At 36.1% G+C, this 115729-nt stretch overlaps 9 protein-coding genes and 1 long non-coding RNA gene across 19 annotated transcripts; 5 read left to right on the forward strand and 5 right to left on the reverse strand.

The window, feature by feature from the left end:
- Positions 1 to 10165: 10165 nt before the first annotated feature.
- On the reverse strand, positions 10166 to 13371 carry LOC121797668. Of its 2 annotated transcripts, XR_006049937.1 has the most exons (6): positions 13233 to 13371; positions 12342 to 13071; positions 12146 to 12269; positions 11801 to 11865; positions 11417 to 11562; positions 10166 to 10447 (listed from the first exon to the last, which is right to left on the reverse strand). It is a non-coding gene; the product is annotated as an uncharacterized LOC121797668 (long non-coding RNA). The 2 variants fall into 2 exon arrangements; XR_006049938.1 differs by having other exon boundaries at positions 12146 to 13071.
- On the forward strand, positions 13162 to 17174 carry LOC121797667. 2 transcript variants are annotated; one of them, XM_042196312.1, is made up of 13 exons: positions 13162 to 13376; positions 13456 to 13493; positions 13575 to 13659; positions 13929 to 14034; positions 14126 to 14196; positions 14540 to 14606; positions 14856 to 14915; positions 15251 to 15322; positions 15426 to 15527; positions 16168 to 16242; positions 16466 to 16564; positions 16653 to 16769; positions 16855 to 17174. In XM_042196312.1, exons 1-13 carry the CDS (start codon positions 13225 to 13227, stop codon positions 16966 to 16968), a joined length of 1158 nt encoding a protein of 385 aa, XP_042052246.1. In that variant the 5' UTR covers positions 13162 to 13224; the 3' UTR covers positions 16969 to 17174. The 2 variants fall into 2 exon arrangements, with proteins under 2 accessions (XP_042052246.1, XP_042052244.1); XM_042196310.1 differs by having other exon boundaries at positions 13166 to 13376; positions 14853 to 14915.
- Positions 17175 to 18089: 915 nt separating this feature from the next.
- LOC121800457 (auxin-responsive protein SAUR72-like) lies at positions 18090 to 18729 on the reverse strand. Its single transcript, XM_042200034.1, has one exon. The coding sequence runs from the start codon at positions 18727 to 18729 to the stop codon at positions 18196 to 18198; it is 534 nt and encodes a 177-aa protein (XP_042055968.1). The 3' UTR covers positions 18090 to 18195.
- A 3679-nt stretch (positions 18730 to 22408) lies between these two features.
- Positions 22409 to 36023, reverse strand: LOC121797669. 2 transcript variants are annotated; one of them, XM_042196314.1, is made up of 22 exons: positions 35815 to 36023; positions 35191 to 35575; positions 33190 to 33306; positions 32964 to 33046; positions 32589 to 32735; positions 32354 to 32502; positions 32143 to 32273; positions 31903 to 32025; positions 31731 to 31804; positions 30987 to 31577; positions 30756 to 30867; positions 30523 to 30660; positions 29667 to 29996; positions 28978 to 29230; positions 27416 to 28887; positions 26689 to 27088; positions 25687 to 26594; positions 25500 to 25565; positions 25294 to 25419; positions 24562 to 24806; positions 23294 to 24488; positions 22409 to 22693 (listed from the first exon to the last, which is right to left on the reverse strand). In XM_042196314.1, exons 1-21 carry the CDS (start codon positions 35940 to 35942, stop codon positions 23294 to 23296), a joined length of 7173 nt encoding a protein of 2390 aa, XP_042052248.1. In that variant the 5' UTR covers positions 35943 to 36023; the 3' UTR covers positions 22409 to 22693. The 2 variants fall into 2 exon arrangements, with proteins under 2 accessions (XP_042052248.1, XP_042052247.1); XM_042196313.1 differs by lacking the exon at positions 22409 to 22693 and adding an exon at positions 22913 to 23056.
- Positions 36024 to 48309: 12286 nt separating this feature from the next.
- LOC121797670 lies at positions 48310 to 53216 on the reverse strand. Of its 2 annotated transcripts, none has more exons than XM_042196315.1 (14): positions 53065 to 53216; positions 52389 to 52649; positions 52265 to 52299; positions 52095 to 52173; positions 51903 to 51981; positions 51153 to 51224; positions 50927 to 51075; positions 50661 to 50717; positions 50091 to 50280; positions 49596 to 49815; positions 49351 to 49458; positions 49137 to 49262; positions 48959 to 49010; positions 48310 to 48828 (listed from the first exon to the last, which is right to left on the reverse strand). In XM_042196315.1, the coding sequence occupies exons 2-14, from the start codon at positions 52644 to 52646 to the stop codon at positions 48676 to 48678; spliced, it is 1578 nt and encodes a 525-aa protein (XP_042052249.1). In that variant the 5' UTR covers positions 52647 to 52649; positions 53065 to 53216; the 3' UTR covers positions 48310 to 48675. The 2 variants fall into 2 exon arrangements, with proteins under 2 accessions (XP_042052249.1, XP_042052250.1); XM_042196316.1 differs by lacking the exon at positions 53065 to 53216 and adding an exon at positions 52866 to 53006.
- Positions 53217 to 60776: 7560 nt separating this feature from the next.
- Positions 60777 to 63434, forward strand: LOC121799256. Its single transcript, XM_042198576.1, has 4 exons — positions 60777 to 61294; positions 61760 to 62290; positions 62379 to 62604; positions 62708 to 63434. Exons 1-4 carry the CDS (start codon positions 61268 to 61270, stop codon positions 63169 to 63171), a joined length of 1248 nt encoding a protein of 415 aa, XP_042054510.1. The 5' UTR covers positions 60777 to 61267; the 3' UTR covers positions 63172 to 63434.
- A 9928-nt stretch (positions 63435 to 73362) lies between these two features.
- LOC121801475 (eukaryotic translation initiation factor 3 subunit I-like) lies at positions 73363 to 76407 on the forward strand. Its single transcript, XM_042200974.1, has 8 exons — positions 73363 to 73740; positions 74245 to 74460; positions 74965 to 75092; positions 75178 to 75297; positions 75392 to 75481; positions 75797 to 75883; positions 75973 to 76052; positions 76157 to 76407. Exons 1-8 carry the CDS (start codon positions 73557 to 73559, stop codon positions 76230 to 76232), a joined length of 981 nt encoding a protein of 326 aa, XP_042056908.1. The 5' UTR covers positions 73363 to 73556; the 3' UTR covers positions 76233 to 76407.
- Positions 76408 to 76539: 132 nt separating this feature from the next.
- On the reverse strand, positions 76540 to 88234 carry LOC121797675 (ubinuclein-1-like). 3 transcript variants are annotated; one of them, XM_042196323.1, is made up of 12 exons: positions 87728 to 88234; positions 86933 to 87025; positions 86720 to 86796; positions 85709 to 86123; positions 81934 to 82030; positions 81733 to 81842; positions 81329 to 81415; positions 78401 to 78499; positions 78030 to 78164; positions 77681 to 77728; positions 77358 to 77456; positions 76540 to 77132 (listed from the first exon to the last, which is right to left on the reverse strand). In XM_042196323.1, the coding sequence occupies exons 1-12, from the start codon at positions 88082 to 88084 to the stop codon at positions 76737 to 76739; spliced, it is 2013 nt and encodes a 670-aa protein (XP_042052257.1). In that variant the 5' UTR covers positions 88085 to 88234; the 3' UTR covers positions 76540 to 76736. The 3 variants fall into 3 exon arrangements, with proteins under 3 accessions (XP_042052257.1, XP_042052255.1, XP_042052254.1); XM_042196321.1 differs by having other exon boundaries at positions 78374 to 78499; positions 81934 to 82012; positions 87728 to 88233; XM_042196320.1 differs by having other exon boundaries at positions 78374 to 78499; positions 87728 to 88233.
- A 9322-nt stretch (positions 88235 to 97556) lies between these two features.
- On the forward strand, positions 97557 to 101067 carry LOC121801357 (protein KRTCAP2 homolog). 4 transcript variants are annotated; one of them, XM_042200830.1, is made up of 6 exons: positions 97572 to 97713; positions 98187 to 98291; positions 98520 to 98691; positions 99003 to 99054; positions 100507 to 100573; positions 100686 to 101067. In XM_042200830.1, the coding sequence occupies exons 3-6, from the start codon at positions 98536 to 98538 to the stop codon at positions 100762 to 100764; spliced, it is 354 nt and encodes a 117-aa protein (XP_042056764.1). In that variant the 5' UTR covers positions 97572 to 97713; positions 98187 to 98291; positions 98520 to 98535; the 3' UTR covers positions 100765 to 101067. The 4 variants fall into 4 exon arrangements, with proteins under 4 accessions (XP_042056763.1, XP_042056764.1, XP_042056765.1 ...); XM_042200831.1 differs by having other exon boundaries at positions 98187 to 98271; XM_042200832.1 differs by having other exon boundaries at positions 97573 to 97713; positions 98187 to 98313.
- A 7830-nt stretch (positions 101068 to 108897) lies between these two features.
- On the forward strand, positions 108898 to 112855 carry LOC121801381 (J domain-containing protein required for chloroplast accumulation response 1-like). Its single transcript, XM_042200863.1, has 8 exons — positions 108898 to 109515; positions 109858 to 110200; positions 110281 to 110416; positions 110954 to 111054; positions 111497 to 111562; positions 111976 to 112065; positions 112299 to 112475; positions 112595 to 112855. The coding sequence occupies exons 1-8, from the start codon at positions 109007 to 109009 to the stop codon at positions 112631 to 112633; spliced, it is 1461 nt and encodes a 486-aa protein (XP_042056797.1). The 5' UTR covers positions 108898 to 109006; the 3' UTR covers positions 112634 to 112855.
- The last annotated feature ends 2874 nt before the right edge of the window (positions 112856 to 115729 follow it).

Genomic DNA, 115729 nt, shown 5'->3' on the forward strand with positions numbered 1-115729 from the left:
TCGTACTAATAGTTTCATGCTTATTATGACCTAACATATTTATATGTTATTATGACATATATTAGCGCATCTTTTGACATGAAAGTGTTCATTTTAATATTATTATTATTTACTCATATGACATATTAAAATCGTACCATGACCAAGATTGAAGCATGTGTATTTTAAGGGTATTAATAGTTTCATGCTGATTATGACCTAACATCTATCCACGTTATTATGACATATGTTAGCGCATATTTTGACATTAAAATGTTCATTTTAATATTATTATTATTATTTACGCATATGACATATTAAAAGCGTACCATGGCCAAGATTGACACCATGTTATTATGACTTCGTTTGGAGCATAACATGACACAAAACTGATCATTTAGCTATTTACAGTATACGCGTAAGACGAATAATATGCCTTTTTATATGCGAGCTAAATTTTAATCTTATGACATATTAAAATATTACCATGACCAAACTCGACTATATATTATTATGACCTAAATTACCGCATATTCTTACCTACGGTGTTCATTTACCTATTATTTGTAATACTCATATGACGTATTATACGCTTACAATGACCAAATTTTAACTATATTTTATTATACATTTGACTAGCGTGTAGTGGATATGTATTTAGTGGTTAAATTGTGTATATGAAAAATGTATTACTAAGTAAATGCTTTTGTGGCTAAACTTCGCTATATGTTATTATGACTTCGGTTGTTTCACTATTATGACCCAGCAGTGATCAAATAAATATTTATATTACAAGCCTTAGCCGAATTAACTTCTTATTATGGCCACATCCACATGTTATTATGAAAGCATTGAAATCTGTCACCTCTCCAAAAAGACTATTTTTCACAACCTACCCTGCCGTGAGTTAACCTATTCGATGCTTTGTTAACCTAAGCATAAAAACTAACACTGCTTATACAAATATGTGCAGCTATACACGGTTGTTATGAGTAATGGATGGGATGATGATGCAGACAAACTAGATGAATTTGCCTCAAACATTGACAAAGAGATCAGCGAAATACCACACTTCGCATGGGGTGACATAGACATGGTATGTTGCTGCATAGTCATAATCATTCTACTACGTTACTATGAAAAAAAATATCACTCATTCTACCCTTCAGGACTAACCCATTACACAAAATAGGTATTCTTTGCATTCTGCGTTTCAAAAAGGTACTACACTATGTGCTTTTGTTTCAAACGAAAATCAGTGGTGATTATATATGCTTGTAAAGATGGAGAAGACAATGACTTGCGATTCACCTACGGAAGTATTCCAGAGGCATTGATACGAATTCAAACTACAACTCACAGTACTACAAAATAGTTACTGAAACTAACACTTTGCATGCATTACAGAGGACATTCTTTTGCAAGTATTTATCAAGAATAGGATGTCACAATAAAGGCAAATCGGTTATAAATGTTCCTATTCAGAGGATGAAGATGAGTTGGAGAACAAGAGACAATGTGGAAGACAGTGGCGTTTATTTGCTTAGACACCTTGAAGTCTACATGGGTGAAAGAGAGGGACAATGGAATTGTGGGCTAACGACAAAGAACAAAGGTGTGCTACAGTTTTTAAGAGCTAAATACAACCGTGTGTTGATGTTGGCAGGAATTAATCACAGCGCGTTACTGAATAAAGATGCGGCATATAAACATTATGCGAAGGAAAATAAGAAAACCAAGATCAACGTAGAACACATGATAGCAAACTACGGATCGGTGCAAATGTATATTGCGTAGGTTAAATAAGTTTTTCATTTTGTTCGTTTCTTTGATGACACTGTTACCCTTTTTTTGGAATTGTGTTTTATACAGCTCACGGATATCAAACACAACGTTACTCTGTTTCTCCTCAAAGTTATGAATTTTTTTAGAGTAATTCCATCTTACTGTTTTCTTATTAAAAGTGCTTTTTCGAAACGTGGTGTTGTAAACAGTTAACCGTATATTGAGGCATAATAGAGTGCATAAGTAGGTCATAACTTTTGTAGTATACAATGTTTCATAATAATAATAACACCATAAATCAATATCTAACACTATTGGGACCCAAACGAAGTACCTAAACAACAGTACGATCCACACAAAAATAATTTGGTGTGTAACAAATGCAGTACAACAACCTTGGCTTTTTTTAAGTGGAATAGATTTCAAGCAATCCACAAAAATTATGTAGAATTATAGACAACCATTTGGGTAATACTAATTAATGTTATGTGTCATAACAAGAGTATGTTAAAATAGGGTGAAACTATAACTACATTCAATTCATAACACATGATTATGTTTTATAACTCAAAAGATCAATGGTATTCTAATGTGTCATAACAAACCAAAAATAGGTCATGGTCATATAATGTGTTTTTATAGTAATTCTATCTTACGGTTTTCTTATTAAAAGTATTTTTTCGAAATGTGGTGCTGTAAACAGTACACCGTATATTGAGGCATAATAGAGTGCATAAGTAGGTCATAACTTTTGTAGTATATTGCAAAACTGAGGAACACACCGTATATATTCGACAGCGATACAAGAACCACAAATTGAATAAATGTATGGAAGATAACAATTTAAAAGGAAATGGCAAGCATCTAGTTTTTGGACTGGAAACACAAATGTTGACAACGAATCAGACGACCCCAAAATGATTACATCGACGGAGAATTTTTGCTTATCTTCAACTGTTAAGAATATGCATAACTACATTCAGTGTAATATGTTATGCAAATTTAACGGAGTATTGAATAATAATAATTATGGGCTATTAAAATCAACTAGAGAGCAGTTAGAGGAGAGAATACGATGCAAGATTATAGGAATTAGTATAACTACCTATATAAAGTAATTTACTTAATTAGCCTTTATCGATTATAAATAATTAAAATATTAATATCTCAATATTAAATCAGGCCGTTAATTAATCTAATCTTAAGATTAGATTGTCTAATCCAATGGCCATAATTTGGTCTGCAATTCTTGGTTTAAGGACATTTTTGTTTTGATCAAATACCTATATATATATATATATATATATATAGGGGAGCGTTATTCTCCTATTCATCCCTTAGATCCTTTATTCTTCTTAATATGGGCCGTTAGATCTCATTCATCAACGGTCCAGATGATCTGCATTATTACACTATAATGGTGCATTATTAGTCGGTGTGCATTATTCAATTGAAAATCTGCATTCTTACACTATAATGGTGCATTATTAGTCGGTGTGCATTATTCAACTGAAAATCTGCATTATGAAATGACACATGGCACCAATCTAACCGTCGGATGACAAAATCGTGGGGCTGAGATTAAAAAGAACAAAGAACAAAAGATACAAAAAGGAAATGAATACATCCCTATATATATATATAGGGCAGCGTTATTCTCCTTTTCACATCTTAGATCCTTTTTCCTTCTTAATATTACGCGTTAGATCTAAGGCATCAACGGATCAGATTGATTCTATAAAACTGGTTTCGTGTTGCATTATAGAAGGTGGTTGTATGCATTACAGGGTTATTATTGACATTTGACGGAAAAGTAACCGCCACATTTTGGTATCTGCGAATAATGCACCACATGGTCACGAGTAATGCATATAATTGACTATATAATGCACAATATGTGAACTGCAATGCATACGAATAAGATGTACCATGTTATGATGTTTGGACACACGTTTCTTGTTCCCCTAAGGGTTTAATAAGCTTAGGGGCTAGGGTATAGTACGTAGACACGTATGTAATCTTCACATGGTAACGAGTAATGGATATAATTGACTATATAATGCACAATTTGTGAACTGCAATGCATACGAACAAGATGTGCTGTGTTATGATGTTTGACACACGTTTCTTGTTTCCCCTAAGGGTTTAATAAGCTTAGGGGCTAGGGTATAATACGTACGCATTAATAACAAATTATAAAACGATACGAATAATTCACCAAATTGTCACGAGTAATGGATGTTATTAACTATATAATGCACAATATGTGAACTGCAATGCATACGAATAAGATGTACCATGTTATGATGTTTGACACACGTTTCTTGTTTCCCCTAAGGGTTTAATAAGCTTAGGGGCTAGGGTATAGTACGTAGACATTACTAACAAATTGTTGTTATTGGAATATACGTATGTGCATTATTTGGTTTAGGTAGTGCATTATGTAGCTGTTAATTGTCATTATCTCAGTATATTATGCATTATTAGAGGTATTGTGTATATGGGTTAATCAACGGATTGAAGATTACATACGTGCATTTAGTAATGTCTACGTACTATACCCTAGCCCCTAAGCTTATTAAACCCTTAGGGGAAACAAGAAACGTGTGTCAAACATCATAACATGGTACATCTTATTTGTATGCATTGCAGTTCACATATTGTGCATTATATAGTTAATAACATCCATTACTCGTGACAATTTGGTGAATTATTCGTATCGTTTTATAATTTGTTATTAATGCGTACGTACTATACCCTAGCCCCTAAGCTTATTAAAGCCTTAGGGGAAACAAGAAACGTGTGTCAAACATCATAACACCGCGCATCTTGTTCGTATGCATTGCAGTTCACAAATTGTGCATTATATAGTCAATTATATCCATTACTCGTTACCATGTGAAGATTACATACATGTCTACGTACTATACCCTAGCCCCTAAGCTTATTAAACCCTTAGGGGAAACAAGAAACGTGTGTCAAACATCATAACACAGCACATCTTGTTCGTATGCATTGCAGTTCACATATTGTGCATTATATAGGAAATTATATGCATTACTCGTGACCATGTGGTGCATTATTCGTAGCAGTTTCCAGCCATTATTAGATTACTATTGTACCCTCATAATGCACAAAATAGGACAAATAATGCAACACGGGATTAATTACCCAATGTTGATCTTGACCGTCCATTTCTCTAATCTAATGGCTGATATTAAGAAGGAAAAAGGAGGAAATATAGGAAAAGGAAATTAATACATCCCTATATATATATATATAGTATATATAGGGAGATGATCAAAACAAGTATGTGTTTAAATCCAGAAATGCAGCCCAAATCTTGGCCCTAGGATTAGATGATCTAATGGTCAATAATTAACCAAAAACACGGAAGGTCATAATTAAGCAGTTTTAGGTCATATTATAATATTTGAGTTTAATGTCATGTTAAGATCATTTTAGGTCATGCTTTGTTAGTATGACCTAAACATAAACTAACAATGACCTAAACATGCCCTACGCATGATATTGTTTTGTGTTTCTGTATTTAAATCTAGTTTTGCATAGATTAAAACCCTATATATATATATATATATATATATATATGTTTGTGTTAAAATGACAACACCTCTTAAAGTGACACCACGTATCCAGCAATATTATAAACGTTACACAGCAATAATATAAACGCTAGAGAACAATCTATAGATTGCTGTCTAGCGTATTGGATATTGCTGGCCGAGAAAAGTTGTTGTATAGTGTATTGGATATTGTTGGCCGAGAAAATTTACCCTTGAGCATTTTTTATGATTGCCACATGGCAGCTGATTATTCGTCCACATGTACAAATGATTGGCTGGGAATGGTGGTATGGTATTACTTTAGGAGGTGTTGTTATTTTAACGCACCCATATATAGGGAGATGATCAAAATAAGTACGTGTTTAAATCCAGAAATGCAGACCAAATCTTGGCCCTAGGATTAGATGATCTAATGGTCAATAATTAACCAAAAACACGGAAGGTCATAATTAAGCAATTTTAGGTCATATTATAATATTTGGGTTTAATGTCATGCTAAGATCGTTTTAGGTCATGCTTTGTTAGCATGACCTAAAAATTACCTAATTATGACCTAAAAGTGACCTAATTATGATATTGTTCTGCGTTTCTGTATTTAAATTTAGTTTTGCATAGATCAAAACCCTATATATATATATATATATATATATATATATATATATATATATATATATTTGTGTTAAAATGACAACACCTCTTAAAGTGACACCACGTATCCAGCAATATTATAAACGTTACACAGCAATAGTATAAACGCTAGAGAACAATCTATAGATTGCTGTCTAGCGTATTGGATATTGCTGGCCGAGAAAAGTTGTTGTATAGTGTATTGGATATTGTTGGCCGAGAAAATTTACCCTTGAGCATTTTTTATGATTGCCACATGGCAGCTGATTATTCGTCCACATGTACAAATGATTGGCTGGGAATGGTGGTATGGTATTACTTTAGGAGGTGTTGTTATTTTAACGCACCCATATATATATATATATATATATATATATATATATATAGGGGAGCGTTATTCTCCTTTTCACATCTTAAATCTTTTTTTCTTCTTAATATTACGCGTTAGATCTAAAGCATCAACAGATCAGATTGATTCTATAAAACTGGTTCCGTGTTGCATTATAGAAGGTGGTTGTATGCATTACAGGGTTATTATTGACATTTGACGGAAAAGTAACTGCCACATTTTGGTATCTGCGAATAATGCACCACATGGTCACGAGTAATGCATATAATTGACTATATAATGCACAATATGTGAACTGCAATGCATACGAATAAGATGTACCATGTTATGATGTTTGGACACACGTTTCTTGTTTCCCCTAAGGGTTTAATAAGCTTAGGGGCTAGGGTATAGTACGTAGACACGTATGTAATCTTCACATGGTAACGAGTAATGGATATAATTGACTATATAATGCACAATTTGTGAACTGCAATGCATACGAACAAGATGTGCTGTGTTATGATGTTTGACACACGTTTCTTGTTTCCCCTATGGGTTTAATAAGCTTAGGGGCTAGGGTATAGTACGTACGCATTAATAACAACTTATAAAACGATACGAATAATTCACCAAATTGTCACGAGTAATGGATGTTATTAACTATATAATGCACAATATGTGAACTGCAATGCATACGAATAAGATGTACCATGTTATGATGTTTGACACACGTTTCTTGTTTCCCTAAGGGTTTAATAAGCTTAGGGGCTAGGGTATAGTACGTAGACATTACTAACAAATTGTTGTTATTGGAATATACGTATGTGCATTATTTGGTTTAGGTAGTGCATTATGTAGCTGTTAATTGTCATTATCTCAGTATATTATGCATTATTAGAGGTGTTGTGTATATGGGTTAATCAACGGATTGAAGATTACATACGTGCATTTAGTAATGTCTACGTACTATACCCTAGCCCCTAAGCTTATTAAACCCTTAGGGGAAACAAGAAACGTGTGTCAAACATCATAACATGGTACATCTTATTCGTATGCATTGCAGTTCACATATTGTGCATTATATAGTTAATAACATCCATTACTCGTGACAATTTGGTGAATTATTCGTATCGTTTTATAATTTGTTATTAATGCGTACGTACTATACCCTAGCCCCTAAGCTTATTAAACCCTTAGGGGAAACAAGAAACGTGTGTCAAACATAATAACACAGCACATCTTGTTCGTATGCATTGCAGTTCACAAATTGTGCATTATATAGTCAATTATATGCATTACTCGTTACCATGTGAAGATTACATACATGTCTACGTACTATACCCTAGCCCCTAAGCTTATTAAACCCTTAGGGGAAACAAGAAACGTGTGTCAAACATCATAACACAGCACATCTTGTTCGTATGCATTGCAGTTCACATATTGTGCATTATATAGGCAATTATATGCATTACTCGTGACCATGTGGTGCATTATTCGTAGCGATTTTCAGCCATTATTAGATTACTATTGTACCCTCATAATGCACAAAATAGGACAAATAATGCAACACGGGATTAATTACCCAATGTTGATCTGGACCGTCCATTTCTCTAATCTAATGGCTGATATTAAGAAGGAAAAATGAGGAAATATAGGAAAAGGAAATGAATACATCCCTATATATATATATATATATATATGGTCCTCTTATAATGCATTTAGTATCATAATACATAACTAAAACCAATCATATATCATTAGATCTTAAAATGAGTGAATAAGATTGAAGTTCACAAATTTCAATAAATAGTACTTCCTTCGTTCCAACTAACTTATTTTGTAAGTATTCAACCGAGATCTCAATTGCATATGTTCGGATGACGTTTGGATGATGAAATTTGATAATTTTTATTTTTATTTTCCATATATGTTGATAAGCAATTTTATATCAACAAATGCTCAAAAAAAATTTATATAATGCATTAGCAATATCAATAAGACCGTGTTGATATTTTTGTGTAAACGTGTATAAACTTGTATCATTGTGTTAATATTTTTAATACACTATATTTATAAAAAGAAAATCAAGAATATTACTCCCTTCGTCCCCCATTATGTTTTCCAATTTTTTATTTTGGTTTGTCCTTATTAATGGTTCCACTTCGTTTTTACCACTTTGGTAGTGGACCTTACATTCCATTAACTCATTGCACTCATATTTTACTATAAAATTAATACTCCATTTGTCTCACTCAAGTTGTCCACCTTTCCTTTTTAGTTTATCGCATTCAAGATGTTCACTTTCTATATTTGGTTATTAATCCATCTCTCCTCTCTCCTCATTAAAACATTCAACTATATTTTTCTCTCTACTTTTTCCACTTAACAACGCTTCCTAAAATCCAATGTCATTTTGCCCCTTTATTGTTATTTTTAAGATATATGTTTAAAGTGAAACATAATTAAAATACTAATTTAAATTTGTATAAATAAAATAAAAATTACTACCTCCGTCCCCAAAAATTTGTCTCACTTTGACCCGGCACGAGTTTTAAGAAATGTAATGGAAAGTGAGTTGAAAATGTTAGTGGATTGTGGGACCTACTTTTATATATTAGTTTTATAATAAAATGTGAGTATGAATGAGTTAGTGGAATATGGGGTCCACTACCAAAAATGATAAAAGTGAAATAGGACAAATTTTGGGGGACGGACGAAAATAGAAAACTGGGACAAATTTTCAGGGATGGAGGTAGTAATATATTTTTAAAAACTTTAAAGCATATTTTAGAAATAAAATATTTTATATGATTAATATGAATTTTTTAATATATTTATCTATTATTATATTAATAAAAATTTTACGATATATGTATATTAAATATAAAATTGAATGTTTTTCTGGGCAATTATTTACGTTACAAAAATAATTAATAAAATGTCAAATTATGTGTCAAATATGAAGAAATATTAAACAATAGTTGTACATGGATCTAACCCACCGAGCTAGTCCATCTAGTTTCGGGTCTGGCCCTATCTGGTTGTGGACTAATCGGGCTGTAATTTTATCCAGTTGAAATTTTCAACCCGAACCATGTAAATTATCGGGGTAATTCTTTTGTTGTTCTAGGGTATAATTAACATTCCATAAGTGTACTGGACTTTTATTTTGTTTCGGCTTTTGCGTCTCCTTTTAATGAAACGCATGACGAATATGTGTTTTACACAAAGACGCATGACGCTCATGTGTCATCCAATTTTTCAATTTTTTTTTAAAGACGTGTGACGCTAATGCGTCTTAGGGAGAGACGCATCTCCATCATGCGTCACTTGTTTTTTAAAAAATGGGAATAGCAGATAAAAATATAATAAATGTGCCATGCGTAGAAAAAGAGACAAAAGAAGAAATTATAAAGTTAGAAAATATTCCATAAAATAGGATTGCTTTTTCTTTTATAAATTCATTGTCAATTATTCATTCTTATATTTTTAAAAAATGGGAATAGCAGATAAAATTAGTGCAATGTCCAGGGATCTAACCAATATGATCATAACAAGCATAACCAATTATTTGTGGCGTACAAAACTATTTACCAAAGATCCCTCTTTGTTTTCACATTCGGTAATAATTTACTAAAGTTCAATAATTTAGATCCCTAAATTTTCCCTTCTTTGTATTTACTTGTATGATACCGTTGCTAAAATAAGTTATTTTTCTTCCACTTCTCAAGGCACCTTTTACACATTTCACCTCCAACTTCAGCCAAGAATTGGATTAGTAATCTGTTGCAAGTGTCATGAAAAATATTAAACGCAATAATAAAGGCCAGAAAATCATGTTGGTAAAAAACAAAAAATATTTCAAAAGCAAAAGTCACACTTAGATTGATGAGCTCTGTTACATTTACACAAGTAAACGTTGAAGAGAACTTAATAACACTTCCTAACAATGCTAAAATCCATTGACAAACCAAGATTCGCATAATAGAACTGGAAACTACCTCTTTCTAAACACATATGTTAGTTCATGAGTAGAGAAGGTCTGTAGATGGCGTGGCGCTGGCCGATCTCAATGCGTTCTCGAGGGTCGTTCATGGTTTCATCTCGCAAGGCTTGAAGAATCCCCTCACACACCAGCTCCCTACCAACACACCAACAATCAGATTACATGGCGCATTTATTATATTTTTATCTGTTATTCCCATTTTTTAAAAAACAAGTGACGCATGATGGAGATGCGTCTCTCCCTAAGACGCATTAGCGTCATGCGTCTTTAAAAAAATTGAAAAATTGGATGACGCATGAGCGTCATGCGTCTTTGTGTAAAACACATCTTCGTCATGAGTTTCATTAAAAGGAGACGAGTGATCTTCATGCTTCTCTCCCAAAGCCGGAACAAAAAAAATCTAGTACACTTATGAAATGTTAATTATACTCTAGAACAACAAAAGAATTACCCCTAAATTATCAGGCTATTCGGACTAGCTCGCGGGTTGCGGGCTGCACTGACATCCCTAGGTACAAGGCACTACCCAATACGTCCAAGAAGAGCAATTTGTAAGATTATCCAATTGACTTGTGTAAATGCATAAGAGATCGACAAAGAGAACACAAATTGAAACGGAAATTGAAAGTTTATTGATACTTCACCCGTGAATCTGAGCTTAAAGTTGTAATGCACGAACACTTAAAATTGGGAGAGAAAAGATTAATGAACCAATGTGGAGCATCGTGGAGCTTGCCACCACCAACGTCCAACACATCAAGAACGCTTTCAAGGGGAGTGTATCATACGACAACAAGAATGCCACCACCACCTCCTCAATTGTCAGACCAGAGAAGCGTTGATAAACAAGGAACTTGCATGCTTTGAATGACTAGATTTGTCTCGTTTTGATTGCAACGCATGTGAATTATGTTCTTATATCGAGTATCAGTGAATAATATAACAAAACCCATTATTTACTTATCCAAAGAGCAAAATGCATGAACCGGAAATGGACGGTCTCATAATCAAAATAACAATGTCCAAACTCCAAATCATACCAGCCACAGGAAAAATAAGAATCCAAGAGCTGAAAATACAGGGAGAGTGATGCAGAGTTCTTACACGGAGCTCCAGACCATCAATGATGTCAAAAATACATATGGCCCCAAGCCACCGAGTCTCATGGAATGATGCAGCTCTGCCAATCATCTTATCTCCATTCTGCAATTCCCCCTCATAGAAATGCAAAGGAGGAAACTGACAAATCTCTGGATGATTTTATAAATACTGTCACTGTTAGTATACAACTAGCAGTAAAAGGACAAAACTGAAAGAAAACAAAAGGAATATAATACCATTAAGCATAAAGGTATTGTAAGATGGGAAAATGAAGAAATATATTCAACATCATTGCAAGATGGTCCTTAGACTATTAAGCATAGAGGTAACGTAACAGTAATCACTATTTTCCAAGCTGAGTCACAAAGTTACAATATGAACACTTACTCGTCAGCAAAAGAGACTAAAATCAATGCTAAAAACTCTGAGCTTGGACAGCGTGGAATCCATTCCTAAATAAATGAACTCGTCAGTTTGATAAAAACAAAGAATATCACAGCAACTCCTGATTATAGTACAAGTAGGTGGTGTTTTGGTTTCCTAGTACCAAGATATAATCTAAGACTGAGTTGTGAGATTATTTTAGTTGGGGAGGTTAGCTATGACTAATTATCCATGATTATCCATCTAGGATTGACCAAACAATATTTAATCCTGAGATACAATCTTGCATACCGAACAACCCTGAAAAATACTAGTACTCCATATTCATAGGCTTTTATGTTGGACTACCTGTTGGTCAGTATGATTACAGGATGACCTGCCCATGCAGTCTCTCAATCATGCTGCACTGGAACATATATTTGCTATCAACATTAGATAAAACTGTGGCAGAAAGCTGCTTTCGATCACCAACCTAACCAAAAGAAGGGAAAAAGATTTCAATGATCTAAAAGACAAATTATTTAATGGTCGATCACGTGCTTACCATGATGCATTTGGTTTTCTCGATTTAAAGAGCTGAAGTGGAATCAATGTGGCATGGTTCCAGGGTCTTATACAAAGCATAAGAAAAAAAGAAATACTACTTGAAACTCAGTCGTCCGGTAATAAATGAAGAGAGAGCAAAGCTACATTCATCCGTCTAACATCAGCGACAAAACTGATCAATGATGTAAACCGGAATCGTTTCAAACCCCAATTGTTCTATCATAATATCAAAATTGGATTGATAACAAGGAAACAAAATGGTTTCTATCGATAGCACAAGCGGATCATCGTATTCTTTTTCTAAGAAAGGAAATAAACTAGGACGAGGGGTCGGAAGAGGTGGCGCGACAAACGGTGTTCCAGAGCTCAAGGGCGCGATTCCAAAGGGAGGCGGAGGCAACGCCCAGAGCCAGGGCCTGCGGGTAACTGGGCTTGGAATCGAGCTTCGTTTCGAGCTGGACCAGGCGAGCGTGGACGGCGTCCAGCTTGGCGGAAATCACTTGCGGAGAAGAATTGGAATCGTCGCGTTTGTTATTGGCGGAAATCATTCTGAAGAGAGCTCCCTGCAAATCCCCAATCACTTTAAGCGAAGCCTCCTGAGTCGCCATCCCCTGCTTCTCGTAGTGCGTCACCAGCTCCTGAGGGCTCGGCATTTTCTTCTTTCTCGCCTTCTCACTGCCTCGTATTTGCTGCTTATGCTTCTCCATCAATTCGTCTTCTTCTAAACCCTATCCCCAAAACGAAATGAAGAAGAGATCAGGTTCAAAATTAAGTAGTAGTACTCCCGAACGTACTAGTACTTTTTTAATGAATAAAATAAAATTTAAAAATAAATCAAATAAGAGCCTGCCACTTGGATCAAACTCAATCTATAAACAATAATGGCTACCGCTGCAGCTGCGACTGCGGCTGCCATGCTCCGTCGCCATTCTGAATTCAGTTCATCTCTCACCAGGTCGAGGTTTGGTGTTTCAGTCCAATGCTCCGATTCTAGTCGGGGATTTGGCCCCAAATCAAAAAATCCCGACTCCAAGTAATTAACCATTGCACATCACCTTCCTGTTATGCCTTTTAAACTATTTATGGTTGCAATCTACTTTAATTTGCTGCAGAAAAATCAAGTCGAAGCAATCATCCACCTCACCCAACCGTATTTACTCCCCAACCCTGCATTACATTTACATAGCTTTACTTTTGCCTCTTGATTTAAGTTTTTCTATTATCTTGGCAGAGGCACCTGGTTTGAGCTCTCCCAAAACCATCTACACTTCTTCTGATGATCTTGATTTCGAGCAGCGTCTCCAGGCTATTAAAAAGTAAGTTTGCATGATAAAAAGATGTTTTCTTAGGATTGCTTTTTTATTTATTCTTTTTTAACTTTTTCATGCACTAGATTGTCTTCTTTCAGTGCAGGTTGCCTAAGCTTTATTTCTTACTAGTCTGACCTGCATTACCGCTCAATTCTTCTTCAATTTGCTGATAAATACTATACCTCCAATCCAATACGTTCCCCTTGCACCCATTATCTATTTTTCCTAACTTTATTTATAGTTATGTTGACTCAAAACTTCCTCCAACTATGAAGGTCCGCCCTTGAGCAGAAAAAAGAAGAAGAGAAAAAAGTAATTGGGGCAATTGATTATGATGCACCAGTTGAAAACAACAGTTCCACAATTGGATTGGGAACTAAGGTAATATCCCTCTGATTATATTTACTTCTTTCTTGGAAATTCCTGGTTTTCCTGTGATTGCTGATCCCATATTCTAGAATGCATATCGTAGATCGGAGTTGGAGTTGCAGTTGTTACATTTGGCTTGGTGTTTGCCCTTGGAGACTTTCTTCCTTCTGGAAGGTATTGTCCTTCGAATATCTGATTTCTGCTTGTTTTTTTCAATTTAAATGATAATGCCAGTTTCTGGTATAAGCTATGTTGATCCTAAATCAGATGTTTAATTAATCTGTATGAAACAAAATGGACCAAACCCCAATTACTAGAAGAAAATGGTCTAAAACGTATGGTCAAACTTAAACTATTAAATTGTGTGATATTCTGATGTAAAACTCTACCTTCACCAACATACACAGTCTTTTTTTTGGTTGGTGGGCTAAAGGGAGATGGGGGTGGGGTAGTCTTCTGGGTTCTTGGGGGGGCAAGGTCTAATATGAATAATACTTATATGCTCTTTGGATGACAGTGTTAGCCCTACAGAGGAGGCTGCCACTGTCAATAAAATTTCTGAAGAAGAGAGATCATTCCTTGAGGTGAGAATGATAACCTTCACTCTTCGCATTATGTGATTTATGTCATATCCGTTCCTGGATCATACTGTGTTTAGTGCTTAATACTACTTATTTGTTTTAATTCCTGACATAATGGTAGTCATCCTCACACAATGGTATAAAAACTGATGTTCAGGACTGTGGCTTTGTTCTTGTATAGTTTATAGACCCTTCAATTGCTTCTGCCTTTAATCTTATCCTTTGCATAATTTTTTCACACTTTTACAGAAGAGGCTGAAGGAGTTCGAAAAAACACTTGCCACTTCACCTGAAGATTCGACTGCTCTTGAAGTGAGTTCTGATGCATTAATATGAAGATATAACATACAGATATTCTCATGATGCTCTATGACTGTGTATGACATTTACTAAACTGGGTTGAGTCCATCATGTGATGGCAATAAACTCTAGCAACTTAGCTCAAGCTATGCACACACAGCACTCAGCTTTAGAAAACTGTGTATCAAAAACAAATCTGTCTCACAGCAGCTGCAGAAAGCTAATGATTTTCGTATTCTATGACTGCTATTTGAACACTATGAAACTCAGTATGCACACAAAAGAATGATACAACTCTATGAGGTGATTCAACAAAAAGCCTACTCTTTCATATTTTTTTTCATTAGGGAGCTGCAGTAACCCTGGCAGAAATGCGAGAATATAAAAGATCTGCAACGTTGCTTGAAAAATTGACAGAGGTTAGAAATTTATTCCTAAAAATCCATTATAATGGTGAACCACATACCATATCGAGCCAGTATTTTTGACTTTTGCTCTAAATTGGCCTACTTCTATCTGCAGAAGAAACCAAAAGACCCTGATGCTTTTCGTTTGCTTGGTGAAGTCAAATATGAGCTGAAAGATTATGAAGGAAGTGTTCTTGCTTATAGGAATGCTGAAAGGGTTAGTCTATGATAGACTTTGGAGACTTTAGGTTTACTGAATGATTTTGTAATATGATCACTTCACTTGGGAACCATATTCCATATAGAGTGTGGATTTACAAGTCTGCCTATCGTAAAGAGAATGTTATCCTTTATTTTGCCAGTTTTTGTGGTCCATGCTATCCATGAGATTAAATGACATGTGCAGACCATATGTATCACTAGGTTAACCATCCAAATGTGACATTTCATTTGACAATTTTGATGCAACTTAGGATGCACCAGAAAATGTGTTATGAGGGATTTTAGAGGTTAATGGAGGCCCTAGAATGCTTGAGAATCGGATATTGGGATTGTATAAGTTTCTTCAGGAAAATAAAGAGTTGTTAACTGGTTTTTAATATCAAAAGAACTTCCATTTGCCTTTGATTATATTAATTGCAATATAGTGTTGGTGAAATCTTATAAGCTCCATCATCTTATTTAGTTTTAAAACTCAAGAGACCATTTCAAGATTAGGATATAAACATTATATACTCTTCCATGACCGCCGGCTAAATATCCTGTGTAAGCTTAGGCTCTGTATGCTGTCCCATGGTTCAAGAGTGTCTAAAGTTGAGCAACATTTTTTTGGAAAGCTGAATACTAATTTTGTGCAGGCATCTAGGAGTGTTGACTTTGAAATCCTTCGAGGTCTTACAAATTCATTGATATCTGCCAAGAAACCTGATGAGGTAACTACAAAATGATACTGTATGTTTTTAATCGAAGTATGTCTTCTGGCACGCCTTGAATGATAGTGTGTCATGCATTGTAAATTTGACTGGTGCAACTCATGCAGAGTTACGTAACCTCAACATAGTGATATTGATTTATTTGTATCCATTACCTGGTCTCGCATAGATTGTAGGAGTATTTCATATACAAACAGTAAACATATATTTTCTGCTTGTATAGGCTGTTAAGATGCTCCTGGAAGCTCGTGACCGCTTGAATAAAGAAGCTAGTGGTGATAGTGTGACTGCAGAAATGAGATCGGATGTGGATCCCATTCAAGTGAGTAGTTATCTTAGAGAATTGGATTGTTAAGTACAAGCATCCTCATAAAAATGATAAAATATTAAGATCCTGTTTGTGAGTTAAGGTGGAGTTGCTTCTAGGAAAAGCCTATGCAGATTGGGGCCACATAAGTGATGCAGTAGCTGTTTATGATCAACTTATATCTAGCCACCCTGATGATTTCAGGGGTTACTTAGCAAAGGTCAATATGCATAAAATTGTTTAATAAGATGAGTAAAATGGTTAAGAATGAACTAGTGACTTGAAGCATATTTCAACAACTGCAGGGCATTATCTTGAAAGAGAATGGGAGTACAGGTGATGCAGAGAGAATGTTTATACAGGCACGTTTCTTTGCACCAGATAAAGCAAAGGCGCTCATAGACAAATATTCACGCTAGCAATGATCATGACTCCATATACACATCCCCATTGCGATTTGCTACTTTGCTGGGTTAGATGGATGTCCTCGTGAAGATGTTGAATTGGCTTCAGTTTGTTGAATTGGCTTCAGTTTGTAACAAACTAGGAATGAATCAACAGAATTTATATGTTACGTGTGTCTTCTTGTGCACTCTTAATGACAAAATGCAGAGGGTTTATTAAATCATGTTTCATGATGATGTGTGTTTACTTACAATCTAATCTTTCTTAGTTTTTTTTCCAAAAAATAAAAAGAATTGAGTCAAAACACGCAAGCACACACAAAAACTTTTGTATGTATACAGGCAAAGGGTGTTCTGTTTGCAAGATTGTATTCACGGATTAAATTTGTATTAGTGTGTTTGGTTCATGAGATTCAATCCCACAACTCAAGCTAACCCCTTATGACTAAAATAGTTTCACAACTCAATCCTAGATTATAATTATAAGTATCTTGGTATTATTTTATCTTGAAAACCGAACACCATAATAGTATACTCCATATAATAATATACCCCTCCGTATAATAATATACCGAATTTGGAGGCGTGGGTGGGGCTTTTGTCAGTTACTAATGTGAGAGCACCACGAATTCCGGTTACTTGTAAAAATACTATGTAGTGGAGCATTATTCTAAACTCAACTTTGACCCAAAAATTTTCCCACTCTGATGGGATCAAAGGGTAATAAATGTAGTACTAGTACCATCAAATCAAGCAATAACATTGTAGCGTGTGTAATAATTATACAAGCTATATAATTGAGGTGATGAATTCAAGAAAACACTTTTTCCATCATCAGTAGAGTGTCCAAAATCAATATACAATCAATGATCTTCATTTAAGCAACTTGCTTGGTGTATAAGACGAATTAGTGTACGAGCTAGCTAGCCACATTAAAGATCTTCTTCTCTAATCTAGTAATCTTGATCATAAAGGTTGCATGAAATATATCTCCATATATATAAATCTAAAGCGATTAAGTAAGAAGAAAATGTTTTGAGTTTTGCAATTAAAAAAAAAACATAACATGGCATGCGTATACAAGGCACATGCATGCTTTGTACTGTAACAGTAGTACGTGGTCGCCGTTATTATTGATCAAACCTTGAATCATACTCTATTTTTAGATACTAAATCGAAACGATGCCCCCACAATCATTCCATTATCATACAAAACTGTAAACATACTTTTGAAATGAATTGTCATCTGCACATCTGCGGGTGGTGATGAAGGTCAGTAGCGTCCGGAGAGTAGTTACTGGAGCAGTTGATGATGAGATCATAGTTATCTCCATCATCATGCATAAGCACCAAAGATGGCGATGACAGTGACCTCTTGTCTTCCATCATCTTCAATATCTTCTCGAACACCTCCACCTCGCATGGAAACTTAAGCACACCTTCTTGCTGGAATCCAAACTCTTCTTCAGCTTCTCTCAGTAGAATCCCAAACATTTGGTGGCTCAGGTACTCTGTTGGAATCACGAATCTCTTTAGCTCGAGTCCTACGCACACCGCCACGAACCCTTTGGGGACGGCATTTGTCACGGCTGTGGAGGATGAAGAGCTCTCTGAGAAAGACAGTGTCTTTTTCAAAAACTTTATGCTCTTGTTGGTGGTTGTGGCTGTGGTTGAAGTTGTAGCATTGCTTTTGGCGGCCTTCTTCCACTTCTTTAGGATTTGTTGTAGTCGAACTATGTCTCTAATCTTGTTAGATTTTCTTGATGAAGAATCCATCTCTCACTCCCTCTAGATGATGAGTCTCTGTGTGTGGAAGAAGAAGAGAGATGGGAGCTAGGAAATGGCTGACCTAGACAATATATAGACACGGCGAGATTCCTTATTTTTGTTGGTCAAACCATAAACTATGTTCAACTTGGATTATTATCTTAATTAGCAATACTTAAACACCAAGTTAATCATTTCTCTTTTCTGTTAAGTACAACGTACAATATCGAGGGATCATTAATGATGGTCAATAATACATGATGATAATGGTGGGTCGTGCCTCAAAATTCGAAACTAACAGTACTATAGTATTCATATATATATATACGTACATTTTTTGGTTTGAATATGTAGATCTCGGTAGCTACGAATTAATGTAATTAAGTCATTTCCAGATTTTAGTTGTTCGAAAAAGCCTGGCAGCGCCGATCCAATTATTTGCTGTTGTAGAGCATTCAAAATATTTAATACTCTAATGATTAAATATTAATGTCACGTAGAGATCTACGATATTGTTACTAAATAAAGAGGAAAAAGACGTACAATACCCTCATTGGGAAACGCCCTTAAGAGAACGTGACGTCCATTATTATAATTATCTCCATCCCAGCTTGTTTTTGGGTATTTGCACTTGATTTAATGCCATTAATTGATTCACACCATTATTAAACTATTTTTGCCAATGTACTGTTGCTCCATTGTTTATTTGATTCAAGTGCTTATTAGAGATCGTGGAAGATGGCACACAATTGAATTGCCATGTGAGAGAGAGACAGAGAGAGAGTAGGCATTGTGCTGCTCATGCCAATCATTCATACCCAAATGGAAATGGGCATGTGTATGTTAATTTAGTCTCTTTTTATTTTCCTCATACAGAGAGTGTATTCGTATTTTCGTAAACCCCACACACGCTATAAAAACATAGTAGTATCAAGTTTTGCTATACGAAATATCAAGAAAATCTAACATAATGTACTCAGCCAAAAGAATTAGTGAATACAAGCTCACCAGCTTTATATAATGTACCAACATTTGGTCTATTGCAAATCATTTGTTTTTTGCGTTATACATAAACTACCTAACCAATTAATTAGAAAAGAAAAAAGTAGTACCAACTAAAATAAAATTATGGGAGTCCAACTGTTTCAACCGACGGTGGAAGTCAACGAAACAGCCACCCTATTGAATGCAGACGTTCCCACTAAACTGGGGGGCTTTTGAGAATCATTTACCCAAACTGTGTACGTACTAGTGGAATGAGTCAAAAGACGGGATAATTCTTTTGTTGTTCTAGAGTATGATTAACATTACATAAGTGTACTGGACTTTTTTTTGTTCCGGCTTTGGGAGAGACGCATGAGGATCATGCGTCTCCTTTTAATGAAACTCATGACGAAGATGCGTTTTACACAAAGAAGCATGACGCTCATGCGTCGTCCAATTTTTCAATTTTTTTTAAAGACGCATGACGCTAATGCGTCTTAGGGAGAGACGCATCTCCATCATGCGTCACTTGTTTTTTAAAAAATGGGAATAGCAGATAAAAATATAATAAATGTGCCATGTAATCTGATTGTTGGTGTGTTGGTAGGGAGCTGGTGTGTGAGGGGATTCTTCAAGCCTTGCGAGATGAAACCATGAACGACCCTCGATAACGCATTGAGATCGCCCAGCGCCACGCCATCTATAGACCTTCTCTACTCATGAACTAACATTTGTGTTTAGAAAGAGGTAGTTGCCAGTTCTATTATGCGAATCTTGGTTTGTCAATGGATTTTAGCATTGTTAGGAAGTGTTATTCAGTTCTCTTCAATGTTTACTTGTGTAAGTGTAACAGAGCTCACCAATCTAAGTGTGACTTTTGCTTTTGAAATATTTTTTATTTTTTACCAATATGATTTTCTGGCCTTTATTATTGCGTTTAATATTTTCATGACACTTGCAACAGATTACTAATCCAATTCTTGGCTGAAGTTGGAGGTGAAATGTGTAAAAGGTGCCTTGAGAAGTGGAAGAAAAATAACTTATTTTAGCAACGGTATCATACAAGTAAATACAAAGAAGGGAAAATTTAGGGATCTAAATTATTGAACTTTAGTAAATTATTACCGAATGTGAAAACAAAGAGGAAAATTTAGTGATCTAAACTATTAATCTTCGGTAAATAGTTTTGTAGGCCACAAATAATTGGTTATGCTTGTTATGACCATATTGGCTAGATGCATGGACATTGCACTAATTTTATCTGCTATTCCCATTTTTTTAAAATATAAGAATGAATAATTGACCATGAATTTATAAAAGAAAAAGCAATATTATTTTATGGAATATTTTTTAACTTTATAATTTCTTCTTTTGTCTCTTTTTCTACGCATGGCACATTTATTATATTTTTATCTGCTATTCCCATTTTTTTTAAAAAACAAGTGACGCATGATGGAGATGTGTCTCTCCCTAAGACGCATTAACGTCATGCGTCTTTAAAAAAATTTTGAAAAATTGGACGACGCATGAGCGTCATGCGTCTTTGTGTAAAACGCATATTCGTCATGCATTCCTCATGCGTCTCTCCCAAAGCAGGAACAAAAAAAAAGTCTAATACACTTATGGAATGTTAATTATACTCTAGAACAACAAAAGAATTACCCCGTCAAAAGACAGTAAATCATTAAAATCTACTCCCTGAATTTATGTTATTAGTCCTCCTTATCTTCCAAGGCAAAATAGTTGGAGTTGAAGATTGATAATAAATACTCCATCCGTTCCTTGTTCCTTATTAATTAATTAAGATACTTTTTTTCGACACGATGATTAAAAATAATATATTACGTGGATGATTACTTTTTGTTAAAAATACAAATAATCAAATTATAATAAAACTTCTCATAATATAAAAATAACTTTATTAAGATAGAACGGAATATAAATAAGACTAGCTTTGATTGGTGATTGAGAACCTCGAAATAATGCTAGAACAGCGAAGAAAACAAGCATACACAAATCTTAAGAAGAAACTTTATTTAGTTATTTATCCAGCAGCAAAATGCATGAACCGGAAATGGACGGTGTCATTGTGTCAGCACCTCCCTCGTAGCAATCAAACACATTTACTCATTGAGAGAGAGAGGGGCATTTACTCATTGAGAGAGAGGGGAAATGGACGACCATAGAAAAGAGCAATTTGTAAACTGAATTTGACCCCCTCAAATTAATACTCTCTCCGTCCACGAAGAATATACACTTTGGGATCGACACAAATTTTAATATAAAATTGGTAAAATAAGAGAGAGGTAGTGAGAAAAGTAAATAAAATATTATTAATGGAGAATGGATCTCACCTTATTAGAGATAAAAGACTTTCCAAAATTAAAAAGTGCATATTCTTGTGGGACGGACTAAAAAGGAAAGAGTGCATATTCTTGAGGGACGGAGGGAGTAGTATATCTCACCTTATTAGAGATAAAAGACTTTCCAAAATTAGAAAGTGCATATTCTTGTGGGACGGACTAAAAAGGAAAGAGTGCATATTCTTGAGGGACGGAGGGAGTAGTATTTGGGACGGAGGGAGTATAATACTACTCCCTCCATCCCAAAGAAAGATGATCCCTTCCTAAGACAGCACGAGATTTTATGCAGCGTTATTTTAAATGTTAAGTAAAGAGAGTAAAATAAGAAAAAGAGAATAAAATAGAGATAAAAGTGTTTTTATTTTCAGTAAATAGTCATTTTAGTTATGACAAACCAAAAAGTAAAATGAGTAATTTTCAGGACCTAAGTGATCACAATACAATACACGAAATTAAGAGATTAGCATTTAGCAGCAAATAATGTCACAATTAGTACTCCATTTGTTTGTGTTTTAGTGATAAGTTGAGAAACCAGTTCTGTGCATATCATTCTCGCCAAATGCACATCTTCTGTGGGGCCTCAACTGCCACAGCCTCTCAATAATACATTATCGTTTCCTCGCCTCCTACTTTCATCATTGCAACATATAATCATTGACAGTTAAACAATGCATAATATAACTATCATCATTATATCTGCCCATTATGCATCAATCTCATTGTCAGCACCAAATAATATTTTTATGTGGCACAGAAAATAACAGCACCTACCTTTGATCTACAATGTCACAAAATTGGTGGCTCTTACTGTTTCACCTGTGATCTACAATGTCACAAAATTGCTATACACTAACTCAAGAATTTTGTATTAACCTTCCTGACGATATACTTACATGGTACAATACCATTTAACACATAAATCTTCTTCTTCAGAGCTACAAATCCTTTGTAAACTACATACAAACTAAACAAAACTCCTATCCATGAATCTGTTCATAGCAAGAAAAAAAAATCAATTATTGATAGTAATAACTCTAAGGAAGCACTCTTTAGTTGAAATACCTGTACAACTTTTCGACTCATTCTAATAAACTATACTACTCCTCAGAATAATCATGTATCTTAAGTAGGGTACTTTGTAAGAAAGTGCATCAAATCAAAACACAAGTAGAACCTATGTTATTATAGATGTTAACTTCTTAAGGAAAACTTAGAAACAGCAATACCTAGCCATGTCTTCGTTTATGAGTTTTGATGGTACTTGTCGAAGGAGCCCTCTTCATGGATGGTTTCATCACTGAATCTGACTTCTTTGAAGATATAAGAGCTGAAGACAGGAGGGCATCAACAGCTTCGCGCTGTTGTTTCCTTTTCTTTAATGTATCACTGAGTGTTTCAGCATGATTAGAAGCTTGCACTTCACCCTTCCCCTTGACTGTTCTCTCAGAAGATGATGTACCAACTTTCACGTCCGGTGGCTTATTGTGCTTGATAGTTTTTGAATGCACTTCATCAGCAACTGCTCTCATATGTTTTTTACTTCTAGTAGCCTCCTTTCCAGTATTTGTTGAATGCGTCCTAACACTGTTATTATTGCTCTCCTTTCTAGCATCAGCTCTTACCCCCTTAATTTGCTTATTATTATCTCTGAATCTGGGGCTTATATCAGTCTTCTCTTTATTTTCTTGCAATTCCAACGTTGCACCTTTAAATACTTTGTAGTCATTGTTTGGAATTTTATCAGAGGCCATCTCCTTAGGATCCAAAAGCTTTGTTCCCCTTCTATCTCTGCTCCTTCTTTTGACATCTATTGCAGCATCCTTCCCCAAACAGGGAAGTTCTTGACCATCCCTTTCCGGTGCAGTATCAACGCATTTTCTCTTCCTTTCAGAAGTATATTTTACAGTTTTCTGCAACTTAACATGCCCCCTTGCAGATTTGAGCCACTCATCTTCCTCGAACTGACTAGTGAAGGACTTCACTGCACTTGTTCTAATTTCTGAACTGAACTTGGGTATCAAATTGTATGGCTTTCTAGCAGATACAATCAAATTTCTTTGTTTTGCATCTTCTAAAAGAGCTGCCCAGGTCTTGTTTGTCCGTAATGTTCTTGCATTACCAAAAACCCAAAGAGAGAATTTAGCCCTAGTCAAAGCTACATTCATCCGTCTAACATCAGCGACAAATCCAATATTACTACAGCTGCCTCTAGGTGTTTCATCGCAGGATCCAGATGCTCTAACAGTAGAAAGTAGCAGGATATCAACTTCTCGCCCCTGAAAACCATCAACTGTATTAAATTCCATATCAGAGGTAATAGAAGATCCAAAGGCACTGGTGACCCGTGAACGTAAAAGTGACAACTGGCGCTTGTAAGGTGTTATGATGCCAATTCTTCCACCCCAGAATTCAGATGGATAACTGTCAAAATAACAATATCTTGATCATACCAGTCACTGAAAAATGAGAATCCAAGAGCTGAAAGATTGAATACCTTTTTCTAAGAAATCGCAACACTTCAACAGCAGCATCAGCCTCAGACTCATTGTACAGGGAGAGAGATGCAGAGTTCTTACTACGGAGCTCCAGACCATCAATGATGTCAAAAAATACATATGGCCCAAGGCACCGAGTCTCATGGAATGATGCAGCTCTGCCAGACATCTTATCTCCATTCTGCAATTTCCCCTCATAGAAATGCAAAGAAGGAAACTGACAAATCTCTGGATGCATCCTATACTGGTAATTTTATAAATACTGTCACTGTTAGTATACAGCTAGCAGAAAAAGGACAAAACAGAAAGAAAACGAAAGGAACATTATACTATTAAGCATAGAGGTACTGTAAGATGGAAAATGGATAAATATTTTCAACATCATTGCAAGATGGTCCTTGGACTATTAAGCATACAGGTAACGTAACAGCAATCAATATTTGTCAAGCTGAGTCGCAAAGCTACAATATGAACACTAATTCGTCAGCAGAAGACACTAAAATAAAATAATTGACTGCTTTAAAATCTGAGTTTCAGCAGCGTGAAATCCATTCTTAAATAGTGGACCTCGCCAGTTTGATAAAAACAAAGAATATTACAGAAACTCCTGATTATAGTACAAGAAAGGTATATTCATAGGCTTTTATGCAGCTTATTGGTCTCCTGGAGTTAAAAATGGAAAATCAGGGAGACAATTAACATTGACAGTATAATCCAGATATTTGGGCTACCTGTTGGGTGAGCATGATTACAGGATGACCTGCCCGCTGCAGTCTTTCAAACATGCTGCACTGGAACATGTATTTGCTAGCAACATTAGATAAAACTGTGGCAGGAAGCTGCTTTGGATCACCAACCTATCCAAAAGAAGCGAAATAGAATTCAATGATGCTTAGTGTTATTAAAAAGACAAATTAATTAATGCTCAATCATGTACCATGATACATTTGGTTCCCCTCGATTTTAAGAGCTGAAGTGGAATCAATGTGGTAGGTTCCAAGGCCTTAAGGAAAGCATAAGAAAAAAAGGCAGTTGAAATTCAGAATAGGAAAAATGTACAAGGATAAATGAAGATTGAGCAAATTACAGAGATAAGACAAGTCAAGAAAGGGAAAAGTAAGTACTTGAGCAGCTTCATCAATCACAACAGCATCAAATAGAGTGGTTTCAGATGCATTGATGAATTTATGGCTTGATGTAGATTCAGAGCACACCCCGTATAGATCTCCACCGCAGCCACTTATTGTGGTCACCACAACTTCAGCCTCCTTCAATATAGCATTCCGAAATTTATGTCTTAGGACTCTCATTTCTTCGTTGGCCTTCCTCTCTCTCGCCTGGGCACTGGCAAGTTCTGTATACATGGCTTTCTTTTTTTCGTATAACTGCCTTAGCTTTCCTTTCAATTCGGCATCAGAAAATATCTTGCCATCTTCAAGATCTCCTTCCATGAAATTTTTAACTTCAGAGTTTTCTTCCTGCCAGCTAGCCTGCTTGGCTTCATAGTGTCTTATCTGTTCCACTAACTTTTCTAAATTAGTACGCAGTATAGTTAAAGAATCTGCAAAAGTCCCACTATTTTCATCATGTACATTTCTCTTTTCTTCGCCTAAACGATTTTCAACCAGTGTATCGATGAAGAAGGGAAGAGAATTTGGATGCACTGTCTTTGCATTACCAACCCTCACAATATATGGTTTGTACCTCTGTCCATCACAACCATAAAGACCTTCATTGTATATCCTTGCAACTAGCTCATCAACTGCAGCATTAGATTGAGCACAAATGAGAATTCGGCCTCTAATGCCATTTCCTGTAGTTCTGTTATTCTTTTCAACATCCTCATTTAATTGTTTAGCCAATGCTGCATCCTGCCAGGCTCTCGCAATTGCAGCGGACTGACTGATCCTCTGACTCGTGCTAGAGCTACTACATGCTGATCCACCATCTCTTAATCTTTTGGAATCATTTATTTGAGAGACAGCAAGCAGACTGCTAACAATGGCAAGAATTGTTCGGGTCTTTCCAGTTCCTGGTGCAGAAGTAGAAGAAAGAATATAAACAAAGGGGTAACCCAATTATCTATAAAAAAGAGCACATATATACAATAATGAATAACCACACACCTGGAGGTCCCTGTATGAGAGTCAACTCAAAGTCCTTTTTCAAGTCAAACAGTCCAGTTGCAAGACTGATAGCCTGCAGCTGACTGTCATTATATGATGACTTAAGAATCTGCTGCAGAGGTTGAGGGAGTTTACTCATACTTTGAGTTTCTGCTTCATATTGACTAGAACGCCAATTGACCGGGTTCAAGATTATTGGAAGTAAAGGAATTTCCCTTATTGATGACAATGCCTGGAATTCTCGAAGTTGAGGGGTAATGGACATGATACGACTAACATACCACTTGCTTCTCTCCGTAAGAAGCTTTCTAGCTCGCTCGAGTCGAGGACATGCTTGAAGATACAGTCTAATAGCTAAGATACTTGACCTTCTTTTGTTGTCTTTCTCGCGTCTTTCAACCTAAGACCAAGCATAGCAAAAGCAAGATACAGATAATACTCAGACCATCAATTTCAAGCAAATTTGTCAAGCTCACAGTTAACCTACCCATAGACAAGCATAGAAGAGAATTAGTACCAACACAACTATATAACAGCAGGCTCTTAAGAATAAAATGACATGACTGTTTGGATAATAATTAATGTAACTAAATACACATCACTGTTTTATAACAAGAAAGCACTTGATAACATTCTGTTATATCTCGCGTATATTAGGCAACAACTAAGGTTGTAGAAATCATCTAAATAGCAAAGGTTATCCACATTTATTTCAAGTATGGAATACCTTTCCAACAGTGTGTATATCACCGGTAGAGTTCTGTAGAGGTTGTCTAGTAAGTAAAATGAGATCATTTTCCGACAGGCTTCTAGATCCGGGGGAATTATCTTCATCTTGTACAAAGCGAACGACATGGAAATCATCTATTCTCTCAACAGACAGCACAGATAAACTACCACAGCACAGTTCCTCAGAAGAAGTCATCTCCTGGTAGGAACTCTGTAGTTGCGCCTTGAATTCTTCCAGAACCAAGGGCCGGAAAATTTCAAAATACCCATCAGATGATTCGAAACAAACAGGAACTTGCTTTAGTTTGCCTAATCTTTGAGAGTTTTTCTCAGTTCCAGAAGCTAAACCAACAGCAACAAAGAAATCCAACTCTAAGATGGGTTTGTACCAGTCATCAAGTCGGGGGGGCTGAAATCTTTTCACTCCACCTCCCAGCCTCATAGAGCCCGGCCTGCTCTTTTGAGGCACAGAAAGCTGGATAACTTGTCGTTTAGGACCAGAAATGATTGGCTTCATATTTAAGGGCTGTTGACGTTTTGGTGGTTTGAAAAATGAGAACTTCCATGCATCATCGTCTGCATCACCTACTACTTCTTTTATGATTCCACCACTAGCTTTTGGAGCTTTATTACTCTCCTGATTTTTCCTTGCAGAGGCAATACTTAAATCATTAAAGGTCTTGTTACTTGAAGATACTGGAGATGTTGATGAGTCCCTTCCTCTGGATTTCACAGCTCCATCTGGTACTTTCTTCAAACTTGAACTATTCCTTGGTGGGAAATGATTGTGTACACCTTCTCTTGTTTCAATTTTATCCTGCTTACTCTCTGATTGCTCTGCTGGAACAGGGGATTGAGATGTTTGTACGCTTCCAGTAATATCCAAATTCATTTCCTGAATAAGATCAGTAGAATAAGAACCTATCTGAAAATCAGCCTCTGAGGAGACCACCAGACCACCAGGGCAGTCAACATCTTTCTCTTTCAAGTCAGCTTTCGACTCTTCTCCAGCTGTGTTTGTACCAGCATGATCATCATAATATGTAGTTTTAGTCAGCCAACTACAAGAAACCCCCACGTGGGCAGAAGCATCAGATTCCTTCTCAACATCAGAAAGAATTATAACATTGCCTCTCTCCAAGTCAGCTATCGACTCTTCACCAGCTGTGCTTGTACCAACATGATCATCATAATATTTAGTATTAGTCAGCCAACTATTAGAAACCCCCAGGTGGGAAGAAACATCAGATTCCTTCTCGTCATCAGAAAGAATTATAACATCGCCTCTCTCCAAGTTGACCAATGGCTCAGAATCTAGGATATCATTGTCAGCTTCATCGACTAAGACTGACTCTTTCGATGGTGCAAATTGTGACCGACTAACAGTTTTATTCAATGCAGAGCACTGTTCTTTTAATGAAATAGAAAGACGTGCTACATGCTTGCTCACTTCATCATTTGAAACTTTTTCTGCACTCAAAACAAAGATGTCATTGAATGCATAGTGATTTCAAACTGAAATCAACAAAAAGCATAATAATATCAAACTGAAAAACTCACCACATGAAATAAGTTTCTCAATATCACTAATTGCTGAAGCAGATTTATCACTGCAAACCATTCTGATTTGACAAAGCATATAAGATAATGTTTGTTTCCAATATCTAACCACAACAGCAAGTGATGATTTCCCCCAATCAGCCAGATCATGAAGCCACTTCATGCTATCAAAACTGTCCAACATTATGCCAGAATTCTTGGGATGTCTTTCAAAAAGCACAGGGATGACTTCAAGAATGCGGATGCAAGTCATCTGAAACAAGATACGGAGAATAACTTTAGTATTATTTTACTTATAGCAGACATTTACAGCCTTTAAGAGCAGAAATACGAGTCAGAGGAACAAGAAACTCAGGTGTATTTAGGTACTAAAAACGCAGCAGAAATTCACAGAGAAACCTGGTCACAAGTTTAGTTGATTAAGGTTCCAGAAACAAGTCAATGGAAAATCTCAAATAAAAGGAAATATTCATGATAATAGACTACATAAGGTTCTTCTTGACTCAAGCTATGTATACCGTTTCATAGCTGATACATGCATCTCATGGAAATATTCAATTTCTTCAAAGGCATGACAAAAGCTCAAAATATCAATGAATATTCTTGCTAAAATAAACAGTTACAAGGGAAATGCTTAAACTAAAGAAATGAATCAGGTATATTCCAATAATAGCTAGTACTATGAGAACCTGAGATAATGTGTAATCGGTGAATGTCTTGCCTCCATCTAAGCATTTCAGTATTGAAGGCCAGGCTGCCTGTGACAGTAAGCAGCTAAACTTGTTCCACCATGCGGAGTTAACAATTGATGAATATCCACCACCATCAGAGTGTGAAGATTCAAATACAGGTTGCTTTCGAAATCCACCTTGAGAAGAAAACTGCGAAGTGTCGGCAACATCTGACGAATTTTGAGATTGGGTTTGAGCAGATGGATTTCCTTCTTTAAGCAATTTGCATAAGATGAAGAATAGGTGATGTAAAGTCGAAAAGTTAGACAAAACAGAATCCAACTGAACCTGAAAAGTATTTGGTAAACCTACATCAGCACACCATACAATGTGAATTTGTATTGGTTCCTAAACTTCAGAAGTTGTATCTAGAGCAGCAATTGGATGAAATTCATTCAAATCTCTCTCTAATGAAAGAAAAGACAAGCATTCATAAACAGGTGAGCCAATTATTAACACTAGAATAAGAAATAATGAGTTTGGGTTCATGCCATCAAGGACCTTTCTTGTGTTGTGTTTATGACTATGTCTTATATTTACATCGTTATCATATAGACACGAAATAAAACGTGATTAAATGAATTTCCACCTATAATCAGAAATAATGTGGAAACCTACGGTTTTGTGTGAATAAGAATTTGTTCTCTTCATAAAGACGTCTTTTAGCAACTATTCAACTGCAACATTAATGGAAAAAATTATCCCAGTCAAGCAACCTCTATTGGACAAGTCATTACTCCAGTGCACTTTATCATTTGCAAGCAAAGTCGATACCAATATGGAAAGAAAGACACATGTGGGAATATATCATTACCAATTTCAGAGCATGTCTCAGTCCCAGAAGGATGGATAACAAGGGGGGTGGTGTGGAGCAAAGAAACTGCAGACCGCAAGTAAGGCCCCGCACATTTGAAACTTGTTCCAGAATCAGCCTACCCACTTGCCTGGCATTCTACAACAATGAGATAAATTTGCTCACAACTTTAGGTAAAAATCATCAATTTAATATCAAAAGCAAATAATATCATTATTCATCAATCATATTACATCATTAGGATCCAGAAGTAAGAGAATCAAACTGCTGCTCATCATGGGCTCCCAGATCCACTGTTTTCTAAGTTCTGCTTGTTCCATTCTAATGGTATAATGTCTAGTTAACCTGCATTGTTTCTCCACTGGGCAATCTTTAGAACTTCATCACATAAAGCAAGAAAAACCCTATATGCACAAGTTGTATAACATGATCTCTAATAAGAACATCTGATATAAGCCACTAACCTCTTGAAAGTCCTAACTAAAGGGCGGCACATTGTTGAAGTCCTAATAGAGTTTCTAGACTCTGTTCCATCCCCACCATCATCAGAACCTGATGGGACCTTCCACCCCAAAAGATAAGATATTTCTGGCGCACGTGTGACCAACCAATTCCGTATAGAAAGAGACATTTCTGTGCTATCTTCAGTCTCTATCAGTGAAAACCGAGATAATGTCCAAATAACAGCCTTAGAAAAGGATAATGGGAGGACCAATGGATCGATTTCAACTAACACATCAAACCATAGCATGGGTACACACATCCAGCTCCCATCTACCTGTGACACAACTTTATGCTGCAAAGTGAACTCTTTCCAACAACTAGTATCCTTCTCTTCCACGTGGAGACCAAACAGAATCTCTTCTTCATCATCTGCATCACCAGAATTAGTAGTCCTGATGGGTTTATCACTGGGATGCAACTGCCCATTTAATATTACAGAGATCAATGCAGACGCATCCGACACTACAATAGTTTGAATTAGATCAATTGCAGGTTGCCGAAGAGGAGTGTGAAGAGATGTATCCTTCAGAGAGGACACAAGAGAAGGGCCCCTGTGAATTAACATAAAGGAGAAGAAGGAAAACTTAATACCAAGAAAAGTCATTGTCTAAATGTATGTTAAAAGTGTCCAAATCATGACAAAGTTAAATTATTTCTCTATGCATCTATAATAAAGCACCCAGACATGTTCCATAGAGATGTACCACATGTGCGCGCATTCAGAAGGAGGACAAGGAGGATCCATCCTGTAACCTCGGAGAATAATGAAAAAAGCAATCTGCATAAACAAGAGAAGGGGCAAAACTTGAGAGAGATATTACAGGAACCAAAAAATAGCATGCTGTATGACAGATGTCATGGAAGATGGAAAGCAACCTGACTAGCCTTTTTCCGCATCAGTATGCTAAAATTACTGCTCACAGGAACTTGATGTAGGAGAAAGTAAAGAAAATGCCTTCTCTGTTTTTCATGTTCTCCATCTTGCAGAGCTTCAAGAGACTGGAGGAATGATATAAATATTATAGGGAATAAATCATCACTCCAACAGTGTGTTCAAAACAATGAAAGAAGAAGAGAGAGAGAGTCTCAAGCAAACATGTAGAACCACAAACATGCCTGCAAGAAAGGTTCGAAAAGATCAAAAATTTCTTTGTGGCTTTTCTCATTTCTGGTATGGAAACATTGACCAAGAAGTGTATTTCTCATAACACTAGGAGACAGTGTAGCTCTCAACCATAGTTTACAACCTGTGTAACAGAAATACTAGGTCAGTAGGTGCCAATAGTTATAGCAAATAAATTTACAAAACAGTGAAAGGATCATATACCTAGCTTCTCAAACATTAGTCTCAGGCAGTTAACCGCATGAGAAAACTCGATTGAATCATCGCTGATATGGTTCAACACAATACTAAGAAAAATGGGATACCGATCTAAAATCCCTTCTTCAAATGCTTGAGGCTCTAGAAACCCCACCCTTCAAGATACAGAATGAACCAAATCATTACTGCAAAAGAGATAGATTCCTAAAGATATTCACAAAGTAAACCAGCTTCTTCTTACAATGCTTTCATTCCAAGCCACACAGTTAATTGGTCCAGTTGAACCCTTGGCCTTGCAGTCTCAGGAGCGGTCTGCACACCTTCTGTTTCCAATATGTACATGCATTTCTTGAGTAAATACTGCAATGAATCCAAGTCTGTCGATCTTCTGCGTGAGATAAAGAGGAAACACACAATTTCCATAAGGTTTTTAGGAACTCCATAAACAAGTCAGCATACTGCAACCTACAAGGAACACCTCATTCTCTCACTCATCTAGACACAATCTAAAAGCTGGTGAATCATAGAGGAACAAAGTAAACATAATCATATGAATCAAATGGTCAAAATACTAAAAATATGATACAGCAAAATTTCAATACAATGAAAAAGGCACCTCAATTTACCCATGTGCCCAGCCAAGAGAAGACCTATAGATCGAACTCGTCTGCTTTTGAAAAAAAGCAATGCATAAACTCCCTGACAACACAATAAGAAAAGGAAGAGAGGATGGTTCAGTTTGATTGCTGCAGGACAGCAAAAAGGGATATACTATAGAACAAAAGGAATATATGAAAAAAAATGATGGAAGGACAAATCAGAACACTTGTAATTAATCATACCGGATACTGTTGGTGCCCATCTAATGCCAGATCATGAGAATTATCAACAGCTTCAATAAAAATTTGAAACTCCATGGCCAAGTATTGGTCATCGAGCATTACAGGGAACATCAAAACCTTATGTTAAAAGAACAGGGTTAATGACAAGGGTGAGTTTCAAGATTCATTACTGCTGGTGAAGGAAGCATTGATCAGACAAATAGTGTATCATGTATAAGAAATTACAGTTTATTTAATTTTTATGGGTACACATATCATATCATGTTCGCAATCGGACAAAATGATTTTGCCTGTATAGACCGTGAAGATCATCTCCAATACCAATTTTCGTTAACATAGATATCATTAAAAGAAAGAGGTGATACACTGAGAAAAGAGAAATTCCACATATCATATCATGTTCGCAATCAGACAAAATGATTTTTCCTGTATAGACCGTGAAGATCATCTCCAATACCAATTTTTGTTAACATAGATATCATTAAAAGAAAGAGGTGATACACTGAGAAAAGAGAAATTCCATGTAATATTTGTCAAGTGCTGCCAACATAATCCAATGGTCCAACCAAGTTGCAAATGCATCGAGCAAATTCAGCAAAGAAGCTTAAGAGCATAAAATAGATGTAGGAAAATAAATTTGACACATGGATAGTTGTTAGTGCTGGTACACTGTACACGAAGTAATTAATTCAGCTGAATGAAAAAATACGGAAAAGTACATCTTTGAAGTCCTCAAATCAATGTGGACTAAGTTGTAGAATATATGATACTAGCATAAAGGAAACATCAGCAGCTTAGAGCTTACTGGCATAAGTTTTAATATGGCATCAATTATAAGCAGGTGGTGGAACTCTTTACTGAAAATACTCAGATCAATTACTTGCAATATGTTGCATGCTATATCATTTACCCATAGTGGTTAAACAATACTCCATCCGTCCCAACTCAAGTGATTGACTTATTTTCGGCACGTGTTTTGTGAAAATGATAATAAATAGTTAAAGTGGATAGAAAGTAAAGTAAGAGAGAGAATAATGTAGCTCTCTTACTTTACTTTCTCTCCACTTTAACTATTTAGTTCTCCCTTCATCCCACTCAAGATATCCACATTCTTGAGTGGCACGGGATTTCAGGTGGAGTAAGTAGAGAGAAAAAAGTAGCTGAATAGTTTAATGAGAAGAGAGGGGAGAGAGAGAGAGAGAGAGAGATTTATTTCCAAATATAGAAGGTGGATATCTTGAGTGGGAAAAACTAAGAAGGAAAGGTGGACATCTTGAGTGGGACGGAGAGAGTATCATTTTTCCAACTTTACTTCTACATTTTTTACTCACTTACTTTACTTTCTCTACACTTCTAATGTTCTACATTCAGTATTATTTATTAGGGATATCTGGCAGAGTATCTGGCATGGTTCAATTTAATACTCCCTCCGTCCAAATCTAAGTGGAGCAATTCTAATTCGGCACGAGATTTTATTTAGTGTTGTTTTGTGAGTAAAGTGGAGAGAATAAAGTAAGAGAAAGGGAAAAGGTATAGCAAGAGATGTTTCTATGTTTAGAAATGTGTCATTTAGAGTGGGACATCCTAAAAAGGAAAATGTGTAACTTAGAGTGGGACGGAGGGAGTACAAGTTTAACATCTTAGAAGTGTTGTTTGACCTTTCTGCCAGCACAATCGTAGTGCAAATCTGATCATAATTTTATTGGCTAATCTCACAACAATCTTGCAACTTTAAAATGCCAGCATTGATTTCTGTCTTTTAGAGTTGGTGATTTTTTTTTTAAACATCACTTTTCTTATTTCTGTATAGTGTCCTTCTCCTATATATATTTGGGAACTAACCATCCCTTCCCTTTCAAGTCTAATCTTGTTGTGTGAACATTTGAATCAATCATCTAAATAAATTTAACAAGAGAAACAGTAAGTCCCAGTTACTCTACGCCATATTTAGACTAAAAATGACAAGTAAAGGAAAAACCAAGACTGGGTGTAAACAAGTACCTCGAACATAACACTAACAACTTCTCCATAGTCACATGACGCGTCATACACCCCTCTTGCTATTCTATCATTGAGATCCTTGAGGTGGGTGGTTATCCGCTCTTCATCAAGCACATGCAGTACATCTAGTAGAGGACCGATACAGCTTGGCTCATATTCATTTTGATACATCTCTTGTGCCTGATGATGCTGGTGAATGCATAAAGTGCACCCTCTCATTTCTCCTGAAATTCTTTTCCACAGGAGCTTGAGAGGAGAACCTTGGGATCCGTCCTTGAGAAAATTGTAAAATGTCTCGAGAAGAGGCCCCATCAGATCCCAATAACCACACCAAACGTGATCGTCTATTGCCAGATGTATCAAGAAGTTGAAAGCGTCAGAAAACCTGGATATGGAGCATTGTTAACAAGAAGTTAAGTTGCTTACACTCGAATGCCAAGTTCCCCTTGTTAGAGGTCAAAGCAAATACCATGCAATATACCAAACATTTAACAGATATCAAATGTCAATAATTTTTTTTTAACAAGAACATTGTTTCCCCAAAATCAAGGTACCATACACGACTCCACTGATTGTTAGCAGATCGAAATGGGGGGCAAAAGGGCGGGAGGGAGAAGAAGTAACCATTGTTCTTTGAGCTGGCGGAGACGACGACGTTTGACGGGATGAACGGCTGCGTCGTCGTCCTCTTGCTCGATGATACTCCATCGCTGCAACAGCTCTTTTCTGCTGACTTCGGCTTTCTTCGACATCGTCCTATTGGAATTATAGGGTTCCCCTTTTCCCGCGAACGGAACAAGACAATGAATCGTTGATGGCGGGCGGAACTTCCTCGCGCGGGGAACCCAAAACAAACAATTTTCGTAAGGGATAATTGTCTTAAAAATCACCAACTTTGCCCAAATTCCAGGTTTTCTCAAGATCTTTAAAATTGGAGTATAAAGTCACCAACTTTGCAAGCCGATTTTCTATGATAGTTTTTCCGACGAAAGAGAGAGCTTACGTGTCGTTTTTAATTGACGTGGCGTCTCGTGGCGGCCGACATGGTCAAGCATTATTGACTGTGCAATAAAATAAAAAAATAAATTTACAAAATAAATTTAACAAATGAAATTAAAAAAACAAAAAAACCCCACCCCACCCCCAATTCGCCCCCAAATTTTGTTAACCTAATTAACTTAAATTGAGGAGCGAGCGACGACGACGGCCAAAACACCATCCAATCGACCAGCGACAGTGAGGCGACGACGACCACGACGACGACGAGTCCATAGGCTTACCTGCAACGGCGACGGACGGGCGACGACCTGTGCGTAAGGTTTCCTCAACATGGAGATGTGGTCGGGTTTCTTCTCATACAAGCCGAATCCGAACCCGTAAGTATATCTTTGCCTTTTTTACTGCAAAAGCGTTTGGTCGGTCCCCAGTTTAGTTTACATTATCTTGAAAATGATTTGGTTGTGTTGTTTGATTTTTTCAGCAAGCCTTTTCTGCTTCGGATTTACCATGGAGGGAATTTCATTCCAGATGGGAAGATTTGCGAGAAATACATAGGTAGGGAAATGTGGGAAGGCAGTGGGTTTGATCCAGATAGATTTTGTTACTTCGACCTAGTGGATGAACTGAACAAACTACGATTAGATAGCTGGGATAGACTTAGCTTCAAGAGAAAATGGGGAATAGAGTTTATTAATATCAAAAGTGATGCAGAGGTGATGTTAATGCTGAAGTTTCTGACCACAGTCAAGGAGCAAGTATCTGATGTGTATGTTGTGGGTGGGAAGAAGGGTGGCCTAGAGCACATTGATGAAGATCAATCCGTGGGTTGGGGGGACACTATGGGTGATGAAGCTGTAAGGCATCGAGTGGTTGAGTTTGAGTCAGTGAAAATGAGTAATGTTGAGTCGGTGAATAAGAGTAAGTCTATCACAAGGAGTAGAAAGGAAACAACTTCAAAGGCTGGCAAGTTAAAGTCAGTTTCTACCCAAGATATTGTGGAGAAGAGTGTTGAAAGTAGTGTTAAGAAGAGTTTGTTCCAGTCTTCCCAGAAGTCAATGGTTGAAAGTGTGGGTGAGAGGGTGGGGGATAGGAATTCTGCAGCTAAGGAGGTTGGAAAGAGTGTGGGTGAGGATGTGGGAGGTAGGGATTATATAGCTAAAGATGTGGGTAAGAGTGTTGTTGAGGATGAGGCATATAGGAATTCTGATGCTGATGTTTTGGGTGAGGATGTGGGAGGTAGGGATAATGATGCTGAGGATTTGGGTGATGATGTGGGAGCTCTAAATGAATATGTGGGAATGAGAGATAGAACTGATGAGAGTGTGGGGGATAAGACTGATCACAGTATGGGAGTGGGTTTGGGATATGATAGCGAGGATGATGAGAGTTATATACCATCTTCTGAAGATGAGGAAACTGATGGTGACATGGATGATGAGGAGTTGGTGTCTGAGGATGAGGAATACACACAGGGAAGGAAGAAAGTAAAAGAGAATAAGGAGAAAGAGTTTGTTGTTACTGATGACATCTTCTATGGCTTAGTCAGTGGAGGGAAGAAAAGTGACTATGTGTCTGAGGATGAGAATTCTGAAGAAGGTGATATATACTCTAGCTCAACTGATTCTCAGGATGAAGGGAGAAGAAGGTTGGAAAGGCATGCAAAAGTGATGTATGATCCACGGTGTGATCATAAGAATTTGAAATTGTGTCTTGGAATGGGATTTATTGATGGTTTTCAAGCAAGAGATGCTCTGACAGACAATGCAGTTGAGAATGGTTGGGAGATTCATTTTAAAAGAGCAAGTAAGAAGGCATTTGAGGCAGGTTGCAAAAGTCCTTGCAAATGGTTATGTTATGGCAGTCTAGTGAAGATAAATGGTTCTGTAGTAATAAAGAAACTTGAACCAGAGCACATATGTCCTAGGGCTATGAGAAATAATATTGTGACCTCTAATTGGATTGCCAGAAAATACTTGCATGTGTTTAGAATTAGACCAGAGTTCAGTTGCAAGGAGTTGGGTAAGGACTTGATGCAGCGGTTTGCATTTGATGCAACCAAGTGGAGGTTATACCACTCCAAGAGAAAGACAATTGACATACTGAGGGGAACAGTGGATGCTCATTATGCTAAAATGAGGAGCTATATTCTAGAGTTGAGTAAGTCTGACAGAGAAGGGAGGTTTGAACTACATGTAGATGTAGGTGTTGTTTTCAAGGCAGTGTACATTGGTTTCAGTGGTCTAAGAAAGGGATTCAAGGAGGGATGTAGACCTGTGATTGGTCTAGATGGGGTTTTCCTTAACACTTATCTTGGTGGGATATTGCTAACCGCTGTAAGGACTGATGGGAACAATCAACTGTACCTCATTGCTTGGGCAGTGGTTGAAGCTGAGAACGAAGTTTGCTGGACTTGGTTCATTAAAATTCTTGCTGAAGAGTTGACATTGGGTGAAGGAGTAAGAGTTACCACTATCAGTGATCAACAAAAGGTATATACTATTCTAACTTATTTGTAATGTTGTCTACTTTGTTATTTGTTGTCTGTTTTATTATGCTGACACTTACAATGTTGCTTGCTTGATAGGGACTTGAGAATGCATTACAGAGTCTACTTCCATTGGCTGAGCATAGAAACTGTGCAAGGCATATCTATGCAAACTGGAAAAAAACACACAAAGGTCCTCTGTTGAGCAGCTCTTCTAGAAGCTGGTTAGGAGTACTTACATGGAAGAGTATGAGATTGCTTGCAGAGAGCTGGAGAAGGAAGATGGCCAGGCATATGCAGATTTAATGGCCAAGAATCCAAGCAGATTCTGTAAGGCATTTCTAACCCCTGCCAACTGCTCTGATGTCATTCTAAACAATGTTTATGAATGTTTCAATTTCTATATTATGGAGGCAAGGAGTAAACATGTGTTAGACATGCTATATGAAATGAGAACCAAACTAATGAAGAGACTTTATAGAAAGGGTTTAGAAATGGAGAGTGCTGGGATCAATTCAGTTGTGTGTCCAAAAGTGAGGAAAAAAATAGAAGCTATGGTCTATGAAAGTAGAAACTGTACCACAATTCCTGCAATTGGGAGGAAATTTGAAGTTAGTTACTTTGAGGATAGGTTTGTAGTGACTCCTTCCTTAAGGCAGTGTGGGTGTAGGAAATGGGATTTGACTAGCATCCTTTGTCTTCATGCATGCGTTGCTATTCATTTCCTCAAGCAGAATGTTGATGATTATGTACATGAATACTTCTCCTTGAGCAAGTACAAGTTGGCATATGGATTTGGGTTGCCAGCACTGAATGGAGAAAAGCTCTTGCCTCAGGCTGAGGGGTACCCGGTTGTACCTCCACCTGTGAAGAAGATGCCGGGCAGGCCGAAGAAGGTTGGAAGGAGGGATCTATTAGAGAAGGATCCAGCCAGACCCAACAGAATGAAGAAGATATGTGTGATGACATGCCAGAAGTGTTTCCAAGAAGGCCACAACTCCAAAACTTGCAAAAAAGAGCCAGTAGAAGTGCAACCTAAGCCAAAGGTATTAAACTCTAGTTTTAATCAACATTTAGCTCAATTTTATTACTAATTTTTACTAACATTGCAAGTTCTCAACTTATAGGCCAAGATGGGAAGGCCTCGCAAGACACCATCCGTTGCAGGAAGTGGTACCACCGCAATAACGGGGAGAGGTGGAAGAAGGGGAGGCCGCACTGGAGGACGTGGCTGAGGCCGTGGATGAGGTGATGGCTCAATCCCCACGCAGCAAAGCAACAACAGCAATGGTTGAAGATGGTTGAAGACCACTTATGTGTATTTGGAATTGGGAAATAATTGTATTTAGAAGAAAACAATGTGTTTTGTGAACACCAAACAATGTCTTTACAATGTATTTTGGGAGCACCAGACTATATGTGATTGGGTGCTATTTTATGTGTAAACCGTGTGTGTAGTGACACCAAACTTATATGTGTAAACCATGTGTTGTGTTGCACCAAACTACTATGTGTAAACAAGGTGTATTACACCAAAAAACCAAACGCATATGTGTATTTAACCCTTGTCTTTGCAAACTTACATCATACCAACAATTCCATTACAAAGTTTCTAATGCTTATAGCTTCAAATGGTATGCACTTTAACCATCGAGAAAGGTAGCCGAAGGAGTAGAGTCCCAGAAGTAACAATACGTTGCTTTTGAACTCATAACTCAATGCATTCATAGGGGAAAAATCACTACAATGTTCTTGGTTCCGTAGTGTATTACATTGGAGTTCAACATGCATAGACTATTACATTGGAGTTCTATTAGATAAGCTACAACAATATCCAAATCCCGATACATAAAATGCAAATGACAACCTTCAAGTTCCGGTTTTGACGCTGCAAATCTGCGACAACACCTTGGAGTGCTTCAACTTCAGCGGTTTTGGAACGGACGCTCTCGTCAAGTGTATCCTGCTTAGCAAATCTATCTCTCAATGCTCTTTGCACGTTGTCCCTATCCATCTTCAATTTTTTAAAGAAGTACTCTTGATTCGGTGACAACGATGGATCAATTCAACGAAAGAATTTGCAATCGTCCTCCTTCTAGCCTTGGCAACGATAGAAGCGTCGTCCGGGATTGGCATCCGTATTTGATGTCACCACATCAGCTTCAATGTCGTGATCACAGACAACCACCTCAAACCTCGGCCAAGTCATTCTGCTCATTCTGCTTGAATTCTGGGAAGAGGTCGACATCCTACACCAAAACCACAATCATCCTGAACTATTAACCCAATTGAAGATTCAAACCACAGTCATGAACCCTAAATCTGGATTAAACATTAATCTGGAACCCTAAAACCAACACCACTCTAAATTGCAAAATTCGGGATTACAAAACCACAATCACGAACCCTAAATACAAATTGTCAATTGCACATTCGAAATCGCCCAATCCAACCAAAAATCGGGAACCCTAAATTCGCATATTCAAAGTTGAACCCTAAATTGGGATTACAAGCAAGCGCTAAATTGAACCCTAAATCGAACCCTAAAACCAACAAAATCAACCGCATGTTCAAAATTAGGGATTTCAATTGTGAATTCTCAAAAAATGGGCTTTGGAGCCCTAAATGAAGCTAGGATCTTACCTTGTTACGGGTTAATCGTTCGCCACAAATGGAAGGAAAATCGAGATTGCAGCAGATTTGTAGGATGAATCGCGCTTTGGTAAAGAAAATCGACAGTGGGTGGAATCGAGATTGCAACGATTTGATGAGTGTTCAAAGTTGGGTTCAATTTTAGGTTTGATTTAAACCTAATTGCCGATTGTGAATCGTAAAACGACGTCGTTTCTAACACCTAAAATGACGTCGTTTTACGTTTTTCTGATGCCATCCACGTCAACATTCAGGCATGCCACATAGGACACTTAGTTGCCGGAAAACACAGGGTCGGGTCAATTTGGGAGATACCAGCGACCCGGCAAAGTTGGTGACTTTATACGCCAATTTTAAAGGTCGTGGGAAAAACCAAAATTTGGGCAAAGTTGGTGATTTTTAAGGCAGTTATCCATTTTCGTAAATGTTCCTATTAACCCAAACTTTTTTTGTTTTAATAGTACTCCGTAGTTTTATTACCATGAACTAAGAACGTTGTACATTGCTTTTTCTTAATCATACAGTAGTACTCTATTACTCCCTCTTCTCAAAAAAATTTGTCACTTATTTTCATTTTCGTCCGTCCCTAAAAATTTATCACCTTTCACTTTTACCTAACAGATCCTTCATTCCACAAACTCGTTCACACTCACATTTTATTATAAAATTATATAAAAAAATAGGACTCACATGCTACTAGTTTTTTCAATACACTTTCTATTACATTTCTTAAAATCCATGTCGGGTCAAATAGTGATGAGTTATTAGGGACGGAGGGAGTACTATGTCTTTTTCTACTCCCGTTGTCCACCTACAAACGTCTCATTTTGCCATTTTAGTCTATCCATCAATAAAATAACCTTTTAATTTTTACCATTTTTGTTAATAGATCTCACATTTCACTAATATAAAAGTATGACTCACCTTCCACTTACCTTTTCTCATTCACTTTCTGCTATATTTCTTAAACTCGTATCATGTCAAATGTGGACGGAGGGAGTATTAATTACTCCTTTCATCCATCATTTAATGAACTATTCTAGTGTGTGTGAGTTGGCCAAGCAACAAAAAGGCTAGTGTCTCAGGCCAAAGGGCGTTCGAGTTTATATTTAAATTCATTTATCCATCCATAAAAGAGAAAGATTTTAACTTGTTACAGGTTTTAAGAAATTGTTTGACTAAATGAATAAAAGTAAATGGAATGTGGGATACACTATTAGTTTATAATGGATTATGAGTGTAAAAAGTTAGTGAAATATGAGGTTTGCGTATCAAAAATGAAATAAAATAAACAATTCTTTAAATTTGGAATAACGCAATGGCAAAAAAATCTCTTTAAATTTTGGACAAAAAGAGTAGCATTTTAGGTGCTTCTCGAAAATTTGAGTACCCATAAAATTTAAACCTCATCTTCAGATTAATTATTTATATATAATAATAATAATAATAATAATAATAATAATAATAATAATAATAATAATAATAATAATAATAATAATAATAATAATAATAATAATAATAATAATAATAATAATAATAATAATAATAATGTCCAGAAAAGAGTAGCATTTTAGGTGCTTCTCGAAAATTTGAGTACCCATAAAATAAACCTCATCTTCAGATTATTTATTTATATATAATAATAATAATAATAATAATAATAATAATAATAATAATAATAATAATAATAATAATAATAATAATAATAATAATAATAATAATAATAATATGTTATTGTTGTAAGTAGATGAATTTCATGAAGCACTTTACCAAAATTAAATATCAAATTGAGTTGAATTATTAAATAATCAAACCCGGAAAATCAAAATCCAAATTATCAAAATGAAGCCAAATAAAAAAACCGCAACAACATATTACTGCCTCCATCCCCGAAGAGTATGCAATATTTCCTTTTTCCTCCGTCCTCAAAGAGTATGAATATTCCAATTTTGGAAATTCTTTTCTCTCTAATAACTTTACTTTCCCGTGTTTGGAAAATATCAAGATTTGAAAGTATATATTTGATTTAAACACTAAACTAAAAATATACTTATCATTTTTATTTATAAAAAATAATAATACATATTATTTAATAAATTATTAATTACAAATGATAATAATTATATTATTTTATTTATTATTACGATGGATAGTTTAAATATGGATTATACATCATAATATATAATAATATAATAATAAATAAGATTATTATTATTATTATTATTATTATTATATTTACTTAATTTTTAATTGAATAAATTTTATAATTTAAAATTTCACTACAATTTTATTGTTAATTACTAGATTATAAATTAATAATTATTATATTATTATATAATTATAATTATATTTAATTATTTAATAAATTATTATTATTATTATGATAATAAAAATAAAAATAAATATTAATAATATAGTTATAATTATGATAATTTGAATTATAGTTATTTATTATCCTGAAATTAAGTATGGTTTATACTTTTAAATTATTTTTAAAACATTGTAATAAATAATAACAACGATGATGATGATGATGATGATGATGATGATGATGATGATGATGATGATGATAATAATAAACTGTACTATATTGCATTAAATATGTAAGAATCCTAAAACTGGGAAAAAGAATACCTAAGAAAAGTTAGGATTCAGAATCCTGGAAAGTTGTATTAACTTTCCTTGTTTCAGGATTTTGATTACTTTCCCAGTTTGATTAAAAACGGAAACAAACACAAGAATTTAAAATTTAAGGAATTAGATTACTTTCCCAGACAGAATCCTGGCAACCAAACATGGCCAAAAAGACTTTATCTTCCTATCTATCTTTCTCTTACTTTACCAATAATGCATTAAAACCTGTGTCGAACCCAATGTTCATACTCTTTGGGGACGGAAGGAGTAATATAAAAAAACAAAAAATTCATACATATAAACAAATCTTCCAATATTAATTGATGTCATATCATATTCAGTTTTAAGCATAAAATAAACATACACCCCGCTCCTGAAAAGTATGAACATTTGATTCGGTAAAGGCTTTAATGTATAATTTGTAAAATAAAATAGCGAGATAAAGAATAGTGTAAATAGTGTTAGTGGAAAGTGGGCACCACATTATTAGTAGTGTAGTAGAATGGTATAAGTAGTAAATAAAATGATGTGTAGAGATAGTGTATTGTTTAACTATTCTAAAATTAGAATATTCACACATTTCAGAAACGGACTAATAAGAAAATAGTTCATACTTTTTAGGGACGGGGGGAGCATGTATCTTATGTAAAATAGAACAATAACTTTAATACAAGAATCATTACAAAAATAATATTTTGCTAATTTTAATATGTAAATTTGAAAAAAATATATATACTTATTTTTACTCAATATAATTATTATTTGTAATACGATTCAAATTTAAAATATATATGTTGATTTTCTACTAGTATAATACTCCCTTTTGGAGGCTTGTTTGTAGCTCTTGACATTGATGTGAAGGAACTTGGTATGCGCATTTGGGACGGGTAAGAGTGTCCAATTAAAGAATCAACTATTCAACTTATACCTGAGCATTTGCTTTCCAAGACAGTAGACTTTTGTTTTGAAAACTCAGGCTTGGAATTAGTCTAAATTTCACATTTAGTGCCAAGAGATGTTGTTGAGATTAGATTTGATGTTTAACGAGAATCAACGAAGAAAGCGTTGGAAAACTAGATAATTGTGGATTGGATGACGCCACAACAGGTATGAATGAATCACTGATAAGTCATGAGATGGAATGAATGACGCCACCAACGATTGTGAAATGTCGTTTGATAAGTCGGATAAAAAATTCAACGAATTGAGAACTCAAACGTGATAAAACTCATTATAATATCAATCTTCAAATGTGTGTCATTGTAGTCCAGCAATGAGGTCTTTATATAGGCAAAAGAAAATCTAAACTTATCGAAAAATAAAACTGAAAGGAAATAACTAGAAAGGAAATCCTAATTTGGTGGAAGCAAAGACAATTACTCCCTCCGTCTCAGAAAATTTGTCACATTTTATTTTCTGAATTCGTTTTAGAAAAATGATAATAAATAGCTAAAGTGGAGACATGGTAAAGTAAGATAGAAAATAACGTAGATGAGAGTATTCTCTATATTATTCTCTCTCTTATTTTATCATCTTTCTACTTTAACTATTTATTAGTATAATTTTCCAAAACAAGTGCAGAAAATTAAATGTGACAAATTTCGAGGGACGGAGGAAGTAATATATTTTCATCTACTAATTTTACTAACTAGGAAATAAATAAATATCAAAATAAATTTACTTAGCCTCCAAGTCTTGCATGCATTATTCCCCATTTATTCAAAAGGATTTGTCCTCAATTCTAGAATAGATCTTCCTTGCCGCGACTAAAATACTTCGTAAACAAATTCAATAGTTTGTCTTGTTTCGGCCCTATAATATACAAGTTACGTATACATAACTTTGGTGGCCGAAACTTATTTCATTTCTTGTAAATCTTGAACCACTTGGGAAACTTATGAAACCACTATTCCTGGTTCACCCTATCTTTCCACTCCATAGCTCGAACCCTTGTATTGATATCAACAAAATCTTGAAGGACATAGGGCAGTGTCTTTGTTGGCTCCATGGAAGTAGGAATAAGAACTGTTACCACACGAGTAGAATTTAGAAGTATTGTTGTTTGGTGCCAAAATAAGCGTCGAAGATTGTACCTCTGGCATGGATATCGATTCTGAATATGGGATGTGGACTCAAATTCCCAGAGGCTTCCTCTTTCTTATTCTATTGTGATTGTTCATTCGCTTCAACAATTGTCTGTTGTAACTATTTATTGTTCTTCGCTACATAATCTTTTGCAACTTGTGTCTCTGCTTCCATATGTCGCCTTTCTTTGCATTGATGTTGCACACACTCTTGATCTTTACGTACTCCGTGAGGTAGGGGAGCAACCATAAAAACCTTCTTTTGGCCAAACATCGATAAACACGAATTTTGCATGTTTTTAAGGCATATATTTGGCTCGTTTTGAATGTCAATCATGAAAATTATGTTCTTAAATTGCATAATTTATACATTTTGTTCTTTTGACGCATTTGATGCGAAATGATAGAAAAAGGCATAGAAATTTATGGAATGAAAGAAAATATTACCTTGTGAAGCCAAATCTTTTCTATTAATTATAGAGCACGAAATTTACCATGTCTAAACCTTTTTCAAGCCTATATACACCCATAACCTAATTCATTCATACACCAATCCGAGGGGAGCCTCCAAGGATCCCCTCCCTCTTTCATTCCATCATTCATCACTTGGAGTTTGGAGCAAAGAAAGAGAAGACTAAAGATTACATACAATTCATTCTTAGGTTTTATTTGCTTTATTTTATGTTTAGTACTTTAATATATAGTTTTTGTTACTTGTCTATGAACAGATTTGATAGTAGCACTTATGTTGTTAATTCAATTTTTAATATCCAAATATGATAGGAGTAAAGGCAGGAGACAGATGAACAAGAACATATACTCTGGAAATAAAGAATTGAAAGAATAGGAACGTGAAATATCTGAATGGATAGAATTAACTAATGAAAGAAATATAAGAAAATAATCCTCACAAGGAGGCCAATCCTCACGCAGGAGGCCACGGTAATATCTGTATCAGTTGCCTCACTCTCGAATCAACCTTGCCCTCAAGGTTGAGCTCAAAATTGAAACCAATTACTTTGTTCGGTAGAGGCTCCCATTCATGCTTCTGGACAGGAGGTGCAAAGCTGAACCAAAGAATGTGCCCATAAACAAGAAGGAACAGATACATGAGTATGAGTGTGCCCTGCTCTGCCGTAACCGCAGGAACTGTATGTTGCCACAAAGGGAAGGAGGGAGGCTGAAACTGTGAAATATCAGCGCTCGAGGACCACAACGGTGTTGTCACCATTGCTGGTGTAGGCGGATTGCTTTCCACAGCGCTCGAGGACCACAACGGTGTTGTCACCACTACTAGTGTAGGCGGATTGGTAGATGGCAGATGCACTAAAACAGAAATATGAATAGGCTGATGTACTACAAAGGGAAGGGGTGTGCTATTGTCCACTTTGGTATCGATATCAGGGTGGATTGTTTGACCGGGTAATAGGCGGTATCTCCTGCAGGGCTGTTGTAGGCGGACTAAAGGACAACAATGGTGCAGTCACGGTGGGCAGGGAGGGTAGGATAACTGTGGTATTATCATTGGATGTGGGTAGGTGTTTTGGCTGGTATTTGGTAATAAGGACATCAGTCGTAGCAGCATCTCCAAAGCGTCGCAACAACTCTTGCGCGAATTTGTCCCATGACAACGAAGAGCAACTCATAAGGAGCAATTTTAGCCAGGGTATTGTTGGACCGGATATGGCCTCGATGGCTATGTCGATGCGTCTATCCGATGGTGTTTTGGCAAACTTCAGCTTCAACCGAGCTCAAGCCTAAGTTGATGAGGAAACATTGGTTTGCTCGCGTGAGCCACGCGAGAGGCTCAGATCCATCAAACGTCGGAAAGGTCATCAGTGGTGACCGCACCAAATTGATAGGAGTAAAGGCCGGAGAGATTAACAAGAACATATACTGGAAATAAAGAATTGATAATAATCCTATATCCTTAAAATATCAAACCAAATCCTAACCAATTAAGTAGATAAAATCTAATTAAATCCTAACTAAAACTAATTACGCATATCCTGCGACATGCATATCTGTATCAAAATACTTCATTCAATTCGGTTCTATAATGCTTAAAATTGAGTGACACATCTCGTTGATTTATTAGCATGTGAGGAATCAAGATTGTAAGCCGTTTTTTCAGATCTCATCTCGCTCGGAAAACAAAGGAAGTAAAGCTCGTTGCAAATTGCAGCTAACTTGATAGCTCATTGTGGACCCTGGGAAAATAATTCTGTATGATTGTTATCGACTTTAACTTGACTTATACACGAGTGACGAACACTTATCTAGAGTACTTATATTCATATGCAAGGAAGTCTGTTATCATCCAAATAAGAAAAAGATACATTAATTTTACGCACCCTAAAACTCACAACAATTAAACTCGTATAAATCGACTTGGAATAAAATTAGTTTGATCTGATTGTGTGCAAGAAATCAAACAAACACCTGACCTACTTACTACACCTTCAGTATACCATCAGCATCTTATGCCGAAGCTTTCACCTGCCTCTAATTTTTCAACTTCAAGAAAAGGGGGACATCAAAAGTGTGCATAGCATCGCAACATTCAACGACAAGTGCTGTGCATTGCATTGCCGAATTCAACCTGAGACAAGTGCATTGACGTAGCCTCATTCAATCAGCCTCACCAAGACCATCACTCCCATCCCCTCTCTTGGATATCTGAGTATAATTAGAATTCTGCTTTTTCTTCTGAGATGCAATTTCAGCATTTTTTCGTAGAACTGCCCCAGGGGACGGATAAGGCCGCTGCTGGAAAAGAGGTCCCTGGAATTCGAAGTCTGCAGATGAGATGAAGGTACACAGCAAGCACAGAAGAGCAGAGAATGGTTTTGCTCTTTTGAATTGTGCTTGATCCGAATTCGTATAAGGAAAATTCATAATGGTAACAACGTACCGTGGCAGTGGTATCTGCTGCTCTTGGCTGTACTCCTTTGAGGCCTACAACCCTGTGGACATGGTGAACATACATTTCTTAATACTAGTATTCACGGAGAAACCATTTTGAGGCTACTTTTCAGATCACAATAAGGTATCGTAAGTATGTACTTGTTGAAATAACAAAAGTAACATACCAACCGCCACGAGGAGCATCTGAATATGAACTTGGATCCATAGGGTCCAGATCATCTTCGTCATTGTGTGCACGCTTCTTGCTGTCCTTCTTATAGCTTTTCCAAGGAGGGGGTTTAGTATCAGACCTGTATCAGTCCTTCAGAATCATAACATTTGACAGCAGACAATATCACATCAAATTCACACAACAAAATAGAAGGGAAAAATTATCACCTTTGTTGGGGTGGCTTCTTCTCCGAGTGCCCTTGATTTCCAACATTATTTGGTTGGTTATGACTCTCAGAGGTTGATAAGTATTGGCTCTGTGGAAGATTGTGAAGTCTGCAAGCAACAATATTAAACACCTCATATTAAATCTAGTATCACCTTATTAACCATCAACATTATTACTTTTGAACGGTTTCAATGCAAGATCATATAATAAGATAAACCATAAAATAATTTAAAAAATAACGTACCGAGTGCAGTGATTGCAATAGTGCCAAGACTGCACCAGACCCACTCCCCAACCACCACATCCCAAGCACCTAGGAAAAGGGGATGCCTTGTCTTCCAAATTCCCAACCACTGCATTAGGGGAGACCATCATCTCATAACACTGTGGAGCCACCTGCTGCTGTGCTCCTGGATGCTCCCACTGCGACACATTGGTCTTCCTGTTATAATAATACTTTCGACCTGAGAATGCAAATAATTTAGCACACATTAATCTTTTGGTGATACTTACAGACCTAAGTGAAACAGAAATATCACTCACTTTCAACTTCCTAAGCAGCAAAGAACACCAAATAACAATATCCAATGTCAAGGACATATTAAAAGAAATACTATCAAATTGCTTGACTATGACCTATATACATCAAGAATTATAATAATTCAAATAATTCTAAATACAAAAGGTCCATCAGAAACTTTGATTTTACCAAAATGCAATAAGGCTTGTAAGAATGTACCCGTTGTTTCATCGAACGCCTCTATCCAATCCTCGAGAGGTGAGGTTGCAAAGACAGCAGCAGGAGCCACTTCAATTGGTTTTTCCACTTCAATAGGTTTCTGTACTTCAATAGGTTTTTCCCACTGGCTTTTCCCTGAACTCGCGTGGTGATAAAACACAGCACCATTTTCAGGGTCCCTAGCTTCAATCTATCAATGAATGCAAGACATATTGATGAGCGATGAATAATATGATGAGGTACAAGCTTAGTTATGTTAAACAGAGGCTGACTGTGATTCAGAAGCTGGAAGTCCGAAGTCATACAGTGTATTCCATCTGGTGAAACAGAAAGTTGATCCTATATTTTCTCTCATGAAAAAGAGAGTGCAAAACAAGGGGCATGTTATATGCATGGTCAATAAAAGAATTACCATCGCTTTTGTGAATGCCTAAAACGACGTACTTTAACTAGGAGACAGCTAGACGCATAATTTCAGCTGTTCCAACTTTTAATCCACAAAGAAACATTGATGTGTGCAGTAAAGTAATTGAGCCAAAAATTATCCCATGGATAAAGAATCATACTCACCCATCCAGGGGGCAAATTTCCAGGTGTCGTGGCTTGAGTTGACTGAGCATCCGATCTCTAGAGTTCGAAATCCCAATCCAATATGAAGACATAATGAAGAAGATGCCGGTCAGTGGGTAAGAAAACTCAGATGAGACTCAGACTAACTCAAGAAACTCACAACAAACATCAATAACGTATAGTGATATGAGGTAATATAGGAAGAGCCTTGTACAGAGGATTTTGTTCCAAGCCCAAATCGATATGCAGCAAAATAACCTACTTACATTTTCTGATTCTGACGGATATCCTGTATTTTTGTCATCTTTCAGGATACCTCTTGCTTTCAACTTTCTCTTAAGATATTCAGGTAAATCTTTAGAAGCAGAATTCTGTCCAGACTCGCCATTAAGCTCGCCATTCTTTTGGACTTTTTCTACGATTCAGATCAACTGATCAGGCAAATGTCAAAACATTCTAGTGAAAGTCACTTTTGGATGGAAACAGTCTTACCACAGTGTACCGGAGCACCATAATAAGCACCTCCACCAGGCACACCATAACCATTCCCTATTTCCAGATTGCCTGACATTAAGTTAAAATAGATCATTAATCATTAGGACAACCATACGAAAGACTATAATTCCGACTTTGGTCATTCGTGTAAAAGAGACTGAGAGCAATAATGAATCTTAAGGCTTCTCATTTGTGCCACCTTACTAAGTTGTAACATCTTCAATTCTTCGATATTGAATAGCCATTCAAATCAATGCAATAAACAAAATCTACGATATAAATAAACTAGATTTACAAAGACAGAATCAATTAAAAGTTGTCAGTCATCCTTAGTCCTTACCAGATGTTTAGCGGGGCAATAGTGGCAATTGATAACAAACAGTATTATAAGTAATCGTCCTTCATCCTCACCAGAAGTTTAGTGGAGTAAAACTTGTAGAGATCTCATAATGTTAAATCTTGTTGATCCGTTCATTTCATTAGTCAATAGAATTTTCTTCTTGTAATCCCAAGAAAAAAATTATTATGGATGGAACTAAAGGATCATATGTTCCTAGCTCTTGCTTATTTAGAACAGAAAATAGCATCTCAAATACTTATTAACAAACTCGCATTCTAATCATCCTAAAGGAACATAAAAACAAACCCCATATAGAGGATCTTTAGACAATTTTATGATAGCTTCAATTTGTACACCAAAAATCAATGCACTTAAGAGGTAGAAAGTATTTCTTGCAGCAATTTAACCTTCTTCCACGGAAGTGGGCTTGCCACGTTTTGAGGCCATTTCTGTTCGATGTGTTGAGGTCATCTGCAGAAGATGCTCCTGTTGGATTGAGAAAACATCCAATTTAGTACTGGGGATAATTGAAATACAGAAAGAAGACGCAAAAGAGAATAAGATAAATTTTATTAAGAAACATGGCAATATCGAGGCACCTTTAGAGCATTTGGGTCATGGCGTCCAGACAAAATATCTTTATTATCCTCCAAATGTTCACTTGCATTATTTGACCCTCTGAGTTGACACATATATAGATGCAAAAGAACCCAGGATTAGTTTTGAATCTTTTGATGTCATACAGTTAGAGATCGGGTTAAGATCAAACCTCTGGCTCTGAAAGATCCTCTGAGTGGCTATTTCCTGGAATGATACAGTAACATCACATACAGATGAGCACCGATGCATAAAGATAAACCTTATACAGTGAAGCAAAACTAAAGACCAAGTACTTGTTCATGCAGCACAGCTGTCTGAGCAGCAGCTTCAATATTACTAGATCTTTCATATTGCAAACTAGAACTGCCGGTATTCTCACGAGGCTGGACGATTGCTTCTTCACCAGCATCCACTTTTGGTGCCTCTGAAAGGCCAAGAGGGAAAAGGCTGCTTCTTGAAATGGGACCTGGCATCGAGGATGTGTTATCAAACGATGAACAGGGCAGAGATTGTACTCCTGGAGGAAGCGGCTCATCAGTCTGGTCACCCATGACCTGAGAAATCAAAAAAGACGCAAATGAAACAATTAATTATGATATAAACAGCACAGAGGGAATGAACTCTGCATTACAGCTACTCAAAACAGTATTCGTTTTCCCCAATTGAAGTGGCCATTACTTCGAGAAATTCATCCAGAATAAATTAAGATAAGCATATCACAAAAAGCAGCACACATGAAATTACACATAACATAATATCAACATACAAACCTGATGTAATTTGATTCCATATTCAGAGTTAATTGAATGGAATTTGCTCGGTAAGTATCGGCAAAGCAGAAAAATTGCTCACATTCACACACGCACGTTATATATATATATATATATATATATATATATATATATACATACATCGATTAAACCTTAAATCTCCAAACAAGAATTACAACCCTAAATTTAGCATTACCACCTGTATAAAGAGGAATTCTGAAGCTTAATACTTGGGAGCTAGAGTGAATTTTTGCGTCCTCAATATACAGCTCTTGAATCAAAGACGGCAAGATTCTGATTATGAAGAAAGGGGGTAAGGGCTTGTTTGGATTGATTAATAAATAAATAAATAAATAAATAAATAAATAAATAAATAAATAAATAAATAAGAATTTGTTTAATTTTTTGTGCTCATACAATACAAATGTTGTGTATAGCAACCTGCATTGCTAGTAATTTTATAAATAAATAAAAACTACTCCTAGTAGTTTATTTTTTTATTGCCTTGCAAAAAGACAGTGAAAATCCATCAAGCTTTAGGTGTAAGATTGAGTGGAATTGGTTTTGAGCATATATCAAGAATCACATTCTTTTCGAATCCAATTCTCCAACTTTGAGAGGGATCATAGTTTTAGAGAATAAATCAATTGGCTAGGTCCATTCAGGGACGGAGATACCGGCGGCCAAGTCACCGCTCCAGCGGGGGCTTGGCCGGAACCGGACCCATACCCCCACTATGTAGTCGCGCCTCGCCGGATATCCGCCCCGGCTTCGGATGGCCTGAATTTTTATGTATAACGTGTCTGCGAGTCTGCGATGCCGAAACTGAAAGAGGAAGAGGCGAAGAGCAAATCCCCAATTTGAAGAAGACGACACATGATGAAATTGGGCTTCTAAGTGGGTTATTAATTATTTGTATTGGACTATAAGACTTGGGCCTTTAATATATATATATATATATATATATATATATATATATATATAGGGGTGCATTATAATGATAACCTCAATTTCCGTAATAACCAAATCTGGACCACACATTTTAAAATCACGAGGTTGATATTCAAACTTAGATTTACTTCATAAAAAAAGCGCGGGGGTAAATATGTCATTTCGCTCATGATAAAATTTACGTATCCAAATTTCGCTCATTTAATTTCTGAATTTCGCTCATTTTATCATTTTATCAGTCAGTCAAAAGTATCATTTTATCAACTCAGATTATCATTCTATCCGGAAAAACTATCATTCTATGCAATAAACCTAACATATATCATTTTATCATTTTATCAGTCAGTCAAAAGTATCATTTTATCAACTCAGGGTATCATTCTATACGGCAAAACTATTATTTTATCAGTTTTATGTCATTTTGTCACGTTAAAGTATCATTTTATCAGCTTATATGCAATTTCTTCAGCTAAACTATCATTTTTATAAGGTTACTGTCATTTTATCAGCTTAGATTATCATTTTATCAGGTAAAAGTATCATTTTATTAAACAAAAATGTCATTTTATACACCAAAAATACCTATCATTCTATCGGCTGAAAGTATCATTCTATCCGGAAAACTATCATTTTATCAGTTGTATGTCATTTTGTCACGTTAAAGTATCATTTTATCAGCTTATATGCAATTTCTTCAGCTAAACTATCATTTTTATAAGGTTACTGTCATTTTATCCGCTTAGATTATCATTTTATCAGGTAAAAGTATCATTTTATTAAACAAAAATGTCATTTTATACACCAAAAATACCTATCATTCTATCGGCTGAAAGTATCATTCTACCCGGCAAAACTATCATTCTATCGGCTGAAAGTATCATTCTATCCGGCAAAACTATCATTTTATGCAGTAAACCTAACATTTATAAGCTAAAAGTATCATTTTATCAACTCAGAGTATCATTCTATCCGGAAAAACTATCATTTTTATAAGGTTTCTGTAATTTTATCCGCTTAGATTATCATTTTATCAGGTAAAAGTATCATTTTATTAAACAAAAATGTCATATTATACACCAAAAATATATCGGCTGAAAGTATCATTCTACCCGGCAAAACTATCATTCTATCGGCTGAAAGTATCATTCTATCCGGCAAAACTATCATTTTATGCAGTAAACCTAACATTTATAAGCTAAAAGTATCATTTTATCAACTCAGAGTATCATTCTATCCAGCAAAACTATCATTCTATGCAATAAACCTATCATTTTATCATTTTATCATTTTATCAGTCAGTCAAAAGTATCATTTTATCAACTCAGAGTATCATTCTATCCGGCAAAACTATCATTCTATGCAATAAACCTATCATTTTATCATTTTATTAGTCAGTCAAAAATATCATTTTATCAACTCAGAGTATCATTCTATCCGGCAAAACTATCATTCTATGCAATAAACCTATCATTTTATCATTTTATCAGTCAGTTAAAAGTATCATATTATCAACTCAGAGTATCATTTTATCCGGCAAAACTATCATTCTATGCAATAAACCTATCATTTTATCATTTTACGTGATATTTGGCAAATTCAGAAATTAAATGAGGGAAATGACAGTTTTACCCCCGCGCTTTTTTTTATGAAGTAAATCTAAGTTTGAATCTCAAAACTATCATTCTATGCAATAAACCTATCATTTTACGTGATATTTGGCAAAATTCAGAAATTAAATGAGAGAAATGACAGTTTTACCCACGCGTTTTTTTTTATGAAGTAAATCTAAGTTTGAATCTCAACCGCATGATTAGAAATATGTGTGGTCCAGATTTGGTTATAGGGTTATTATGATATTTAGGGGTTATCATATGATCACGACTATATATATATATATATATATATATATATATATATATATATATATATATATAGGGGAGCGTTATTCTCCTTTTCACATCTTAGATCCTTTTTCCTTCTTAATATTACGCGTTAGATCTAAGGCATCAACGGATCAGATTGATTCTATAAAACTGGTTCCGTGTTGCATTATAGAAGGTGGTTGTATGCATTACAGGGTTATTATTGACATTTGACGGAAAAGTAACTGCCACATTTTGGTATCTGCGAATAATGCACCACATGGTCACGAGTAATGCATATAATTGACTATATAATGCACAATATGTGAACTGCAATGCATACGAATAAGTTGTACCATGTTATGATGTTTGGACACACGTTTCTTGTTTCCCCTAAGGGTTTAATAAGCTTAGGGGCTAGGGTATAGTACGTAGACACGTATGTAATCTTCACATGGTAACGAGTAATGGATATAATTGACTATATAATGCACAATTTGTGAACTGCAATGCATACGAACAAGATGTGCTGTGTTATGATGTTTGACACACGTTTCTTGTTTCCCCTAAGGGTTTAATAAGCTTAGGGGCTAGGGTATAGTACGTACGCATTAATAACAAATTATAAAACGATACGAATAATTCACCAAATTGTCACGAGTAATGGATGTTATTAACTATATAATGCACAATATGTGAACTGCAATGCATACGAATAAGATGTACCATGTTATGATGTTTGACACACGTTTCTTGTTTCCCTAAGGGTTTAATAAGCTTAGGGGCTAGGGTATAGTACGTAGACATTACTAACAAATTGTTGTTATTGGAATATACGTATGTGCATTATTTGGTTTAGGTAGTGCATTATGTAGCTGTTAATTGTCATTATCTCAGTATATTATGCATTATTAGAGGTATTGTGTACATGGGTTAATCAACGGATTGAAGATTACATACGTGTATTTAGTAATGTCTACGTACTATACCCTAGCCCCTAAGCTTATTAAACCCTTAGGGGAAACAAGAAACGTGTGTCAAACATCATAACATGGTACATCTTATTCGTATGCATTGCAGTTCACATATTGTGCATTATATAGTTAATAACATCCATTACTCGTGACAATTTGATGAATTATTCGTATCGTTTTATAATTTGTTATTAATGCGTGCGTACTATACCCTAGCCCCTAAGCTTATTAAACCCTTAGGGGAAACAAGAAACGTGTGTCAAACATCATAACACAGCACATCTTGTTCGTATGCATTGCAGTTCACAAATTGTGCATTATATAGTCAATTATATGCATTACTCGTTACCATGTGAAGATTACATACATGTCTACGTACTATACCCTAACCCCTAAGCTTATTAAACCCTTAGGGGAAACAAGAAACGTGTGTCAAACATCATAACACAGCACATCTTATTCGTATGCATTGCAGTTCACATATTGTGCATTATATAGGCAATTATATGCATTACTCGTGACCATGTGGTGCATTATTCGTAGCGGTTTCCAGCCTAGATTAGATTACTATTGTACCCTCATAATGCACAAAATAGGACAAATAATGCAACACGGGATTAATTACCCAATGTTGATCTTGACCGTCCATTTCTCTAATCTAATGGCTGATATTAAGAAGGAAAAAGGAGGAAATATAGGAAAAGGAAATGAATACATCCCTATATATATATATATATATATATATATATATATATATATATATATATATATATATATATAATAGAAAAACTAAAATTGCCTTACTTGAACTAGCCCAAATTTATAATACAATTACATCTCCTACTCAAAACATATCGGAGGCGCACAAATTACAGTAGCAGCCGCAAAATCATATTAGAGGCAGGTCTCCTACTAAAATCAATGCATAATACACTATTTAGCCTCTACTTGCAGAAAATTTAGAGGTTTGATTCTTTAATTGTGATTTCAATTTTGATTTTGAATTAATGGCATGAAATTTAAAAACAATTATCATCTAGAGCCTCATAAAAATTGTAAAGACCTTATATTTGAACTGAAATTATTATTATTATTATTATTATTATTATTATTATTATTATTATTATTATTATATTTTTTTAAGATTTGAGCACCGACTTATTTGAAAGTCTAGTTCCGTCCCGGGTCCATTCATTAGATGGTTTCATTTTCAGTCAAAATCATAGAAGTAGTACCATTATATTTGACTTGATTCAATACTAATTTATAAAAAAAATTGTATTGAAAGAATCACAAAATCGACATATACATTGAATGTTTAACTTCATGTCACACATATATTATAGTATTGGTGAAGTTCAATTTATCCAATAAATCGACTTAAGTTCTGTAGAAATTATGAGATTGAACTTTACAACTTGATCCTATATGAATAATTGTGTGATAATTATTTATAGTCACCTTCTCCAACTAAAATAATATTGCAACTTAATTTTAAATACATAATCTCGTAATAATTAATCATGACAACCAAATGAAACAATAATTAGGCTACTCGCACGTTCAACTATTATGGGATCAGACGATCGGTCCATGGACATACTACAAATTTCTCAATATATAAGAGACACTTACTTAATAAACCTTAAATAAAAAACACTAGTGTGTATAGTAAAAAACGTGGAGGGGCAATAAATAAGATTAACATAAAATTAAGTGAATCATAATGACTTTGAACGAGTATAATTAGAGAGATTTCGGAATACTGGACCTTTTGAGATTAAATTTGCTGACCTTATAAAATATGGGATCGAGACATGCAAATTTTTCAGAATACGGATTTTTACCTATCTTTTTTCTATTATTTTCCTCCCAACATTTAACAATTGACAAATTTATCAAGAATAAATATACGCTTTAATTTATAGCAATAAATATATCAATCTTGGCAAAGTCTTAAATATGTCCATGTTCTTACTCAACTCACTACACTAAATTTCATTTCTTCATTAATTACAAGAAAATGTAGTCATACAGTGTACAACAAAGGTCTCATATGATGGGAATAAGAGAAAAAAAGGTTCAGAATTTATATACATCTTTCTCTAACGATTTTTTACAAACATCTGGTGCGCAGAATGCATATCCATTATATGGAGTTCAAACTTGCAATAGGTACACAGATTTTTCACTTTTTGGGATAGTATATATATTGGGATAGAGTTAGGATAGAGTGACAACATACCACCAACCTCGTGCTGCCACGTGACACGCTATCCAGCAATATTAGGGGGGCATCCATCAATATCATAGTAAGTATTTTAGATGGATTTCTATAGATTGCATGATAGTACTACGTGGATTGCAGTATAAAGTGCTGAGTATTGCATTATTGTCTATATAGCAAAATAACGGTATTAAAAAGCAATCTGTCTGTATAAATACTGCAACTGAAACATTCTATGTCTATACTGCAATACTCAATAATCTACACTGCAATCCACCTAATACTACTGGATAACGTGCCATGTGGCAGCACGAGATTGGTGGTACGTTGTCACAGATCCCTATATATATATATATATATATATATATATATATATATATATATAGGGTTGTGATCAATTGAGATTTTTTAGCCTAATTGAGAATTGAGATGCATTATTAGCCACTCATTTTTATTAAATGAGTGGTCCAGAATTTACCACATGGAAAATATTTTTACATTAATTAATTGTGAAAGGACAGAATGGTAATTTCATCATACATTTTATTTAATAAATATTTTTTTATTTTTTTAAAAAAAATTAAATTTTTTTTTGATTTTTGATTTTTTTATTATTTTTATTTTTTTTGTCAACTACATATACAATTCATGTCAACTACACACATATAATGTCAACTACATATACAATTCATGTCAACTGCACATATATAATGTCAACTACATATATGATTCATATCACCTATACACATATAATGTCAACTATAAGCTGTTGACATTTGATGTGCAGGGCTATTGACATTTGATGTGCAGGGCTATTGACATTTGATGTGCAGGGCTATTGACATTTGGTGTGCAGGCTACACATCGTAGTTGACATCGCGTGAAAATTAAAAAAATTAAAAAAAATTTAAAATTTTTTTAAAAAATAAAAAAATAAATTTTTTTTAGTTGTTGACATTTTAATACGAGTTGTTGACATTTGATATTTTGGCTATTGAAATGAAATGACGATAATACCCTTAGTTGATATAATCTACTTGTAGTTGACATTTCAAAATGAGTGGCTGAAAATGCATCTCAATTCTCAATTAAGCTAAAAAATCTCAACCTAACAAGACCATATATATATATATATATATATATATATATATATAGGGAGATGATCAAAATAAGTATGTGTTTAAATCCAGAAATGCAGACCAAATCTTGGCCCTAGGATTAGATGATCTAATGGTCAATAATTAACCAAAAACACGGAAGGTCATAATTAAGCAATTTTAGGTCATATTATAATATTTGGGTTTAATGTCATGATAAGATCGTTTTAGGTCATGCTTTGTTAGCATGACCTAAAAATTACCTAATTATGACCTAAAAGTGACCTAATTATGATATTGTTCTGCGTTTCTGTATTTAAATCTAGTTTTGCATAGATCAAAACCCTATATATATATATATATATATATATATATATATATATATATAGTATGGGCAGTGATAAAATGCAAACTCATATATTGTACAAACTCCAAACTATGATCTGGGCCGTTAAAAAATATCAACAGATGACAAAATAGTAGCAACAGAAAAATGTCAACACAATATCAACAGAACATCAACCGTTGACACTGTGTTGAGATTTCTGTTGCTACTATTTTGTCATCTGTTGACATTTTCTAACGGTCCAAATAATAGTTTGAAGTTTGTACAATATTTAGAGTTTGCATTTGATCACATTCCTATATATAGTATAGGGATGTGATCAATTGCTAATTCACCCCTTAATTGCTAACTACAACTAATTTAAGACCATATGATATTAGAGATTTAATGGTCTATAAATTGCCATCGTTTTTCATTTTTTAATATTGAAAAGATAATGACAACTATCAATTTAGGGTTCGATTGGTTGCCTTGAAACAATAGGTTAGTGGAATGTTTTCCTGCATTTTCCTCTGTTTGGTTCACTTTTGGAAAAAGTTTTTTGACCCGGAAAACTATCCTGACCCGTCTTAGTTTTTGGGATAGTTAACCACTTTATTGAGCTATCTCTAACCTCCCACCACCCCTGCGATATAGTTGTATCCATGGCTCCATCAATTAATGCTAAATTAGATTTTACCAATTTATCCTTCATCTACCTCAGCAAAAATTGCTGCAATCTGCTTCATTGAGCGGAAGCATTCCTAACCCCCAATTAGGGCGCACAGAAATTGGGTAAATAGGGCGGAAGAAATTGGGTAAATTGCTGCAATCTGCTTCATTGAGCGGAAGAATTCCTACCGCCCAATTAGGGCGCACAGAAATTGGGTAAATAGAAATTAGGAAAAAAGAAACCGCGCATCTCGTTGTGCTCCCTTGACGAGGACGACGCCATAAGCTTCAAGCATGTCTGATTCAGACTTGATTCGGAAGGTATCGATTTCTTCACAATCCTAATTACTTATCGACCTAGGTATATTTTGGTCGAGGAATGAATACAAAGTCTGAGATTTATGATGGGTTGTCTCCATCCACAAAATTGGAGTATGATTTTGTTGTGCATTCACAAAATTACTTTTATATGCCTTCGATGTTAATAATTTGTTGAATGAGTGATATTTTTTGATTAGTAGGTGTTTATGAAAATCACTATTTTTTAACTTTTGTGTTACAGTGTTGAACTAGTGACATTGATGAATGCAGATGCTAATTACTCCATTTTTGCTATTTTTTATCTTTTGCTTTGCATTGTTGAGGTGTCTATTTGTATCTTTTGGAAGGAATTGTTGAGATGCCAATTTGTGGCAGTGATGAATGACTATGCTAATTACTCCATTTCTGCATTTTTTTTATCTTTTGCATGAATGATTATGCTAATTACTCCATTCCAAAACATAGGATGCATCGTCCCGGAAGAAAATGGCTGAATACATGTTAGTGTTGGAGGAAATTGTTCGTAATTACAAAACAAACTTGCTTCTTTTGCGCATCCTGGTTTCGGTAATTAGAGGCAGGTCCAAAAGAAAAGAACGAGCTGGGGCAAATGTCAATTATAGTTTGATAAACAAAAGGCCTAAACAAGTATATCATATGAACAGAATGGTTAGGCTTACAGACAGGTCATGCATAGATAATCTGAGGATGGATAGGAACACTTTTGGAAGGCTATGTCGCCTCCTACGGGACTACAGTGGGCTTATTGATCACAGATTTGTAACTGTCGAAGAGCAAGTGGCCATGTTTTTGGGGATTCTTTCTTATCACAAGAAAACTCGTCTTGTGGGATTTGAATTTATGTGTTCTTCATATACGGTTAGCCGCTATGTACACATTGTACTACGTGCTGTGTTGAACCTTCAACATACTTTGTTGGTTAAACCCGAGCCAATATCTGATGGTTGCAGTGACGAACGATGGAAGTGTTTCAAGGTTTGCCCGTATTAGTAGTTCTTATATCCTCTGTGTTGGATGGTGTTTTATTCCAAAAAAATATGCTAATTTCAAACCCTGTATGCAGGGATGCCTAGGAGCATTGGACGGTACGTACATCAATGTCCGTGTGCGTGCGGGTGATACCCCTAGATATCGTACAAGGAAAGGGCAAATCGCCACGAATACGCTGGCCGTATGTGATCGGTTCCTCAGATTCATATACTTGTTCCCTGGTTGGGAGGGATCCGCGGGGGATGCAAGGATTCTACGTGATGCTGTAGGTCGACCAGATGGACTCAAAGTTCAGAAAGGTTAGTCATTGATTATTGATGATCTAATAGCTCAATTGTTAATGGGTGAAGCATATTGATTTGGGCGGTCCCTGTTATGATTTAATGGATGCTGTTTGTGTAGGCCATTACTATCTATGTGATAATGGTTATGCGAACAGTGACGGCTTCTTGACGCCCTATAAAGGGGTTCGTTATCATCTGAAAGAATGGGGACCGGCATGCGAACGTCCTCAAAACTCTCGGGAAATATTCAATATGAAGCACACTAGAGCCCGAAACGTCATTGAGCGTGCATTCGCCGTCCTTAAAATGAGGTGGGGCATTCTCCGGAGTTGCAGTTTCTATCCGATACAAGTTCAGATAGGGTTGATAATCACATGTTTTTTGCTACACAACTTCATACGAGGTGAGATGACAGTAGACCCAATAGAAGAGCTGATCGACGGACAAGCTGGTTGCGATATGGATAACGAAGATGCTGAGGACGTTGTTGAATACGTCGACATTGTAGAAGCAACTACTGCATGGAATAGGATGAGGGACGATCTAGCAGCTTCAATGTGGGCTAATGCAAATGCAGCGTGAAAGTTGTCTTGAAGTCAAAATTTATGAATTTCTCCGTTTGAAACTAATGTTTATGAGAGCTTAAGTATGTGACTCATTACTTTGGATTTATTATTTACATTTTGCCAAGACTTGTAGGGTCTGAAGGTGTGTGTCGTTTAAAAGTATTTTAGCTTGTAACCCCCTTTTGTTTTTTGGCTTAATGTTCACATAAGGTGAACGGGGGACTTGATGAGTTCGAACTGAATGTTTTAAAGGAAATTGTATGAATAGCTTTTATATCAGTCGACCTCCAATTGTTATGTGAAATATTAGTGATATTAGAATAATAAATTGGAAAGAAGTAGAGATTTATGCAATCTAAAATATTAGTGATATTAAATAATAATACAGAAAGAATTAGAGATTTATGGGATCTAATAACTAACATATATAAGCACAGTGCTTATCAAATAATCATGGATCCCATAATTATTTAATTACTGAAATGTCGTAATGTTCCAACAAAGTTTTATTTTTTTCATTTTTGAGTCATGGTGTATCACTATGAACACCTATATACATAATAATATGTTTTTGATGTGTTTACAATTTTTGTGTTAGGTATTCAAAATATTCTAATTATTATTTTTGAGTTTATTATGACTGTTTAATTTCACAATTTTGTTGCACAATTATTTTTTATACCATATACATTGGGCAGAAATAGAATGTGTTATTTGTAGATCAACCTGAGTATCATCTTTGTTCAAGAGGCCAAATTAATAATGTAATGCAACGGCGATGAAAAGGTTGATATACACATACCATAATTGATGAAACATAGTCCAAGGGACACACATTCATAGTCGTCTAATACAGATACTTCCTAATGCATCATACATGCAAAAGCTAAACACAAAATATCGGCCTGTTTAAGATGTTCGTGGCCTCTAACAAAAGCAGCAATAAACATATATATAGGAGTAAAAAACCCTCCGCTGCAGAAACCCCAAAATCCCTTCTTCACCCAATCAAAGCTTCGATCAGCCGACCATGTCACTTGTTGTCCAGCTCCAGAAGATACATTACAAAAGATGGGCGAGCCGTCTCTGCTAGACCCTTGAAAAGATCAAGGAGCTCTGGTTCTTTCACAAGTTTAGCGCATGCATCATATTTTTCTTTCAATGTGAGCCCCGGTATCACATCTAGCAGATCAGGCACTTCGGTCCTCTTGTTGCTGAGGTCGAATTCATAACCTATCCTTGCTGACAAATTCTTCAATTGCTCAGTTGTCTCATCATGCATCCGATTCATGAAATCCAGCACCTTATCCAGCTGATCATCAAGCTTGCGTTTCTTTCCACTTTTCTTGGTACACTTTGGAGGGCTTGTTTCATTGTTTGACTGAGTCTCTTCAATGGTATCTGGAAGGAAACCTTCGGGCAGTCCCTCTCTGTCAAGAAAATCACAGTTTACACGATAAACATTACCCGTATCGTTAGTAAGATTCACATCTGGTGGATAAATTGTCTGGGCTGCCTGATGCGGAGTCATGCTCCCCATTCCAGTGGCTCGATCCTTGCCAAATATTTCTTTCCAATCCTCCCAATACGGCCAAGCTTTGTTGCGCATATACCTTGCGTTGACATCCCCCTGTGTCAATACTCACATTAACACCATATATAAATTGAACTTACATACAATAATATTTGAAATGGGAAAGGAAATAGATAATAACCTTAACAATCTGAGACCATTGTTCATCGTCACAATCGATCTTGAAGTCATTGTTCACATTAAACCCGACACCACTACGCGACAGTATGGTGTCCAGTAAGTAGTAGCTTTTCTTCCATGTTTTTTTTTTTTTTTTTTTTTTAAAAAAAAAAATTTAACTTCATATATTTATATCATATATATGAAGGAGGAAATTACAAATCAACTCCTATAACAAGGAGGAAAGACAAATTACGCCACCCAGGGTTCGAACTCGAGACCTCCAGGATGGACGCGGTATCCAGCACCCTTTACCGCTAGGCCAAGGGGCTTGGATTAGCTTTTCTTCCATGTTGTGAACTTGGACTTGATATGTGGATGCACCTTCAGATCAGTGTTAGGAAGGTGTTGACGCATTATATTCTCAATCCGTGTTAGATAACCAGCCTTGAAACCGTTATCCGACTTCCATCCAGTAGCCACGAGATCCTTCATCGCCATAATAAGAGTGGCCTCTTCCTTATCTGTCCAACCTCTTCTTGACCTATCACATATAGTCGAATTGCTTAGACCAAATCCACTCATTCCTGTTGGACATGAACAAGACAAGATCAATAATAATTTGAATGTCCTCACAATGACATGGATCGAGTAGTTTATAGGGAACTAACCCTCTGTCTCCTGGCTTGACGCAACATAGCTTGCACGTTCATGGCAGTTGGCCATTTGGGGGAAATGAATCTGCTTACACGAAACGGAAAACACATTGAACAATACGATATCACAAATTATGTTTTATGCTTGTGTTCTAAAATACTATATAGCAACATAGAGATACCAAGCAATTTGCTTACATGAAACGGAAAACACAATGAACATAAACCAAACAATTTTAGAACAAAAGACACCAAGCAATTTCTTATTCAACAAATACACAGTAAACTTAAAAAATATTAACACAATCCACACATTAGCATAATGTTAGGTCAAATTTAGAACAAATAATTCGGACAAAAACACAAAAAATAAACCATGAAACCCAAAATACTCCCTATTCTGACAAATAATTTTAACGAAGAATTGGGATAATGCGAATATATACTTGTGCGATCAATCACATCATAAACCACCAACCAGTTCACCATAGCACAACAAAATTTAAATCGACTCTCACCGGTAAACAATTTATATCTACTTAGATGGACAGAAGTTTGTGCTTCGTCCTTAGAGCTCGAACCCACGCGCAGAGATTGGAAGGAGGCTTTCCAATAGTTCTACGCTGTCAATGAAAATGGGATGAAGAGAATGTAATTTTAATATATGTAGAATGGGTGAAAAATAAGGTGGCGGGATTCTAAAATTTTCGCCCCCCTTTTTACCGCTAAATTAGGGTTCAAGGGTAACATGGGGTTTACAAATTAATTCAAGGGATATAGTGGTCTTTTTGGATGCATATCATATTATTTTGCTATTTGAACCAACATACGAAAATGCAGCGGAAAAATTCCTAATCTGCAACCAAATAATGAATAGGGTTACCTATCTCTACCATGAAAAGTTAGAAAGTATTGTAAAGTAGTGATAGTATTTGCTCTCCTACATTTTCTAACATAGGCAACCAATCGAACCCTTAGGGCTTAAGAACACAATATCAATATAGTGTATTAAATATATCAACACAAAGATATGACAATATCAATACAATTTCATATTGACATGGTAAAAGCATTGTATTGACATATTATGTAATGTGTATTGTTATAAAGCTTTTCATGAAATTTATGAATATTTACGAAAAATTTATCAAATTTTGACATCGAAACATATGCATGTTGGATCTCGTTGGAATTTTTATAAAATTATCTTTAATTTGATATATGTTGTGTGGAAAAATAATTTAAATCGAGATAGTTATATGCATTTAAAGTTTTGAGATATCTTTCAAAGGTTAGTTATAATGAATTTGTTGTAAATACCCTAATTTATATTTTTTTTTGTGCATGATATTGATACTTGAGGCTAAATCATCTTGGCCTTTAATTTAAAACTAGTTTTAGCCCCCGTGCGATGCACGACGAAATATTTTATTATCATACTATTTTAAATTGTTAATTGATTAACACAAGATCAAGTTTTGATTCCGAAAACAAATTGGTAGTATTGCAAGTTTTAAAATTGGACGATAGCTTTTCAAACCTCAAAAAGGTTTTAAAATTGTATTTTGAAGTATAAAAGCGCCGACGCAGAATAATATTGTCACAAAATTGTGTGTAATCTTTTTTGTATTCTGTATCCATTTAAATTAGTACTATACTTTATTATAGTCGAGCTTCATTACATTGCAATATAGTGACCCTAATACTCTAAAAACCCAAACCTTGAAACCTAAATCTTAAACCCTTAACGTTAAAATATAATCATCATGACCAACAAATGAGCCAAATATAAATAAAATCCTCCTTCCGTCCCAGTTCAACTTTACTTTGTTAATCACTTTAAAACAAACTTTAATAATAGAAAAAAATAAAAAGAATATCATAACTTCATGTTAAACAATATGAAGAGATTGGAAAATATGAAGGGAGTGAAAAACGTGATGAAAAAAATATGTGAGTGGATAAATTACCAAATATCATATATTTATAGTCCAAAAAATAGAAGATAACTCCTCAAAACTTTTTCACTCTCTACACCTATTATTTAAAATTTTAAAACCTTTTAATTTCCAAAAATTAAAAACTAAGCGTTATTTAAATGTTATCAAATTTCTCAAGGCAAAAGTATACCTGCAAAAATAAGTGAAGATTTTACAAAATAGTTGCCCACATATATTTTTTAATTGTTTGCAATAATATAATGAATAGAATAAAATATAATAATAAAAAGGAAAGATAAGAAACTAAAATACGATAAGCATCAAAAGTAAAATAACATAATTAAAAAAATAAATTAGATTAAATAACTGGGAGATAAAGATAATACTCCACATGACGGACAGAAGCATCTTTACTGAAATAGTATTTTTTTGATTAATAGAATTGATATTTATAGAAGATTTGATAGTAACTCAATGGTATAGTATTATTTATTGTAAATTAAATTAATAATAAATATCATTTATATCTTGTGACCTTTCAAATTATTCAAGTGGAAGTGAAGAGACAAAACACATTTTTTTTTAATTATATTTGACCGCTTGTAGCTGCACACTACGCACCTTTGTGAGAAAGTTTTTATTCTTAAATGTCTAGATTGTAGTATTTAAATCATATATTTAAGTTTAAATGATAATTTCATAAATACTCCCAAAACTCCCCCTTTATATATGTATAGATAGATAAATAACTTCACATTTATTTCAACAAATAACCTCACATTTAGCATAATTTTAAAATGACCTGATTTTCAATCATAAGTGAAACAATAGCAATTTGTAATTTATGCATATTGTTATACCTAACTTTTATTAGAATTTGTTATGTACATTTAATTCGTAATTAAGATGCGAAAAACTGAAAAGAAACTTTTAACTTTATGCATAAAAATCGAAACAAAAGTTATGGCATAATTTTAAAATTATTATAATGAAATTCATGTTATTTCTTCCAAAATTCATTCTATATGCATATAAACATCCGATTCATAATTAAGATGGGTTATACGTTTATAAATAGAAAAATTGTGAGTCATTTATTTATATAATTAACTTTTTGTAAATTGGTATACTTTATACATATTGATGTACCCAACATTTATTAGAATTTTATACATACATTCAATTCATAATTAAGATGAGAAAAGGTGAAACAATACTTTTAACTTTATGCATTAAAAGTGAAACTTAAATTATGGCATAATTTTAAAATTGTTATGATGTAATTCATGGAATTCATCCTATTTCTTCCCAAACTAATCTTCTACATATATAAAAACTCAATTCATAATTAAGGATGAATTATAGGCTTATAAATAGCAAAAGGCACTATTCAGTTAGCAAAGACAATTGCGATTAAATAAACAACGTATTACTACTAATATTTAAAACCCTAATGCGCCGTAGTTGGTTAGGACTATGCCACCGTTGCTAGCCAGCTGTTGACCGCAACGTCGCCAGCAGACGACTCCATTCTCTTCTTCCTTTGAAAATTAAATCCTAAACCCTTAACTTTAAAATATACTCATCACCAACAAATGGAAAAAATAAACAATTAATGGTTTTAGATAAATAACTAAAAAACGTAATAAGATAAGAAACAACACTTATACCACACGGTCGTGGAAAACACATTCCAAGGAGATTACATTGGATTTCTCTCCATGTTTCATGAATTCACAAACACGCACGCATCAGACTCGTATGGATGATGAAGTATTGCTAGGTTGTAGACGGGCATCAGACTCGAATGGATGACGAAGTATTGCTAGGTTGTAGACGGTTTAGGAAAGTGAATTCCATAATTTTTAAAAATTATAATGCAATAAGGGAAGACAATAAAAAAGTGAATTGTAATCTTACACATGCTACAAATTTATAGACGTAGAGTATTGAGAAGTCGTCCTATTTTGGGAGTTACAAATATCAAAGAATTATCATTCGCATGACTTATGAAATTATTATTATATTATTATTATATTATTATTATTATTATTATTATTATTATTATAATAAATGTACAGTCATGAACATTATTGAAAAAAAACGTATATAGTGGTCTTTGAATGAATGCCATTAATTTACAATTGCCAACTCATTGATTAGGATATGTATTAGTATTTTTGAATCGTAATATAATTCACAACTGTCAAGAGAGTGGATAATACAATTATAGGACGACTCCATTCTCTTCTTCCTTTGAAAACTAAATCCTAAACCCTTAACTTTAAAATATACTCATCACCAACAAATGGAAAAAATAAACAATTAATGGTTTTAGATAAATAACTAAAAAACGTAATAAGATAAGAAACAATACTTATACCACACGGTCGTGGAAAACACATTCCAAGGAGATTACATTGGATTTCTCTCCATGTTTCATGAATTCACAAACACGCACGCATCAGACTCGAATGGATGACGAAGTATTGCTAGGTTGTAGACGGGCATCAGACTCGAATGGATGACGAAGTATTGCTAGGTTGTAGACGGTTTAGGAAAGTGAATTCCATAATTTTTAAAAATTAGAATGCAATAAGGGAAGACAATAAAAAAGTGAATTGTAATCTTACACATGCTACAAATTTATAGACGTAGAGTATTGAGAAGTCGTCCTATTTTGGGAGTTACAAATATCAAAGAATTATCATTCGCATGACTTATGAAATTATTATTATATTATTATTATATTATATTATTATTATTATTATAATAAATGTACCGTCATGAACATTATTGAAAAAAAACGTATATAGTGGTCTTTGAATGAATGCCATTAATTTACAATTGCCAACTCATTGATTAGGTTATGTATTAATATTTTTGAATAGTAATATAATTCATAACTGTCAAGAGAGTGTATAATACAATTATAGTATTTGTAACTGTCAAGAGAGTGGATAATTATGACAATAATTCATAATCAATTTTTATATTTGAAGATAGAAACTGCCGCATGAATTAAAATTGTGCGTACTATACATATATAAAAGTTGAGTTTTGGGACATTTTGAATAATAATTTTGTATAAGGGAGGTAAATGCAATTAATAAAAACGATTAAATTATCTTTCACTAAAATTCATAAAATTTCATAATCAATTTTTGAATCGTAATATAATTCATAATTGTCAAGAGAGTGGATAATACAATTATAGTATTTGTAACTGTCAAGAGAGTGGATAATTATGACAATAATTCATAATCAATTTTTATATTTGAAGATAGAAACTGCCGCATGAATTAAAATTGTGCGTACCGAAATTTTATGAATTTTAGTGAAAGATAATTTAATTATTTTTATTAATTGCATTTACCTCCCTTATATAAAATTATTATTCAAAATGTCCCAAAACTCAACTTTTATATATGTATAGATTTTAATAACTATCATTTAATTATAGTTAGCAAATAAAAAATTAATTAATGTATATACTGACAAACTTTGCAATAGGTACACAAATTTTTCACTTTTTGGATAGTATATATGTATATGCCGACAAAATACAAAGTAAGCATAAATTATGCACTTTTTTGAGACTCTATGTATATGGAGTATGGAGAGATTGTATGCTGACAAAACAAAAAGTAGTAGTAGTAGTAGTATAGAAGAGTGAAGGCAGGAGACTTTTCAGAAATTGTGTACAAATTTGCGTGGATAATTTTGTTAATTGATAAATGTTGGGTGGAAATTAATAAGAAAAATAAAAAAAAAATTAGAAAAATAGAAAAAGTAAAAATCCTTATTCTAATTCCGAAATCTCTCATTATAATTATTGCCTAATAGCATCAGTAATGGCGCCCGTCCTGGCGTACCAGAATTCCGCCGCGGACGTCCGTCATTGTGCATGGTATGCACGGATACGGAATTCTGCCGAGGACACCGCAGTTCCGCGGCGTTTACGTGGAATTTCGTTGCGAGGCCGCGCGGACGTCCGTCATTGCGTTGGCTCCCACGGACGTCTGCGCGGAATTCTCGTTTATTGCATTAAATATTTTTTTAAATTTCTATAAATACGTCCCGTTGAACTTCATTTCATTCGCACCACTTGTATTAACGAGTATCTCTCTCTACATTTCTTTTATATATCCGGAATGGCTGGTAGTGGTAGTGGTAGTGGTAGTGGTAGTGGTGGACATTATGAACACATGATGCGTCTGATTCATGCACGTGTGCGGGAATCAACGGAGAGGGAGGAACAAGCGGCCTTTGCGCCAGCGGTACCTCGACCCATCCATCATCGAACTATAATACCCCGGGACCACCTCGCTGCCCACGCTCGGTTGTATGGGGATTACTTTGCGCCGGAGCCACGGTTTGGGGAGAACCTGTTCCGGCGACGATTTAGGATGCATCGTCCGCTCTTTCTGCGTATCGTGGGCGCTTTGGAGCGTCGATACGGGTATTTCAGGGTACGGGAGAATGCGGCTGGTAAACCCGGCCACACGCCGATTCAGAAGTGCACTGTCGCAATCAGGCAGCTGGCATACGGAGGCGCGACCGACATGTTCGACGAGTACCTCCACATCGGCGAGACGACTGCCCGCGATTACCTGAAGTATTTTTGTCAGGGCGTTAGGGAGATATTCGGGGATAGGTATCTTCGAAGGCCTACCCCCGAAGATTGTCAGGCTCTGCTGGATATGCACGGGAATCAACACAGGTTTCCGGGGATGTTAGTCAGCATAGATTGTATGCACTGTGAATGGAAGAATTGTCCCGCTGCCTGGAAAGGGATGTACACTACTGGTTTCAATGCCAAGAATCTCACGATGATCCTTGAAGCGGTAGCTGACTACCGGCTGTGGATTTGGCATGCCTATTTTGGAGTAGCCGGGTCTAACCACGACATCAACGTCCTCCTGTCGTCGCCCCTTTTCAACGAGCAGTGCATGGGCGTTGGTCCGTCTGTCAACTTCGTCGCCAACGACAACCAGCACAATATGGGCTATTATTTGGCGGATGAGATATACCCTATGTGACCCGTTTTTGTGAAGACGATCAGATGCCCAGCAGATGAAAAGAAGATATATTTTGTGGGTTGCCAGGAGGCAGTGCGCAAAGATATGGAGCGGGTATTTGGTGTGCTCCTGGCTCGATGGGCGGCAGTGAAGGGTCCAACACGGCTGTGGTATGTTGACAGCATCGCCGACATCATGTACGCATGTATTATTATGCACAACATGATTGTCGAAGATGAAGGTCCAGCACTGACTGATTGGACCAATGATGATGCTGGTGCTGCGGGTCCAAGCCACGACGTGGCCATTAGCAATGTACGCATGGGGATACCCCATGACGATGTCGATCGAGTCCGTGCATTTGCCGACATGTGCCAAAGAGAAGCCCATGTTCGGCTCCAGAACGATCAGCAATGGCGCCCGTCCCTGCGGAATTCCGCGGTGGACGTCCGCCATTGCGCATGGTATGCACGGATATGGAATTCCGCCGAGGACACCTCAGTTCCGAGGCGTTACGGGGAATTTCGTCGCGACTGGCATGCGGACGTCCGCCATTGCGTTGACTCCCACAGGCGTCCGCGCGGAATTCCCGTTTATTGCATTAAATTTTTTTAATTGTGGGAAGTCCTTAAGGATGTCCGCCACTGTGCAGTGGGAAGTCCTAATGACGTGGCAGTGCAGTGGGAAGTCCGTATGACGTGGCAGGATGTGTTTTTGGGAATTCCACCGGGAATTCTGCGCCACTGCTGATGCTCTTATGACGTGGCAGTGTAGTGGGAAGTTCGCATGACGTGGCAGGAGGTGTTTTTGGGAATTCCGCCGGGAATTCCCAGCCACTGCTGATGCTCTAATAGAACATCGATTTTCAAGAAAAAGGAAAAGGAAAATAACATTAAATCAAACCGGATCGGGTAAAGCCTTCCTGCTCAAACCAACACTCAAGCAACACAGACGCAGAGGTAGGGTTTTGCCGCCGCCGCCGCTACTGCTACTGCTACTGTCGCCGGAAGTTTGACACGATCTGCTCACTGTTACGTGAAGCAGTTCGCTGTTATTTGGTGCGAGAGTGAAAGGAAATCTAGGAATCAAAGATGAGGCCGATTTTGATGAAAGGGCACGAGAGGCCGCTTACGTTTCTCAAGTACAATCGGGAAGGCGATCTCCTCTTCTCCTGCGCGAAGGATCACAATCCCACAGTCTGGTTTGCCGACAACGGCGAGCGTCTCGGCACCTACCGCGGCCACAACGGCGCCGTTTGGACCTGCGATATCTCCAGTAATTTCTTTGCTTTTCGTCTATTGAATTCCGTGAGACTTAATTGATAAAATTCATGCTAGTAATGGCCCGGATTCGAGTTTTATTTGTTATGAGATTTTAGGTTGAATTTTTCGGATTTATGCTACTGCATCTTCATGTTTAGAGGTTTGTATGGAGTATTATATTTTGATATTTTCTGCGGCGGTGTTAGTTTCGATGGTTTATGTTGAAGCCGTTTTCATTTCCATTTCTCTCCCTAGTCTCCACCGCATTTTCCTTTGGCTTTCATTCATAATAAGACATGCTCGATCAATGTTTGTCAATTATCGAAGCGGATTTGAGTTTTTATGCTATGTTTCGCAATTTGTTCCACTTTATGTAACTGTATGCTCCCAGTTGTAGCGATGTTTAAAGTTTTCGTGTGAATTTGGGACATTGGCATGGTATTGCTACTAGTTGTTCATTGTTTGGTGACTTTGTTGGCGTATTCGAAGCCGTGTGATGGATATTTTTATGTTTTAGGGGACTCCACGAGACTTATAACTGGGAGTGCTGATCAGACTGCAAAAATATGGGATGTCCAGACTGGAACTCTGCTTTTCACTTTTAATTTTGATTCACCAGCGAGGTCTGTTGATTTTGCTGTTGGTGATAAGCTTGCCGTCTTAACCACAGATCCTTTCATGGGGTTGCCCTCTGCTATCCACATCAAGCGCATTGCAAGAGACCCAGAAGATCGTGAGTTGTTAGCATTATATATTTTCCATTTATCGAGCAATTATGGTCAACCTGTAAATAACTATTGCACTATGTCGAGATGCACGTCTAGCCGTCTAGGTTAATTTAAGGTGGAATGGAAATAAATTTGTGAAGAAACTAAGGGGGTGTTTTGTTTGCAAGATTGTATCCCGGGATTAAATATTTAGTGGGTTTGGTTCATGAGATAACTCAATCCTAGATGGATAATCATGGGATAATTAGTTATAGCTAACCCCCTATGACTAAAATAAACTCACAACTCAATCCTAGATTACATCTTGGTATTATTTATCTAGGAAACCGAACACCACCTAAATATTTTTGGGGAACTATATTGAAATTTATGAAACAAATTAATGCTTCATCTGCATGCGGATGTTTGTTTTGCACTTTTTCCTTGACTTGTTAGCTTCAGATGTTCATTTCATATCACTTTATGGGTGTTGGATCATGGATTTCCATATTTTTTGGTTGGTATCGCAGAGTCTGGAGAATCCATTCTTACTCTTAAGGGTCCACAAGGAAGAATCAATAGAGCTGTTTGGGGACCGCTGAATAGGACAATAATAAGTGGTGGTGAAGATTCTGTAGTTCGCATGTGGGATGCTGAGGTTAGTATTGTTTTGGTGTTGGTGCGAAATAAAGTTTTATCTCCAATAATCAATGGTTTCTACCATTATCGTATCCGAATTGCAGACTGGGAAGCTGCTAAAAGAGTCTGAGAAGGAGGAAGGGCATAAAAAAACTATTACATCACTTTCAAAGTCGGTAGATGGTTCACATTTTCTCACTGGATCCTTGGATAAATCAGCAAAGGTTTGTCAGTTTCTTCTTTACTTCTTTTGACATCTTTATATCTCTGTAATTTTTGCAGTCCTCCCATGTTGACTGATCTCTCCTTAACTTTCAGCTCTGGGATACAAGAACATTGAAACTTATCAAAACCTATGGGACAGAGCGCCCTGTAAATGCAGTTGTAATGTCTCCACTTCTTGATCATGTAAGTGTAGGAAGGAGAAGGGGCATATATCTGCTTGTTTTTTTATTTTGCACACTCCATTTTTTCTTCGTAGCATCTGTTTTGGGTCTGGTTTTGGAAATGTAGTCCATTTGGAACAGCTGTTAATTCTATAATGACTGGTCATGCAGCACATATATAATGTTTTAAGAAAGGTATTGGGATTCCATGGAGATGTAGATATCTTATTATGTTATATGCACATCATCATAACACGTATGGTGTAATATGTTTGCATTCATTTTCATATATTAGTAACATATATGTTTTCTGTCTGGACTTTGGTGGCATTTATAGGTGGTGCTTGGAGGTGGTCAGGATGCATCATCTGTCACAACAACTGATCATCGTGCTGGAAAATTTGAAGCCAAATTCTACGACAAGGTAAACTCATGACGCTACATGACATTCAAATGTAATTTGCACTGATAAGATGAGAGCTTGTCAATGATTTCTCGCTCTCCCCTCTGTAGATCCTCACCGAAGAAATAGGCGGTGTCAAAGGCCATTTTGGGCCTATCAATGCCCTTGCATTCAATCCGGATGGCAGGAGGTGAGATTTTTTCCCTGTACCTGCACATCTCGTGCCTTCTCACCAAACTTCACATGAATATAAGTTGTGAGTTTCGATATGATGAATTTTTCCTTCTCATGTAGTTTCACAAGCGGAGGGGAAGATGGATATGTAAGGTTGCACCACTTTGATCCGGATTACTTCAATATCAAGATCTGAACAAGAAGTGTTTGGTCAACTTCAATTTAATACCATCATGTTGTGATGAATTTTGGAACATTAAATTTTGTATAGATCAATCGCCAAATCTATTATATTATCGGGTAGTTCAACCTAATTTTGAGAGACTTAATGTAGTACTATACTCAAGTATATTAAATTACTGTTGACCTAATCATTGCCTAATTGGTTTAACAAAGATGAATTACTGATTTAAATATTATCATATTATCAGTTAAAATCTTAACTACTCTTGCTCAATGACTTGAGCTGTGTTGTACATCTTACCTTTAGGTGATGGCTTATATGCATTAATGGATTTGGATTTTGGATTGGGAATGAATGTTTATATTCACATAGATTGAACATAATAATCTAACTCATAACATACTCTAAAACTGTAGTTCTGTTGCAATAATTACAAAAATACTACAAACCTTGATAAACCAAAACAAAATCTAATAACTTGAAATACTATTTTACCCAGTGCAATGCTTTGCGCAGTTAAACAAAACCCAAATGATTATCAAGTTTGTGTTGTTTCTCCGCCTTGGAAATCTCCAGCTTCTGGAGGCGAAGCTTGGCTTCAGCCACCTCGGCACTGGGCTTCTGCTTGACTTTCTTTTTGGGTAGCAAACTTGACAGCTTTGCATCAGCATGATCTGGGTTGCTGCTGGAGATTAACTTATTTGATTTTTCCTGCTTCGGGTTGCTGCCGGGATTGGGGCCATTTGCGGTGGTAACAGGCCCACGAGCAGCACTGGGAGCTGAACTGCTTGCCAACTTAGAACCACGATCGCGAGGCAATAATTTCTCGTGAGAATTCATTGCCAGTGTACCATTATAGGCATCCTGTGCTTTCGGCGCTGAATCCTTTTTCTTCTTGATTTTCTCTCGATCCTAAGCCAAGAAATGAAACCAAGATGACGGTTAGCAGACTACAAAAACCTATATGAATCCCTGCACTTAATTATGGTTTTAAACTTGATGGCATTTATCAAAATCATTCAAATTTCATCCGACAGAATATGACGAGGCTTAAAGGGTACTCATCAAAAGCCCTCTGATATCATTAATACTGGAACTAGAAACACACTGTAGTCGAAAAGAATGTAAAACACATACCTTCCGGAAGTTGCAAAGTCCTTTCCTGTCTTTAGCTCTGTATATAGCACGTTTAATTCTATCACTGCTCATGAAGCCACTGGGCCATAACAAAGCAAGCTGCATTGCAACGAGTCATATCAAATAACAGAAGTCATATATAGCTATAATCCCCCATAATAACTAACTGATCTCCGAGCATGCATGAAGAGAAAATGACAATTGAATAAATTGAGTGAAAACTGTCCAGAATCCCCACACGTGACAAAGACAACATGAAAGCAAATAACCACCACAAAAGTCAGAACTCTATGCACGAACACTAGATCATGCAGTTCAATTACCTCTTCATATAGCTTTCTGACTGGAGGACCTGAATCATCTTCTAGTCTCTGAGATGAAAAGCGGAGTATCAATCAGATATGAAAATTAGTTACTACTCCCTCCGTCCACGAAATGTTGTCCACGTTTGACTTAGCACGAGTTTTAAGAAATGTGAAGAAAAGTGGAATGAGTTAGTTGAAAGTGGGGTCCATTTACCAAAAATGGTAAAAAAAGCAAAGTGGACAACATTTCGCGGACGGACCGAAATGGCAAAACTGGACAGCATTTCACGGACGGAGGGAGTACTATTTGTTTTGGGGATCAGTATTTGTCAACTGTTTGCTTGAACTACAGAAATCTGGTGCATACCTCAACATAAAGGTCATATAACACACAAATCTTATTTTCCAACACATCGTCCAAGCTGTATTTGTGTTTCAAAGCTTCTCTCTCATCTGGACAGATTTCCTGAAAATCATCTGAATTCGCAGCATGCTGTTCAAGCTACGATGCAAATAAGAAGTTGGGTATTAGAATAGATATCATCACATAAACCAAATCTTCACTCATGAACAAGATTCCTTGGCAGTTATTAGGGGAGGGGGGGGGGAGTTGAGGATAGAAAAACGGTCGAATATTATACTCTGTAATTGATAATGACAATGTAATCCAATAAAGCTGCTGGAAACCAAATTATTTAATGTACGACATACTTTTGATTTCATGCGCGCAGTCCGCACCTTAACCATATCAGCAATTTCTTGTTTCATCTTCAGTATTTGATCATCCTTCTCTTGTTTAGCGGATAATCCCATATTAGCTATGGCCCTAAGATTTCTCTGGCAATAAAATATGGTTAGTAATGAATCAGTAATTAGTGAGGAAATCACTATTACGATCACATGGTATTCAAGTTTCAAGGCTAATAATGCCAATCAATAATAATAATATAGTCAAGAAGCATGAAAGTATTTCCTAAAAGCAGGTTGTAACTGTTACTCCCTAACAAATCGAGAAAGCAATAAAACAGTATGGAGAAAAAGTATACCAGTCAATAAAAAAAGTAGTAAAAGAAAAAAATAATGGGAAGCAAAACAAAGACAGCATAAATATACTCAACGGTCTTTATTAGCAGGGAAGAAGTATTGGAAAATACGTATTTGGACGAATACATGTGAAGACAAATTACCAGTAACAAGTCTGGTTGAAGAGGAAAGGCGGTAAGAATAATGATAAAAAATAAAGATATTGGAAATATATTCCCCACATAACCGGCTTATACTAAAAAAGCACAGACCATTAATCAGCCTGCTAGTATAAGGTTTCAAGTAAAGTACCCTCATAAAGGTATCACCGATTCACCGTATTCCCAATTAATGATCTTATATTGTGGTTCAGATGATGATCTTAAAGATGCTACATCAGATGACAGATGGTATATCAACCACAGATCTTTTCATATAGATATACACAAATGCGTGTAAAATCAAAGCAAATAAAAAGCAGCCGGTAGAGTCCACCACGTGTAGCATGGAATAGACCTTCAGGGGCAAAAAAATGTAGGATCCTACTCGTGATTGCTACTACTCACGTGGAGCGTTTCCTCATTAAAAGACATCCGATCGACTTAAATGCCATAAACTACCATATGTTTTTTTCAAATATATACGAACTCACTACAATAGATATGCAGCAACCAAAAGCTGAGTTTCTTTATAACACATCTTAGATACAAAAACCGGAGAACCACGAGCATAAATAATCGATCAACTTAGGCAGCTTGAACTGTACAAACTTACAATGAGCATGGGCATCTAAATTTTCTTCTACCTGTTTCATGAAGTACTCCACTCAATAATTTTGACCAAATTACTTAAGCTAATTAATCGATATACTCCAGTATGTACATACATTAAAAATAAATGTACAGCTTACTTTCCTAACCATACTTGGATATATATCTCCACTGTAGTTTCAACTATAGCATTGCTATCCTTCTTTGGAACATTCTACCATACTATTGATGGTTGGCCTCATTCCATTTCTCCACTTAAGATTCTTGATTATATTACCACATACTACTAGAGTATGTATAAAAATTTTAACAAAGGAAACAAAATAAGAGTCACTCGGCTATTTGACAACAGTGTTGTTAGGGTCACGGGGCGCACCAGGTCGATGAGGTGAAAATTCGGGTCGCGGGTCGAGAGACCCAAAAATCTAGGCTAATTTTTTTGCCTTTTAATATTAAAAAAAATAAATATATTGCTCTAATGTTTATAATATATCAAATAATATAAATGTAGACGCAATTCATGTGAATAGAGATAAAGTGGAAAATAGAAATGATCAAAATATCAAAACAATTCATAAGACATAACACAATAAATAATTGAAACCATTGGCTGAAAATATCAAAACAAAGGAATATATATGAAGGGTGGCACCAAAAGATCTTTGAATTGTTTATTTGTTTAGGAGTGAAGAGTCCGAATTCTAAAGTGTAGAAGTAGGTTTGAAAAGTTTGATGTGGTGCATGCATATATATAGAGAATTGTGATTGAGAGAGTCCGAAAACATGTGAGAGATTTGAGAAATCAGAGATGGCATGTGTTTAGGGCGACCCGGGCGACCCAGCGGCGACCCTGTATCTCGATCAACCCACCCATGTTGGGGCGGTGATGGTCACGACCCAGGAGACCCGAGCGACCCGAATGACATTTTGACAACACTGTTTGACAATGGAATGGATGGAAAAAGAATAACTTTAATTAGATTTCAACTGATGGTTATGATTAGGATACTCGACTGCATTAAATCCCCTAAAGGCTTGTAAAGAGAAGGATTTTCAAATTACAGAAATAAAATTCACTAAGCTCAATCAGGCTGATCATTCGAAATTGCCTATAACATCATCCAGATGAGGTAATTAACGTCTCCGGTCCGCACTCATAAACATCTGAATTTAGGCAAGCCATTATTAGACTCTTCCAGTGAACTTCATAATTCTCTTGGTTTGTTACTTGAGGAATTAAGCTAAGTTGATAAAATTTAGGAAAAATTATTTCCAGAAGTTAAAGTGCATCATTTGTTGGACTAAAGAAATTAATTCCACAACAAATATCTACTTCTAAGTCATGCATCTCAGAAGAGGTGTTTCATTTGGAAAACATGTCTTTAACATTTTGGATTTCTCTCAGCCAAGACATAGCTGTCCCCCTCGACGTATTCTTTAACATACTTGTGTCATGTCATCACAAAAAAAATGTTAACAGCAGAATATACAAATGGAGTAAGAATTATAAATTGACATAATGGGACCAAACTACATAACAAGTATATAATCTAGGGCATCAGCACGATACAAAAACATATATACAGCTATCAACCAAATAACATGTCGAATTGTATTAAAATAAATAAATTTAGAACAGGATCCCAAATGACAACAGTCTGATGAAGACCGACCAGATTCTTCAAAGAGACAAAATTCCAGACAATGTGTAGCAAAAGAATCTAATTTTGAACAGATATTACAGCCATAGGATTAGCCGAAGGTGCTTAAATCAGACATATACTCTCTAAAATGAAGCAAGACGTCCCAAGGCAAGAAGAACAAAAGACTATGACCTTAAAATGTAAATTCTTGGTCTTAAAGAGGAAAATACCTTCAGTGTTGTAATCTGCATCAAGTGGCCCAGAATGCTCATTAGACGGTTGATCACATCCTTTGGAATCCGTCCATAGCAGGATGCCTGCAGTAACCATAAAGGACACAATCTTAACTTATTCTGGAAAAGCAACCAATCATGCACAGACCACTGGATCATAAATCATACGCCCTACATCCCATCCGTCCCAGACTCCCAATATTCATGGCTTAAAACTTTTGGGCACGAGTATCAGGGAGAGTTGAAAATTGGTGCAAAGGTGTGTGAGTAATATATACTACTATTATTTAACGATTTTAAGTATGTCAAAAGGGAATACAAGTAAGCCATGGATATTGGGAATGAAGGAGTATTAGTTAGCTCTATAACAAAGATGAAACAATTCAATCACTTTTGAGTACCGCTACTTTAGCAACGTTTGAAAGCTTCAGCTTTATTTCAGGAGGCAATCTCTTTTTGCCCGGCTGAGATTGATTAACAGGATCCTGAGCATCCGTCGAAGGTGGTCTAACTGTTTATGCAAAAACATGGAGTAATAACTATGCATGAATCACACTATAATAAGAGATATAATATATGATGTAATACAAGTAGTGAGATACATGGTGCAACTGTCTTCTCCAACTCTCTGAAGGCCTTCTCAAGAGTATTTTTTGGTCTAACACTAGAACCTTCTTTTCTCTGCACAATAGATTCCTTCTGTAAAAACCAGTAAAAGATTTAATTCATTATGATAATATCTGTTAGGCGTTTTTGAGCTGATAAAACACTTAAACGATTCAAGAAGTGATCATGATAGCGGTTGGCGGTTGACGGCGGTTACAACCGATTGATGAAGAGTAGTTATCAAGAAGCGGTTATTGAAACTGATCGAGAAGCATTGAGTTCGATCTTACTCTTCCTATAAGTAGTGCTACAAGCATCAGAGATAAGCAAGAGAGAGCATCTCCAGATCAGAGAGAATACGGAATGAAACCAGGGTGCGTTTCAAGTTAGATTGAGGGAGAAAATGAGTGTTCATAATTCCCGTTTGTATTCGATCTGAGAGTGTTCTTCTTCGTTGTAATTCTTAGCTGATCATCAATATATCCTTCTCATTCTGTCAGTGGACGTAGGCTTATGCCGAACCACTTATATCTCTGTGTTGTTGAATGATCTTGCATCCACAACCCCTCTAGACTATATACATAGTGATCTCTGGGGCCCTTCACCTATAAGTTCAATTGGTGGTGGGAGATACTATCTTTCTATCATTGATGATTACACTAGAAAATTGTGGGTATATATACTGAAAGAGAAATCAGAGACATTCACAAAATTCAAGATATGATGTAAAGAGGTGGAGCTAGAGAAGGGAAGGAGTGTAAAATGCCTTAGGACTGACAATGGTCTAGAGTATCTATCTGTTGAGTTTGATTTGTTTTGTAAAGAGAAAGGAATGAAGAGACATAGGACTGTCCCTTGCAACCCCCAGTAGAATGGGGTTGCAGAGAGGATGAATAGAACTATCCTAGAAAGAGTAAGGTGCTTGCTGCTTAGTTTTGGCTTGAGCAACAGATTCTGGGGTGAGGCAGTGTACACAACTGCCTATCTCATCAACAAATGTCCATCCACTGCTCTAAAATCTGAGACTCCTGATTACATGTGGTATGGAGCTCATAGTGACTACTCAAAGTACAAGGTATTTGGGTGTGCAGCCTATGCTCATGCTAGGCAAAGCAAGTTAGAAGCTAGGGCTCTGAAATGTATTTTGCTGGGATATCAGAAGGGAGTTAAGGGATATAGGCTCTGGTGTATTGAGCCTGGTAAGCATAAAGTAATTGTGAGTAGGGATGTTGTGTTCATGGAGGACCAGATGCCTTACTTGAAGGAGAAAATGGACTCTAGTGAAGCTGATAGTGATATTTTCAAGGTGGAGTCTGTGGGACTTGGCCTAGGAGCAGGTGGAGCTAATAACTCAGAGAGTGAGTCTGATCCAGAAAGTGATGGTGCTCCAGCTCAAGGTAGAGGCAATGATGAGACTACAGCTGACACTACTAGAGAATATCAGATTGCAAGAGATAGAGGCAGGAGAAATGCAAAACCTCCCGAGAAATTCTCTGATGTGGTCTATTATGCGCTTTGTGCTGCTGAGAGTATTGAATTTGCAGATCCTCTCACTTATAAAGAGGCCATGAGAAGTAAAGACAGAGAGAGGTGGATAGAACCCATGAATGAAGAAATTGAGTCTTTACTCAAAAATAGAACCTGGATTTTGGTGGACAAATCCAAGCTAAAAACTGATGGAAAGGAAAGAAGGCTGATCAGTTGTAAGTGGCTGTTTAAAAAGAAGGTTGAGACCACTGATAAAGATAGAATCAGGTTCAAGGCTAGGCTGGTGGCTAGGGGATTTACACAGAAAGAAGGAGTGGACTTCAATAAAGTGTTTGCTCCTGTTGTAAAGCACACATCTATTAGGATCTTATTGGCTGTGGTGAATCAGCTAGATTGGGAATTGCAGCAACTTGATGTTAAGACTGCTTTCCTAAATGGAGACCTAGAGGAGACCATCTTCATGGATCAGCCAGAAGGCTATGTGACGACTGGAGAAGAAGACAAGGTGTGCTTACTACAAAAGAGCCTATATGGTCTTAAGCAAAGTCCTAGACAGTGGAACAAGAAGTTTGATGGGCAAATGAAGAAGATTGGCTTCATTAGGTCAGAGTTTGATGACTGCATCTACATAAAGAAGGGCAGAACACTTGTTGTCTATCTATTGCTCTATGTGGATGATATGCTATCTATGAGTGAAATACAGCAAGTCAAGGAGGATTTTAAGTCTAGTTTTGAAATGAAAGATCTAGGAGAAGCAAGGAAGATCCTAGGCATAAATATTCAGAGAGACAGAGGCTGCAAGAAGTTGTGGAAGCTTCAAACTGACTACATTGAGAAAGTCTTAAAAGGATTTAAGATGGAAAATGTTAAAGCTGCATCAACTCCTTTATCTCAGAGTTTTAAGCTATCTAAGGAGCAGGCCCCTAAATCTAAGCAAGAGGTTGTGGAGATGGAGTCTATTCCTTATGCTAGTGTTGTTGGAAGCATTATGTACACCATGATTTGTACCAAGCCAGACCTTGCTCATGCTATCTCAGTTACTAGCAGATACATGGCAGACCCGGGGAAATGAAGGAGCACTGGAATGCCCTTAAGTGGATTCTGAGGTACATGAAGTTCACTAGTGGCTGGGGAGTTGTTTTCAATGGCTGGGAGAAGGAGAAGGAGACTGAGGAAGTTGTATTGGGCTACTGTGATGCAGACTATGCTACAAACCTAGACAACAGAAAGTCCCAAACAGGCTATCTCTTTCCTATGTTTGGAACTGTGATCAGCTGGAAATCAAGCCTACAAAGTGTTGTTGCTCTCTCAACAACAGAAGCTGAGTATATGGCCCTCACTGCAGCTGCAGCTGTGCAGGAGAGTTTTTGGATTCAGGATTTCTGACTTTGGTTTTGACCAAAAGACAATGGTGGTGCATTGTGATAGTAGTTCAGCCATGTGCTTGGCTAAACATCAGGTTTTCCATGAGAGACGCAAGCACATAGACATAAGGCTAATTTTATTAGAGATAAGATTGAAAGAGGAAGAGTGAAGGTGATCAAGATTGACACCTTGCACAATCCAGCAGATATGCTCACTAAGTCCCCAAGTAGAGACAAGTTTGATCACTGCAAGAAGTTGATCAACATTTGCTGCAAGAATTGAGATGTGCACTCAGGTGGAGAATTGTAATAAAAGGAGTGCTCATTCAGTTATAAGAAGAAGAAGAAAGAAGAGTTAAAGGCTGAAGAAGAGAAGAAGAAGCATTGAGAAACTAGCCGTTGGAAGTTAGTTAGTTTGTTAGATAGAGCAGTTGACAGTTCTTGTTTCTTGTTTTCATTCGGTTAGTAGCAGTTGCTACTCATTGTATGAGCTTTAAATAGCTCGGTTACTCATGTCTGTAGATTAGAGAAAAAGAGTGTTAAAAATCAATAAAAGAGAATCAGTTTTTCTCCAAGAAACCATCTTCTTCACTACTTCTAATTCTAGTGTGTTCTCTGCAACAAGGTGTGAGTTTTTCATATTGCTGTGAGTGTGTGTGATCAACTCAAGTGTGTGTAAGTCTTGTGTGCTAATCATAACAATATCTAAGTGAAAGGATAAATAAACTTCATAAGTAAATAAACTTCCTGCAAGGATGAACAAAGGAGTTACTCAATGGCGCTGACAAGGAAGCTCTACTTGCGACAACATTAAGATTGGGTCTTTCTACAAGTGCACCTTTCTCTTTTTTTTTTTTTGAATCGACATATCCAGACCATCAACATTATCTAGTTGTTTTCCAGATTGAGATTTGCTTACATGTGAAGTTTTATCATTTGCCCTTTGAGTTGAGATATTCTGAAGTTCACTCTCTTTGGATTTGCTAGTATGCTTCTCTGATGGGTTAAGGTTAACTCCTGGTTTTCGTCGGTCCTTATACATATCCTGGCTTACAGCACCATCATTCTGCAATCTTGAAGGATCTATAGCAACTTGGATATCTGTTGCCTTCTTTGTCAAAACAGCTTGAGAATATAGCATATCTACATTGGATATAGCCTCCTTGTAAACCGGACTAGTTGAGCTTCTTGGAATGGATGATGATGCTTTCTTTCCTTTAGATCCCATTTTCATAACTTTATGCTGGTTATGTCCATCATCACTCCCACAACCTTGCGCCAAATCTTTCCTTCTCCTCTTTTTTGGCTGCTTGTCCATGGATAAGGAAAGTTCACTGCAATAATAGTTACAGTAGCATAAATAGGACTGAAATACCTTCATATCATGTTACAAAGATGAGCATATTGCAAAAGGTAAGCCCTAAACTAGGATGTATGTGTTTCACATAAGGTGAAACCAGAATTATCAAAGTCATATTTGGTGAACCATCCAACAAAATAGCACTGAAAAACAAAAATTAAGTGACACTTTGACAGAGAGTTAGAACAATGCATTCAAGGATTTTAATTTTTAACACTAAGCTTTTTCATAAAGTAATAGCAGCAGTCAACAGTTAAGAATAATAGAAAATGTTGGACCACCACAAACCCAGTTACAATAATCTTTAGTTTTGCATTCCAAGCAATTGTAGCGCTTGGCTAAGTAGCTTTCAAAAAAATTGAGAGTTTTATAGAATTGGATCTGGTTGAAACTAAAATTACTATTATAAGTATTAAATTAATCTAAAATAGTTCTTCCTTCTGTTTTCTGTTTGTCGAAATTTGAAATATCTAAAGTAAACAAGGTTCATGCTGGTCTAATCAAACAATGCTAAGAGGCAGATTAGGTTGCAGTAAACAGACTAAATCAAACAAATTAACGTATACATACATGCGTTCCAACTCCCCACGGTTAACAAAAAAACCATCATGTTTAGTAGCAGACCTATCAACCTGGAAGTAGGCATCCTGCATAAACAACCATGAAATATCAAGCTATAATAAGCTAACCACCTGAGTATCAATATTTTGGGGAAAAAATAAAATAAAGTTGCATAGAAAAATAAAATAAAAAAGGGGAACTTGATGAAAGAACAGTGCCCACCAACTCAGTATCATCAATGAAAGAATCATCGGTGTCATACTCATCGTCATCAGGCATGTTATCAAGAACGAGATCCTCCTCATCGCTGCTACCCTGCATGTTCCACCACACATCCACATACACAAAGCAAAATCCCACCCAGTTCAGAAACGAGACTTAGTATCCAAGCCAAAACATAGTAATAAACAATCAAATTAAATCTAGTCTGTGAGTTCACGAACAATTTTCCAAACCACACTGTTAAAAGAAAGCTAGGTCAAGCACAAACATGTGCTCCTACTCAAAGCTCAATAGAAAAAGAACAATAAATTACTCCACTGTTAAATAAAAGCTCAAAACATATTAATAAACCATCAAACTAAATATAGGCTATAAATTCACAAACAATAGTCCAAACCACAGAGTTAAATGAATGCTAGGTCAACCGCAAAAATGTGACCTTACTTGAATCTCAATAGAAAAAGGAATATTATAGAAAAAAAATTAAGAAACTAAGATATAATAAAATAACGAGTTCATATGCTCAGTTCAACAAAATAATACTCTTTAAGGCCAACTCTCACATAACTGCACCTCAAAATTTAATTATCTAACAAAATAAACCAACATGCAAAGAATTTTCCACTGAGCTTCACTAAATCAACAAGAACAACGCTGCATGCAATATTCCCGCCATAAATCCTTCCAAAAAAAGGAAACATTTACCGAAACGAACACAACAATGAATTCAAACGCTCAATCAAAATCCAACGAGCCCGTAACAAAAAAAAAGTCACCAGTTCTCGTCCAACTTACCGCATACATTCTCTCAATTCTCTCAATCACGTTGCTCAATCGGTTCGCCTGCGACTCCTTCGATTCATTCTCCGCCGTTTCCTTCGCACGAGGAGCCTCCGCATGAGGCGGCGGATGGAGCTGCTCCGACACGGCGCCACCGCGGGCTTCACCAGGTTGGCCCGAACCCGACTGGCCGGGCCCTTCTGGCTCGCTCAAATTGGCCTCCTTGAGAAGCTTTCTCCACGAGACAATTGTGGACTCACCGGGATTCAGGTCTACCCTGAACCTCACCCGGCCGCCGCCGACCTCTATAGACGGCGCCGGTTTCGAACCGGGCCCATTTTCGGGCCCGCCGGATTCTGCGCCTCTCACCATCAATTTCGTGCTCTGTTAATGGAATTGACAGTGCTTTGGGGCTAGGGTAGTAACGAAATTGGGGGAATTTTGAAGGGAAAAGCCCTAAATTTGAGCTGATCAGTGAGTGAGTGAGAGAGATGGAAATAAAATTTTAATTTTTCTTTTGATATTTGTTTTAATTTTATTTATTTTTAATATACTTGAAATGGTTACAGCAATATGCTGATACGAGGAATAAAGGAAGGATTAAATTACGTGTCGGAAGCCCAAAACTTCCCTATATTTCATATTCTTCCCAAATTATTTTAGAAATTCATTTTCTAACCCTCTATTCATCTATTTTTTATAGTAGTATATTAAAAAAATTAACAAAAATTTAGTTCTATTAAATTTTAATTATATGGAGTATATACTCCCTCCGTCACACGTTATGTGTCACTTCACCATTTCTTCACTTTAACTATTTATTACTCCCTCCGTTCGACAATAATTGTCACTATATATTAGAGCATCTACAATGGATGCTCGATCTCACACCCAATCGCCCGAGATCGGGCTGGGGTGTCGTCGGGCGCGATAGAAAGATCGGTTGTCCCGATCTCGCGACCGATACATCGGGCGCGCGATCGGGCACCCATTGCAACGCGTCGCCCGAGCCCGACGCCCGACGATTTTGTAATTTTAACTATAAAAAAATAATTTTTAATTATAAAAATTGATTTTTAATTAAAAATTATTTTTACTATTAAAAATAAAAAAAAAACTATAATTTCACAATGGTCCATACTAAAAGACGGATCCGTGAATTAGTGAAAGAGTATATTTCGTAGAATATAATACTTCACACTAAGTAAGCAAGTTTTGTGTTGCTTGAGTAAACATTTTATAGATAGGTTTTCAACTCCAACTTTCATTGTGACTTCGATGTGGGACAATTAGTTTTGCACTTAAAAGAGAGTTTTTGTTGCTTCATGTAAAACTTTGCTTTATTTCAATACAAAATCTATGATTAGCCTAATGGTAAATGTATTTTGAAAAATCGTAGAGGCTGAGGGTTCAAGCCTCAAACTCAGCATTTTGTTTTTTATTTTGACTTTTATTATACTTTCTCATTTTATTTGATTCTTTTTTGCTTATACTTTTGTCTATAAAGCATGTTTATATTTTTATGATAATATTAATTTAGTGTTTGATGAGTGCTATATCTTGGATCATGCATTATGTATTGTGAAATTGAGCAAGAATTAGATTTAGACGACTAGTTTAGGTTTTTTTTAAATTTAGTAATGTTGTTTTTTTTAGTTAAGTATGATGTACTTTTTTTTAAAGTTAAGTAATGTAGTTATTTTTAAAAATTTGTGGTGTTTAATATAATATATTTTGGTATTTTAATAGTTAAAAACAAAAATAAAAAACAATAATATTAAAAATAAAATGCAAATTGAGTTTAATTGATAGGGCTTCCCACTATGGCATCACCATAGCAGAGAGAAGGGGCGGACTAAGAAATTCCGACTAGGGCGCCCACTAGGGCATCCATTGTGGATGCTCTTACTCCCTCCGTCCCACAATGATTGTCACTCTTTTCCATTTCGGTCCGTCTCATAATAATTGTCACAATTCATTTTTATCATAAATGGTAAGTAGGTATCACATTCAATTAAATCACTGTACTCACATTTTATTATAAAATCAATATAAAAAAGTGGGTCCTACATTCCACTAACTTTTTCAACCAACTTTTTTTTACATTTCTTAAAACTCGTGCCCACAATAAGAGTGACAAATATTGTGGGACGGAGAGAGTATCATTTTTATAAAACGAGTGCAGAAAAGTCAAAGTGACTTCTAAGAGCATCTCCAAGGGGAGAAGGTATATAAAAATGTATACTTGTGTATTTACCTTCTTAAAAAGTGAAATATACCAATTTAAAAAGTAACACATTCCAAGGGAAAAGGTATATAGAAAGGTAAATTATTTTTTAAAAATAAAATAATGGTATAAAATACATTAAAAAACATAAAGTGTAATAAGCATCTCCATGGGGAGAGGTAATGAAGAGATAAACTAATATAACTACCATAGCTACCTTTTTCATGAAAAATCATTCTCTAAGGGGAGAGATATTTGAGAAGGTATTATACTTTTTCCCATTTTGAAGAGGTATCTTTACCTCCCCATCAATAGAGAGGTAAAATCTTATAACTACCATATTTTCATTTTCATGAAAAATCATTATCCAAGGAGAAATGTATTTGAGAAGGTATTCACTTTATGTTTTTTAATGCATTTTGTACTATTCTTTTATTTTTCAAAAATAATACTTCCTCCGTCCCATAAAAATATGAGCGATTAGATGACACGAGAATTAAGACAGAATTGGTAAAGTAAGAGAGATGAAGAGAATTGTATGGTAAAGTAAGAGAGAATAGTGTAACATCCTTGACCAAAAATATATATTATTTTATAATTGAATATATTATTTTGGCATTTTATACACATGAATTATTATTTGGTTTTATAAGTGATGTTATTAAATAAAAATGTGATAGTATAATGGAATTAAACTAACCATACGTAATATAGAGTTAATGAATGAAGTTAATAAATAAATATATATATATATATATATATATATATATATATATATATATATATATATATATATATATAGGGAGATGATCAAAATAAGTATGTGTTTAAATCCAGAAATGCAGACCAAATCTTGGCCCTAGGATTAGATGATCTAATGGTCAATAATCAACCAAAAACACGGAAGGTCATAATTAAGCAATTTTAGGTCATATTATAATGTTTGGGTTTAATGTCATGCTAAGATCGTTTTAGGTCATGCTTTGTTAGCATGACCTAAAAATTACCTAATTATGACCTAAAAGTGACATAATTATGATATTGTTCTGCGTTTCTGTATTTAAATTTAGTTTTGCATAGATCAAAACCCTATATATATATATATATATATTACGTCTATGTGCATGTGTTTGGATTTTTGTCCAATATTTTAATAACTAATGTATTTATACATATGCATAGTTTGTTTTCAATAATAAGTGTCATAGATTGTAGTTTTTACATGGATGAAATAGGACAGGTGCAACTGACGTGTGTAGTTTTGAGGTAGTAAGAATCACTTTGTATTATTTGAAAATAGAAAGAGAGGAAAAGGGAAAAAAGGAAGAAAATATGAAAAGAGAGGATAGAAAAAAAAAAGGAAAAAGCCTCGTGAGTGAGAAAAAAGTGTTAAAAAGAAAATTGAGAAGAAGGCTCAACGAGAAAGCACAAAGAAAATAACATGGATCAAGGATTGTAGAATAAGAAGAGGAATCTGGAGTTCGATTGGGATACCTATTATAAATAGGCGAAGGAACCTATAGTGCGTTTTGGAGACAAAGGAGTGAATCTAGAAGGTAGAGAAGTATCAAGATGAAATATGCTTATGTTCATAAGCCTAAGAGGTAGGATATCCTTACTATGAACTTTACTTCTCTGGTTTGAACTATGTGAACTAAATGTATAATAATGTGTTTTTCTATGTGATAATTGTATATATGTCATTAGAAAACACAATTGGAATTATTATGATATTTATAAACCTGATATGAAAGTTCTACAAAGAAATGGTATAAATATAATTATATGATGATGATAGAAATAATATGGTGTGAAATGTGACAATATGTGTTGAAGTGTGTATGAATCACGCTTTTAATTTTACATATATTATGTGGTTGATTGCTATATGTTGATTGTGGCGAATATTAGGGTTATACGGTGTGAACTAAATATGGTTATGCGTTATTTGATATTGATGGTGGAATACGATATGGATATGTGATTGGTGCAACAGATATATTTAATATGTTATATTCGAATTATTTGGTAGGATAAGATATGGATATGTGATTGATGAAATTGATATGTTTTGCATATGATATTGGAATTATATGAATCATTCGACTAAAGAGGATCTGTGACGGTCTTGCCCTGGATCTGAAATCACAGTGGACATATTGGGACCTACGGGTCAATCATATTGGGACCTTTGGGTCAAATCATATTGGGACCTTCGGGTCAAATCACAGTGGGACCTTCGGGTCAAATCATATTGGGACCTACGGGTCAATTATATTGGGACCTTCGGGTCAATCATATTGGAAATCCCGGGCAGATACCAGGACTGATCCGTCACAGAATAATAAAAAGGAATAGAGAGGCATATGTATATGGATATGAAATTGTTTATGATATGGGTTGTATATTATTTCTGATTATATGTATTTCGGTATATGAGTACCTTGGTGATCGTTATATGTGTTTGAAATGGGTTAACGTTTGCGATTTGTCTGCGTTGGTGTGTGGATAAGAATGTGACATAAAGTTATAAATGACTGAATGACTTTGGATATGGAAATAGGACGTATGACAGATTATGGGAAGTAATATGCTTATAAGATAAGAATAAGTGTGAATAAATAATAATTAGCTAATTGAATAAATTAAGGAATTATATGGAAACATGTCTTTTGTAAGTAAGTATATGAAGAATTATAGTGCAATGTGATAGTATTGATATGAGATATTATCCGGAAAACACGGTGAACGTATAGATGTTGTGATAAAGTGATATGTGGTAATACAAGAAAAGAATGATGATATATGATGTCTTAAGAAATGACAACATATGGAAGGCGATACGGAAATTAATATGTGTTGACGAGTAAAAGATTAATATAGTAAATTATGAAAGTGGGAAGTGCTAAGAATGAATGGTTATAAGTAAAAGATAAATAATGTAAAAGTCTCAATATAGTTTAGATTAGAGAATTGATTTTCATAGTTTGGATATATCTACTGAGCTTTAGAAAGCTCACTCATATCTTCTTTTACCCCCTGCAGGTTAGAGTTGATAGTATGTCAGTGTGGTTGCACAGCTTTGCAATTTTTGGCGGGTCACTGGTAGTCAACATGGTTAAAAGTCGTGGCATGTTGTTTAATAGTTCAATCTTTGATCTTCCGCTCGATATATGTTAAGTTTTTAAATGAAATAGATTTTAATTGTGCTTTTTAAAGAAAATAGGAAAATTTCAGTACGGGTTGTCGATACTGAAACGTGACATCCAGTATTCGGTGGGTTTACCTACCGGGTAAGGGGTGTTACAAATAGGATAATGGTAGTTAAAGTATAGTTGGTGGATAATGAGACCTATATTATTAAATTGATAGTTACTTTCCAAAAATGGAATGCACATATTTTTGTGGGACAGACGAAAATGGTAAGTGCACATATTTTTATGGAACGGATGGAGTATACCTTTCCATATACCTTTTCCCTTTGGAATGTTACTTTTTCGATAGGTTATTTAACTTTTTAAGAACACGGATGGGGTATACCTTTCTATATACATTTTCCATTTGGAATATGTTACTTTTTAGATAGGTATATTTAACTTTTTAAGAAGGTAAATACATGATATACCTTTTTTTATATACCTTCTCTACTTGGAGATACTCTAAGAGTATCTCCGATGGAAAATGTAAATTGAGAAGATATATATCTCATTTACCTTCTAAAAAAATAATGGATTCAAAGAGAATAAGGTAAATGAAAAAGGCATATAAAAATAACTAACTTTTTACCTTTTGTTTCAAGAAGATATAAAGATACATTTTCAAAATGAAAGAAGATATAATATCTTCTCAAATACCATTTCCATTGGAGAATGAAATTTTATACAAAATAGGTAAATATGGTAGTTATTTTTCTTTACTTCTCCATTTACCTCTTCCCTTTGAGATGCTCTAATAAGTATACATTTTTATAAAGTCAAAGTGACTCCTAATATGAGATTGAGGGAGTATTAAATTTACTACATTTTCTAATAAATTTCACTCATACTTTATTATAAAATTAATATACTTATTACTAACATCCAATTAACTTTTTATATTTATCTTCCTTGTAGGGGCGTATTATATTGCTAACTCAATTTTAATTTGCTAACTACAACTAAATGATATGCATTAGATTATTAAATAAGGATCAAGATTATTCATATTCGAGTATCAATGCAGTGTAAAAAAAATACAAATTAGGGTATTAAAGTCAATTAACAACAAATTAGTTATAACTAACTTTTAAAATATAACTCAAAATTTTAAATGCATATAACTATCTCGATTTAAATTATTTTTTCGCACGACATATATCAAACTAAAAGATAATTTTAAAGGATTCCAACAAGGTCCTACTACATGCATATGTTTCGAGGAGTGTGATCAATTGCTAACTACAACTAATTTAAGACTATATTGATTAAGAGTTTTAATGGTCTATAATTTGTCAGATGTCATTTCGTTTTTCATATTTTAATATTAAAAAAATAAGATTAACTATCACATTTAGAGTTTTGAATCGCAATGTCAATATAGTGTATAAAATATACCATCAACATAACACATTGAATATGTCAACACAATTTAATATTGACATTGATATATATTAGGTTGACATATTATGTTATCTATGTTGCATTAGCTGTTTGGCAAAAAATATGAAAATTGAAGATTTTTTTTAAGTTTAGACATCGGAACATATGCATGTAAGATCTCATCGGAATTCTTATAAAATTATCTTTAATTTGATATATGTTGTGTGAAAAAATAATTTAAATTGTGATAGTTATAATCATTTAAAATTTTGATATATTTTTTTAAAGGTTAGACTAACTAACTTTTTGTTAATTGACATTAATATTCCTAATTGATATTTTTTTACATTGTATTAATACTTGTGATTGCATGATCTCGCGCATTGATAATCTAAAGCCTGTTATTTAATTGTAGTTAACGATATAATTGTGAGTTAACAATATAACACACCTCCATCTTCCTTTATATTTAAAAATTTTGTATCGATTTGGTCTTGAACAAAGAAAATTGTAAAATGTTTACGCTTTATGTATAGCGAATTCAAAAGACAAGCAGGTTTTACATTTGAGAAGCATGTATACTAAGCGCTCAGATATTTAAATATTATCTCTATCACAAGATAATTGACAGTATTTTTTATTGACAAAATATATACAACAACTACATCCTATTTTATAATTACATATTGACAAAAGACACAACGACTCAAGATAGGTAAGCTAATAGTCAAATTCAATGAACAATAATATATGCAAATAGTACTAATAAATTTATAGTAATTTTCTTAAATAAACCCATTAGAAAAAATATGAGGATGTCTTCATTTAATATAATTATTCATTTTTCTTAGTTTTATTTCAAATTATATTTTTCATGTTATAATTTCATTTGGATTAGATTACATATTCAAGCACTCCATCTATCACGAGAGTATCTGTCCTAAAATAAATGTCTAAGTATCTATCATAAAATAAATATTACACTTTCCTTTTTTTATCTCTTAAAAAATGCCACATATCATTTCTTTAAAAATAGAGCATCCGCAACGCATCTCTTAACCGTCTCTTATCTCGTCTCTCCGAGACGAGACGGTTAAGAGACGCGTTGCAGCGTCCCGTCTCGTCCCTGTCTCGCCGAGATGCTCGTCCCTCCGAGACGCCTGGCGCTCCAGCTCGCCACGCGCTGGCGCTAGGCGTGACGCCCACTCGCCGGCCCGCGAGTGGGCGTCGTCATGCTGACGCAATAAATTATTTTTTTAAAAAAATTAGATTTAAATAATAAAAAAATTTAAAAATAACCGTTCAACGATTATTTTTTTATTCTATAAATACTCCTATTTCATTATCATTACACACACAAACACACATCTATTCTTCTCAAATCATCTCTCTTTCCTCTCCAATTTTCATCTCAAATCATCTCTTTTAGAGCATCTCCAATGCTGGCGGACGTCAAATAGCCGTCAAATAGCCTTCACACTGCCACATCATCAGCACTACAATTCTCCTGCCACATCAGCTTGCCACATCAACTGGACATCAAATAGCCATCAAATAGCCTTCACACTACCTATCCACATCACTAATAACAATTATATAATTTAATTTACAATTGTATCAACATACATAATTTAATTTACGAGACAAATACGGAAAATTCGAATAATAATATTAAAATTTAAAAAGTACATTACTTTTAAAAAAAAGTACAACAATTTAAAAAAATTACAAAAAGTAAAAAGTACATTAATTTAAAAAAGTAAAACAAAATCACTCATCGCCGCCGGTGGCTGCATGCCGGGTGCCCACCCCGGCATCATCTGCATAGGGGGCTGCATGCCGGGTGCCCACCCCGGAATCATCTGCTGCCACGGGTACACGTTGTAGTACCCGCTCATTGGAGGCCAACCACCTCCCCCAGGAGCCGGGGAAGTATGGGACCCTGCCCCGGGAGTCGGGGGCGTCTGAGACCCTACACCGGGAGCCGGGGGAGTCTGAGACCATCCCCCGGGATTAACTGGAGTACCTTCGTAGTTGTTCTCCATTGCTCGTTATTGATCTTGTACAGAAAGTAAGGTAGAGAGAGAGTACTCGTTAAAACAAGTGGTGCGAATGAAAATGAGGTTCAACGCGCGTATATATTGTGTTTTGCGAAAAAAAAAAAAAAATATTTAAATCCGACGCCGGTTTGGCGCCGATCCGGGAGCCACAATGGCGCCCGTGAGGATCGGCGTGGGAACCGGCGTCAGCGCGGGAATCGGCATGGCGACGCCGATTTTGACGCCGATTTCGCCCACGCCGGTTCCAATGGTTCGGCGTCAAACCGGCGTGGGCGAAAAATCGGCGCTCCGGTGGTGACGCCGACCATTGGAGATGCTCTTAGTCTTCTCCCAAATTTAAATTGTTGTGGGCAAACTTTGGCAACCAGTAGAGTGCGTGTAAGAAAATAAATTATGTATTTTTAATATTTTTTTAGGATTTTAATTATGTGTTTTTTAAATTTTTTTAGAATTTTAAGTTGTAATTTTATTTTATTTTATTTAATGAAGTGTGTTTTTATTAATTGAATTTGTTGGAAATAAAAATAAAAAATAAAATTGAATGAATAGTTAAGGGATGAGATGACTAAAAGATGGTTAAGAGATGTAGGGTTGCAGGTATTGTCTCTTAGTTAAGAGATGGAGTGAAAGTACAACGAGACCCATGAATAGTTAAGAGATGTCTTAGTTAAGAGATGGAGTGAAAAGTACAACGGGACCCATGAATAGTTAAGAGATGAGACGATTAAGAGACGAATAAGAGACAGCGTTGCAGATGGCCTAAGTCTATAAGATTTTTTTTTTCTCCAATTAATTTCACATTCTCATATCATCATCCACATTATATCATCATCCACATTATATCATCATCCACATTATCAATGTGAAATGGAATAGTATAAATTACTACTACTAACTATAAGGTGTTTCCAATGCATCTTGTACAATGGGCCTCACCATAAGAAAGGGCCTCACCATAAGAAAAGGCCTCACAATGGGATTGAAATGGGTTTCAAAGTCGCTCCTTGTTTCGAAGCGTTTTCTCAAAAGTCGTGCAAGCTCTTCTCTTCACCTTCGTTAAAGTATTAGGTTCAACGCCCAGTTTCGCAGCCGGAGTTAGATCGAAAACTAGGAAATTCCAAAATTGAAATACCATCGGTGAGTCTCATTTTTTTTTCTGGTATCGCAATTTCATTTTCAATTTTCAATTATTCGGATCTTAATTTTGTCACTCAATTACGCTGGGTGCGCGTGTTAAATAGCGGTGCTGGTAATGGATCTGAAGTGTGTTTTGTTGATCGTCGAAATTGTTATACGTATTAATCATTTCTAGATACGATTAGCTAAAAGTTTCAGCTGCTGTGGACTGATTTTACTGTCGGTGTAGAACTTTCATCAGCTGCAATGCTTATATTGTTTTATGCTTATGCTACCCGCTTATGATTATTTCTGTGATATATTTCATCATTTCAGCTTAATTTTGTATACAATGAACTTGTGTGAGAAAATAGGCGTTTTAAGATTGGATATCAGTGCTGTACCATGTGTTTGTGTAAATTGATTGAAGGTTTTTGTCGTCCAATGTGGAATTCTAAGCTTAAGGCTGACCAATTATTGATGATTACTGGCAGGAAAGTAGAACTCGAACTGTATAAGAAGAGTTATCATTTTCATAAAAGTCAGGCATTTTTAACTATCTTACGATGGATTGGCGGGGTAATGGCAAAGCTATATTGGTCTGACAACCCTTAAAACCAAGTAAACTATTATGTGTATTTTATAGGTTGTAATGTGATATGAAGCTTGTTACGAGAATATTTTTGAGCCAATATTTCTTTAATCTTAATTATAGAGGTTGCATCTCACTGTTAATGAACTCGAACTAGTTAGTGGCAGTTGTTAATTGGTATCAGACCCTTTTTCATAGTGACTAAAATTTATGCGATTGGTCCCATGTTTCTCAGAGTTCACACTGATCACATGGCAGCAGCTGGGAGTTCAATGCTGTATTCTCTATTTCTGTTTGTTGCCACACTTTCTCTGCAAGAAATGTTTAGAGCAAAGTTAGCTTCTTCAGAGTTGTTTACTATTCTTGGAGGATTCACAAGTTCTATTGTATTCCTCACACTCCTCACGGTAAGAGAGTGTGATGTTTTGAAGACTTTATACTGTATGATAATGGAAATGGTGATCAAGCACAACCTGTGTGTGTTATGTCTAGGGTTTGCTAAATATGTTCTGAATATATCTTTTACTCATTTATATTGTGATACATAGTGTGATCAATTAGGTTGAACAAGCTGAACAGAGGTTTTTATTTCATGCTCACTACTTTTCCGAACGCTTATAACTTAGAAATATTCTTCATTATTTTGTTGGTTTCTCATATGTTATATAATGTTTTATGATTGAGATTTATACCTCTGACTTGGATGTTTCATCTTCAGTTCATTGGAAATTATCAGGAGACAATTGGTGTCAGAACAGGGTGGGGAGCTGGTGAGTTTCACTTCTCCTTATATGTATGTATATGTTGTTCTTATGTGGATGCATGGTGCATCCCACTTATAAGTAGCAGATCGATCATTTACATGCTTATTGCCTACTTATTTAATATGAAATACTTTAATAGATTTGTTAGAGCTCTAAGCTGTACTACTAAAATTTAATGGTTTACTATCTCCTTCCCACTTTGAAGTTTGAAGTCTGGTTCTAATATTTTATGGGTTGAGTTTAAATGGTTCTCAAATTTTGTAGCGTGTTAGTGCATTGATTTTGTGGGTTAGTGTGTGTTATCTTGATATAGGTAGCATTCTATTTGTGATGTTTATTTGTTCAGGGTAAAATGATAAATACTCCATCCGTCCCACTATAAGTGATCAACTTTCCATTTTGGGTTGTCCCACTATAAGTGATTGATTTCCTTTTTTGGCAAAAAGCAACACCTTTGTATCTCTTACTTTATTCCCTCTCTTACTTTATTCTCTCTTTATCTCTCTTATTTTTCCTCTCATACTTTATTCTCTCCACTTAACTCAACAACAAATACTATTAAGTATCACATTTTGTCATTTCGGTCCGTCCCACAATAAGAGTTACATTTCACTTTTACCATAAATGGTAAGTAGACTCCACATTCCACCAACCAATTGTACTCACATTTTATTATAAAACTAATATATATAAGTAAGACTCATATTCCACTAACTTATTCAACCCACTTTTCTTTACATTTCTTAAAACCCGCGTCCACACTAAATGTGACACTTAATGTGGGACGGAGGTAGTATCGTTTTCTTAAATCTTGTGTCCAAAAGAAACTCCTCAATTATTGTGGGACGGAGCTTTCTCGTAACTTTGTCAACCTTCAAAAAGCTTTAGTCCTCCTCTCGACCACCAATCATAACTTTCCATAGACTCTAACAAGAGAGTTGCAATCCAGTTCTGAGATAAGACTTATCAGATTTAAATTGACATGCTTCAGAAGCACTACTGAGTGTGGAACTCATCAAGGGTTGTATAAGATAGTTTTATAACTTGCTAGGGACGTAAACAAATCACGTGATACTTGCATATGAATAATATCAACCAACTTTACTCGGAATACTTGTGACTATGTTTAAAATATCTCTAGCAACCTCCAGGGAGCTATTAATGTTGTTGGCAGATATGATGATAAGTGATTTGAAACTCCAGTATGGTTGTTTGTCTGGTTCATGCACCCAAGTAGCTAAAAATATGCAGTAACGAAATGATGCTGGACTCCTCGAAACAATATTTTCATCTAGTCAATAGATTATAATAATATGACATTCCTAAGCTATTTTTTTCTCATGTCATTCATTGACAGCCTGAATTAACTTGGTACCAAGAAACTTCATTCATTCAGTGAATAAGGTGCATTTTTTATACTGACTAACTACTATTTACATATTGTCTTTTGTGATTCAGTTATCATTGCAGAAGCTGTGGCCCTAATAGCTGCTAGTTCTGTTCATCGAGTTTGTATCACAACTTGGTATGGCATTTTTTAACACCTTTTTTGTTACTACATTTTTAAGTTTCATGATAAACAAAAAATAGCAAGAAAGTTCAGCAATATCGAGTCTGAAATATATACTATTGTGCAGCTTTCTGTTTTCTGCTGGACTTTTATACGAGGTCAACAAACTCTCGGGAATGACTGACATTAAAGCTAAAAGGGTTTGAATGGAAGTTCGCCTATTCCTCTGATTTCACTGAGTAACCTTATAGTAAGTGGTAAATCGGCTACGGTTCCTCGAAGCACAATCTCAACTACGAACCTTAGTATACCTGGTTCTCCAGTTAATCAGATCTTGATTGTTCTTTCTGCTATTAGAGTTGGAGTTCCTAACATCTTATATTCGCATAAATATAGATACTATATAAATTTTATGATTTAGTATAACTGAATACTTCATATGAGTTTATTCTGTTTCTCTTGATTTTGTAAGGATTTTTTGGATAAAGAGCCTCAGTTTTTTTTAACTAGAAACGGGTGTTTACTTTGATAGAATGTTTGGAACAATTGCCCCTTTGAATTAAATTAAATGATTAGATTATGAGGCCACATCACATGTTTTAAATGTGTGCTCTATAATGAGACACATCATTGTCAATGAATCCGCAATGGGGAATAGGTGCCCCCCTCCGGCACCCTCTGGCACGAGACCATGGCAAGACCCGATGCAGGTGGGGTGGTGGATGGCCGTCACACGAGCAAGCAAAGGGGTGTGTATTGTCCTGCCACACGCCCTCCTCTCGGCCACCAACCAGCATCCTTCGGGACTACTTGCATGCCCGATTTTAAATTATAGTATACTAAAAGATTTTTAATTATAGATGAGTTTTGCGTATGAATGTGTTGGGTCATGGGGCATATAAATAGTGAAAGTGATACTCTACTGATGTTCAAATGACCTCATATTGAAAAATCATAAAACGACCTCATATTGGAATGTAAACTTAATTATTTTGAAAGGTTGAAGTTTTCTTTCACAAAATAAAAAAGCTATATAGCATGATATATTTGGCGATAGAGCTGGAGTGGAACATAATAAGGCTATATCTTTAGTTATAATTTAATGGGCAAATTGCCCTAAGTTGTAAACTTATCCCATTTTTCAGTTTTTTCCACGAATTAAAAAATTGGCGTATAATATCATAACTTTGCCGGGTTGCAAGAATTTACCATTTGATCCTAACCTGTAGTTTTCCGATTGAAATTGTGCAGACGTAGCAAGCCTGAAATCTAACGTGGAGAACGTCGTAAATTCATGAAACACGTCGTTTTCCATAGACAAAACGACATCGTCGGTAGACCTCAGTGATGATGTTAAGGGATGATTTCCCTTAACAAGATATCGACGTCAACGGGTGGTCGACGGCGAGAAAATAAAAGTGGACGTCACGGGCTTTCCCCGGGATCAGCTCCAAAACTAGGATTTTCTATGGAAAGCAAGTAATTTGCGTGAAAGTAAAAGGCATAAACTAAAATAATATAATGTTCTTCTTCATTGATTGATTAAAGAGAATTACAATAGCCCTATTTATAATAAGCAAAAGATATGAAAGGATAATGCTAAATCAATGCTAAACTAACTAAGAGAGATTTGGGGATATTCTTGGAGATATTCACGTATCAACTCCCCCACGGTTGAAATCCACCTTGTCCTCAAGGTGGGAACCACGACACAACGAAGAGAGTCCGAAACAACAGCTTTGGCGAGATAACTCCCCCCGGATCAAATGCCCACAGAATAATTGAACGACTTCCTTCAATATTCCCATAAACATTCACCGAGTGAGGCTCAATGCCTGTCGTGGATGAAATATCGATGAATGGCGCAAAAACCTTCTTCCCTTCGAGGAATGGCACAAAAACCGAAGCTGGAAACCGCGATAAAGTTGCAGTCGTTACCTTGAGATGCATTGCAATAGGAGCATACGACTTCTTTGGTGCTTCGTCAATTATGGTGGGGTTTTCAGTCACCGGCTCTGCCTCATCCCGAGTCTCAACGGCATTCTTCGACACATGAACATCTTCTTCTTGAATTGCTGGCAAGTCACTGGTCAGGATAGTTCGCGACGTGGGTGGAAGGTCCGACGAGGACTGCTGCTGCGCGAAACCAGGCCGAAGCGAGCCCGACGCAGAATTAGGGTTTGGGCGAAAGCCCTCAAATCGCCCAGAACATGCCGTGGTCGCCGGCAGAGGCGGTGTGACGACAGATGCGGCTGAGGACGGTGGAATGAACGGCAAGGGGGCCTCCGGCGAACGAGGAGGCGCAAGACTGTGCGGCGGCTCCGGCTCCGGCCGAAGCGTGTGACGCGAGGGCGGGCAGCAATAGTACTTGTCCATGCGTGTCTCCAATCTCGCCATGCCCGCCATCATGTGCTCGAACATGACCCTAATCAGATCCAGGGAGGACATGACCCTAATCGGATCCAGGGAGGATGACTCCACCGTCGGTGACAGCACCGGGTCCGTGACAATCGGCAGGGAACACATCTGTTCCGTCCGACCTCCGAACGACTGAGACTCCGACATGAGTTCAACAATGAAAGCACCAATTGTTAAGGGATGATTTCCCTTAACAAGATATCGACGTCGACGGGTGGTCGACGGCGAGAAAATAAAAGTGGACGTCACGGGCTTTCCCCGGGATCAGCTCCAAAACTAGGATTTTCTATGGAAAGCAAGTAATTTGCGTGAAAGTAAAAGGCATAAACTAAAATAATATAATGTTCTTCTTCATTGATTGATTAAAGAGAATTACAATAGCCCTATTTATAATAAGCAAAAGATATGAAAGGATAATGCTAAATCAATGCTAAACTAACTAAGAGAGATTTGGGGATATTCTTGGAGATATTCACGTATCAGATGACGAGTTGCTCTTCTATGGAAGCTCCTTGCGACGGCACGGAGGAGGAGGAGGCTGCGGCTGTCGTAAGAACAAGAAGATCAAGCCCTCCCCCCTCCCCAACGACGACACCCTCAATGTGAGCGGTGGCATCGGAAATTGGAGCGGTTAGATTCAAGTGTGGGCTAAATTGAGTCATTACACTTCACTGCGGGAGAAGCGAGAGAGGAGCGGCCATGTGGATCATGGACAACTTCCCATTGCTTCCGGCGGAGGTGGAGATTTGTGGGTTTTGGTTTGTAGAGATAGAGAGTAGGTCAGCTCGGTCAACTAATTTCGGTGATGGTGGAGTCGCTAATTCTGATGATGGTGGTCGCTGATCGGACTCATCGGCGACGGTGCCAGTGAGGAGTGATGGAGGCATGGTGAAGGTGGCGATGGGAGTGAGTGGTGAAGGATGATAAGACAATGCCAGCTTCATCCACATCATCCACTAAACATACACTTAGAAACCATGTCAGCTTAAAACGACACGCTAGCTTGTTCCATGATCGGAAAACCCATCATGGAAAAACGGCGACTGAATATAAAGTTCATGACTTCATGACATTATATACCAAATTTTTAGTTTGTGGAAAAAATCGGAAAATGAGAAAAGTTTGTGACTTTTAGGGCAATTTACCCTAATTTAATTGGAGAGCACTAGGGCGTATCCTTAATTAGAGTCACAACGTACATACAATCTCGTGCTGCCACATGGCACGAAAAATACAATATACATTTGTGAAGCTTAACATGCATTTCCGTATATTGCATTTTAGTTATAGGTAAATTGCATTTTGTATTGTTGAGTTTTTCATTTGAACATAAATTGCCAACAATGCGAAATAAACAAAATATAAATGCAATTCGTCTATATATAAAATGCAAATTAAACAGTCTATATCTAAAATGCAAAACTCAACAATAAAAAATGCAATCTGCTTATAACTCAAATGCATCATACCGAAATCCATCTACAACTTCTACAAATATATATTGCATTTTAGTGTTTACAATATTGCATATTTCGTGGATGTGGCAGCACGAGATTGGATGTACGTGGTAACTTTAAAATTAGTTATTTTTTAAACACATTCCTAATTTATAATATGGTTAATAGTTAGTTAAATCATAAAAGTTAATTAAACTGAGGTTAATAGTTAGTTAAATCATAAAAGTTAATTAAACTGTCAACATACGATAATCTTTGAAATTAGAATATTAAGTTTCAATTTTTTTCAATTCTCAACTCAGCATAAAATATCGTTGGTATTCAAAATGACATATTTCTCTAAAATAAATATTTTTTTTCTATATTTGTTTCTGTTATTTTTCTTTATATTCTTATTTCATTGAAACAATGTGGTTTTTAATATCATTAAAAGACGTTGATGGGTTAAATGAGAAAATTGAAATTTCGTAATCTAATACTCTCCCGTTCCATGTTAATAGAGTTATTTTTCTATTTTGGAAAGTTTCAAGTTAATTGAGTTATTTTTATTTTTGGCAAAAAGTAATTCTCCTTTTTCCTTTTTTCTCTCTTCATGTCTCTTACTTTTTTCACCATCCATTTAACACATTGTTCTTAAACTTCGTGCCGAAAAAAAGTGCGTCCATTAACAAGAAATGGAGGGAGTACTTCTTTTGTCCCATAAAAATATGCCTTTACCATTTATGAAAATTCTCCCAAATTCATTACTCATATAAATCAATTTATTTATAACTTATACCATTAGGGCCCACCACCAACCACTAATAATGATGTAGGTCTCACTATCCACTAACTAGTACTCCCTCCGTTCTTCTGTTGCTGAGTCGTATTCCTTTTTTTATTGTCCTACTATAGTTGAGTCATTTCCTATTTTGGCAAAAAATACCAACTTATCTTCTCTCCTATTTTATTCTCTCTTTATCTCTCTACATTTTCCCTTTCGTACTTTATTCTTCATTCACTTAACTCACTTTTAACACAATTTCTTAAATCACGTGCCGAAAAGAAATGCATCTACTATAAAGGGACGGATGTGGTAGTATTTTAACTACCATTCTCACCATCTTTCTTATTTTATTAATTGTGTATTAGTTTCCGTGCCGTTTCTCGCACCGTCTCAAATGTCCTTATTTTTTAGGACGGAAGAAGTATTAATAATTTGGAAGTTAACGGAACTAACCAGATTTTGACCTAATTTTGTAATTTTAAGTTTTTAATGACTATGATCGAATTATAATTATGCAATGCTAAAGATATACTCCTAGTAGTTAGTTACATCACGCTTAATAATTACATGATCACATGTTTTTTTTGCGTGATTTTAGAGTTGAGAAAAAACAACAAAAAAATAATACTTCGTGTCAAAAATACGAAGTCCGAACCGCCCCTCTGGCCGCTGGCCCACCGCCACCTCTCTCTCACTCTCTTCATCTCTGTATATGATTTAAATTGCCCCGACCGACAACGCGTTTGAAGGAGAGAATTAAGAAATTCAACCCTCCAAATTTCATTGCATCCTCAAATCAATTCCTCCATCATCTCTGCGTTAATCCTTATTAGAAATGGCCCCTTACCCCTTAAAAGCAACCCCTTAAAAACAAGACATTATAAAGGGCTCCTTAAAAGGCAAGACCTTACAAGGGAGGGTTATCCACATAGATTAGATTAGATCTTCTTCAAGTCGACGTGAGATTATCCACACTTACATAGATTAGATGAGATCAAGTCGATATGGGACATAATTTTTAGAGAATTTAACACGCCCCCTTACATGTGAGTCGGAAAGGACATCGGTCGATGTGGGACAGAATTTTTAGAGAATTAAACACGCCCCCTCACGTGTGGGCGGGAAAGGACATATCACGTGGGTAGACAATGCAAGAGATAAGAGAATCATGGCCTATCACGTGGGTACGCAATGCAAGAGATAAGATGCAAGAGATAAGAGAATCATGGCCTATAAGAGAACCATCATCGATGTGGGTCGGAAACCCAATGCAAGAGATAAGAGAAACATCATCAATGTGGGTCGGAAATGACATCGGTCTTCCATCACGTGGGTAGGCAATGCAAGAGATAAGAGAACCGCAATGCAAGAGATAAGAGAGCCGGAAAGGCATCGATGCAAGAGATAAGAGAACCATAAAGAATTTAACACGCCCCCTCACATGTGGTCTAAGAGATAAAGAGAGATAAAGAGAACCATAGAGAATTTAGCACGCCCCCTCAAGTGGGTCTAAGAGATAAAGAGAAACCATCGCACGCCCCCTCACGTGTGGTCTAAGAGATAAAGAGAAAACCATCGTCGACTTTGGCCCACTCTGATACCATATTAGAAATGGGCCACTTACCCCTTAAAATGGGAGGATTATCCACACTTATATAGATTAGATGAGATCTTCACCAAGTCGACGTGAGACAGAATTTTTAGAGAATTTAAGGTCATCCACAACGTTGTCACCAAACCATCCCTTAAATTACTATTCGCGGGCCCCACTGTACTTTTTTACTCTATCCCTTAACTAAGGGACGACACCTGCAACTCTCCGTCACTTATCCGTCCCTTAACCGTCCATTAAATTACTATTCATTCAATTTCATTTTTTTTTAATTTTTTTCCCAACATATTCAATTAATAAAAAACACACTTCATTAAAAATAAAACAACATTACAACATAAAATTCGAAAAAAAATAAAAAAACATAATTAAAAATCCTAAAAAAATTTAAAATACGTAATTTAATTTCCTCCGTCAAAGTTTGCCCAAATGTGCTCCATTAGATCATCTTGGAGTTGGGCGTGGGCGGTAGGGTCACGTGTCCTTGCCCGAATAGACAACCGTTCTTGTATAGACGGATGCACTCCACTTCGAGGCGGACTACTTGCGGTTGAGCTTCCGGGGGCTTCAGGGTCGAACTAATTTCCCGCCTCGGGTCCTTCGTTTTGGACAATCATGTTGTGCAAGATTATGCACGTATACATGATGTCGGTCATGCTCTCCATGAACCACGCACGAGACGGGGCTTTGATAATGTTGAAGCGCGCTTGGAGAACCCGGAACGCCTGCTCCACATCCTTCCGAGCAGCCTCCTGCTTCTGCGCAAAAAGCTTCTGCTTTGCGTTCACAGGCCTAGTGCACGTCTTCACGAAGGTTGGCCACTTCGGGTAGATGCCGTCGGCGAGATAGTACCCCATTTTATAGTGTTGATTTTTATCGGTGAAGTTGATGGCCGACGCTTTACCATCCAAAACTTCGGCGAAGAGGTCGGATTGGTAGAGCACGTTTATGTCGTTGTTCGAGCCGGGGACCCAGAAGTACGCATGCCAGATCCATAGCCGGCAGTCGGCGACGGCCTCGAGTATAACGGTGGGGTGGGTGCCTTTGTGGCCGCTCGTGTACGACCCCCTCCACGTCACCGGACAATTCTTCCATTGCCAGTGCATGCAATCGACGCTGCCAAGCTTCCCGGGGAATCCGTGCACTTCTTCGTGAAGGCAGAGCAGGAAGTGGCAATCTGTCGTGCTTAGCTTCCGGAGAAATTCGTCGGTAAAGGCTGCCCGGACGCCTTTGCAGAATTGGAGCAAGCACATTCCCCCAGTGCTGTCTCCAATGTCGAGGTATTCGTCGAACACATCCGCCGTTTGTCCAGTCGCAAGCTGACGGATTGGTGCAGTATATTTCTGCAGCGTCGTGTGGCTGGGACGGCCGACGGCGTTGAAACTTTCTTGGAAGAACTCTTCCCGGGCCGCCAATGTATTTGCAATGTGGAAAAATAGCGGTTGCCGTATGCGGAAACGGCGACGGAAGTAGGTATCTCCCCACACCGGGTTATCGCAAAAGTAGTCGCGGTCTAACCTTGCGGCGGCTTCCTCCCGGTTACGATGGATGTAAGTCCGGGAGAGTCTTTGAGGCGGCGCGGCTTCCTCCGCTTCCCGTCGTTGATCTTCTTCAAGTGATTCTTCTATTATTTGACGCATTTGCTCATATGGATCCATGAGATCGATTAAATTTGGGGGAAGAATAAAAGAGAAATGATTTGAGATGGAAATTGGAGAGGAAATGGAGATGATTTGGAAAAAATAGATGTGTAGTTGTGTGTGAAATGAGGATGAATTAGAAGTATTTACAGAGTAAAAAAATAAAAAAAAATGGAAAACGGCAACCGTTTTCCACTTTTAATTATTTTTATTTTTATTTCGAATTAAAAAAAATAATTTATTGCGTCAGCGTGACGAATCCACTCACGGGCCGGCGAGTGAGCGTCACGCATGGTCTGGGAGCGCGCCACGTCGCGGGAGCGCGTGGCGAGCCGTCCCGTACCGCCTCTCGGAGTGACGGGCTATCCGGCGAGACGGTGACGGGACGAGACGCTGCAACGCGTCCCTCCACCGTTCCGTCACTGAATATCGAGATTCGGGCCACCCGCTTAACACGTTGCGGGTGGCCTAACAATCCTCAATCCATCAACCCCCTTTCCACAATCTCTTCATTCCTTCTGCTGCCTTCAAATCCGATTTCAATTTTCGGAAATAATGGACGAATTTGGGGTTTTGGTTGAGAGCATCGGTTTCAGAGCGCAGGGGAAATCAACGCCCATGGCTAAATTGAAGCCAAAGCATAAACCACAATCCGCACCTCATAGCCATACCCCCGCGGCACCGTCGTCGATCTCCGATCCTTATTCTCTACCTGTTGATCAGCTCGACGGGATTTTCAGATCCAATGCCCCGCCATCCCGTAATTTCTTTGTTGATGATGATATTTTCGGTGGTGGTGGTTCGAACTCGCAGCAATTTGGGGGAGTTGATTTGGAAACTGTGCTTTCTGGCTCGGATGCTCGGAGTAATTATAGTACTAACTCGAAGAGTCCTATAGGTTTTGACGGTTTTGATGATTTTTCGCGGTATAAGCCGAAGCCTGTAGGTAATGTTGATGATCTGTTAGGGAATTTAGAGCTGAATTCGAACACGAAGCTGGAGAAAAAGGGGTCTGGAATGGATGATTTGATGCCGGCATTAGGAGGAGAGAGGGCTACAAATAGGTACTGTGTTTAATCATTTGGTGATTGCTTAAATTTTTTGTCGATGTAGAATTCAACGAGGCCGCATATATGATCTAAAATTAGTGGCGAATTATGATGTTTACTAGTACTACTAGTTTAATGCAGTTGTAAACGACTGAGAATATAGTGGGAGCTTGTTTGGAATTGTAATTATCTTTGCTTTGTGTTCTGAGCTATGGTTCTTGGTTTTAAGGGATGGTAGCAACTAATCGATGGAATGGCATTGAGTGATATTAGTCTGAGTTCTGTTGTGTTTTCTTTCTTTCTTTTTGTTGCTGTTTATATTTTAAAGATTTTCTTACGTGTTGTAATCTTTAATAGAGTATTCTCGGAGACAAAATTCTTTCCAGCACCAAATGTTCATCAATCTAAATCGAGCTCATCCTTGATTGATGACCCTTTCTTAGTCTTTGAATCGGCACCCTCTTGGCCATTCGATGGGCTGTCTAAGCAAGACAAAGGAAAAGGTTCAGTACAATCACCTATTGATGACTTAGATGATTTCCTCAGAGGTGGGACCAAATCAAAAGTCACACCTGATAACAAGCCAAAGTCGGATGCAAGTATAAAGGTGTTTGGGAATACCAGTTATGTGGATGATATTTTTGGTGGTAGTGACCCTGTGCAGCAAAATAATACCTCAAGATCAAGCTCTATGACTCAGGTCGATTCTAACTTCATCTCAGCTGAATATTGGAATGATGTTTGAGTCAAGTTTTTATTGATTTAGTATTTTCCATCTAGAACTCCCTCTTTGATGACTTTTTCCATGAAGAGAAGAAGCCTGAAGTGAAGGGAGCTCCTCCACAGCCCAAAGTCAACACTAAAGAGGCCTTCCCTGCTAAAAGTACTGGCAACGATTTTACTTCACTTTTTGGAGGTACTTATCCAGACATTGCAATAATCTTTTAGAATGGATCTCCTCATATTTGAGGTGCACTTATACACACACTTACAATTTTTGAAAGAGTGAAGTCATCTTCAAAAAACTTAAGTTGTCTGCAAGGAGTATCAATAATATTTTAAAATCTCCAGCATGCTGCTTCATCTCTAAGTGAATTGCTTTCATAGTCTTGGAAATGGAAATATTTTTAATATATCAGGGCATTTGGATCTTTATGAAGGTCTTTGTTTCTATGTATAAATACCTGATAATGAGTGTTTTATGGCTCAACTTTGAATTAGTTACTGGATGAACTCAAGTGTGTGAAAAACATTCCTTGTCTGGCTACTAACAAAAAAAGTTATGTTAATTATGGCCCACATTTATTTACATCTGCTTAGTTTATGGCTGGTGTGAAACAATTGGGAATCAATCAGCATAAACTAACTCACTTAAACAGCACATCTTTACCAAAATATTCTGTTTTATAAGGTATTTGATGTGTGTCTTCCCTTGTTACTTGCCTGCTTACAGATATTACGACTTCATCTGAGGAGTTTTACGAAATTGATGGGGAACCTGAAGATAGACGAAGAGCTAGGCTAAAGCGTCATATGAGGACAAATGAACGCATGGTATGTTATTTGTTAGCTAAATTTAATGCTACATGGTGCAAATTTTCTCTTGATTGTTTTGTATTCATATTCTAAAGGGCTACCATGCATTAGAAAGTTATCATAAGATGGCTTCCTGTGTACCTCTGAAATGGAAGAGGTTAGAATAAAAGATTCTCTCGATAATTGGGACTTCCTGAAAATGTTCTAGACAAATATTTCATTAGTTTCATCCAGTAAATCGTGTAACATACTCACCTGTCACATAAATATTAATGGTAATATTATATAGCTGCCCTTTACTGATTGTAATTAGGATTTATGAATATGTTTTCTTTAGACCCTTCGTAGTTCATACAGTACTTGATGAAATAGGAGTGAAGTGTTGTTCGTAAATTTTTGTGGTGTGTGTATAATTTGTATATATATTTGGATTTTAAGCTTTGTTTGTTTCTGTTTACAGGCTGAAGCACTCGCTGAAAAGAATCAGCGTGATCTTGAGAGTCAGTTTGAGCAGGAAGAGAAACGTGTAAGAATATTTGTCTTTGTTAGTACTGATTTGTAATGATAATTTTCACTAGCACTAAGTACCTGACATATGGTCAAGTTGTATGGATACACATTGTTACATAAAACTCTGCCTAACTTCCTAGGTGTTGAAACTTAACAGATAGACTTAGGTGATTTTTTTATTATTATGGGGCCCTCATACTAGAAAGTTGCAAGTTAGGGAACTGAGATATTCTTTTGTACTTTTCTGAGTACTGACATGATCACTGAGGTTGACTGAAATATGTAGCTCTGTAAGAATGAAAAGGATCAGGGTTCCTCTGCACACCTTCTAACAGTAGTACATATGTGTATGGAAATTGAAAACTACGACAATCACCATCTTAGGTTCTTTAAATAACTTTGCTCCTAATCTGTAACTCTTTATTTCAGAGGATTGCAGAAGTGTTGGAGTATGACATAAAGCGTTGGGCTGCTGGAAAAGAAGGCAATATACGAGCATTGCTGTCATCACTAGAGCAGGTCGATTTCTGTAGTAGTATAAGGTTTTCTGCCCGCATTCGTTTAGGATATAAGAACCAATCTCATCAGCTTTTGGAATGTGTGTTATCATAATCATACTATAAATGTCTGGATTGCCTTTGGCTGCTGCAAAACAATCATTTCAATTTTCTCCTTGACATGTGAATTTGAGATTTGGCTTGAATACTTAACTGTTGAAGTCCATCAATAATCTCATATGGAATATCTTGCAGATTTTGTGGCCCGAGAGTGGCTGGCGTTCAGTATCTTTGACGGATATGATCACTTCCAATTCAGTGAAGAAGGTCTACAAGAAGGCCACCCTATACGTCCATCCAGACAAAGTTCAACAAAAAGGAGCAAATCTCCAACAAAGATATATCGCTGAGAAGGTTTTCGATATTCTAAAGGTAAACCTCACGAACAAGGTTTTCGTGCAGTGCTTAGAAACTTATCCTTTCTGAAAAGGTGCATAAACCTTTTTCTGATATATGTTTTATCATCGTCCATGAAAATTTTCTCTATATAGGAAGCTTGGAACAAATTTAGTGCGGAGGAACTGCGATAATTTCACAGCGACAAAAATTTCCTCAAGCTCTCATGTTTAAAGCTGCTTTTGTCGGGCGGGGAGGGATCAGATAGATGTATTATGTCTTAAAAAATCACAGAGATGCTTGGTGAAATCAATAATCCATGATTCAAGAGGATGCAAATTTGTATAATTTTCCGTTTGTAATGGTATTCTACTCATTAAAATGATATATTGTGCAGGATTTGCTTCATTGTTTAATTCTTTGTAGAAAGTTATCATTAATTTAAGCAAATTCGCAGGTGCCATAATAATATACTTCAGTACATCCATCTATTACTAATTGTCTTGGTAGTTGATTAAGAGTTTGAATGCAAAGTTTGTCAAAAAGAGAGTTTTTATAAACGCATGTGAGACCTCGGTCAACATCTTGCTCTTTAAACACTTTAATATCTTTAATTATGTGATATACAAATTTCGATCATTGCAACCATATTTTCGTTCTTTATTGTTTTTCAAATGACTGTTACCCTCTCATTTCTCATATCTCATCCAAATTCATCCATTTTTCATGTAAATCATATGTTTGACATTTCAAACTCTTCCATTTATCTTCTAAATGCCACATAATTATTTCAAACTCTTTAAATTGCTTTTGTTTATTTTTTTTTAAGTTCAAACCCAAAATTCAATTGCAATTATATTTCTTGTGTTCGATATCATGGTACTGATTTTTAGCTATACTTGATCAACACTTTATAATTATAATTACTAGTGTAACACCCGTGCTATGAACGGATCTTCATTTATTACTATATTCATACAAATTTTATAAAATTAAGCAAGCACATTTTTCTAATATTCGTTTACTAAAGAAATGCACTTTCATTTAGTCAATATAATATATAGAATAAAAACATTATATTAGACCTGTCATCAATACATTAACAAAAAGTCCACTTCAAAATAATAAACTTATAGAAAATGGGCAGATATTGTACAAATATAATTTATATCATAAATTATAAACCTACTAAAACATGATTAAATCAATACAATTATACTGTACAACACAAATAATTCAAACAATCAACCTTCCATTCTCGATCCAAACAAACCTTAAAGAAGAATCGGATTCATGATAACTACCAGAAAAATTCGCCTACGATGCCAGCAACACCACTTATCTTCTCATCCGATTTCTACGTATCATCATTATTTCAAAAGAATTCTCTACGACTGACATAGAATTGACATGAATGTGCACGCTCTCAACTTGAGAGTACATTAGTTTCGAAACACAAGAATTGTATGATTCCATCAGCTAGCCTAATACATGTATTTATAGTCATGACATATATTTTATGATTAGGGCATCCACAGTGGGGCCCGCCCTATGCACCGCTACGTCAGCATTTTATCCTCCTGCCCTTCCACCTGCAGAGGGGCGCCCTAAGGGGTGCCCTATAGGTTTTACTATTGTTTTGTTAATTAATTTAAATGTTTTCAAATATATAAATGCAAACTAATTAAAAAACACAACGATTAAATAGAAACGACAAATAATACATTGATTAAAAAAAAGTTACAATGGTTATAAATAGAAACGGCGGCCGAGGGCTTGTCGGCGGAGGGGGCGGCGGCGGCCGAGGCAGTGGCGACGGCGCGACGGGAAGGGGCAGCAGGGCGAGTTGGAGACGGCTCCATGTCAGAGATACCGTACGAATCCGTACTGAAGTCGGGGTCGTACTGCGTGTTGTCGTCGAACGACCGATATTCGCCAGGTTGTGTACTCGGCCACCGTGCGCCATCTCCAAATATCGGGCTACCAGGACTTGAGTATCCACCGGAATTCATTTTATAGCGTAATTAGAGAGTTGAAAAGTGAATCGAAATGTTACAAATGAAATCTGAGGATGAGGTATTTATATAAACAAAATTTTCGAATTAAAAAAAAAAACTAAAACGCGTTGCATCGTCCGCGCCATCGTCCGTGTCGCCCACAGTGGGAGGACGATGCCCTATCGTCTGCGCTTCGTCCGCAGAATAAGCTTAGGGCGCGGACGACGCATCGTCCGTCGTCCGCGCACCCACAGTAGGGCGCGCTATCGTCCGCCCCATTGTGGATGCTCTTAATGGAGAACCGTTTCAAATTAAATTCCATTGGACCATGAAATCTCTAAATTGAATAATTGAATAATAATATTAAAATACTAATCATTTTTTAATGGCTTAACCGTTTCACATTTAATTCTAAATTGGGCATGAGTCTTCAAATTTGAATGACACGTTTTCTTTATCATTTGGCTATGGAGTAAAAATTGTAACTGTCTCATTTAATAAAAAATTAATTTAAAATGTGCCTAGTTTTTAGTTATGTCTAACGTTTTGTAATTAATGCATAATTGGAAGTTACAAATGAAATCATAATTTAATTATATAGACTCAAAACTTATAAATATTCAAAAATTAGCCAAAATTCCTTAATATTTAAAATAAGGTCAAAACTCGCCTTTTACGTATGTATAGATATAAATAGTGATAATAAAAAATGCATCAAACACCAAAGAATATTTATGGCGAAACTTATCTAATTTCATTTGGTGAACTACTCGCCATTGTTCACCAAACCAATAAAGGGAAAACAACACATAGTACATCTTATATGTCAAGGCGAATAGGTACAATCACCTTTTTTAATGGATGAATGTGTTAGGTGGGAGATGGAATGAAGACTATAATATTGGTTAATAATATGAACTAAGTTATTGGGTATTTATAGGCTTGAAAAAAGTTTTGGAGAAGGTAAATTTCGTGCTCCATAGGTCAAGGAAAAAATTTGTCTTCACAAGGTAATATGTTTTTCCTTCCTTGAATTTCCGCCTAAATTCAACACTTAACAACATTATGCGACGTTCGTAGAATGACCTAACTTTCTCCCCAAAACTCTGATTGAGATGTTCAAGATACAATCGCGAAGTTCTTTTGAAGACAAAGAGAATGATATGTAGAACGCCCTGATCGAACTTCAGAATCACCAGAAAAATGGTTTTGAACTGAGGTTGTTGCGTGCGAACAGGCCCAACAACTTCTGGGATGGGCCTAGCAGGCGCTGGAAAGAGTTATAACTCTCTG

The sequence above is a fragment of the Salvia splendens genome, chromosome 4 (genome assembly GCF_004379255.2).
Source record: "Salvia splendens isolate huo1 chromosome 4, SspV2, whole genome shotgun sequence".
In the NCBI taxonomy this organism is placed as follows: domain Eukaryota; kingdom Viridiplantae; phylum Streptophyta; class Magnoliopsida; order Lamiales; family Lamiaceae; genus Salvia; species Salvia splendens.

Bases quoted from the DNA above. Each gene is read 5' to 3' on its own strand.
- LOC121797667 (XM_042196310.1), top strand. From the start codon at position 13,225: ATGGCTACCGCTGCAGCTGCGACTGCGGCTGCCATGCTCCGTCGCCAT. The intron at 14,916-15,250 runs GTGAGTTCTGAT...TTTTTTCATTAG, and splicing joins AAGATTCGACTGCTCTTGAA to GGAGCTGCAGTAACCCTGGC. The intron at 15,323-15,425 runs GTTAGAAATTTA...TTCTATCTGCAG, and splicing joins TGCTTGAAAAATTGACAGAG to AAGAAACCAAAAGACCCTGA.
- LOC121800457 (XM_042200034.1), bottom strand. From the start codon at position 18,729: ATGGATTCTTCATCAAGAAAATCTAACAAGATTAGAGACATAGTTCGA.
- LOC121797669 (XM_042196314.1), bottom strand. From the start codon at position 35,942: ATGTCGAAGAAAGCCGAAGTCAGCAGAAAAGAGCTGTTGCAGCGATGG. The intron at 30,868-30,986 runs GTTAGTGGCTTA...GAAACAATGCAG, and splicing joins TTAGTTAGGACTTTCAAGAG to GTTAACTAGACATTATACCA. The intron at 27,089-27,415 runs GTATTCCATACT...GCTTGGTCTTAG, and splicing joins ATATACACACTGTTGGAAAG to GTTGAAAGACGCGAGAAAGA.
- LOC121797670 (XM_042196315.1), bottom strand. From the start codon at position 52,646: ATGGGTGACCAGACTGATGAGCCGCTTCCTCCAGGAGTACAATCTCTG. The intron at 51,076-51,152 runs GTAAGACTGTTT...TCTGAATCGTAG, and splicing joins TGGTGCTCCGGTACACTGTG to AAAAAGTCCAAAAGAATGGC. The intron at 49,011-49,136 runs GTATGTTACTTT...CCATGTCCACAG, and splicing joins GATGCTCCTCGTGGCGGTTG to GGTTGTAGGCCTCAAAGGAG.
- LOC121799256 (XM_042198576.1), top strand. From the start codon at position 61,268: ATGTCTGATTCAGACTTGATTCGGAAG. The intron at 62,291-62,378 runs GTTTGCCCGTAT...CCCTGTATGCAG, and splicing joins AACGATGGAAGTGTTTCAAG to GGATGCCTAGGAGCATTGGA. The intron at 62,605-62,707 runs GTTAGTCATTGA...CTGTTTGTGTAG, and splicing joins TGGACTCAAAGTTCAGAAAG to GCCATTACTATCTATGTGAT.
- LOC121801475 (XM_042200974.1), top strand. From the start codon at position 73,557: ATGAGGCCGATTTTGATGAAAGGGCACGAGAGGCCGCTTACGTTTCTC. The intron at 74,461-74,964 runs GTGAGTTGTTAG...TTGGTATCGCAG, and splicing joins TGCAAGAGACCCAGAAGATC to AGTCTGGAGAATCCATTCTT. The intron at 75,298-75,391 runs GTTTGTCAGTTT...CTTAACTTTCAG, and splicing joins CCTTGGATAAATCAGCAAAG to CTCTGGGATACAAGAACATT.
- LOC121797675 (XM_042196320.1), bottom strand. From the start codon at position 88,084: ATGGTGAGAGGCGCAGAATCCGGCGGGCCCGAAAATGGGCCCGGTTCG. The intron at 86,124-86,719 runs GTATGTATACGT...CTATTATTGCAG, and splicing joins CGTGGGGAGTTGGAACGCAT to TGAACTTTCCTTATCCATGG. The intron at 82,031-85,708 runs GTAAGCAAATCT...TGGTTTTTACAG, and splicing joins CAAATGATAAAACTTCACAT to AAGGAATCTATTGTGCAGAG.
- LOC121801357 (XM_042200829.1), top strand. From the start codon at position 98,536: ATGGCAGCAGCTGGGAGTTCAATGCTGTATTCTCTATTTCTGTTTGTT. The intron at 98,692-99,002 runs GTAAGAGAGTGT...TTTCATCTTCAG, and splicing joins TATTCCTCACACTCCTCACG to TTCATTGGAAATTATCAGGA. The intron at 100,574-100,685 runs GTATGGCATTTT...ACTATTGTGCAG, and splicing joins CGAGTTTGTATCACAACTTG to CTTTCTGTTTTCTGCTGGAC.
- LOC121801381 (XM_042200863.1), top strand. From the start codon at position 109,007: ATGGACGAATTTGGGGTTTTGGTTGAGAGCATCGGTTTCAGAGCGCAG. The intron at 110,201-110,280 runs GTCGATTCTAAC...TTTTCCATCTAG, and splicing joins GATCAAGCTCTATGACTCAG to AACTCCCTCTTTGATGACTT. The intron at 111,055-111,496 runs GTATGTTATTTG...TTCTGTTTACAG, and splicing joins TGAGGACAAATGAACGCATG to GCTGAAGCACTCGCTGAAAA.